This window comes from Gavia stellata, chromosome 5, assembly GCF_030936135.1.
Source record: "Gavia stellata isolate bGavSte3 chromosome 5, bGavSte3.hap2, whole genome shotgun sequence".
Classification (NCBI taxonomy): Eukaryota; Metazoa; Chordata; class Aves; order Gaviiformes; family Gaviidae; genus Gavia; species Gavia stellata.
In genome coordinates this window covers 49,430,860-49,575,038 of record NC_082598.1, presented here as the reverse complement: position 1 = coordinate 49,575,038, position 144,179 = coordinate 49,430,860, and the positions used below count along the sequence as shown (strand labels likewise).

Below are 144,179 nucleotides of genomic sequence, written 5' to 3'. Positions count from 1 at the left end.
TTATGTTAGGTACAGATCTTATGTTCTTCCATAGATGCACATAGTGTGAATATAAAGATGATGTATGTAGGCAAGATATAACAGATGTGCTAACCTGTAAAATATATGACATAATGTTACTAGTTGGAAAATATGATCTAGCATAAGTTATTCAACACAGAAGGTGTCATGAAATTGTCCATATCCTCTTTATTGACTTCGTTATAGCAGCATGTGTACACAACAGCATGTTACTGATGCATCAAGGTCTTTGTTTTGATACCCAGAAGTGTTGTTTGGGCTTTGATTTGCTTCCCTGTGTTCTGTCACACCCTATTATAAAGCTTTGGGTAGAGAATGTTCCCGATAAAACAAATTAGGTCTGCAGACTGTGTGCTTTTACTAATTATTTTCCATATTCTCTGTTAGATGGATACTTTTCAGGTTGGCCTTACTCTTATGGAAAATTGTCGTGATAGATGAGTAGCTCAGAGCAACATCTGTAATTTATGGATATAGAAAATGCATGCAGTCTCTCACTGTCTTTACAGATGTGCTTTAGGGCAAGTGAGATGTTCAGATAATGGAAGGGGGGAGTGTTAATAAATCTCAGTCAGGAAGACAATACTTACATCTTTAAAATAAATTCAAAGCTGAATTCTAAATTACTTTTTTAAACATCACTGGTGCTTTTTCTTCATACTATTGCTATTGTTAAATTGAATGCTAGATAATATGCTCTACGTGTAATTTAAAAGTACAAGTAATTAGACTGTGAGATTCATTTTCCAAATCACTCAGACCCACTCATAAAAATGCAGACTAGTGCTTTTGATTAGTTGTTGGAATCATTTAAGTTGCTGTTGGTGTTTGTTTCAAAATTAGAGAAACTGTTACTGTATATTGGGAAAGTGACCGCTGCACTACTAATAACATTATTGTAATCTGTAAGGACTGTGAAGAAAATGAACAACACAGAAATTGCTGCTCTGGAACAGACTAGTGATCCGTACAGTCTTGTATCCTGTCTCTGACAGTAGCCAATATGTGATGATTCAGAGGAAGAAATACATGCAGCCAATTGCGTTATAGTGTACCACAGAGGGAAATTTCTTTCTGGCCCCAGATGGTGCTCAGTTTATGCCTTAAAGCATGAGGATTGATAGCCATTGTAAATTTTACCTTAGCTAGTGTAACCAAATTGGATTGCTCCTTGTTGTCCATAACCTGCCCTTCACCTGGCCTTCGTAGAATTAACAGTCCTGTCCCTGATTGCTGGATTCATAGCTTTTATGTTTGCTGGTTTAAGCAGATGCAGTAGTGCAATCCAAGGACTTGTGCCACTATTTTACGTGATGTCACACACCATTGTATTTTTCATCGATAACAGCCTGGTTCAATGCTTTTGGTTAAACTGAAAATGATACTTTTCTGTGGGGCAGAGCAGACACTGCACTTACTCTGTGTCAATTCTCTGCCGGCTTGATAGCAGCGGTCTCCTATTCTGAACATGGGAGCCTTGGTCACAAGAAGAGTTGAGGAGTATGCCTAGAACTGACACTCTAAGACTTTTGTGTCATTGCAGTGGCCTGAAAGGATCAAAATTGGGTTTGGAGCATTACCACGCCCTGCAAATCTTGACCTCAGCAGCCTCTGAAGGGAAAGTCAGCATCAGTGCTGGTCATTCCTGTTCTTTCACTTTCTACATCCTGCAAAACTGACATTATATATCCCCAGCTGAAGACACTGGAGCGCAAGGTGCTGTTAGAGAAACAAATATTGTTTTATTTGCAGCGCATATGTGACATTTGGACCAAAACTTATGAAAGTTCCCTGGATCCAGCTGTCACAGAAGCAGAGAGCAAGGTCTTTGTATTAAGCCTTGGTACATTTCATTTGTTACGCACCCATCTAATAAAACCCTGTAGTCTGAGAGAAGCTTTCTGACATCTGACAGTCTAGTAAAATCGTTGTTTATGACAGACAAAAACTGACCTGATTGTAGGCTGACATTCATAATGCAAGGCAGCGCAGGCTTTTGAAACTGCTTGCACTGGTGCTGCTGCTCTTCCAGGTCTTCTGGGGTACAGGCTAGTTTGATGGATAACAGCACTGCATGTCTTACTGGTTTGTGCATTGCCTTTTAGCAAGTCCTTCCCTGTGTCCAGGGTAAGGAGAATCTGCAACAGTACTTAGGCAATTACTGTCCTTCTTGTCTTTGCCTCTGTGGGTGAAGATCAGTCTCTGACTTCACAGATAATGTTCAAAAAGAAGCAGGCAGTTATCACGGGAAGCAGATTTTGCTCAGTAGCTTACAGACTTGTCATTAGGTGCTGCCTTTCAGCCTTCCAAATGCGTGCTCCACTGTCATTTTGCTGCTCCTTGGGAGATAATTAGACAACTCGTGTCTCCTTGCCAAATGACCAGTCAAAGCCAGGGAATCTGGGTTTCCTGATGACAGTGGAACATCATAGCAATCTTGGGAGAAAAAATTCCCTTTCTCACTGAAGGAAGCAGGCCCAGCTTTGTTTTAGACTCCTTCTGTATTACTGCTGATGAATCTTCCGGAGGGATCATCTAGGCTTTAAATCAGCAGGAAGAAATAACCCTTTTGTTGGTAAGTGGCAATGTGTCACGTGGCCCATCTGTGAACCTCAGCTGATCAAATCCAGCAGAAATTGTCCTTGAGTTGTCAGGCTGCATGAGCTGGCACATTGCCTCCTCCTCTATAGCAGAGTCCAGTTCCACCAGCACTGCGGTAGTTTGATGCTCACTTGAAGTCGTGACATTTTGTATGTTAGTGAGGAAATCTTTCTTTGTCCTGTGAAGGAAGTGACTTGTGGTGGTGATACACAACTGCCTAAGCTTTGGAAAAGGCTCTTCTTGTCCTGGACTTCCACAGGCAGGGTTGGTCCTCATGGGCGTGCATGGTCATGCCCCCTCACTCCATCTTCCTTTTCTCAGCTGAGAAACAGGACTGTAGCCAGAGAGGCTACTTCAGGTGAAATTCCTTCTGAAGCAACCTTTAGGTTTTCTCCTCTAATACTTTTCCTTTCTCCCAGCCCACATTGGTTCAGCGACAGGGCAGCTCACTCAGAGCCATCTGGCTGTGCAACTGGAAATCTGGATGCAGCAGTCTCTGTGATCACTGACTGCAGAGGGAGAGCATTCATTTGCAGTCTGTCTGACAATGGGAAATTAGTGTTTTCTTGCAGAAGATAAATGAAGTTTTATATAACCAGCAGATGAACTGGAAAATTCTGCTGGCTTAATCCCAGATTCCAGATTTCCTTACACTTCTTGGGTGTTCCATATAGGTCCACAAAACATTTTCTAATAGTGTATAGATATGATTCCAAGGTAGTTGCAGTCAGTGGACTGGGGGGAAAAAAAAAATCAGTTCGGTGTGGTTTAAAGATGAGATGCACTGATTTAAAGACAAGAAATAAGAGGAAACCAGCTCCGTCATTATTCATATGTTAGACTGACATTACACACGCACAAAAACATTTGTAAGCCTTCAGTGAGCAAATTCTTTACTAACTAAATCCAACATTTCTGTAAATCTCTTGCTCTTTCACTTGCTCTATGGTACACTTTATGTTGGTCAGAATTGTCTCACATTTCTCCTCATTTTAATTACCTTTTCTTATGTTCATTTACAAATTTCAAAATTCAGAGATCCCTAGGCCATAGTTTTAAGAAGAAAGCATGTTTTTATATTGAATAATGTGATAAGCATGAGGAGGTTAATGTGAATCCAGGACCTTCTGCAAAGTCTCGCAGTTCAGCTTTGTCTTGGCTGGGCTTTTGTAACACTGATGAATGAGTGCTTGGAGAAAAAAGGCGTGGGGGGTTGTTGAACTCTCAGACCACCTCATGTGTTGGGGACATGTCCTGCAGTGGCAGTTATACAGCTGGAATAAGACATGCATGCCCCTGCCTACTACCCAGCAGTGCCATGTTTCTTTGCATTTGAAGGAGCTGGGGAGAAGCTGCTGTGCCCTGGAGCACCCTGGACTGTGGGAGCTGCTGGCAGTGTGTTCAAGGGACACGAGAAAAACTTCAAAGCTCTGAGCTCCCCTTGGTAATCCTCCCCTACTTCAGGCACATGAAGAAGAACAAAATCTTCCTTCCCGGTCCCATGCAGTCTTTTAGCCCCTGTTGACCTCGGCATCTGATGAGGGTTGCTTTGACCCAATAGCCCCTCCTCATCGCAGAGGCAAGTTCTTGCCTCTGGGGTTAGGAAGTCTCCTGGTTCCCGTTGACCTCAGGGTTCAGCTCTGCCACGACAGTGACATGCTGCAAGTCAGCTGTTTGATGGCATCTTTCAGCTGTCCGAAGCAGCAGCCTCTTGGCCCAGCTGTTCAGCAGTGCTGCAGGAATCCCAGGGCAACAGCAGCTCCCACTACATTTCAGAAAGCTGACTGAGCAATACCCCACATGTCTTAGCTTGTACCCCACATGGCTCTGCTACCTTCAGAATAAAATGATGGGGTGGCGTAATTGCCCGATTCAGGCAGGGCTCAGAAAGGGGTCCTACTACAGTGATGCCAAATGAGTTAACATATGCTCACAGAGTGGTTTTTCAAAGCGATGTGGGGAACTTTCCTGCTAGGTAAGGTAAGAGAGCTGTTTTGCATCATGTCCCAGCCAGAGCTGTGAGAAAGAAAAGAATATTCTTTCTCTCGCTGATGCATATTAACCTCCCTTTGCAGGGATGGGACTCATGCGGTGGCAGTGTCTGGATGCTGCAGATTACCCAGGAGAGCGGGTATTGTGCAGGCATCAAGTTTCAGCAGTGCTGGATTTTGTTTGGGATTTTTTTTCTGCAGCATAACAGCCATGTTAAATTGATTTGCATGAGCCATGAAAGCTGTTCAATGGGAAGAAGGCTAATTGTCCCTTCAGTCCGCTCTTCTCCCGTCCCTGTGTGCATCCAGGGAATCTCAGACCTCCCAGTAATCCCAGAAACACATTCACGCAGCGAGGTGTGGTTTGTGTTTGATGCGCAAAATGGTGGTTCATTCTAATCTTCCCTATATGTTTACTCAAGAAGCCAAACCTCGTTTTTGTTTCGCTTGTCCCTGAGTGCTATTGAATGGACTTATTGTGTGAAATAACCATGAGTGTCAATCTCTGGTATTTCACCTCAGAAATTAATAGTAGTTTCTTGAGACAGTCTCCCTCAACTGTCAAAGCCGTAATACTGCTGAGCGGTCAGGCCTGGAGGGGGTTTGGGGAATGAGCTGTTCTGTATAGGTGTGGTCGTGATGTCAGGCCCAGACAAACTGAACTAAACACACATTGGAATTTGCTGTCAATGTTAAACGTCCTTTCAGGAAAATGACTTACTTCTTTTCTTTTCCTTCAATTTTCCTTCACCTTTTTTTAATCCTATGTGGCAAATCTACATCCATGTGAGTAGTTAGTGGCTGCCAGAAACTCCCCTTCAGGAGAAACAAAGCAAACCCACCCATCCCCAGCACAGTCACTTGCGTGCTATTAGAGTCAATCTGGATTTGATGCCAGTTGATAGTAAGAGATGCTGTATGAATCCTAAGTACTTCTTAGTAACACTGAGTAGAGGGGGGACAGACATGTTAGTGTTATATTTACTATCAAAGTATGGACAGCGTGAAGCTATTTTCCTTAACAAAGTTTAACTCACAAAAATATTAAACGTTAATGGCCAGGTGTATGTTATTAAGACCGTGATAGTTTATTAATTTGTTTGCCGTAATGTTTTTAAACCACGCATCCTAGTTAGATAGCATTGTGTGTGCCATGCTTAGTCAACTGTACTGGTGGGGGAAGGTGTGTTACATCTGTTCTCATTAGTGCCTTGGTTTTTATAGGAATAAGCACACTTTGGAAAAAATTACTTCAGACATTATACACAGAAGTCATTAATTTCTCTAGAATGCTTCTAGAGAAGGTCTGCATGTGTTTTGATTCACTACTCCATCTTTATGTATCAGCGTCACTCCCTAAGACACCGTGTAGTGTTCCTGTGAGAATGTCCTCTAATGCAGTGAAAGCATTAACACCCGCTAATCTCTTCTAAATTGCTTTTCACTGCTTTTGATTCCTGAAATGTGATAAAGTAAATAAAATTGCAGGCTTTGCTTGCTTCTCTGGTATTCCATGGATATTGTTATTATTTACTTTATTTATAAACAAATGCAGGCCAGCACATTCACACACATACAATTCAAAGTGTCAGCTTGAGTCGCTTGATGTTGCAGGCTATATTATAGCAAGCACCACCATTAATGTAGTGACTCTGTTTTGTAATGGATAAGAGACCTTGAACACTTTCTCCTTTTGCTCCCTGTCACTGCAGCACTGGCAGGCATCATCAGTGTATAAAATGCATTTTAATCTTAGGTCTCCTTGGTGGTACGGAGTGGCAGGGGGTACTGCGTCTTGTATCCAGCAGTGTGGGTTGGGTTTCTTAGCTTCAGATGCTCTGATTAGCTCTTCTGCAACCAAATTGTCCTAATACCTGAGAATCTGCTGTTAATTTTCAGCCTAATGGCCAGTTTATACCTCATTTATTCTTGTGTCAGCTTTTTTTCCTGCCTGTTTACCCTGTTGTAATTACAGATAACATCCCAGTTGTCTGTCAAGCTAAACATCTCAGCTTCTCTGTCCTTCCCTTGTAAGATACACACTTCTGGATTGTTGTGGCAGCACTTCTCTGCTCTGTTCTGGTTTGTGAATCTCTGTCTTGAATGTTGAAGACATTATCACGTGCAGTTTTTGAAAGAAAACCCTTGTCGAGTGGCATTAATACTTTTCTATCTATTGAAAATGCCTTGACTGATGCTTTCTAACGTTACGTTTGTCTCTTTCATAGCTGAATCTTACAGACCATACATTCTCCACCTTAGTAATTTCTTATTGATGAGCTCTCAGCTTATTGCAGGAGTTTTTGCAGTTAGCTCCCGAGTGCAGAATCACAATTTTTTTTTGTTCATGTGGGACTCATTTCACATTTCTATTGTTCTTGTCAGCAAAGAAATCCATTTCTTTTGGGGTAGTTATTGCAATCCTCCTCCATGTTGGCAATGACACCCCACATCACTGACTCTCATTAGCCCACTTGTTTATGCCAAGGTTGTTAAAGAAAATGCTAAACTAGATTTATCCTTGAAAAACTCCAGTAGCCAAGCTTCTTTGCTGTCTGGCATTCTTCCCCTTAATGCTGCTTGTTGCTGTTTTTCCTTCACCCAGCTGCCTACCCACCAGCTACTACTTTCTAAATCAACAAATGGTTTCCACTGGAAATGCTTTACTGAAGTCCAGCTATATGAGACTGACTGAATTTCTTTTGTCTTTGCCTAAAACATGAATTATCTTACCATGTTAGCCTGGAGAACTCTTGCAATTTTAGCCCATTTTGCCTTTACATCCATGTCACTCGTTAACCTTCCTTTCAAAATTTGTTCTAAATTCTCCCATACTCCTGAGGTCAGACTTACAGGACTGTATTCATTCGTACTGCTTTCCTGTTCTTAATGCAGGCATTACATACACTGTTCTCCAGTCAAATGATATAACTTCTAACTGGACAGACTATTATAAAAATATTTGCTACAAGACCATAGCAGACTACTATTTTTATGAAGTATCATTATTATTGAGCTGTGAAAATGAAAGGTGTAGTTCTGTTTAGCTTTATTTTCTGAAAGGACCTTCTGACCATGGTGAGATGAGAGCGCTCATTGTGCTATATGGGTGAGAAATCCTAGGCTGTTTTTTTATTTAGCCTTTAGTCTTTTTAATGTATGCATTGGTTTTCATTTCAGTGGCTGTTTACAAAAACAGATCTTCTTGGAACAAGAATGGAAACAAAATGAGTAATACAGTGGTTTCCATTAAAAAAGAAAAAAAGATCAACCATTGTCATTATATACGAGAAAGGGAAATGATTTTGGTATCTCACTTCTCACCAGCTGAGTTGGTAATAGAAATTGAGAAGTGCTGAAATAATGTTCTTAAAGGACTGTTTTCATTTTGATAGGGCTGTCTTTTTCTTGCATTTTAACAGTTCTTGAGCAGTCATCAGCTATCTTGAATGTCACCAGACATGGCAGTACATATTATAATCTTTTATTAACATAGGGGGTATGATGATAAATTATGCCAGCTATGTATTTAGTCACAAATTGTGGTCAACAGAATGTAGTCCCCATATCAGTCTAATTTAATGACTTTGATGGGAAATACTTTCTTTTTCTTTAACTTCTTTGCTTGATGATGAACTTAATCTTAGAAAGGCAGAATGCCATCTTCCAAATTGAGATTTGATAGTATTTGGACAAGACCTGTTCTCTTTTTAAGAAAAAAGCTGTGAGCTATCTAATAGACCCAAGTGATGGGGGGGAATACTGGTTTACGTTCATTTGTATCATAGCGCTAGTACCTTGGTGTCCACTAGTATTAGGTGGGGAATTGCTGTTCACGCACTGATGCGGAGAGGAGAACTTGTAGTGTTGAGTCACTGATAGTCCATCTGTGAAGGTGTCTGGTAATAAGCTGACATCGGGGAAGTTGCCACCAGATGGTCCAACTATGGACCAAAGGATGTTCTTCGGTTTCGCTCCATCTTCCATTTTAGTTTTCAGTTTGCTGCATGTGGATTTCATGGATGATGTGGGTCTGTTTAAGAGGCAGTCTGACTCATTTCAACTGAACTATGCACATGAATATAGTAAGCAAAATTTGGCCCATTTTGGTTCATCTTCTTTTGCCTTGTATAAATATCCTTGAGCCAGAGAATTTCCACATCTAAAAAAATGTCCAGGTGAGCATTTGTTTTTTTTCCCTTTTTCAGAGCTTTGAAAACGGGGGGGAAAAAAACCCCAATGAAATCCTAAGTATGGTTATCACCTGGATTGCATTATTTGATCAACTCTGCAATAATAAATATTTCTAAGAGAAATGTATAGGCTTTGTGTAGAAACTCAGTGAAAAAATATGATTTATAATAACTTTTCAGTCCCCAATTTTGCATTGATAGTGGATAACGAATAGTGGAAGAATGTTTCTTGGCTTTGTTGCTACCGTATAATGCAGAGCTCATACACATATTTAATACATTTTTAAATAAAAGAGGCAGTTTGATAAATGGGTGGCCCAGTATTGCAATCACACACAGAATGGACAGCTGTACTATCATTTCCCCATCAGTAACACAGCGTTTACATTCGCATCAGACACTAATGTAAATGTCTTTACATTTTTGGTTTGCTTAGGTATAAAATGATTTGGGTAATGGATTCTTTATTGTACTATGCCTTGTGGCTGTGCAACTGATTTAATCTGGTAACTTACCTACCACTTTCTATGGTAGGTAAGAAGATTGTATAGTGTAGAAAGCTGTAATTTAATAAAATTTTTGAGACCTTGAAAAGGTGTTCTGCCTTCCAGGGATTTCCAACTCAGTTTAAATATTTGCCTGGCTTTGCAGTGCTAAGTGTTGACAGGGACATGTAGCTTCTCATCCATTGGGGTATTGCACCTAAGAAGGGAAATAATAAAAAACTACATAAAACATTTTTTTAAATTCTTTTTGAAAGATTTCTAATTCTCTTAAGGCAGCACCCAAATATTCATGCTTTTATTCCTCCTCAGAGGCGACCAGCCATTACATGTTTCTTGGCTGGATCCTACACTTCATTTATGGATGTTGACTAGTTATCTAACAATAACAAGCAAAATGGAGACAAATTGCCTGTAGACCTTGTAGCCTTTGTGTAGAACTTGAAAAGACTGTAAAGTGCAAGGAAGTGTTAGCAGTAAGGATCCCAAAAATGTACTGTACTGTTGCACTCTGGCAAGTACCTAATGGCCCAAATAAGCCTCATATTGTGATGTTAGACTTCTCTTGCTTCTCTTAGGACTAAAGAGCTGTCAATGGTTTGCAATTCCTTTTGGTACTATAATATATTGTTACAAAAAGAAATCTGGTAAGTATAACTGAACTATGTTGCATGTAGAGATGAACTTACCCTTCTATATTAATCTTTCTCTGCAGGTGTTTTTTCATACTAGTTATAGGAGGGAAGGATTTTCTAAATGACCTAAGTGACATAAGATCACAGATTTCATTCAGAATCAATTTGTAAGTCTGAATTTTTCTTTAAAAAAAACCAAACAACAAATTCCAGGTGCACTTTCATAAAACTCACATGGCTTGGTTCCATATCTGTTTAGCCTTTTAAGGGCAGTATGGTGAGTTGTCATTTTCCCCAAATCCCAGGTTCTTCGGTTGTGCACCAGCTGGTTGGCAGCTGAAACTTCTGCGTTTCTGACTTGTGACACCTCATGAGCTTCAATTCCCAGAGCTGCTAAGCTTGCAGCTTGTCAGTGCTTCAGTTCCTACACTCTTCAGTTATAGAGTAGTCCAGCAGCATTAACTTACTTGAAAGGAAATCCTGAAATTCCTGTTTGGTAGGAAACACAGATAATTTAAATTTTTATTCCTTCAGGGAACAAATGTTCCCTAGCTATGCTCCAAAGGTTGGTATTGTTTGTAGAGTAGAAACATGAGAATTCCTGCCCAGCTATGCTCTGAAGTCCCTTAGAGGATTTTTAGAAATCCCACACTGAGTCTTTGGCTGCATTCAGAAAGGATCACAAGCAGGGAGCAGTTATTGCCAGGTTTTCTGTGGCAAGGAGGAGAATAATGTATTGATGAGTTAAATTTGAACTTTTGCTTTATTTTACTATTTGTGATCATTATTATTGCCTACACTAGAATAATTCTCAGAGTTTGGCCTACGGCTACAACTATTCTGTTCCATCTGTTGCAGACATGCAAATTTAAACAGGCAGAAAAATACCATCCCAACTCAATCCACGTATTACTACATCAAGGCAAAATTTGCCACTTTTCAGTATAGGAAAATTTACTTTGGAAAAAGGTTTTCTGCATATCCTTATCTCAGGTGATTTCATGGCTACTTCTCATAATACATCCATTCAGTGCTTTGGAAGAAACAACAGAGTGGCAGGTGGTGTAGTGCAGAGAAGGCTGTTGTGCCTGCTGATGCATTAGCTGTATCAAATAAAGCTCCACTGATTTTACTGATACAGTGGTACAAGTGATAGAAACTGCCTAAGGCCCCTCCTGTTCCTTCGGAGTAATGGTAGCATTGGTGGGACCTTGCAACAGTGGAGCAACAGGGGGAAAATGATAGGCAGGTAAGGTAGTAGCTGCTGCTTGCTAAGTAAAATAGCAAAAGACAGCAAGTGCCTTGTGTTCTGTGTTTCCAGTTTGGTAACTGCAGTACTTCAAGTGTTGTGGCTGTGTAAATAAAATGTTAGCATCAGTTTGAAGGATGTTTTAGATCATACCCCTTCAATGTTCGGCATAAAAGCTGAAGGGACAAGATCCACATCCTTTCACTTCTGTGTGCCCTTCCTTCTTTCGCTGTCCTTACTAATAACTTCTCTAACTCTCCTGCCCTCCCTGTCACACCTGCATTGTTTCTTCTATGCCTTTCTGCTAAGGATATTGTATTCTCTTCCTACGGCTGTTGAAGTGATGCACCTTAAATTTTCTTTACAATGTTGTTCTGTCTGTTGGAAAGCAAAGCATTGACTGTGGATATAATGCAGTTTTGTTTGAAGTGGTAATGAAATAAGAAGCAGTATAGTTGGAGGCAGAGTTGCCAAGTGCCTAGGAAGGGAGTGGAAATTTTAATCTTTCCATGGTCTTCTGCCACCATTTGCTTAGGAAAATAGAAGACAGGGGATATCTACCATCGGGAAAGAAGTTCTAAACAAAGTGTTGATTTCCATCTAAGCTCCTGTTTGCAGCCCATTACAAAAAGTACCAACCTCAAAAGCCACTCTGACTTCAGTTCCCAGTGAAGCTCACATTCAATTATTTCTGTTTTCCAGTTTCTTTGACAGCTCAGCATCAGTCCCGCCTCCACCTCACATGATTTTAAGATCCTGTTCAATAAGCAGAACAAGTATAAACATGGTTCTGTACTCCAGTTATCCTGGGGTGGGGAGGGGAGGAGAGGAGAAAAAAACATGGAAAGGCACAACACATGCTCAGTGGGGAGTTTTAACAAGACAGATCACTTTTCTTTGAATTTGGAGTGTTGCCCTAACTTTGAAATTCTTTACTCTCTGGTCTGTTCTGGCTAGCCCTGGGTCCCTTCCTTTCCTTTTTCTCTTCCCAGCCTACATTCCCTTCCCTCCACAAGCACTGCTGACTCTGCTCCCTCATGTTTCTCCCTTGCCTACGCTCTCAGAGTATCATTGGCTCCATGCCTTACTTTGCCAGGATAGTGCCATGAATACTGCATATTGTTCAAATGTGCATGTCTGATGTGCAATGGTCTAAAGTAAACGCTTCTGTAGATAGAAACGGTGGGGGGAATATCACAAACCAGAGTCAAGAAAATTGCTGTGTTTTCTAAAGAGAGAAAACACATTGAAAATAGTAATTTGTAAATGACACATGTGCCTAATGAGTGAATCATATGCAGTGTTCGAAAAACTAGGGCTTATCATAAAAATCACGTAAAATAAGGACCTCAAGATTATTTGTTTAACCCCCATCTCCAGGCAGTTTAGCTGTACCTCAAACATTGCTACCAATGTTTATCTAACCTTTTCATTATGGAAATTAAGCAATATCCCTAAGCAGCATATTTAATTCACTGGTGGTTTCTTATACCCCTGAACATGGAGGACATTTTACTTCTTCCTGCAGCAACACTTCATATACATGTTATATACATGCTAGCTGACTTCTCAGTCTCTCTCTTCCTCAGACAGAGCACCTCTCATTCTTTCAGTGTTTGCTCAAAGGGCCTCCTAGCCAGACATTGCTCATCCTTGTCTTCTTGCCTCTAAATTCTAAGTGGTGCACAGTCAGTGGATTTTTTGAAATTTAGAGTCCTGAACTGAACAAACTACTTTGGAGGTTTTGTTAGCTCTTAGCGTTGTAATGTTTGGGGGGTTTATTTTCTTCTCCCGGCAATGTGACAGTGTTGATTGATGTTTGATTTCTGAGCTATTTTAACACTCCAGGTCCTCTTCTGTCTCCTAGCTGGTCATTTTGCATCCAGTATTTGTGCAGTTGATTGTTGTGACCTTCAGCTCGCTAACAAGATCTGAAGTATAACACTTAGCATTTGTCTTTACTGAGGCACATCCTATTTATTTCAGACCACTTTTCCATTTTCTTAGGATTGTTTGGGATTCTAATCCTGTTCTCCAGCATTTTTTGCCCTTTGCAACTTTACATGGTCTGCAAACGCAGCAAGTGTATTACATCATCCAAGGCATTGATGAAATGACTGTACACTATGAGTCTCAGTAAGACAACAAGCTAGTGATAGCTATCCTTCAAATACAGTTTTTCAAACAGGAATGTGCCTGCTTTATGTTACTCATATTCCCTTTGGTTCACTATGAAAGTGTTGCATGAGGTACATTAAGGCATCACTGGTAGGTTTTCTAGTAATGTCATAGGAGTTTGGATTGATGTCATTTGTGTTGACTGCTGCTGATCACCTTGTTATCTTCTCCATGTCCGTAGATTAAATCTTTGCTGTTCTCTAACCTTGCCAGCAATTACAGGTAGGTGCGCTGAAATCTGATTCTCTCTATTCTCCTTTTCCTCCTCTGTGTATCTGCCTCTTTCCAGTCTTTCAGTATCTCTTTGTCTTCCACAAGTCCTTGAGGACTTTTCTTGAAAACTTTTCTCTCCCACAAGGTTGTTGTCATTGTTTATATCAGGCTGACACTTTTTATTTATGCTTCCTTGTAATTATTTGCTTGTAGGTGTCAGTGTGCAAGAAAATGTCAACCTTCCAATTAATATACCCTTTTTTATTACTATTACTGCCCCCCTCCTATTTAGCAAAGCTGTTCTTTCATAGCTTTTTGAGATGAAGGCTGTTGTTCTTTTCAGCTGTTTGTGATGTGCCTTTTCTATGTGATTCTGGAGTCTTGGGGCCAGGTTCTGACCTAACCTCAGTGCCTCAGTATCTTTGGCTGTCAGGAGACGTGATCTTCAGTCAGAATAAGCCAAGAGCATTTAAACTGTCTTAAGGTAAATCATCCTGACTGTGCCCCAGGCCACATTTAGGAGGTGAAGCCATCTTTGCTTTTTGCCCTTTAAGGCAAGCTCAGCAGATATCTGGCTCATCTGGGAAATGAGCTCACTGAGTTTACATGAAATACTTCATTGACTTAACTTTTCTCTCCTTTGAACGTAGTGCTTCTTTAAAGTGCCTTTGCAAAGTTATCTTTCTTCCCTTTTACCACACATTATGGGGTGAAAACCTTGCCCCACTGAAATCAGTATGAGCTTCAGTTAGGTCAGAAATTTCACCCTAGAATTTAAAGTATGGTTATATTGTGCAAGCCTTAAGTAATGTGCTTCATTTTGCTAAGCTCACTTTTTCTCTCTAACCACTCGTCAGTCAAAACTAAATCGAGAATAAGGAGAGCAGTGCATATAATCTTGATTTTTGTACAGACAAAACCAATGTTATAAGCATTTTTATGTTTTCAGAACGAGGCCAAGTTCTCTGCAATCTATTTCATTACATGTTAAATAAATTTGGATAAAGAATGGATTTGTGTCTCAGTGAACAATCCCAGGAGATCTGAGTTGAATTGATGACTCTGACATTGGCATTACCTTATGATGTTTTCCCTTTTCCATCTGTAAAATGAGGATAATGATACTGGTATTTCTTTAAAGCCCTTGGAGATCTTTGGCTGAGAACTTTTGGCTATATTCTGTAAGTGACACTTCTTTACTTTCCAGAAACCTTTTCAGGCTTCCATTAAAAAAATAAATGTGTTCAGCTTTTTGTACTGGCACTTAGAGACTTCAGTGTTGCTAGACCTGTGAGATCTCTTCCAAAAATGAGTCATGAGAGATGGGCTCTTCCTTTTGCAGCCCTTGGTCTTCCTGCTGAGCTAGAGAAGGTTGGTTTTTTTGCCTCCCAGCAGAAACATCCACCAGTATTGCTGCTTCCAGGGAATGAGTGCAAAAGTTGTTCTTGCACTTAGAAAGTGAAGCTTGTGTAGGACTCTCCTGATAAAGCAGTTGTTTAGGAGTCCCAGTAGAGAGCTAAGTGCCTTTTAGAATATATTTAAATTAATGAAGGGATTAAAGGATGTTGGTGCTTACAATAGCAGAGAGCTGTTCTTAATGACATAGAATAGTCGTTCAGAAGGGAACAGGTCTGACTACACCATTACATAAGCAACAAGGAGAAAAGAAACCAAGTTTGCTTGAAGATCAAAAATTCTGTGTTTGTAGGAGAGGAAGATAAAGAAACTGAGAAATCTTATTATGTTGTGGCAGTTTCTGGACTATCAGAGTGAAGATTTTCTAATTATCAGGAGGATTTTGTTTGGGTTTTGTTGGTTTTTTTTTTAGCAACTGAGGATTTTAAATGAGAGAAATAGCCGTTACATAATATTTAGCACTGAAATATCCCGAGGTTTTTGTGCGACTCCCTTGGCATGGAGTCAAGTAGGGATAAAGTATTTATGTTTCTATGTTTCTTAAAATGACTTTTTCAACACGCTGAATGGTTCTGGGGTCTCAGGGGAACAGTCTAGGCCAGACTGACAGTGGAGTTGCATCATAGGCTGCCATCCCAATGGGAATGGGAATAAGCAGCCGACTTCCATTAGAGGCTACCGTTGAGATTACAGCCGCGTGTCGGAAGTACTGTTTGTGTTCCAAAGAGTAATTGCACATCACTAGAACATGTCCTACTTTGCTGCACAGTAGAAATAGTCGATATAGGCTTGGCGGGGGAAGGAAAGAGAATTGCATACTGCAAGTGAGAAAAGTTTTAGACCTGTATGTCTATCTCATGGCATATTCTCTGGGAGATACTTCCTTGCAGAGGACTTTAAAAACATATACGTTTCTATTCTTCATGATTTACAGTGTTACGTTTTCCAAGTCTTGAATCTAAATTGCTATTCTGATATTTTTTCTGATGCATGCTTAAAGCCAAGGTTTTTTCAAACTTCAGCTGCTTGCTTTGAGAAACCATTCCACTGCCTATTAAATTTTACTGTGAAGTGTCTTTATCCCAGTGGTCTGATTTTTCTTAATTTCTTCCTGTTACACATAGATCTTTTTATTTTAACCCACAAAATTCCTAGCTTCACGTCTTCAAATATTTGTAGATTTTATGTAAGCTGTTTTTATGTCCTCTTCATTTTAGGTCTCTTGGGGTCTTTGGATATCTGCCCTGTGAATCCTTGTATTGTTTTCTTACATCACTAAGATGATTGGCACCAAATGCATAGTCCTAAAATGATCCTTTCCTTGTATGTATGTGTACATCTTCCACTTATGCTTCTGCTTGTGCAGCCTAATCTCTCATTTGGTAATGTTGCCAAAGCAGTTGGCAAATTTCTGTTTCACACATACCTTTCACAGGTCATTTCTGAAAGTTTTTTGCCCTGCTCTGGTGCCAAAATGCAGGTTAGCTAATTCAAAGTCTTAAGACACATTAGCGTAGAGAAATGATTGAAATGTTTATTGGGTAGTGGAAAGCTTCTAGGTTAACAGTTGTGCATTCAAAGGTGATTGCAAGGAAGGGAAGGCAGGAAGAGAAGCGTATCTGGCTAGTCTCTGCACCTGAGGAAAACCTATGGTAGCCTGTGACTGCTCTGAAGAGCCCTGGAGCCACTGGCAGTTGGCATCTTTCAGCTCCTCTGCCTTGTGCTGGAAGGCTGGACCACCATGAAGCAGCTCCAAGGTAGACAGCAGAATGCAAAGGCTGATTTAAAACTGCAACTGCATTTTGCTCTCTGTCTTTGCCAAGTATTCTGTGGTGAGAACTAACGATCAGCGTCACTGCCTCCCCGAGTACGCCTTCTTAGGAGCGCATAGGCCTCAGCTCAAAGGCGTGCACCTCATGCAGCCCTTCGTAATTGTACAAGCGCTGCTAGCCTTATTGCAACTTACGTTCACTTCGCTCTTTTTGTACAAGGGTGAATGATCCTACAGAATAGGAGACGATCGAGAAATAGGTCCGTTTTCTTAATTTCTATCTGGTGTATCTGCTTACGTTTTTCAAGACGTATCTTCTTTTTATCTCTAGTTGAGAGTGCTGTCTTCCTAAGTCCTGGTGTGGCATTTGTCTTTTCTCCTAGGCATTCAGGGTATTTTCCCAGTCTGCATTTCCTTAGCCTATTCCTCATAGTATTTTCCACTGAGATCATTAGTGAGATATATGAAGGGGGCTTATAAGAAAGATGGAGAGACTTTTTACCGTGGCCTGTAGTGACAGGACAAGGGGCAACAGTTTAAAACTGAAAGAGGGTAGATTTAGATTGGACGTGAGGAAGGCGTTTTTTACGATGAGGGTGGTGAGACACAGGAAGAAGTTACCCAGAGAAGTTGTGGATGGACCTTCATTGGAAGTATTCAAGGTCGGGCTGGACAGGGTGTTGAGCAACCTGACCTAGTATAAGATGTCCCTGCCCATGGCAGGGGGGTTGGACTAGATGATCTTTAAAGGTCCCTTCCAACCCAAACCATTCTGTGATTCAGTGCTGAAGATAATTTGATGTATTTGACAGGTATTTGGATGTTGGAATTGATGTCTGTTTTTTGTTCACTGCTGTGATGTTTAATGTCCCACTCAAGTAATCCAAATTCAGTTCTCCCTTCTTTTTCTCAGCCCAGCAAGACCTGGGCTGAAACTGTTTTCTTTGTGGGTACTAATGCTTGATTCAGCTGTACAGGTTCTCGCTGCCTCTTTTGTCAGCCTCGGAGGACACTTATGGGAAAGTGCTTATTGCACTTTGGGTTTCTGTCATACGCTTCTGGTTCAGAGGAATGCTTTGTGCTGTATTTGCTTAGCTAGAAGAAGAAAGCATTTCGTTTTCAAACCATTGGAGAGAGTGTGTTCTGCAAACCAAACTTCTTTTTACGTTGCTGCATTACTCTCCTTGATGGCATATTGATTTCCTTTACTCAGCCAAGTTGGACCAGGCCCAGCTTTCTGCCCAACTTTGTGTCTCAGTATCTTGCAATTTCACATCTTAAGCAGGACTCAGACTTGTTCCTCCATGCTGGGATCAAGCTCTGTAACTGCAGGTTCTTCCTGTGCATTTCTTTTGGGCTCATGATAAGCAACAACAGTGCAGGTATACCTGGAGGCAAAAGCAGCGGGTTCCACCCCAGACGTTGAACACCACATCAGCAGTGCATAGGTTTTCTTCTCCTATAGCAGCCTCCTGCTTTCCCATGTGGCATTGTGCAAATGAACAGGACTGGGCACAGAGTTGAGTTTGAAAGTTTATTATAGAGGTGCTTGAGTCCTCTTCTCTGCACAGGTTGTGTTGAGGGTGGGCAGGCTAAGGTATCTTGAGCATAGAAGGTCTCTCCATTCATTACACTTCCTTCAGAAAATGTCTTTATCTAACAGCAGCATGTAGCTTGGTGTTCAGCATTTGTGCTGTTGTTTAGCCATGGATGTTTAAGTTAGGGCAAAATTTCATATCACTTCTTTAAGAAAAGCAGTTCAGTCTGGTCCTGTGTTATGGTGCTGTTTGCTGAGATGGTCAGAAGATGTGGTTTGAGTTCCTGAGCTGATCTGACATCTCACTGCTGCCAGAGGGGTTTAAGCATCTGAATGGGGTCTGGCTGTCAGGTGAGCATGAGAATCAGTGAGACGGGAGATGTGGGAATAGAAGAGTTGGGATGAGTGCAGCACCCCCACTTTCCCCAACAGCTTTTGAGATACTAGCCTCAATGTCTCTTGAGGTTTTAGCAGCTCTCTGCTACTGGGAGAGGCAGACCTGCCTTGCTCCTGGCCACTTGCTTCCTGTGTGTGCGCAGCTAACTGACCCCCTTGAGCCAGCTCAGCTCACCAAACCTCCAGAAAATGAACTATTTATAAAAATGTGAGTTCTCCAGCTGTCTCAGCAGGTCAGCTCAGCACTAGAGCCTGTTCCAGAGAGCAGCAAGGTGTCTCTTCTAGGAGCAAGCCTCAGACTGACCGCTGTCCTGTGAAACAACCACCTGTCCTAGCTCCTTCCCCTAGACTGAGGTTTGGCGCTTGACCAATGCCTTTAGACTGCCTCTAAACCTAAGAAAAAGATTTCACTGATTTAGCTGCACCTAGATTTCTCCTAGTGTAGATGAAGCTCCAGTGGAGTATTACAAAAGTTGCTTTGACATTCATGCTTCCTTTTTGACAGAATAGTTACTGTATTTTTAAGTAACCTCTTATAGTGCATGTGGCTGTATAATTTACAAATTGCATATTGCAAGTCCAGAACACTAGATTTTGTATTCAGATACTGTGATGCTTTCTGTACTGCTTTGTTAGAGCATGAATTTTCAGTCTGAGTAATAGTGATGTTTTCCCAGTTTCTGTTGCTGGAGGTTGGTGATAGAGAACTGTCTTTAGCAGAAGACAACGCTGTAGTTCATACCAGCAATTCAGCTTTTATGCAGTAATAATTAAAAGAAAGAAGTTTGTATTTATTTACTGGCCAATTATCCAATTTAAGATTGGTCTTCACTGGAAGATAAAATGAGGAGAAATGCAAAAGGAAAATTAAGTCATTAATGTACTCTTTGCTTCTAGCTTTCACTTCATTTGATTGTAAATTGTTCGCAGTAAAATTGCAAATTAGTAGCTTGGATAAAGCTCTATAAATTCCTTCAATATCAGATTTAAATGAGAAGGAATCGGGCCTCTAACCTTCATGGAGTATAACTGTAGCTGGATGCGTTCCTAGGGGCTAATTATCCGTTCCTCCGTATCATTTGCTTGAACTCTCAATTGCTCACTGTTTAATGCCCATTGGATGGATGCTGGAAAATACCTAGGAAGATGTGAGATGGAAACTTAGGGAGGGAGATGCTCTCGCTACCAAACACGGATCTCAGAAGACATGCCACATGCCACAGCAGGCTTCTGAACAGGAGTGGCTCTCAAAAACCCGTGTTGCTTTCCAAGAGTAGTGCAAAATTTACATCCTGAGCTGGCAGAAAGAGAGGCAAGGGTTACACTGAAAGTAGGTTTTCTGCATTTTCTAAGAGCGGGTTGAAATAGCCATCCCTCCTGGAAAGGAAAAATACTGCATGAACTTCACAGTTGTCTCTGTACCTCTTACCTGGGTACAGGGGAAGTGTCCTAAAATGTAGGCAAGGTAAATTTTGGGTTAGTGTGAGGTGTTACTACTGTCACTTCATTTATTTTATGACTGAGATAATTTCTTCCTGTTTATCACACAGCTAAAAGAACAATTCTTCCATTCTCAGGCCTGTGAAGCAGCATCTTTTGTCTCACCTGTATTGCTTTTACCAAAAGCCAAAGTGATAGGAGGGATAATCTTTACAGGCACTATTACGAATTTTTAGAGAACAGCCATGGAAGGAGAGAGAGAGATCCTTTTATAGCAGGTCTGTTGGGTTTGTGGTGGCTGTGGCTAGCCGGGAGGGAAGGGTTGATGGCTGGAGGTGCGTCTGCGTGTTCTAGCTGGGTGTATGGGAAGAGGGCGCTTCTGTGATGCAGAAAATTTAAGCTCTAGTTTGTGTGCATAAATAGCTGGATTCAGGTATAAATTAGAGAGCATAATTTGTTTGGAGAGGAAGATTAAAGGACCTCTTGTCTTCCTGTCAGAACAATTTTGTCTGCATTGTGCTGTCTGATAAATCAGATTGCGTAATGGAGGTGTAGTGTGGATTTTCCAAGAGCAAATCGGAATATGCTGATATTAGACTCATGGTTGGTTTTTTTTTTTTTTCTTCTCTGGTGCACTCCTTATGTCTATGGAAGAACTTCTGCTCCCTTTACTGTCAGCTTTAACTGCCTTTGTACGCTACGTGGTGGCTCCTGTTAGCTGTACGGGGTATTAGTCTGGTTGTCAGCGGGAAGGGTTCTTTGCCTCAGGCATTCGAGATGCAATGCCAGTCACGTGTCCTGCTTTTTGGACTTTGAATCTCTGTCTAATTCTAACTTATTTTCCCTGATCCAATGATCCTTCAGCCTGGAAAGGATAAGCAGCAACACTCATCTATTGTCAGATTTGTTCAAGCCGTGGGGAAGTACAGTAGTTGCTGTTCTGTTCTGTTTGTAAAACAACAAGTAAGAGCAAAATGCATGACTAGAACGAGCAAAAATAAAAACAAAACTGTGAGGTAAATCCTATTTATCTTTCTCACTGGGTAAATGCAGCCATACAGTCTGTGAGTACGGTATACACAGAGCTTGGGCTGTGTATGGGTGGGAATGCATTTGCAAGGAGAGGTCATCTGCAATTGTTAAACAGTATCATTAAGCTGAAACGAAACAGGGAGACAAAAGATACAGGGATTTGGGTTTGAGTTTTGTTGGTTTGGGGTGGTGGTGGTGGGTTTTCTTTGCTTGTATTTACTGCTTTTTGTTCTGCAAAGACGAGGAGGTCTTATCTGTGGCTTTGTTGCTTTGGACACAGTTTTCGGCCTTCTTAATAGTTGCTTATCCTTTTGAATTACGTTATGTTGGTTTAACACTATGCAGAAGCCAAGTCTCAGAGAAGTGCTGAGTGTCCCTGGCTTTTTTCAGTTGGATATAGTGTCACTAGAACAGTTAAATTTCACCAGTGCCAGGGTAGTATACCCGGTATGCAGTCACATCATACACTGGCTCTGGAGCTTTTATTGCTTACGCTGTCACTGCATATTAAGAATTAGTGAGCAATGTGCACTAGATTGTTTTAGACGTGGTTTATATATTATTCCTAACATACCCTGACAGACCGTGCTATCCCAGCTGTGCTGTGTTTGTAGTACCGGAAGGAATATCAGCCGCTGTTGTTAAGTTTGGAATATAGGTTCATTTACAGCCTCAAATTCTTATTTACACAGAGCTTTATGAAACAGGCATCTGTGGGGATGATAGTTTCTGTCCAGAGGTGAATCTGTCTAGAGGCTTGTCACCAAAAGTAACTTCCAAATTCTGCACAGATTTGGAAAACCATGCATCACCCATGTTTCGTAATGAGGAATATTTTCAAACTTGCCTTTACACACTAGATTTCCTACAGAGCAAGAAAACGTATGATTTTTAAAGAAAATGCTATCTTTTGGCAGAAAGCAGAACAGAGAATGCTTGATGAGTATTGAATTAGGCAATGCTTGTTGCTCAGTTGCTTGTGAAATTGGTGGTAGACCAGTGTGTGCTTAGAGGGCCTGATCTTATTGCTGTTGGACCATTTGAGTCATTTGTGGACTGTTGATGGACAAACAGATCTTTCATGTTGAAGCAGACAAATAATGAGTGCTCTGTAGTTGCTTCTCATCTGTCTTCTGTATCTCCTGTATATCTTAGATCTATAGAGTGGTGTGAAAAAGATTAGCTTGCCAACTCAGATCTTGGGGTGAAGGAAGAGAGAGAAGCCAGCTACGACAGTTTTAAGCGGAGGAGAAGTCTGTGAATGGGGAAGGATGAGGAAGATAAAAAAATGTGAAAAATGGGGACATGAATGGTAAAACATGAAAAGAAAAACACAGGGAACAGGACAAAGGAGGAAGTGAAACATACGGAAACTGAAGTGTGAGTGTCAAAGAAAAGAGAAAATGAGGGAAGCAAATAGGGGAAAACAGAAAGATTATGTAGTCGTCAAGTCTTTTTTAAAATATGTAAAATCCGAAGTCTTTCAAGATGTGAATGTGTATGTATAGAAATGAATATGTAGTTTGAGCCTTTTAAAATATAGGCTGTTATCTTTAATTTTTCAACTCAAATTGGAGACCTGTGGGCTTAGTGGAGCCATATCCCATTTAGTTACACTAACAGATGGCCACATTAATGATATCTCACACGGAGCATTCCTCCATCTTACCGCTTCTCTGCCCTGGGTTGTCCCTATTCTGCCATATGGCCAACAGTGATAAACGGTGAGGTCTCAAGAGCTGGTTCTGCTGGTAAATGACTGCCTGTGAACAGGTGAATCCAGACAGATCAGTTACCTGTTTTGAAATGTAAAAATGTGTGTGAGACCGAAGGGTGGACACAAGGACAACGTGTTAGTGTGTTGTTTTGGATGAAAAGGGGTATTTGAAGCGTGGCAGTAGTCGGCAGAATGGGAAAGACAGCATCCAGTGCGTGCCTAAAGCATGTGCTAAATGGGCAATAGAAACACCAACAGAAAAAATCAAGAAACTTTTCCCCTGGGGACAACAACATAACATGTTTCTATAAAACTTGTTTGTTTGGGAAAATGTGTGTGCTAGTTAATTGAAACATTCACTCCTGTCAACTGAGAATTGACAGGAGGAACACCAAAGCAGACAAGCAGCAGCAAACTGTCTGAAGGCACATTTTTGGAGCCCTGTCTAGTCTGCGGCTTTTGAGTTCTTCCTTTTTCCAATCTATAATATGAAAATTTAAAATCGGCAATGAAATATATCAGGGAACTTAAAAGCAAGTGGCAGTTTGAAAAGAGAGGGGAATGTAATGCTCATCTTCTGTATATCAGGGTAAAGGAAACATGTTTTATATTGTTTGTGTATCTGCAAAGCTGTGGTATTATTAGAAATTCATTTCAAACTGAGGAGCTCAAAATAGAACTCCCATTTAGGAACAGTTGTACTGCTCAGTTTACCACACTGATATTTACAGGCAACTAATCTGAATCCCTCTATCCCTTAGAAATTGTCAATCCTCTTGAAGGTGTGAGCATCTTCCCACACTGTCAGATTTGAAAATTTAATCTAGAGAATGAACCTGAGTTGAAATGCAACTCCTTTGGCAATGGAAACTGCCTTTGAAGTTTTTGGATCTTCTACATTCCATGTTTCCTGTTTTAAATTCAAAGAACAAAGCACTCTCGAACAGCGCACTGTAAGCAGCCTGTGAAACCTGCATCTCAGACATCTGGCCGGCTGACGTGAGGAGCCAGACAGAAGGACGAGGTCCGGGGGCATTTCATTCATCTTCCCATCAAACAACCCGCCCTAGGTTAAGAGAAGTTCATGCGAGTCAGAGCTAACATGGTTGGTCATATCCTCAATTACAGGGCAGCCAGACTAAAGGCTTCATAAAGAAAGCTTACTCCTGTGCTTTGTGGATGAGGATGATTAAATACCCCATACTAGCCATTGTAGGACTTACAATTATGATCTCTTGGACAGAAAAAGCCCCAAATTAATTGCATCTGCCTTTCTCTGAATTTCATAGGTCATTTCTGATCCAGCTCACATAGACCTTCCACGTTTTTTTGCTGTCTATGGACCATGACTTCTCCCAGCTTCCAGGCAACAAGATTGATGATCCTGCTTAAACTGTGAAGTTTCCTAGGGATGTGCCTGTTTTGGAGGCATGAAGAAACCCAGGCCAGATGAGGTTTGTGGCATTAAAAGCTTTGTGTCTCAAAAAATAAGGAATTGAAATCAACTTGAAAATTCTCTAATTGCACCAGGTCTAGAATATTATTTTCGGTCTAGACTCAGGGTGGAAATCATTTTAGCAACACTGATGATAAATGTCTCACTCTGGGTTGAATGATGTCTTCTCATCTTCATGTTAATACCTTGGGGCATTCAGTGTTACACTTGAGGCTGTGCTGTCCCCATGAAGAAAGTGGCAAAAAGTACAGCATAGATTCCAGAAGCACAGAGATGCAGAAGACAAATAGCTCAGCTTATCTTTCACCAAAACTATTGCTACTGCATAGCGTTGTGAGTAGGGATCAGGTAGTTGAAGCTGGATCTAAGCAAGGCAGAGGTGAGGACAAAGGAGAGCTGGAGGATGCCTTTGGCCAAGTCTCAGTTGTCCTGTATAGTGCGTAGTTTAGAAACTCTGCTGGATTCTTCTGTGCCACCAAGCTTTTGAGTGGCAACCTCTGTGGTTAATGATTTCTGCCACCTCTAGTTGGTGGGGATATTCTGTCGTAGCTTAGTTATGATTTTACAGGACTCTTATGTCCCATCCAGGCTAGAGCGATGCGGTATACATGGCCATAAAGCCATTGGTTCTTAGGCAACTGCAGTCACACAGGGTGCTGCAGCTTTTCCCCTTGGCAGCGTGTACTTGTGGTAGCACAGTGCACCGTTTCTTTTCTCTGAAGTACCGCTACAGCTGCTGGGCCATTGGCAATCTGAACAGGGAGCAAAAGCCTGTACCAGCTGCTGACTTTTTGGTGACACCTAGTTTGTCAGACTATCTATCTCGGAAGGGATCTGGAAGAACTTTTATGTTAAAACATCTGTTGTGTTTATAAACCTGCACTGATGGAGGTGTTTGAAAAATTGTATATGCCATTTTTAGGTGAAGTTTGAAAACACAGGTGTATATCATATAGATCGTATACTTCATGTATAATCATAAACATCATATATCATCATAAAATCCTAAACATCATCGCACAGCATGTGCATCTTTGCACAATGTCAGGGATCAAGGTTATAGATAAAATGGCAGGAAACAGAAAGAAAATAGTCTTCCCACTTTCATTAAGATTCAGTGGTCAGTATGTTTGGATATTACCCTTTAAGTAACTAACAGTTGTTTGGTCAGAGTAACTCAAGTGATTACTGGCAGGATTTTCTTTTTTATTGTTATAATCTGGTTCTTTTGCCTATCTAATTACAGAATTTCATTATTTCTTTTTCTGAATGATTCAGGGGTTGACTTGCTGGTAGAAAATTTTGGCCAGACTGATAGTGAGAGATTTGTATTTCTTTCAAACTGTATTCCATAAGCCAAGCAGAAGAATCTCTCCATAAGCATGCTGAAAGAGAGTTGAAGGCATCCGAACTTTTTTCTCTGGCAAAAACTCTCTAGTGGTATCAGGCGGATTCTGTTTTTCTGCTGCTGATGTTTGGATGGGAGCTGGTTGCTGATTACGAATTGGGAGCCAGGGGTGCTGTGGGAGAGGGTTTGTTGAAGGTTATGCCTGCACTAGCAATTACTGCTATGCAGCAGGAACAGAGCTGTAGCACCAATTTGCGGGTCCTGAGGACCTAATGGGCATATAAATGTATTTTTGAGGTGTTGGACTAGCCCTGGTTTGGTCTCACATGCTCCACTAGTGGCTCGGGTGCCTGGGGTGTGCTCCTGGAGAGCTGCTCCGGATTTAGTTAAACCCCGAAGGAATCCTGTTTGTGGGCTCTGAGGCAGCACTGTGCTCTGTTGGGAGGGCTGCTGATCTGAACTACAAATTGACATAGACACAGCTGTTAAATGTCTGGTCTTATCTCTTGAATAAGTAAATGGAGACCATAGGAACAGGCTCTTGGGGAAGTGGCAATACTAGTTCTGACTTACTGTTAGCTAAAATCAACGTCCACTAACAATAATACCTATTAAAGAAATCTTTTAATGTTGTTGACTTGGCTTCAGATACAGGAGAAAATGGGGAAGCTCTTTCTAGGGCTAAAACAAAAGGAAAATGGGAATCGGCATTAAAATAAGGGGGTAAGATGCCAGAAACACTAGTGCAATTATCTCTCTAGGATAGCTGCAGGTATTTTGACATAACCTACAATGACTAAGCTACTAGATTCAAGAAGTGCCTGTGTATTGAGAGCATAAAGCAGTTATAGTCTTATACTAGTATTCCGAAATGTTTTTATTTCAAATAAAACACTCCACCCACCTTAAAATCACAGTCTAATTACACAAAATGAAGACATTTCCTAAACAGTCTCAGTTGGAGCATGTGCTGACAAACTGAAGACTTCATAGTAAGTGAACTATGTTAGGGTGAGTGCGTCAACATAAAAGGGGTAATAAGGAGGCTGTAAAGAAAAACTGCTTGAACAGTTCCTTACACACGACGTGTTTACTACAGGGCCATTTTTCAAATGCTGTCACTTAAATTAACAAATTTCTGCTTATTGAGCCTATGTTGTTCAGATGCCTCATAAGCGACATCAAGTCCTACAACCCTAAAGAGACTTCTCACAAAATTGAAGTCTTTAGAGCGCTAACACAATTAACTTTGTAAAGTTCTTTTATTGAAGGGGAAAAACCTTTTAAAAAAGTAATTTTTAAGTACTGTGTTGGTTTCTGTATTTAATGTGAGTCTATCATATCTTGACTTTGCAGCCAATGATTTTTTTTTTTTAACCTAAATCTGGCATGAAGGAAGCTATAAATGTGGTTTGCTTAACAGGTTCAAGTTACTCTGCATTAATTTGAACATAAGATGGTTTTGGAACTACACTGTCAACTGGAAAACTTCACAATTCTGGTTAAGTACATTTTGCTCCTGGTCATATTCGCTGCTTAAAGTGTACTAAACACAGCTTGAACTGATTTGGATTTGTTAGTTTTCCTCTTCTGTCATTTCACTCTTCTGCCCTGATTTGTATTCCTGCCTTCCAGCACAATGTTACTCAGAAATCTCTCGTTCTCCTGCACTGTCAGGCCAGCGCCTTTGGTCTTTGAAAACATGTTGTTGCAATTTCTACAAATCATGGAAGAAAATTACATAATCTTAAAAGCTATTGCTCTGTTCCCTGCATTAAATATTCATATTTTACCCTTCTATTTCCATCCCCTCTCACAAGTAGTTCAGCCCAGACTGAGGTACCTCCTGTCATCGGGGGGCTGAGAGTCCTGGCCTGCATTCTCAGCTGAATGATGTGAAGTCCTGGCAATCTTTTGCTGTCGTTTTAGGAGAGGATTAGCTCTTTAATTGTTTTTACATAAATATTGAGACGATCGTAGCTTTTATATGTCAGTGCTTGCTGCATTTTTTTTTCCCTTAAACACCAACTCAATGAACAGATTTTTACAATTTGTAGCTGCTCAGTCATTTTGTATGGCTTTTTAATCTCTAGAGGCCAGATGGAAGCGTGATCCTTCAGCATTGCTTGTTTTGCATAATGTAGGGGACTGGAACTGTATTTTGAACAGCACATAATCATAGATGGGTAAGTATATAAACATTTTTCTTTTCCATCCATGTATTTTCTCTTCTAATGTTTTGGTTTGGTTTTCTTTAATGACGGTTTTCTACAGGGAGAACTGTCATGAACAAGTAAATGCTATGCCCTGACAGAGAGTCTTATGCAGAAGAAAACAATGATTTTGGTCAAGGAGATTTGAGAGAGAAACTGACACTCAAGCGGTAAGTTTCTGAGACAGTTGATGACTTACCTTGGTTTCAGGGCAACGATAAAACTGCTGTTGGACTGATCTGTGGGGTTGTTTTTTTCTCCTCTTCTTCAGCTTTATTTCAAGCTCTCCTACAATCCTAACTTTGATTTTAGTTGTATTTATGGATTTATTCTTTGCTGTCAGACTGCAATCAATTGATTGAAATCCATAAATAATAAACATCAAGTTTCAATTTAAGATGCAGTAACAAGATGCTATCGGAAGTTTTACGTACTTGAGCAGCTTTTTATAGCTAACTCCCTCCAGAGTCAAATCCTGACACGTTCTTAGCGCCAGGAAGCTAATGGCTTTCCCGCATGTTTGTCAAAGCCCATGTGACAAATCCTATACAGCAATTGAAGGAGAGGACACTTGCGCACCTGTTTGTGGAAGGGTTACATAAAAAGTCCTGCGACATATTTTAGCATCTACCAGTAAGCTGAGCTACTTGACCTGCTTTACCCTTTGTAGGATATATGATATTAAATTAACAACAAGAAATAAGAAAAAAAAGACATACTAACATGAAAAAACACATTTTATTGCACTTAAGTTATAAGAAAATAAAATTTCTAAGTGAATCAAACCATAGACACAATCCCTTTAAAGGTTGTTTTCCTCCATCATGTCAGGTTGTTACATAACTAAAATTAACCAACTGGAATCTGATTGTTTTAAATCAGACTATAAATAAAACAAAAAAAAAAAAAGGGAGGAAAAAAGATCGCCTAGGATACAGTGTTAAACCACTTTCACAGTTCAGCTTGAGTTGTGGCTCTTGGAGAATGAGGCAAACCATTTGACTCTTTCGTTTCTCATTTTGTTTGCGTGTGACATCTTTACAAAAACATGAGTTTTTGCTCTGTCAGTTCCTCCCAGCAAAAACTGTAACAGTTGTTTTTTTTTTTCTCAAATACTGTAAAACACTAAGACTGACCAGCAACTTTATTTTCATTTTTGTATTTTATAGTATTTTTTAAAAATTTTGTCAGGTTTTTTTTAATGTATGTTCATTCCATTCACCACAGCCCTCACAAAGAAAAATTTCCCCACAGAACAGGCTGCAATAGCTTTGTTCCAAGGAATGTGTTTTAATTTTTGCCCAGAAAAAAGAAAATAAGCTTTGCACACACACTCAATTCTTTATTTGCAGGCAAACTTCACTCTTAATTGTCTGAAACTCTTCCACTCTCAGCCTCTTAGAGGCACAGTTGGCTCAAGTTTCAGTGGCAAAAAGTCTTTTTCTGTAACCAAACTAGAGCAAATTTGGAATTCAGTCTGGGACTAAAACGTCACAGCAGAAAAAAAAAATAAAAAAAAATAATTTGCTTTTCTTTCTTTCATTTAGCAGCATAAATAAGTTTGGCCACTGGGAATACAGTACAGGGGTGGGACAACAATCCCGTAATTGAAGACCTACTTCTAGCACCAGCATTGCGAATTAAATCCATCAGAGGACTCTCAAAACCCAGGACAACTTGCCACCTCAGAGCAACTTATGTGTTGAAGAGTGTAGATGGAAGCAACAGTAAATAGATTAAACAGAGGCTAATACTGTGATTGACATTGGCAATGGTTGGCAAAAAAAGAGGAAAAAAAGAAAAAAAAGAAAAAGCTCTGATAAAACTGTACAAAACAATTCACAGTAATATTTTAGCTTTTCCACACCAGGAATGGACTCTTTGTTTTTGTTTGTTTTTTTCATTGCAGATGCTCTCTAGTTTTTGAAAGTCAACCAGTGACTGCTCGTAGAGGTTGGAAGGGACCTCTGGAGGTTGTCCAGTCCAACCCCCTGCTCAGAGCGGGGCTAAGGGACAGTGCGTTGCTCGGAGGGGCTGCAGGGACCCAGGGTGGCCCAGGGGTGCACGAGCAGGCTCGCCTGTGCAGCTTCTTTCAAGATCTTTGTGGTAAAATAACCTGTTAACAAGAACTGTAACAATTATTTTTTTTTCACCTCCAAGTTGCTCAAGGAGCAGCTGGAGGAAAGTAAAGAAATAATTGCACCTGGTTGCATTTCAAAAGTCATATTTTTGCAAAGCTGCCCCGGTCAAAAGTGTAGCCTTTTTATGTGACGAGACAGCAAATGCCTCTCTTGTCAGTTACAGTTTGTCATCTTTGTCTTCTCCTTCGTAGTCTGTAGGTCTTTAGGATCTGTTGCCCCAAGCCAACATCCTGCACCACCAAGGACAAGGGATTTTTTTTCCTTTTTCTTTTTTTTCTTTTTTCTTTTTTTTTCAGGGGGAGGGAAAGGAGAACATCATCTACACGTTTGGACAAATTCATCTTTCTGCCCTTCACTTCATATCCACGTCAAAGTCCAACACCAGCAGCTTTGTTTCCTCAGTCCCGTTGCGGCTCCCAACCGCACACACTAGCTTTGTGTTAGAAGCTCTGATCCGCCACACGACGCCTCCACTTCCCCCGCTCTCCAATGTGACTAGATTTCGGATAAATTCACCCGTTTTCAAGTCCCAAAGTTTTACAGTCCCATCATCTGAGCTGGTAATTACAAAGTTCTTGTTGAACTGTAAACAGGTCACAGCACTCTGATGCTTGTTGGGACCTGTAACGGTAAACCAAAGCATTTTTATTTGTAATTAGAAAGCAAAGTCAGACAGCACTGCATATAAAATAAATACCTAGCTGTTTGCATACAGTTTGTTCTACCTAGATGTGTTAACTCAGTTTTTGTGCATTAAAAGGTACAGAAGTTTTGCTCTGCTTTCAAAAAGTGAATGCAGGTATAGAAAAATCCCCCAGTATTTCCTTCTTTGTTACAGTGATCTCGTTTTGTTGTATACAACAGGAGGGCAAGTGTGCACTTGGACGTTCATGAAAATGAACTTAACCATCCAGAATGAGGTGAGCACTGTAAGTGTTTGTCTTCAAGTCACTTTGAAGTGTTGTTATGAGATTACTCTATCAGTAAATATTGACAGTTATATATATTGTCATACAAAAACATACTGTTAAAACAGCAGAGTTTGCTTTACAGTGAAATTTAATTTTCTGCTCCACCCAGTGATGCTGCATATGATATATGGGAATGATAGAAGACCTTTTTTTTTTTTTGGGGGGGGGGGGGGGCCCAATGTGTTCATGTGCACACTGCCTGAGTGGCAACTGTCAGAATGGAAATGGCAATCTTTCTTCTTACTGAAATAAAGAAAACATCTTCCACTCATTTATCTTGATTTATCGCAAGCGACAGTGTACTTCGCCTCCCAATCCAATTAATCAGTAGGCTTTCAAACATCCAAGTGACCCCTAAATAAATACGTTGACTTGACTGTTTTGAGATGTCATTTCCTACATATTTCTGTGGCTTATTAGGCTAATATACCCATAGCAAATTGCTATCAGTCCAGACCATCTGCCTTTCATAATAGGCAAGTGATTTGAATAGATTAGATTAAATACAGTTTGTTCTTCTAATTCAGAGAAAGATCATACAGCTGAACTCAGAAAAATATTTAAGTTGTAAGTGGCCCGTGCTTGTTTCTTTGTGTGTAATTTTTAAAGTTTTTTATATAGAGTCTGCAACATAGATTATTGCAAGCAGCTTGATTTACATGAAGGTAGTTTAAGCCCACCTTGCAATGTCTGTAAACATTGTCCTGTTTTAATGTCCCAGATTTTGACTGTAGAATCGGCATTCCCAGACACAAGTATATTGTCCTTGAGTTCCATTCCACTCGTGAGAGACTGGTGGCCTGTTAGCGTGTGAATGCAGTTGCCTGTCTCCACATCCCAAACTCGGATGGAAGTGTCAAGAGATCCACTCACCACATGGATACCATCAAACTACAAGAAAGGTAAATCTATTACAAACAATTACATTAGGATCTTGCAATGCTCTGTATGAAGAAGGCTGTTAAGCATTTAATTCACCAAGTGCAACATTAGATACTATATATATTCAGAAGCTGCATTACAAAATAATAATTCAGTCTAAGTGGAGATGGCTATGTTTGGTATCAGAGCAGGTGATTCATGGTCAGTGTAACTTCCTGTTGTAGACATGGTCTACAAGATACGTGCTTCAAGGAGAAAAACTCTGAACCATTGTTCTTTTAAATGTAATACAACTCTTTTAAACACAACAGAATCCTGACTATACTGCAGCGTGCAATAGTAAGAGAATGTTCTTTTCCTAATAAAGACGTTAACAAGCCAAACCTGTTTTTCACAAGTCAGAGGGACTTGAAGCTGGAGAAGGGTAACAACATAAATCCAGAATCATCTACACAGAAGCCAAAACATAGGGAAATGGAAGTAACTAAAAAATGCTGAGTTTAGCCATTTTATAATCATAATCGTGTGCAGTAGGGAACTTTAACTTCCTAGTTACTGTTGGGAAAGGTATACAGGCTAACATGGATGTCCAAATTCTTGGATTTTCTTGTCTTGTATTATATATATAAAATATGTACATGAACATGGAGAGAAATCAGCTAAGAGATGAGACACTTTTGACCAAGAGGACTGAACATGTAGAGAATATAACGGTGGAAAGTAACCTGAGAGATAGCGACAATGACATAAGAATCCAGAATTCTCAAAAAAAGGAAGGAAAAAGAGCAGTAGAATAAAACCTGTGGGCTTCAAGGAGGACTACTTCAGTAAATTGAGACTCCCTTCCCATGAGGTTTTTATATATCTATTCGCTGAGGGGAAGAAGAGTTCAGGGAAGTTGGCACTTTCTTAAAGACACAAACTATCCTTGTGTGAAGGAAAGATAGGAAGTGTAGTAAATTACCGAGACCCACTTGGCTAAAGCACAAGGAATTGTACAAAAAGTAGAAACTAGATCAATAGATGTGTTTAAAAGAGCACACTGGGACAAAATCAGAAAGGCAGGGCACAAAACAAGGTAAAACTAGCAAGAGTTGTTAAGGATGATAAAACACTATTCTGTAAAACAAAAACAAGAGGAAGGCCAAAATAAAGAAGCTCATTTATGCTCAGTGGGAAGGAAACACCAAGTGAGGCCAGCTATTTAACTTTCTTTTGCTTCAGTCCTCAGCCATCTGAGTGTAGGCTCACGGCACTAACACCACAACTGAGTACAAGCTTTTGCAAGAATGGGGAAAAAAACACATAAGGCAAGTTGTTTTAAGTCAATCTCGGAGACATCTGCTGCTATCTTTGAGAAGCCACGGAAGACAGACAAGGTTTCAGATGGAAAATACAATTCCTTTTTTTATTGAAGATGATGATAATGGGAGATAGGGAATTATGGATCAGTCAGTCGAACTTCAATTTCCAGAAGGGCCTAAAAAATAATCAATCTGGTTGTAAGCCCTTAGCAATGTGGTAAGTAGCAGCAAACAGATTTGTGGGAAAACGATCTTAATCAATATGATTTTTTTTTTCTATGACAGAGTAAAAAGCCATGTGAAACAGCAGATGTCTTGGTTGTATTTTCACAAAGAGGGAGGCAAATTTGATGCAGGGATACTATCCCATTCAGAACTTTGTTTACAGCTTATTACAGGTATCAGAAAGAGTTCTAGGGGGGGTCTGGCATTTAGTATTTTCATTAGGATTTGGGTGACATTTGAAATGGTATAACTGACCCAAAGGAAAGAGTGTAGAAGTCAAGAGAAAATTGTGAAGATCTGAGCTTGGCAGGGAATGAATGAAGGTACCGCTGCAGCCTGGGAGAGTGATGGCTGGGCAGGAGTCTTCGTGACAGCTAGGGCAATCTGGCACTACTTGTCCATGTGGACTGACCGGTATCTAATAATGGTGAAGAACAAACCCAATTAAAGGAACTCATCTATCCGAGACTGCTTCTTTTTACAAAATCTACCGAAAACTAACATCTTAGATCTCTACAGTCAAACACGGCTGAGCATGGCACCTAGGTTCAAAGGATTGTAGAGAGCGACTGGCACAGACAGACTGCTTATCTGCTGTATACGTTGCATTTCTGGTGAAAATATAGTAAAAAAAGACACTCTCGCATCTGAAATAGGGGTATGCTATATAAGGCATGTAAAATAACTTTTCACTTCTAGTAAGCATTGATAATACTTTGACTGGAATTTTGCATCCTGTTTTGGGCACCCTGCTTTCAAAAGAGGATGCGAACAAATTTGAGTTCAGATAAAAGGATGAGGAGTGCTAAGTAGCCTAGCAGACTTGTTAGGAAAGAAAAACATTCTGTACTGTTTCTACCCAAACAAACAGAACTAAACCAGACTGATATAACAAATTTTGGATTCTTCCCCCCTCTCCTGCAAATTAGTTGTATTCCATATACATAAGCTTTAAGGCTGGGCATCAAGACAAACTTTAATCTGATATTGCCACAGTCAAACAGACTACGCTTTGGATCAGTGAGCTGTTATCCATGGACCCCGAGAATCTGTGGATTACTTCAAAGGCAGCTAAGAAAGAGGCGACTAAGAAAATGCAACATGGTCAGTAGTCTTCAACTGCTGCTTAAGGATTTCTACGTTAGGGGGTCTTCAAATGGGGAAGTACTGAAGTATAATAGAACCTGCCATGGAGTGGGGACAGGGAGGACAGGCTGGTTATTCAGCCTCATTATTCTATTTACGGGAGTTCTGCTGTTTCAGGCTATTTTGTGCCGAAGGGCAGGAGCTCACCATACAATTTTAAAGACTCTTTCTGTCCTAAAACTGTAAGCACCCGTAGCCTCCTGCCCCCCAGAAATTTATTTTAGAATACCAAGGTCTGTTTACAGGGTGTAAATAGCATCAGTGTGTGTAACATAAACCCAATTATTTGATCCATTATTACTACAGTATCAGAGCAGACATGAATATTCATAAGCCAAAACAAGAGCCACTGGTAAAGATAAGGCAGAATAACATATACTGTTCCCAAACTGCCCTAGATGAAATACAACCTTGCAAATATTTTTAAGAGATAGGTAGGTAGTACAGTATTTTTAACTTGTTTGCTGCTTGTCTACAGAATCCTCCTCAGCATATGAATTTAAGAGAAGGGCTGGAGATTTCTGGTAAATTTTACCACGTATTTTGGGAAAGGAAACCAATTAGGTATTTTGTTCATGTGTAATCTAGTATGGCGAGAGATACCTTACGATGAAACCATTTAAGAAAAACGTCTCTAGCACGGAGCTTCACTTTCTGAGCCACAAACCAGAGTAGTTACATGCCGAATGCAATTTCCCGATTTTGAACTGTCTTTGTTAATTTCTTTTTCAAGTCCTGCCAGACTGTGGTGAGAACAGGCACAAGCATGAAATTAATTTTGTTCGCCTTTCAGCGCCTGGAAGTGATGCTTTGACTCTATGAATCAACAAGATGATCTTTTGGGTTAGTAAAGGTAAGAAAAGTCTACATGAGGTCTATGTGTGTCTTTGCCAGCACGGTTCTGATGAGCAGTCAGGTGACTGACAGGCAATAGAGCCATGCCACAGAGCAGTACCATAATAACCTGCATCTACAGAAACACGTCTCTGTTGACAAAGCCTCACAGTTGTAGATCTGGCCTCTACTCAGAGAAGAGGAAGTAGAAGGCTGGAGACTTACATCAGCACATTAAAATTTTAGGTTCAGCCTTACTGTGAATTACAGTTTGGAACTGGAGGATGGGACTACAAAATAAGGCTAAACAGTTCTGCATAATTCAGAACATTAATCCAGTGGGGTTTTAAGCGCATTTTCAATTACTGTATCACCTGATTTATTTAAAATAGTAACATTAGAATTTTTTGGGGGAAACCAAAACCACAGCTCCAAAATACATGCAAGATTTCAAGAAAATCCCAACCAAACCCAACAACCCAGAAAACTACTTACCTTGCTGGTATAGAGATTTAGGCTTTATTGTACTGGGTGCTTTAAAAGAAAAAGCTCCTCTAAAAAAAATTTCAGTCTCTAAATTAAGACAACATTTAACTAGTGTAACAAAATGAAAGAGGGGACTATCACAGACGCCTCTATATTCTTGTGGCCAGTATAATTTTGGAGTAGGTACCCACAATTTAATAAGGTGAAAGAAACCAACTTTAAATGTTACTTAAGGAAACTAAAGCAGCAGATGAAAATTACATACCTGTAACGAGTAGACTCTGTTAGTATGCCCTTGAAGCGTGTGCAGACAGGTCTCTGTCTCCGGATCCCACACTTTGACCATAAAATCATATGCACCACTTACAACCCTTCTGCCATCATACTGAACGCACCGAACTGCAGCTACGTGGCCCATCAGAACATGTAAACACTGGCCCGTCTCTATGTCCCAAACTCTCAGTGTAGCATCTCGAGACCCACTGACCACTCTGGAGGAAGAAGAAAACCCCTCCTGTACTTAGCATTGGACATAAAAGTATTAAAACAATTAGACTTGGGTATAAATCACTTATGAGTTTTAATTTGGGACATTAGATAGCATTAGTCCACTAGCCACCGAAGATCTGGTTTGGCATGACGTTTTATTAGGGTCGCAAATGACTTGAGTTTTTTCTTCCTTGCTCTACTCACCTCCTCAGGATCCATCTATCTGATACAATTAGCGATCAGTATTTAAAAAGGCACTTCCTTCCTGAACAGCAAAACAATGCCATGAGAAATGATGGGGACTGTTGTATCTATCTATGAAAGCTTATGAATATGCTGAGCTCAAGCCAGTGCTATAACCATTCTGTTTTAATGACTGAGTTAGTTAACTAATTATGATCTTTAGAAGTTTTACCTTTAGTAAAGTAACAGTTATTCTGCTTGTTTTTTTCAGTTTATACTTTTAAAAGCTTTAGGCAAGAACAGAAATGAAAAGGAATTAATATTAATGGAATTGATGAAGAAAAACCTCATTATTCTTCAAAAAAGAAGAAATGCAACCAACAGGCAACTCTGTCCAGCTCCATAGCACAGTCAAGTAAAAGAGCTTTGCCAATGTTTGTTGAATCAAGACATGGTTTGCTATTGCAGAAATTATGATATAATCAGTTAAAATTTTAATAAAATACTGCAGTGACAATACTTAAAAAGTCATTCTGTAAAATGAGTAAAAGTTTACAGCATTTACAAAAGGGAGAAATTATTCAGAGAGTGGGAGACTGCATCACAGCATAACCAAGAATTAGTTTTGAACTAACACAGAATGTGACTTTATAAAGAACATGACTCAATTTTCTGTTCTTTAATTAGTACTCTTACGCTTTTGCTGCTATTAATCATCTCCTCCCTTGTGTTGATTTATGTAGTGTAGTGTGAATGCTTTGCCTGGTTTATATTTCATTCAATGCTGGACGAGGCACCCAAGTTTAACAGGCATTTTCTGTGAACACAAGTGTATATTACAAGCCAAACTGCGACTGTAGCTTTGGACAAAGCCTTACCTTTTCTCATGGAGATGCATGCAACGCACGGTGGAGGTGTGTCCATACAAGGTGTGTATGCATTCTCCAGTCTCAGCGTTCCAGACTTTCAATGTTCGGTCTGTAGATCCACTGATGATGATATTGTCCCTCATCTGTGATGACCAGACTCCACCTGTGTGCCCAACCAGGGTTCTCAAACACTGAAAAGAAATATTTTGCTTAGTCACTCTTTTGACAGAGTTGAATGGAAACTGAAGAGAAAGTAATCTAGGAGGTAACAGTAGTCTCTCCTAGCAAGAGCCAGAAGACCCCTGGAGACGGCTTTGTGATTGAAGTAAAAAAATCCCACCTTTTAGAAAACACTCATCAAATTTCTCTCTCCATTGTCGGTACTTTGACTATAAGGTATTCTCCCTATAATCTTCCCCTTGATAAACTAAACTGTCTTTCCAAATTTCACAATACAGGGCATGTTTTGCAGCCTTGAGTCATTTTCCTGGCATTTTTCTGAGTCACTGCAGGTTTTCCAATAGCTTTTTGAAGCATAAGTGTTAGAACATTCACTTAGTAGTTTTACCACCGATCTATAAACCATACACTCTTATTTTATTTTTCTGTTTGTTTATCCAAGAAACATTGCATTCGGTAAGTGTAGCTACAGCATCAATACCGCAAAATCATGTTTCAAACCTTTTTCAGACTTTACTGTTGCCCACGAGAGAATCCCACACTACATAAACGCAGCCTACCTTCTTTGATCCCAAATGTATGACATGATTTCTCACCACGTAGAGACAGTGTTTGCTCACACCTACTTCTATAAGAAAGACCTCCATCACTCTGGAACAATGACTTCTCTCCGCCTCTCTGCCTGTATTCCTTACAAGTAACAACTATATATGCTTTCTCACCAGGCTGCAATAAGTGCTAATTAGCACAGACAAGAGATCCTTGCAAGACCCCTCTAGAAAGATACTCTGTGTAGATTCTGCATTTACATTAACAAAATGATCTCTATAATTACCCACTTTCTAACCCATTTAAATATGTGCCATGTTGATTTTCGCATTGCTCTATTTTCTTCAATCATGTCATGGGGATACAGTCTTGCAGTGCACATAGCCATCTATTTCTGCACTATTATTTTTATCAGTCAAACCTGCAACTGCATGAGAAAAGAGGTCAAGACAGTTTGATGATCTCTTTTTCTGTAATCTAATGCTCAGTGGCATTAATTGCCGTGGCCTTCCTTTAACCGTTAGTTGACTCCTCTTGACGTAGTCCAATATTTTTTATCTGAGATAATGTATCCTAAATACCCAGTCTTTCAGTTTACTCCCAATTAAATATTGACACATTTTAGCTTTCTGGCTATCCTTTGGATCTTCTCCTTGTGCTCACACCTTTTGAAAAAAACACCAATTTTATCCCACAGGTTACTTTACTTTAGGAAAAAATAATCAAATACAGATTATCTGGATCAACTGTAAGAAGAAAAAAACATAAGTTTAGTAGTTGTTGTTTAACATCCTTGTGAGTTTCTGCTGAAATGAAGTGTTCTATTATCACTGCATGCCGTATTTCCATCATGTGAATTTTCTCCCAATATAAATATTTTTTTCTGCATCAGTGATAGAATACTAATTTCTGTTGTTAATATCCTGTTCTTTCTAACATCCTTGAAAATGCCTTGCTTTTTTGCTATACTTTTTACTTTACATTTTTACCAGTCTTCTGCAATTCCTGGCTCCTAGCTTAATCCACTGCTATCAAATCCATCTTTTTCAGTTCATAGCTGTTACTCACTTGTGCAGTTCCCGTTTTTTTCTTTTTAATTTCAATCGATTTGCCTATATTTTAAGAAATCATCCTTCTAAAAGCAGTAAGAACACAGAATCCTTATTTTGGGCTTTACATCTGTCAAGGGAATTATTTAGTCATGTTCATTTGCACAAACCAACCTTTAGGGTTTTTTATTTTATTAATTCTTAAGCATCAGTAAGCGTGAGGGCTGATACAGCACTCTTCCATCTTTCATAGACAATTTCTGGCTCTCTTAAAAGTTTGGGGTAAATAGTCAGACTAGGATTTGCAATTACTTTCACAAAATTACTGAACAGGAATTGTTAAGTCATGCTACTATGATCAATTGTATATATTTAAAGGAACATTTTGCTTTTGAGAGGGTGGTATGTACAAAGGAGGTATTTTTCATTTGAGTTTTGGCTGCCCTTTTTAATTAAAAAATGTAAATTTCAATATGGGTTCCTTCATTAGACAGTTTGTTGTAGGGAAGCCAACAGAGGCAGGGTGAGGCTGCCTATTGCTTTTCATTTTATTCTTCCCCACAGTAGTATTTACAATCCCATCAAGGATCTTCTAGGCATGCAAAGGCAAATGCTTAATACATTCAACTTCAACATTATGAAGTGGGTACCTTGTACATCTTAAACATGTTATCCTCGACAGCTGTCCTGTTGTTCATGTAACTGCATCATTAAACGAAAGCTCAGTACACGCAATACTAGTCTAGAAGGAAACAGTACTGTTTCCCTGAGGCCTTTTCTATATCCTTAGAGCATGGTCAGTCAGACACCTTAAAACAAAAAATCTGGGTGCTGAGTAGCTGTGATGTTCTAACATGAGTGAAACGTTCAGTACTGTCTTTTTGATTGCACATATTGTTTTGCTTCTCTAAGCCAAAACTAAATTATTGAAGCTTATTAAATTCTTGCCTGAGCTGGATCTAATTTAATAGGAAATATTTAAACCTAAAGCAAGTTACCTTTTTTTTTTTGGTGGCTCAGCAATATAGTATCTTAGAAGGAAAAACAAACTCTGCATTTGAAATCCGAGCCAGTAAAATGAACACCCCATTTCAGTAACTTGAAAACAACAGAAAGAATGATGGAAGACAAGTGAGAAAGGGAGATCCAGAGGGATAAAAGCAGGCTAAATTAAGCTTTAAGGAAGATAAAGTAATGTATCTATCTGTCCAAATTCTTTAGAATCCATGTCACAAACAACTCCACAAGAATAGCAGAATTGCCAAGAGAACAAGAATATATGCCAATGGTAACATGAGCAGCATTGCAATTTCACATGAAGGTGCCTTTTCTTGAACTAGACTAGTTTCTGTGTAGGAAAAGATGACCCAAATGTTTACCAGTACTTTTTTTTGATTCTTGCACCAGACAGCACTAAAGACCACTCTCTGCAGTGTGGTCTGATGGAACAGCAGCGTTTTTGACACAGCAGTGCTCTACCTGTAGCTCATTTCCTAAAAAATTCAGCAAAATACCTGTCTTACCTTGCCTGTAACTGCTGACCACACTTTCAGTGTGTTGTCATCAGAGCCGCTCACTATTCGGTTCCCGCAGAACTGAAGGCATGTGATCACATGATCATCATGGCCTTTGAGCACCTGATGATAAAGAACATAAAAACGTACAGTCACAATTTAACGCAGGAGATTAGAGAGAAGCAGGAGAAACAAAGTGCTCTTAAGATTCATAAATTATGAAATGCTAGAGTTGCGTCAGTAATAATAAGGCCCCTTAATTCCATGTGTCAAGTCTAATTTACTGCCAGCTGGGACCAAAGGACGTGCCCTCCTTCTTCCATGGAGTGACACTGCGTTACTTAGCAAGCACACCACAGTTATTGTAAGCCTCCTAGAAATGCCAGGAAAAATCACTAATAAAAGTAGGCTGAATTAGTAACTGGACAGTGCTCAATTCCTCTGCAGTTATTCCAGCTCTTTATTTTTCAGTTGAGTTAGTTACTTTTAAGAGCTGTTTCAATCTTGAACAGAAACGATGGGGTTGTATTATTTGCTGCATATTTGTATTTCAGTGGTCAAGGCTGACTATATCTATTTCTTTTTCCTTACCAGCCAAGCATTGTAATCTATTAAATGCCAGGCGGCTCCAAAGTCAAAAACTAGAAAAGCGTTAACTCAATTAAATACAAACAACAAGCGGTAATTCAATGTGCTGGAAATGTGGATTGGAATGTTGCTTTATAGAGGTGGAATTTTCAATGCTTCATTTGGGAAAAACTGCAATTCAGTATATTTTACTGCAATACAGCAAAAAAATCCTTATCAGAACACATAGGATGAGGACTTTTTTATTTAAGATATCTTAACACTTTTCAAGATGTTCATCGAAATGAAATGGGCATTTGGATAATGCCTGAGGCTGTAATTTTAATAATAATTCCAAGACAACTTGATGTGGCATATCAAGGCAAGAAATACAGAGCCGTTGCCAGAGACATATGTAAGTCACGGCCAAATAACCAGCAGGATATAGCCATAGGTTTTCCATGGGAATTTTTTTGTTCTTATTTTCATTATTTTCTTGTACAATAATCAAGAAAACAGGCAAATTGCCCTAAAACCTTAAAAGGCTATGAATATGGGTTTTCTACACGTTTCTGACTGCTTGTTCAATACCAGGTTTGATTAGAGAGTTGCTATTTTATTTTACAAAAGGTTTGGAGTATTGCTTCATATCTTCGTATTGGAAAAGATGTAATGATAACGTATCAATGTCATTAAAGAATTTTAGTATTTTAAAAAACAAAATCTTAACACAGAATGTAGTTACTGTCTTGTGCTGCTCAGTTTAGAAGAATATGTATAAAAATAAAGCATGAAATGATCACAGAATAGTTGTGGAGTATTTTTATGTTGCAACATGGCCCCATTACATACACACACATATATATGTCTTTATATATATTATATATGTGTGTGTATGTTCAATTTAAAATACAAGTACTTCCAGTCAAGTTTCTGAGATTATCTGCCTCAAAGAGACCGGCATATTTATAGGAAGTCATGAAATTGTACAGAAATTTTTAGAACAGCAGTGAAAGAATTCTGCTGTATGAAGAATCACATTTTGATTTGCTAATATGGTGATCAGAAATTAATTTAAACCCAGGGTAAGCTAAAATACAATTTTTTTTTCTGTAACAATACATTGCTTTTTGTGCATGGATAGTCTGGCTTGTCTGAATTAAAAAAAACAACACCTAGGAGCTGATCATGCTTTGTTCATGGCATCATGCACACAGCTCAGAAACTTACCTTAGGCGATTTAAGTTCTCCTCGCCGCCAGTTGGTATCAATCCTGTGCTGTCTAATGTAGGCGCTTTTCCACGGACTGTGTATAAAGCCTGGTTTTATTACTTTCCTCCTCTTGATATGTAATGGTTCATCAATTCCTAAAATGAATTGTAAAAAGGGGGGGTGAGGGGGAGAGATGAGGCCACCCCAAATAGACCAACTTCTCTCCCTCCCAAACCTTTACAGTGACCCCTGACATTAAATACTGCATTGATGTAACAACCTTCCGCATGCCAGTATTTGCATTGTGTGTCAGTGACACTGCCCTGCTCCTCAGCTCTTTACACTTCATCTTTCCTTGTCATTTACGCATAATCATTACTGTAATCATGGCTGAAAATGCTCTAGTTCATCATTCCTTGTTGGCAACCTACGAGCTTGCTCTGAATCCCCCTTCCTAAGGCAATATAGCAGAATATTGCCTTTTCCAAATGGGTATCGTCCAACAAACTCCATAACCACTCGTACGCTCATTTTAGAACCCTTCAAAAAGTAAACCTTTCTGTCTGCGGTCCTCCTCTCTGGTCATGCGTCTTCATTGCCTTTAAGTTAGTTCACTGTGACTCTTGATATTAGTGAGATTTTATTTCTTTTCTTGCTTCAACAGGCTGTGTGCTTTTGGCATTGTCCTCTCCTGGCTGGAATTTAAGTATAGCTATGCCCTTTCTGAATTGACACTTAAGTGGTAGTGCTTTGTTTCAGCCTTGCTACTACAGATATATCTTTCTTTTTTTACAGTTCTCTCACCTATCTCTCTTTTCTATGCAGCTCCTCTTTCCACCGCATCTCATCACTAGCAAAAGTCTTGTCTCTTGCCAGTGTGTGGATTCCACTTTTCTGCTTTCAGCCCCTTCTCTGGTGTCTCTATCTGCAAGTCAACTGCTCCTTCATATTAGTGAGCGCCTCACTAACTCTAAGCAGTCTACAATACTGTTTTGTTTATCTGTGCTCTCATGCCTGGCTGTATTTACTTTTACTTCTGAGCTCACAAATGTAGGGTCATTCCCCTCAACCTTCTCCTTTTTTCTCATTCTGGCCTCTTAATGCATTTTCTCTGAAATTTGTAAGAGGAGAATCTTTAGAAGAAGATTTAAGAGGTTAGACACCTGGTTTCCACTGCAAAAGAAAACTAATTAATTTAGGTGCCTTTACAAATAGCCAGCTACATTCACATTGTCATGCTTTTTAAAGCCTTTGCACCGACCTCTCACAAGTTCTTGCCTCCATACTCCAAGGCAGCCTGGACAGGTCCCTGTGTTTGCCTGTGTCCAAGAGGGATACTGCTCTGGGATCACATGCATGTGCTCTGCCCCCCAGAACAGACTCCTTGTTCATATCATTCTCCTTAAAAATAAACACATTCTTGTGCTCAAATATGTGGCTACTTTCCTGGGAGCCTCTTTTTGCCCTTGTATTACTGCTGAACTACCATATCTTCTTGATTTGGCACAAGCAGGCAATACCCATGTGACTTATAGATTGTGTGTTCCTCTCTAACCAAGCAAGTCAGCACCTTCTCACCCTTCCATGTGCCATTTCTCTGTTAATCTTCCTACAAATGACGTGAAATTACAGCATCCCTTCTACCCAACCACTGAAACAGTTTTTCCTCTATGTTATTTATAAACTGCAAGACTATACTCCTATCATTTTTACATCTGAGCTCTTACCTGCTTTGGTTGTATTTTGAATAAAAATAATCCTCAAAAGCAAAATAATTGTATTTTAAAAACATACACCTAGTATACTTTATAAATAGGATATTCAAACTTAACTCTAGTTTCATTTCTAGTACTCCATGGATTATTTCCGCTTCCTGCTTTCAACAGAGATACGTACCACGTAGCTCAAAGCATCACTAGCAGTAAATTTAAAGTCACCCAAATTGCCTTCATAAAACTTTAAGCTTATTATGTAAATGAACGGCACTTTATATGACAGCAACACTTTGACCATTACATCCATCTTTTTGCTCAGCCTTACCCTCCTCTTTGCATTTCTCTCTCCAGAGAAGATTATCTTCAGCCAGAATTCTCCAGTAACGGCATGTCTGGGCTGCCTGCAGAAGGTCCCTGGGTTCCAGGAATGACAGCACATACAGTGCCAGCTGTAAAAAAGAAAAAGAAAGTGTATTTTCTGCATCGCTTTTGAAAGGAAATGTGAAGTAACTCGAAGTATTATGACACATCAGGGGCTGAAATACAGAAAATTGAAACAATAAATTATTAAACAATCTCAAAAACTTAACAGAGCTACAGTTTATTCCAGTGGGCACATGAAAGTGTAACAATCATCTTAAGTAACTAAATCCATACAGATCACACCAGAAATGATTCTTGTATTTGCGAGAGAGTAGATATCAGCTGAAATCACCATTAGCTTTTTTAAAACATAATCCACACTACTTTGAACCATTAACAGAATTATTTCTAAAATAATTATGTCTATGTTATTTTAGCTAACAAGGATACCAGAAGTTATTTTAAGAGTTTAACTAGAAAGTACAACACTCACCATGTGAGCAAATAGGAAAGTACGTTCTGATGCATAACGTCACTCAGTAAGCCTAAATACAGAAAAAGTAAATGCTACGTGCACTTCAGTTCAAAAGCACTCTGCAGCTGTAGGAAATGCAGCAGACATATCGCTCATTTTCTGATTAGAACGTAAACATACTCCTAAGTGGTGTTACAGGGAGTTTTATGGACTGGGATGCAGAGGGACTGAAATATGTAACTTCAATAGGGTACACAGCGTGTCACCAAAAACCCATGGGAAATCCCAATAAGCACCACAGATAAACAGAAGATGAACTTTTCCATGTAACAAAATTAAAGGTTATTGGGAGAATTCAGACCTCAGCTGACTGAGCTAAGCCATACAATGACCACGATAAAACCCCCAAAATCTCCACAAATACCTTCAGATGTATCAAAGTCTTAAGCAGGGACAGAAGCATCTAAAACACAATCCAAAACACAGGGACAGCTATCCTTTAGGGTGTGATGACCAAGTACAGCTTTTCTACTTGACAGCAACAATGCATCTCCCTAGTCATGGAAAAGAGAAGTATAAGAGGCAGGGAAGTCCCTTCCATGGCTAAAAACTCTGCAGAAAGAACAATATTGATAAAAAGAGATGCAGAGAACTACTTACATGCTGAAACAGTGGGGTCTTTGTCAGAAACTAATAGGATGCAGAAGTTGTCAGGGAAATCAGATCATCCACTTTTACTTTTGCTTGACAGATCTTTTTGTGTTTAGGATTTTTTATTTATGTTTTAGCTGGAGTTATGATGTATATAAATAGAATCTGCCCTTCAAAGCAGCACAGGCTGAAATTCAGTAAGGAAGTCATAACCATAGGCTGTTGACCTCAGCAGATTTTTGACCTTATTATTATGTGAGAAACATTTACTTTCAGTAATCTAGACCAGCCAGTGACTGAGCAGGAAATAAAAGTTCAGTATGCCAGAACTGTTTGCATTTTGACTGCACACACACACACCGTGTTTGCAAGTCATCACCTGCAGCTCATGGTGAGCACACAGGACTCCACATTAGAGGGACCTGTGTCTTAAGTTATGCATCAGATCCCGTATGCACCCCAGGCCACAGAGCTGAGGAATCGTTCCTTCTGTCCTTCCTCAGGGAGTCAGCATTTAGGATCTGGTGTTAAGGCTCTCTATTACAAGAGCAACAACTGTACCCATCCTTTTAGACTTTCTGTCGTAATTCCTGGTACGTAAAATTATTTAAGAAGTGCTGTTTCCTAACACACATCAGATAGTCCTGCATGCGGCAAGACTCAAACATGAAAGAGGTCCTTTCCATTTTTGCTGGATGTTCCTTAACTGACAGCAGAGTTTGTTTAAATATCACTTGTCCTATCTATACAGATATGGACACTTGCTAAGATGGTGTTAATTAAAACCTGCGAGCCAAGTGATTCTAAAACAGGTTACATATGGGTGACATTTATTTTAGACTATATTTATCTAAATAGTCATCAAGGGTCAACACAGCCCACAGTTGACTTTAAGATTAGCAGTGCATAAAAGATGACGTCCCTTTGTCTCAGCTCATGGATCTAGTTATAAGAAAACTTCAGGTAGCAAAAACCTGACCTTTGACTCAACTGTGACTACTCGCCACTGTAGTGTTAATAATACCTAGTAATAAGCAGTCTCTCGCCTTTTTCTTCACTCACACACACGGCACCAACAAAACGTATTTGGCTGATTTCAGCAAAACTCCTAATCTGTTGGTTTCTAGACCTGGTTTTCACAAACAAGTAATTTCAGTAATTATTTCTGAAGTCTCAGCAAGAGAACAGGAGTATTCCTTTCAGATTAATTGTTTGACTGCATGTTTCCTCAGGAGGAAAGCAAACATTTTCTTGGTTATTCAGCTATTAAGTTACTGTCTTTGCAGTGGTGAAAACGTTTTTGAAGAAAAGCCCTCCTGTCCAAATCATCTTCTTGTTCTGGTTAGGTAATAAAATCATTGCACTGCATCCAACAGCACTGGAGATAACTATAGATGTTAATGCGGAGCGACAACTCAGGAGAGCGTGTTTTCACAGGATGCTGGCTTTGACAGGGAAGCCTCTTTACAGAACTACTGACCCTAACAACCTATTCTTGCCCCCGCAGCTCAGTTCGTCACCTCCTACTGCAGCCAGCGTAAGTAGCTGGGGACAGCATCACTTAGGAGATCTGGGTGAAGAATGATCTTCAAAAAGGAGAGGAGATGGTGGAGTTAGCTTGATGGGTTTTTTCGTTTAACTCGGTTAATTTTGGTGACAGTGACTGGGGGTTAGGAAGCTAAAATTATTTGAGCCAGCTTCACTGGTGAAGTCAGCCTTTCACGAAGCTAAGCTCTTGACAATATTCTGGTTTCAAGAGGCAAGAACAAACACTAAATTAAACAAATTAAACACAGGTAGCTTACAACAGAGTCAAGAAACATAAATGAGAAAGAAAAGTTTTACAGCTAAATAGCCTATCTTTTCTGTGAAGAAATTGCTAAAACTGAAATATCAACATGATCATTAGTTACAGCATAACTAGATCACTGGTTGTACTTGAATTACTTTTGTCACTAAATCACGCAAAGACAACTGAGCTGTGAGTTACTGTTATCAATTCTGTTTTAAATTTCCAGATTTAATAGATGCAAAAGTTGCAAAGTATCTTCTGTCTTCTCAAAATATAAAGTCTTGCTGCTTTCCTCTGCCTCTGAACTAAGGCTGCTTTGGGCAGCTTCTCTAGAAACATGGCAACCATGTAGAGGTCTTACTAAACTCTTCTCCCCCAGGGTCCTTTCCACTTATGAAGAAGGCTGCCACAGGAGGTGCTTCTGAAATACTAATCTCATGTCATGTGTACTAAGTCAATACTCATCGGCATTGCTTCCAACCCTTACAAATGCTAACCAGCAAGGGAAGGCTGTGACTCTTCCTGACTCGTGAAGGTATGACAGTATATAAAAGGAAAGGGTGTTGTACATCTAAGTATTCAAGAATAGGATATACACCAGAAAAAATGTCAAGAAACAGAGATACAGAACAATCTTCAGGTAACAAGACAATGTTAAACATAGCAACCAAATACTAGCATCAGAATATCTTTTAAGAACTTGCTTTGTAATTTGCTAGTAGGTGAAGGCTTGCAAAGACTTCAGCCCTCATGAAAATTTTCACATGGAAAACCCAACATGCGGTAGACCTGGCAAAAGAAAATAGACCTCCTCCCCACTCCAAATAACAAAACAATTTCCAATTCCCTAAAATAAATCATGGTCAGAAGTACCATTTCTAAATGAACTAAAATACATTCATTGGATAATTGTAGCAAGCTGGGTTTATAATCTTTCATATCCACCCTCACATTCTAGTTGTGAGGACATCAAGAATTACTCTTCTGTGGACAGCATTTAGTTACACACACTGAAAAGCACACACGCTGAAATCTAAATCTTAGTTTCTCTTTAACCTGATACAACATGATCTGATTTGCAGTAAAGGATTTACTGTAAGGCATCTGCTTAATTAGGGTTTGGCTTTATCCTTAGTGAGAAGTGCTTTTCTGGGTTTACTTTTGGTTTTTTTGGTAGAGATTTTAGGGCTCGGTTTGTTTAAAATCAATTTGAAGATAACATTCACAAAACCCGCACCACTTAAAGCATTAACCAATAATGCTTACAGAATAATGTGCAGAAAGGTCTTGCATCCAGAGGAAATTTTTGTGTGTGCGTGCCCTATTAGAATTAGTTCTCAAAAAAAAAAAAAAAAAGCACCATCAGCCCAATTAAGATACAGAGATAATTTTAAAGTTACTGGGATTTTGTTTAAAGGAGTCATCCAGCTATCTAAATGCCTATCAAGAGATAAAGGTATGTTAATCAGAAATTACAGTTGCCACGTTATGGCAGCGTACCAAATTGTGGACCTCTTTAACATCAGTTTACATCACTACGCTGGCAAAACTGAATGCCGTAATTAGCACGCAAGTTTTTAAAAGGTGGCAGCTGATGCACTGCGTAGTCCAATATTAACCTATATTTCTCACCTCTTTTGGGAGCAAGGAAATGAAGTCTCTTTGAAACTGGGGCTCTATCACTTGCATCATGTGTTTCACTTGTGTCGGTTCACAACTATCAATCAGTTCATCTAAAGCAAGTAATTTCTCTGGTCCACTCCAGCTCTGCAAGGAAAACAAACAAACAAACAAACAAACAGCTTAGCTTAATATAATAGTTTGGTTTATATTAATAAGTGCCCTTGCTTTGCCAAAAAGGCAAGTTACGTTTCCTTGTCAACCTATTTACAAGCATATAAAGAGCAAATAAAAAGCCAGCAAGATAAATGCTCATGTTAATTACACAAAAATGCAAAGTTAATCAACACAAAATATTGAAAATTGCTACATTGATTCGTAAGCTAAGAAAGGATTTGTTACGCACACATACAGAGTGGCAATTAAATACATAATATTATTTAATAATAATAATTAAATTAATTACGCTTCTTTTGAAGTTGAGGAAATCTACAGACATACTACTGACAATAAAGGGGTTGCAACAAAACGCACTCCCTCTCCGTCTTTCTCCACTGTGCGTTCAGGTGAGATGATAATTTCTAACCTTTATGTTTCATCCGTTAGACCAAACACTTTAAATGAAACAAGAGGAAAGGAAAGAGAAGAAACTTTCTATAAAAGTACATTAGCTTATTGCCTGCTTATTACTACTGTATGTCCCTAAGTGACAATGCTGTAATTTCAGAACCCTGGCTATAAACTAGCATACATTTTTGTAAGTATCAATTTACACTTGAATAAACAGGGAATTTTGATTGGTAATTTTCTTACTTCACATTTTTACTAATGGGCATCATAAAATTTGAAGATTTTAATAAGGCACTCAGATGAGAGCATAGCAGATTAGCAGCATCATTTGTAGAAAAAAATTATTAACTGAATATACTCCACATCCGAAAAGCACACCTTAAACTCATCTGTGCTCATCAAAGAGTTTTGATTTGTTATGTGAAAACAATTTAAAGAAAAAAAAAATTTCTACAGGAAAACACAGCAGCCACCGCTAACTGATTTAGCAGCAGAATTAGAGCATGAATAAAGCCTTACAGAGGAGAGAAAATGAGATATCACAGTTTTCGAGAGCAGATTCACATTCATATTCTTGAATGTCTTCAGGAGTGACATTTACAAGTAAACTAGCACACACAAATGATATTACAGTTACGGTAAGAGGCTAACCGAAATAAAAAAAAAAAGGCAAGACACCTTACAATTAAGATTTCTGTATTAATCTGCCATGTATCTAAGGACCTTCATTACTCATGCTCTAAGTTTCTGTTCTCTGGATTTGATTCTGACAGTTAACTCCAGTCTCAGCAATACTACAATGTTTGTGTACTGTGAAGTTTCTGCAGAACAATGAGGCAAGTGAAGGAGAAGGTGGAATGTTTGAAAGCGAACGCAAAGCAGATAAATACCCGGCTTTACTCAATGTAGAAAGATCACCATGTTGCATTATTTCTCCCTATTAAAACGTCAAAGTACTTAGAATGTCAAGAGAAATATCATTTACCCACAGGATGACCCACCTGACTTTCAGGTGACCCCATCCCATCAGGGCAGTGCAAGCAGCTTCAAGCTGCCTTAATTACGGAGTGAGCAGCTGCCGGGACAGTTGTGAGAAAGCAGGCAGCGTGCAGCAGCGTGCTCACCCCGGTTACAGGCTCCCACTCTACAGCAAACGCGTGGCAGATACTGGACAACCTACCCTCACAGAGGAGGGGAAGGAGAAGAGAGTCCCTATCACCTGAGCCTTTCCACATGCTGTTGGCGACTGGCAAGATGGTCTAAACTGGCAAAAAATATTCCCCATCCATGTGCGTGTATGTAGATTGTCACCATATGAGACAAGGGTTTCCCTGTCTCGTATCCCATACCTCAGAGTATTAAAAAGAAACAAGAATGTCTTGGCATAAATTGCAGCAGTGCTTTTATAAACAGCTTTTATTATAAATTTCTTTCAGTAGAAACATTTGCATCACAGAGCAGTTCTCCATAAATCATGCACTGAAGAACTGTTTATCTCACCAACTTTCCAACTGCTGTTTGTTTCATTAACCCAGAGCTTAGCTGGTGTTAGGTACAAACATTCGCCATCTTTAATCTCATCTGTCAGCCGTGTTTGAATTTAGGAGAACTAAAAGAAAAGGGAAAGTAATACCTGTGCTACTTCCTTATAATACCGATTTCCAAGGTCAGTCTACCCTTCATTTATAAGCAGCTACATTTATTAAATTAGAACAACTCAACCTGAAGAGCGTTGGTTTTTGTGGTGGCAAACATTGCTAGCAGTTACGTCCGTGTTACTGATTAGTAATTTCACTGTACACTATCTTAACCTGTAACTGTCTTACACTTAGACATTTCTGTTTTTAAAATATAATACAGATCTGAACAGAAAAGGGAAAAGATTCAAGAATGGGAAAGAGATGCTAATGAATAAAAGCAGTACCCTCTTTCATCTGTCCATTCATCGTCAGGGGATGGCTACAGGCAGCTTCCTAAGGCTCTTTTTAAGCAATCAGCTGCTACAAAATGTTTTCTCTAGGACATTGTCTTCTTAGTCTTTCGCTTAAGCATACAAACCTCCAGCTACAGCCGGTAAGGGGTCTCCGAGGGAAACGTCTGGCATGGAAAATCGGGATGACGCCTTGCCAGATGAACACAACTGTCTGCGTTAACGAAAGCAAGACTAGTAAATTAGTGTTTCTGGGCCCCACAGCTTGATCCGTTTGCAAAAAAACTGCACGTAGCACATTGAGCAGAGAGGGGACGAAGTAAGTTTGCAGCTTTGACGAGAAACATTCGTGAACAAATGTCGCAGAAGATAAAAAGAAAGTAAATGTATGCCAAACAGTTTGCAAAGTTTCAAATACTGTAGATGACCAGAGACTTCTGAGACACGTGGTGTAGGGTCCAGATACCTTGGATTCCCACCAGGTGATTCCCTTTCAAATTGAAGATCCTTGTAAAGAATATACTTCATCTTTAAAATGCATTTAATTGGTTTCCCTTGTCTTCAAAACTTAAGTTTAATTTTAATGTAAAATTAAAATAAAGCTTTTATTATGGTCAGGTGTTCCCCTAGAAAAGGTAACTCCAGGATTCATTCACATACCCCTTGGAAAGCAAGCAGGGACTGCTGATACTGCTCTTTGAACGATTTGAGATTCCTGCAGAAACATCCCCCCTCCTCCCTCCCACTCCCCCAGGGAGGTGTTGGTTTGTCAGCCAAGCCCTTTTGGCTGGTTCATACCATTTCCTCATTCAGTAATGCAGCTGCTGCAACCATGGCACTACCTACCTGAAAACTATCCCTTCTTCTTCCCCTTTGCTATTATGTTTAAATGTCTTTCCTTCCTTTTTCAGGCATGCAAAACAGCTTTATAATCAATATAAATGACAGCTTCGCTGCTTCTACAATGTCCACCTCATCCCTCCTGTCTGACCTGCCACCTATACTTCTATCATCTTCTGTTTCTGTACCTCTAGTCTTTCCTGATCTACGATTTCTATTGCACAGCTCTCATCTGCTAGCTCCAATTTGTACAATTACAGTTTGTAGCGGTTAGATCCTTTTTCTATTATAGGTATATTTAGGACACTTATTTTAAATGTTTTAATTTCAGGGTGCCGTTCTCCGTTACTGTTAATGGTCTGTTAATGGAGAACTGTCATTACAGAGACCTGCAGGAAGGGCTCTTCTGGATCCTGCTTCCATCTGACTCTTGGATCAGTTACCGAGAACCCTGCCATCCTCCAGCTCAAAGGTATCGTGGTCTGGATAAAAACAGCACGTAAGCAAAATCCACTGAAAGAAACGCTGTCCAGATCAGCAAGTAGTTTGTCACAACAGGAGGGGTTCAGGAGCAGTCGGTGCTGCAGCCCCCACATTAACCCATCTCTAAGACCTAGTGTGCTCCCCGGGCTGAACGTCTGCACCACACATGATGTGAACCTGCCTAGAGGAGCGATGACTGGTTCAGACCCCTACGTCCCGCTATGGGTTGGACAACGGCTTCCTGTAGGGTTTCTTTGAAAGGGGTCTAGTTTGCATGTATCAAAACTGCACTGAGACCCAAACCAATTGGAAATAAGCAGGGATGACCAGGAAATACACTTTAAATCTGCACTATTCCTCTGAAACAATCGATAATGGTGATACAGCCAAAAGGGGTATGTAGCTGTAAGTGTGGATCCCCCCCCATTCTATGCGTAAGGGTTGTACAGGAACACCAAACCCTTGACCTAGTCCCACAAGATACAGAGCAGAAAATGCTGCAATGCTGGTTATGATACAATCTTTACCGCCTGCTTCACGTAAAAGTTGGACTACTCAGTCTTGCACATTTATGCATTCATGAGTGTCTTCGGAAGAATAAGAAATAGAGAACAGTAAGTGATTTGAATTAAGGTGGCTTAGCCAACTATTTATGTAAAAGCAAGGAACACTACTCTTGCCAGCCAGAAATGGCAAAAGCGTTTTAGACACTGTCTAAACCGCTGAGAAAAAAAGGCTTCCAATTTTAGGTAAAATAATAATGTTCACTAGTTACTCAAATTGAGTGCCTATACTTACTCTGTATGGAACAACTTTTCAACATCACTATGTATGCCCCAACATATTCCAAGAAAACGCAAATTTTTGATCACACTGCTTACATAAACCCCAACACTGTAAGTATGTGAAGTAGGAAGAATGAAGGGAGAAAGAGAGAACTTAATTTTTAAAGCAGTACCATTTCTGACAGAGCTTAGCATGCAGCCAATTTTTTTTTTTCCTTATGGCAAGCAATTCGGTGACTTAAAAAATGTATCCTGCTTCAAATAAAATAAAATTTCTTATAAAAGAAAAAACCTTGTAAAGATACACTTGGGCACTGAGTTTTAAAAATCATATAGTGGATATTAAAAAGACCTGAAGCCAAGAGTCACTGCAAAACAGAAAAAATAAATAGGTCTTTAAGAAATTAAATGGTTTGAACCTATCAAAATGCTTTTCTATTTTCCTTTCCAGACTAACATTTCATTGAAATCAATATACATCTTCAGTTCTGAAGGGAAAGTGCAACTACCCTTCCAACTGTTTCTCCCTTCTGCATTAGTTTATCGTCACTTTCAAAACAAAAGGCTTAGATCAACTATAAAACAGAACAGCAACAATACCATATACAAAATAAATTTTAAAAAACCCTTAAAGGCCATCTTAAGGTTTCTTAATATTTGAAGAGTGGTCTTGCTTTTTTAATTTTAAAAAATAACATAGGAGAATGACTGAAGGCCAATGTACAGGTGAGAGACCTCAAAATAACTGAGTATCACTTGTTACTGCCAGCTTCTATGCCAAAGGACAGTTCTACCTTGAAACAGTACATATGTCCAGCTAACGTGCCCCTGGAAATTTAGCTTTAAAATTAATTGGAAATGTATTTTCACCTAAAATAAGGTAGTGCTATTAAGCAGGCTTAGCAAGCATACAGTACATAAAGGAAACCCCTCCCATTTCTGTTTCTGTACAGGAAAAACTTTGTACTGCAAGAATGATGCTACATGTGCCTTTTAATTCCACCCTTCGGGCAGAGCTAGCTCCCCTTACTTTAAGAATGTGCTTTTGTCATTTGGCTGTTTAAGAATTGCCCCTTTCATAAAATTCACGTTGAAAATAAGCACATGGAAAAGAAGGTGGCTTGGCGTTAGCCAAGGAGATGTAACATTGAGATGCAGCTACGTGACTTTGAAAGCTTTTATTTCTAAAATAAGGGACTCCCTTTTGTGAATACAATAAAAACTACCAGTGACAAAAGTGATCAGTAAGTGGTACTCGATGATCTCCAGTTATGAGAGAGAGGCCTCTCTCTCTCTCAAGAATATAGATCAGCATTTAGGAATTTAGTACTGCAACTAAGTATTTTGAAAAGTAGAAAGTATCTAATTATATATTTATTGAAGCATTGTTGCTGCATTACTAACCCCAAATTTGGGACCCTGAAATAACAGCAACTTAACTACAAGCAAAACCTCCATGGGCTTACAGATGACTTTTCCTTATCCTGACCAAAGAGCCGATAGCATTGCTTTTACTGTCAAGCATGTTTGCACCACTCTCTCAAACATTTCAGCCTTTCGTAATCTTCTTTTTAAAAGTGCGTAACTATTGATAACTAGCAATCTTATGTCAGAAAATACACATTGTGCACTGCAGATAACAAAACAGCTTTTGTTAGTACAAAGGCTTTAACATTACTAAATGTTAAAATACAATGTAGTATTACATTATCATATATACAAAGTACCATTCAAATATGATTCTTAGGGGTGAAAAAGTCATATTTCTACAAATAGTCTCTAAAAAGATACACCATAATGATTAAATGTGAATATTTTTAAGAAACTGAATGATGTGTACAAGAATATCTTAATTCCAAACTTCCACTGTTTAAGCAGATTATAAATGTGTAAAAATAAAGAGGGAAGGAGTTCTACATTATTATTTTAATGTTCGGAACTGACAGTGATTGAGATCAATGGTGTTATGTGGCAGCATGAATCAAGCCAAAAGCACGCTTCTGCCTGCAAAATTGTATGCTCGCTAATGTATCTACAATATTGCTCTTCTATCCTTGCCTGTTATAGTAGCTGAAACAATGCCTGTATTAGTTAGTTACTCCTTTTGAAAATGTTTTTAGGAGTAACAGTTTATTAATCAAGATAGGAAGACATAATATTTCCATCTTTCAAATCAATGACTAGGACTCATCCCTGCTTCTTAAAAATACAGAGCAACACTGTACAGTAAAGAGATCTCCATGGTACAGGTTAGGGAATAGGAGCAGAGGCCTGCCCCAAACTGTGTCTGTATTAACCTACACAAAATTGGCTTAGGTGCTATCAGACTGGCATCCATGCAGATTTCAGTTTCGACCTGTGCAAGTGGTGCATACCACTGTCCTTCGCACCTTTTCTTTTGTCAGATTCAGTTTTAGGCATTGCTGAAGGCTGTCGGAAAGATACAGAAAACCTCTTTCCCTGCTCTGTTCAACTGTGTACACATACGCTGGCTGACATTGTGGTCAGTAAAAATACGCCTTAGTTTCCTTTGAATCTATTTTTGCTAAACTTTTCCTTCTATTCTTAGAAGACACCAGACTTAGGACAAATTTAGTGCTATACCTGCACTGAAGCAAACCAGGCACTAATGCTTACTAGTTTCCAAGTGAAAATGTCTCAAGTTAGCTTGAGGCCACGGAGGCAGCTGTTACATGTTGGACAGACTTTGCAGAAAATGTGAAAGCATCAAACAGGAAGGGTTATTTTATTAAGAAACTAGAGAAAGCAGTTATTTTTTGTGAATCTCTCCAGTAACCAGCTGAAACGGGAAACAATAATTCCTTAAAATTGATGCCCATTTGTTTTTGCAACAGTACACAAAATCGATGACAGAGACATTCTGGGATGTATAAGGAGGACTGCCTTTACTGAAGCAGCCTTTTACTTAAATCATGGAGGTAAGGTGCTTCAGATGTTTATTTCTCTAAGCACTGGTTACCTGAAACATTTTCAGCCATTCCTGAAGGCCCGTCGGTGGCTGCACAGATGTAATGCGGCGACGCTGCTGTCCCTGGCCATTGGCTGCCCTCAGGTCCCCAAAAGTAGTAGGTGTGGCAGAGCATGGCACCAGCCCCGTAGTACTACAATACAAGTAAAAAGTGAGAGTCAGATGTAAAACGTTAAGGAAAATTTAGAAGTCTATTGCAGAACAAAAAATCTACTACACAAGTTGCAACTACTACTTAAACTTCTTGCAAAAGTGAGAACATGAAAAATTGTTCCTACTGCTCACTCAGGGGGTCAGTTCCCTCACTTTCATAAATCTGCCTGTTTCTGCCACTGCAGTACTAATCCTCCAGCTAGGGGGGAAATGGGGATCACCTTTCAAGGCTGAAAAATTACCACTCTGTTAATTGGCCAGCAGGTTGTCTATAAAGATGCAGGTTTATATATTCCTTTCCTTGCCAGAGTATTTCCTTTCCTTCTAGGCTGCATTTGTGCCTTCTGACCGGTGATGTAGGAAGCCAGAGCTCAGAGTCTTACCTGTATGTGAAATGTGCTAGTGCTGCTTCATCGCCAAACACAAAAAAAATACATCTATTTTTAGCTCTTAATATATTTTGTTGACAAAGAGCCAGTAATATCAAGCAGTTCTAGTGGCTTAGTGGTTTGGAATTGGGCTTTGAAATACTCTATACAATCTTTTAAAGTTGCATGTTGATGGAGTGACACAGGAATTAAAGGGGGGGTAAGGTGAAGAGGAAAAAGGAGTCAAAGGTGCTCCCTGAAATACAGTTTGATTTTTTCACTCTGACATGTTAAAAACCAGCTCATTCATATGGGATGGAGCTTTTGAAAGAGCTGGGATTAAGCTGCTATTGTAGAAGTCTAAAGAAATACAGCTGACTGGGTTTTCTTTTTTTTTTTTTTTTTTTTTTTTTACATAATGTAAAGTACTTCGTTCACAGAATATCAAAGTTCTATTCCCTAGCAGGAAATTCAGAACTCCAGTCGTGTTTGCACAAGCATGAAAATTTTAAATACAGTCTGGGACTCCAAAAACTGCTTTGCTTTTGTGTACGATAAATCCAGCTTTTTAGTAGGTATGAGCTTTGGGGTTTTACTAACTTTTCAGTGGCTAAAGGAATAGCTTCAAATGATGCAAGGCAAGTTCCTTTTAATAACTTATCTCATCACTATCTACAAATATTTCACTCTACTCTTCCTTGTTCTGAAGGACAATCATAGCATGTCCTAACATTTATCCAAACCAGCAAAAAAAAGGAAAGATTGGTTTGAACAGGCTTATTTTTAACTGCTAATTTTACCAAGTAATAACAGAACCAGGAGCTGATATAAAAATACTGTTTCACAGATGAAGGATCCTCTTAATGACGTTTACTGGCTTTACCTGTTATATGCAAAGGAAGTTCATCAGGCCTGTCCATTTTAAAGAGTGTCTGACCCTAGGGAAAATGGAAACAAGCAGGCACAAGAACTCCATCATTTGCCTACGTATTATTAAATAAAATATAATCAAACAGTTTAAAAGAGAGAGGATCGGATGTTATTTAAGGATTCTTTTATGCCAGTAACGACTCAAAATCCAAGCGGTATCAATTGAAAGTATTTTTAAACTAAAATCTAGTTTACAGCTCACTCATTCTCATCACCTGCAGAGATCCAGCAGAAGGCCTATCATTTAAGGTCCAAAATAAGGCTCTTAAAATTGGCTTATATTGGATCTGAGCTATGCGTAGCCTTGAGCTTGCCCCAGCAGAACAGTTACACTTTTAATTTCTTCTGCTGTAAACTTGTTCTCAGTCAAAAATAGTTATTCAAAACAGGATCTAAAAACCTCTAAACCACAAGATTTTTGTTCATCCTTATTTTTCCTGTATTTTTTCATTCCTGTTGAAACAGCCACTCAGGTTTCTGTGGAAGCTGGACAAGTCCAGCGGTTCCTCTGAATCTGACAGATAGACTTGACAAAAGGGGTACTTTGTTTGCTGCTGAACCGTTTACTCTTACGGGAGTGCAGAGAACCCTGTGTCACCTGAAGAACTGGTGGCCAAGAAAAGCGTTCTTCCATTAGACTAATTTAGAAGGCTGGAGAAGCTACCAACTTGAGACTTGAGGGGGATGTGGAAGCTGCAACACGTGCTTCTTAGCAACAAGACATCGCCTCTTTTTCTCTACTGCAGCGTTCGCACATCTGAAAGTAAACCTGGAATCTGTTTCCCCACATTGTCCTAACTTTTCAGCGATCACCTGGATAAACCCCTTAAAGGAAGAGAAATAAAATTTAAGCTACTTTTGAAAGATCCATCAGTGACTGAACAATACTATAGCATATTCAGAAGAAATAATGTCCCTGGCCAGTTTTGGGAGGCAAGCGCAATGCCTGTGGGAGGGCTGATGCTTATTACAAGGGAGAAACATAAAATGGTGTAAATCCAAACAGGATGGGAAGCAGCGTGACATCCAAGCACAATTGTTATGGCAACTATACGGTAAGAACTGCAGTTGTAAGGCACGCAACCAGGGCCCTACTCTACCACTGCTGCTCATGTTTAGGAGTGCTTTATCCCACAAAGCATCTGACCGGAACAGCAGCAGTTTTATTTGTGCGATCTGGCACCACTTAGGACTAGTAAGGAAGCAGACTAGAACCCGCAATAATTTCATATTGTGGATAACAAGTACGTGTGTGTTCCTGTTAAGATCAGATGGTCTGCTCTGCCTACATAAATTTCCATTCTGTCATTCCTGTTACCATAGCAAAATGATACATTTGATCACAGTTTGTAATAGTCTTGGGGTTTATCATTATGTCCCTTTTTAAAAAATCGTATTGATTTTATTCCCAGGAATGCTTCAGCCCTCAAAAATTCTCTTAAGTAAATGGGCATGCTATATTTAGAATAAAACACAAACCTCAACCGAAGAAATGCAAGCCTGGCTACTTCATTAAAACTCATCTTCAGTTCACGTAATTTAAATTAGCTAAGCAATATACGAATGCTGATACCACCCCTTCTTCGCTTTACAGTGCTTTCACATTAAGAGCAGCCACGAATCAGGCTTAGCAATTGGAAAGACAGGATATACGCAAGAATCAGGATCCAGTGATCTGTTATTGCATTTAATTACCTTGTGTATTCTGAGACTTTGCAGGGTTTCTTTCCCAGAGAGAAAGAACGGACCTCGGAGCCATGGTCCAACTTTCTCTTCATCTGCAAGGTGAGGGAAGAGAGTAACAACACGGATTTAGTTACATGACCAGCCTTACTTACGCATACTTCTGTAGAATTAATCCATTTTTACCTTTAATATCCAATTTCAGCAAAGTTGACACTCACAAGATGATTTAAAGCAAGATTTTAGTTTCTAGCTTCAACAATATTTGATACATGTTTTATACAGTGCACGTACATATTATTGCTGGTTTAGGGTCCAAAACCTATTGGAATTACATTCTTTTAATTTCCAAATTTCAAATGTTAAAAAGAGTGCAGAACACTGTGTTGGTTTATTTACTAAACTGTTTTCTCTCTATTCTCCTGGGAGGGGAGGGAAAGAACTAAACCAAACCCCTTCATTCTTTGTGTTCAGGTTCATTGCTAAGAGTCTTATGGAAATGGTGAAATTTTAGGTAGCCTGTCTGCATTATAAACGAAATATTCATGTTAGGGCCTAAAAAAACCCCAGTTCAAATATATTTTTTCTTTTGTCTACCCTTTTATTTTAACGCTGTACATTGAAAACATTTATAAAACTGCAGTAAAACTGACTGACAGATTAACTGACATTTTTACAAGAAGGGTTAAGGATGAAAAACACTAAACCTCGGTCTTGAATGTCACCCGCAATTAGATATGATCAAAACCAAATAATGAGCAGGGCAGCTGCTAAAAGGGGAAGCCAGTCTGCAAAAATTACCAAAGAGATGGAAACCAGTGAAAGCCATGTTTATCCAGTCAGACAAATAAAGATTACTTTCTACAGATTTGGGTAATCTTTAACCACAGGCTCTTGGACTCAGTGAGACACATGTATGCCAAATGCAATTTCTGAGTTTTTTGTTGGTTTTCTTTTTTTAAGACGCGATACACCAGAACACTTTAGCCAGCAGAAGGATGCTTACTGCTGTTTACAACTGAGCTGCGAAATGCATAAACTACCTGTGTAACAATTCAGACTTTAGCTTGACCATATGCTCCCTTTTTTCAAAATTTCTTATTTAAAATACAGTTTAAAAGTTGGCATCTTTCTTACACCACTGATCTTTTTTACTATTGCGTTATAACATAGCTCTTTAACCATTTACTGTATCAGTCTACCTGCCTAAAACCAAAACACCAAAAAAACAACAGGATTCTCTAAAGCTTATCGTCCATATACTTTTGTTGTGATTTTTTTTTTTTCCCAACTTTCAAAATACCTTTATGGCTTTCCCTAAAAACAATCACTGAAGATCTCGTGTTTTGCTTCATTGGCGAGTACCAGAAAGGAATGCTAACTAAAGCTAACTAAGGTTAACTAGTCTCATTTTTACAGTAACAGCTACAATGCAACCCGAAGAGCTTGCCTTGTAGCAGTGTTTTCTTGCCCATGCCTCACATGGGACACTCCACAGCATTTCACCAGACAAGCATTCAGCCAGAACCGCCCCGAGCGCTGCCAAACCACCAACCTCACCCTCGAAGCATCAACCTCACCCTCGCCGCTTCCCCACGCCCCAGGAAGAGCAGCCCCCCGCGCCTCCCCCAAGAAAACCAGTTGTAAGCATCACTGAAAAATAATGGATACCATCTTTTATCGCTGTGCTAGACTAGCGAGCCATCAAAATTACTGGAAGCGTAAATAAGATGTTTGAACGTGAATTTCAGTATTTGATGAGAAGACTTTTTTCAGAAAGGATTTTTCTCGTTCAAGGAAAATTTTTATTTCCAGCTTGCCTTTCTGAGAGGTTACTATCATCATATTCCTCTTCTGCTTCTCAGAAGAGGGAGATGCAGTTTTCCAAAAGCACACCTTAAAAATAACAAGTACGAAGCCTGCGGTAGAATAGGCAGCTACAGTGATTTACTCTTTTGCGTTAGCCAAGAAAACAATATGCAGTTCTCTACTCCCCTGCCTAACGATGATTCCACCCATTTCTTTTGGTTGGGGTTTTTTTCAGGTATTTTAGGGAACTTTCTCATGGGGTCCACCGGCAGACTTTCAGCATCTCGGAAGGTGCTACGTGAATAGACGGTCAAAAATGTCGTTTACCATACGAAGAAGATAAAACTTTCTCTACAGCAGAGAGGTCTGCTGACAAGATTTAGACATCAGTAAGGTATGTGAGTAACCGAAAAACAGGCACCGCCGAGCAAACACCCCCCCCTAAACATTTAATCTGTCGCTAGGAGAACGCAACTCCTTTAGACAACGTTTATTTACCGAGATAATTGAGATTGCAGTACATTAAAAAAAGAAAGAGCAGCAAACTGTATTCCGCATCGCCACCCGCTCCCGCCGGCAGCACACTGCAGCTGCAGCCGAGCGGCAGCCCCGCGCCGCCGGCACGTTTCCGCCCGCGGACCGGCGGCGCGGAGCGGCAGCGCGGAAGACGCGCGGCTCCCCCGGCCCCCGCCCCTCCCTGCCTCCCTCCGCGGGCGCGCAGCCGGGGTTGGGGGGGCGGGGGGGCGGCCACTCACTTTGTAGAAGATCATCTTGAGGGTGCCGTAGAAACCCATGGTGTCGCCGCGCTTCCCCTTGCGCGGCTGCGGCGCCCCGCGGGCCCGGCGGCCGGGCAGGCGCTGGCAGTACAGCCCCTTCTCCGGCAGGTAGGTCACCGCCTCCCGCGCCGACATGCTCGGGCACGGCGGGCGGCGGCGGCGCGGCGCGGCCCGGCTCGCCTCGGCCCTGCCCTGCCCTGCCCGCCCGCGCCGCGCGGAGCCCGGCTCCCCCTGCCCGCCTGCCTCCTCCCGCCCCCCGCCTCCCCCCGCGCCCGCCCCGTCCCTCCCTCCCCGCCCGCCTCCGCAGCGGCGGCGCGGCACTGCGGGCTGCGCGGCCGGGAGGGAGCCCGCGGGCCCCGGCGGCGGGAAACCGCCCCCGCCCCGGGAAAGGGGAGGGAAAAAATAGCGCTGCGGGGGTTGGGGTTATCCCCCCCCCTTCTCCCCTCTCCCCCCGAACCGCCTCGGGGGGGGGGGGGGGGGGCCGGCGGCCTGCCGCCCAGCCCTCGCTCTGTGCCCCCCGTGCCCCACGGCTCCCCGGGCGGGAGCAAAACAAGCTGGTTTCCACTAATCACACCGTCGCCCTGGGCGAGGCGGGCTGGACTCGCACGTGAGTGCAGTCCGTGGACGGACGCGAATTAGTCCTTCAGAAGTGCGGTTAATTTTAGGGTAATTTGAGATACGCTACAGTTTCGCCGGGGAAAAAAGATGCTGAAATACCCTCTATTGGCTAAACAATAGAATAAAGGGGGGTTGAGGATTTAGGAGTTGGAATCCAACAATTATGTAACACACATCAAAATACTAATGGGCAGCACAGCAGCGGTGAAGCCGCGAAAGGCGGGAGCGGGCCCAGGGTTTCCCCAGCAGGCAGGCAGGCAGCCGGCCCCGCGCGCAGACGCTGCCCTCGCCCTGGGGAGACAGCCCTCAGGCGACACCAAGCCATCTTCGCGTGGGCTTCAAAGACGGATCCTGGGGAGGACTCCCACCTGTGTTTCACTGAAAGCCTAAGGAAAGCCCTGGGTAATTACTTGCTAAAGAACGCTCATTTTTTGCTCGTTTCCTACTCTGTGCACATCAACAAATCTGTTCAATTCACCCTTAAGGTTCGATTCAAGGGCACTGAAGTTCCTGACATACAGTTGGGCTCTCAGACAGATACCTGCAACCAGCACAGCAGCCAGGCAGCTCTTTTTTTTTTTTTTTAGTTTCTATACAGACAACTCAAGTAAGAGACTCGAGCTTCTGCAATTTTTCGATTTTTCCTTTTTTTTTTTTTTTCTTTTTTTCCCTTCCTGCAAAGTTTTCTGCCCAAGTTCAGAGCAGAGCATACCCAGAACATGATCTGAAGCTGCACCGTTGCCCTGTAATTTTCCCCCGGTGCAGTGGGAACTGGAGACACTCGGCAGCCCTCCAGACCCCTGCACTCGAACAGGAGCAAACTCAGGTACTCAGGTCCTGTTGACCTGAGGGGAAACCATCTTTTTATCACCCAAAGCAGTACCAAAAAAAAAAAAAAGGAGAAAAAAGAACTCATGTCTAAAGGAGTGGAATTACTTTCTGTAAAACCCATCAGCTTCCTCATTAGTACTTTGAAAAAAATCTCATAGAATTACTTTATCATAGCTAAGTGTGCCAGCTGTTAGCACACTCGGATAAGGCAAAATCACTACCCTATAGCACACAAGATCCTGCTTCTGTACCGTTTTACATGTCTCCTATCCAACACTGAGTCCTCACAGTCTTTTTCGTCTCCCAGTGAAAATGGTTCTGCCCATCAAATCTTGGCATTTATGCCATTATCCATTAAACTGCAGTACTGTATATTTTATGAGAACAAAATGGTCTTGAGTTGACTTCATACCTCAGATATGAACAGAGCTGTACATATCCCGAGAGACTATTACTGTCTTCCTTTGCTAGCACATCACATGCAAAGGGGAAGGGAAAAAAACCAACCATAGGCTGCATATACACATTAAATAATCACAGGAAGCAAATTAATACCCAAATCATCAGAGTAAGAAAGAATTTGAACACTATCGCTGTGGGGATTTAGAAGTACTTTATATACATGCATGCATAATGTCCTGTAATGTTCACAGCTATCTCTGCCCCTTCTCCAGTCCGTGAGTGCACTCAGTGCAGAGGGGGGACCCTGGCTACTCTTCCTGCAGCACGGCAGTGGGCACTGGCAGGAAATCCTCAGGGATCAGCCTCTCCCCCAGCCCAAAGGCAAGTGTAACCTAAGAGCATAGCTAGAGTTATCTTTCGAACAAAATGTGCTTCGGAGTAAGCAGTCAATGAGTTGAATAATAATTAAAAATTACTATTTTCCTCTTTTTTGGAGTACTACTATTGCCGATTCCTTCTCTTTTGATAATGATTGGCAGATACTCTCTCATGGTAAAAAACCATCGACTTAACTGCTAATCTCTTTGCCTCAGTCAGGACCCATGTTGTAACTCCAACAATCATTTGCTACTGGTCGAAAACTTGGTATATCAGGTATCTATTCTGCACAGAAGGTTTGGGGTTTTTCCTTATTTTAGATACAGATACCACAGACAGATTTTGACATTTGAACAGTGACCATCTTTCATCTAGCAGTCTGCCTTTCTCCAAGCAAGAGACAAAAATTGCATATGGATATGGCTCTGGCTCTCACGGGCACCTACTGTTAGGCTCCCACTCTAAATTACTGTCTAGAAAGGGCTTTTTCTCTCTCCCTTGACTTTGAACTCCCCTGTTCTCAGAAAAGTTTAGCATCATGAATACACCACAATCTCAATTGTAAGAAATTACTCAAGGCTTTGCAAAACTGGCGGGGAACTGCCCAACCTGGGAAGACCGAGCGGCGCTGCAGGTCACACAGCTTCACTCCGCACCTTCCCGGAAAATACAGCGTTGGAGGAATAAGACCTCAACCCCTCAGATGCTTTTGAGAGTCCGACAGCAAGTAGCAGAGATAATGCATTCGTTTACACCTCTACTGACATTTGCAATAATATTTACTGCAGTAACTTAATATGTTCTAAGAATACTTACTTAATGGTATAAACTCAACACTCATCACAAATTAAGGTACATCGAGGAAGACTACAGTTTATAAAGCAGTGTTAAAAGAAAAATCAAAAGTCGCCATGTTTCTTTCCCTATTTGAGATATATTCGACTTCAAGGGTTGGTTTTGTTTAGCTGAAGATAATTTTTCAAGTTTTTAAAACCACAAACAGCATACAATTCATGGCATTTAGAAAAATGTCTACACCAAAATTACAGTTTCCAGTGAACACAAGTCCAATCTTATTTCCCGTCAGTACTGCCAGCTCTTAATTAATAAAAATTCACACCATCCAATTCTTTTCCTGTTGGCAACGTTTCTAGCACCTTTACCAGTTTGTCATGTGGCATGCTGTAATTAAGACCGTCTATTACTCCTAATGAAAGACTAGAATGAATTACAGAAATCACCCGCAGAGCTATATAATCCCCAGAAGAACGGAGATTACAGTGCAACAGACCAAAGAAACAACATTTTGGGGTTTTTTGGTTGGAGAAATATTTTTGAGTGGAGAGACCACAGGATGCTCTGGCCATGGTAATAGCCAGTCAGCATTTTGGAAGTACACTGGTGCTTAAACCATGGAATGCAAAAACCGTAATTGGTGTTTCAGATACACATATGTGTGTTAGGAGCATAATGTGTGCAGGAGGAACTGTGGAGCAATATGGTTTGGTATCTCCATTAATATTGGTAAATGCATTATTCAAGACGGTGCCAGAAGGGATTCTGTGTACTCTGCACATTTAGCAGACGTTTAGCAGACTGACTCCTTTAGAAACATTTCAGAGGGATTTTTGTGTGTTGTCTAATAGGATTGCAGTTTTTTCCACCCAGGAAACCAAACGCCCTAATCAATTGGGGCCGAATCCTTAGCTGCGCAAGACTTACCCTGGAGACAGCAAAGATGACCAGGGAAGGACAGTCACACAGTTATTTTTCCTTTTCTCAAATTTGGACCCGCTTAGGTTTTAAACACTTCCTTTCTGCTTGGTAATCTAGTTTGGGCAGCTGCAGCAGCCAGTGCTTTGTCTTCTATATTCGACCTCTTCATCTGACCACATACTTCATTTAATTTGCCAAATGCTCCCATTCAGGCAAGAATCTGGCCCCACAGAGAGGTACTTCTGCCATCTGCTTTAGACATTTAACTACAGCTTAGCTTAGCACACCTACATGTAAAAGCTTTAAGTTCCCCATTCAGGCAATGAGAAAGGCAGATACTAGACTCCAACTTGTATAAAGTCTTAGAAGAGGAGAAAAAGAATCCCATACGATAGCAAGCGTTGAACATGTTCCAAAGTAATTCAGGGCAGGCCTTTCCTCTACAAAAGGGCACCGCTATTATTGTCAGATTTTTTCTTTTTGAACATACTATGAAATGAAACAAGTGACCCACTGGCATCTTGGAAATCCCATGTTCTCATAGTTTCTCCTGGTTCAGTATTAGTGTGCATCCTAGGTGCTGAGCTGGAGCGATTTTATGGGTAAATTCCATACCTGCGGGCAGGGCAAGATGAAGTTTTAGGACACTGACCGATTAAGGAAAAGTAATACTTGGATAACAGGCAAAGTTCAAGGGCACAGTGTACGATGCACCTTATCACAGAGGTGTAACCGCATGTTTGTGTAGAATATACAATTAGTATTGATGCAACAGAATGGACTTGAAGAAATAAATTTAAGTGCACCAGTTTGTGACCAACAGCTGCTACGCTCCGAGTATGAAGAAAGAACAAGTGCAGCTTGGCTCTCTGGAAGCAGTTTAGATGGAGGAATTTCTACTCAATTTACTTACAATGCCTGCAGGAGGCTTAGAGAGGTGCACTCCAGCACGTTTACCTCAACATAGTTACAGAAAGAAATTTAAGCTTATGATCTTGCGTAGTACAAGTCAAGCACAATCCTGCACATTGCAATGTGCACTGATCAGTAGCTCACTGATCAATGACACATTTTTGCAGTATTGATGAACTTAAGGTTTGGGATGAAGTAGGGAAAGCAACAGGAACTTTATTCTGGGAGGAACTTCAGAGGCACTACAGTAAATTGCACAAAGTCTTCTAAAGCTTACTGAAATGGAGTGGAGAATACATATTACAAAGTATGATAGATATTACTGAATTGTTTTACTAATTGTATAATGTTTCTTGGGAAAGCATTTTGAAGACTGCTTTCAAACTGAGATTTCCCACACATTATTATTCTTTACTTCCATGCAAAGTAAGGCACTGTAGTTAAACAAAATTGTAAATAGCCCCCTAAGTTTTGTTTTTGCAGGAAAGGAAATGGCATAGATGGGAACAGAAAAATCAGATTAATATTTATTAATAAATCCTGATTTTATTAGTATAGTGTGAACTTCAATTATAAATACTGTTTTTAAAGGTATATATCTGTAGCAGAGATTTCCCATAAACCACTTCCTTTTAACATGTCCCTTTAAAAAAATACTAAGTTTTTCAAAAGGTGTGCTAGTTAATGGCCGCAAAAATAGGTTTGAAAAAGATTTATACATGAAATGTATATGTGACAGACTTCAGTGTTGGGTATTTAGAATAAACTTCAAATTATGTTTTAACAGCAGGGAGATTGCAAAGACAGGCTTAGTGTAATATGGCATCACCGTGTCTCCAGCAGAGCAGAACTCCCCTCTGAAGGTCATACTTCCTCTCCTCTTTGTGGGTTGCCTGTAGTTGGGCACAGAACTTGGAACATATGCTTCTATGCTTATGTTATTTTAAAGGAGTACAGCCAAAGCTGTCGTACACCCATTTATGAGGGGGACAGTTCCACACACTGTTTCTTAGTGGCAACACCAGCTTAAAGATGTCCCAGTCTCACCCGCTCATTCTTATCCCTGAATGGCTCTTGCCCTTATTTCTGCAGGAAAAGACATCTGTAGATAATGCCCTGTGAACGAGATTCATTAACTGATGTGGGGTGAGGAGAAATAGTTTTGAAGTTTTTGCCTTCGGGTTTTGGGGTTTTTTTTAGAACCAGTTACTGGTTTAATCTTCTGCCATGCCTTCAAAAACAACTGAGCCAGCAGAAGCAAACGGGCAATTCACAGGCAGGGCACAAACTTCTTGAGCCAGCTGAAAGCCATACTGAGAAAAAGGTATGAGGAACTGTGACCCCAATGTCCCAGGCAGAGAGCATAAGCCTATTACTTACACCTAGAGGCATCACTCTCTCAGCTATAGATTGGTGTGCATTTAAGCCAGCACAGCAACTGGAAAAAAAAAAAAAAAAGGCAGCAGTCCCTGCAGTTGTGGCTGCCCTTGGCCATTCATTTCTACGCTTGTGTCACCTTCTCAGGTGTGCCACCACAGCCTTTGTTGTATGGCTGTGTGGTCAACTGGGATGGCAACTGACCTAGGGACACTTTTTTGTTGGGCTATTTTTCAGCCAGGTCAGATTCCCCATCTCCCTCACTGCATGGCCACGCAGACGTCTGTGCCAGCACAGCAAGAGGTACAGCCTGCTCTCCTGTTTAACTTCCCCCAGCCCCCAGAACTACCTTAAATGCTTGCCAAACTACAGCCTTAGGTGAAGTGGCAAGGAACTGGGGTTTAGGCTTTGTCCTCCCAACCCGGGGGGCTGTATTATTACCACAGAGTGACTTATTTGCATTGAAAAACATACTTAAGTCTCTGTCAAATGGAAATGGACACTCAAATATTAAAGTTTTACCATAAAACAAGCACAACAAGGTGAACCACAGGCAGGGGGTATAATGTCAACCTTCCTTAAACATGTCATGTTAAAACTCCAGGGAGCTTGTCTCATTAGAACTGTATATTATTTCACTGGGAAAAAAAAAAACAACCAACCCACCAAAACATTTTCTCCCCAAAGCATTTTTTGTTCTTGTTAAAGATAAATGAAAACAAAAATATCAATGGAGCTACGTTTCACATTGCCTTTAATTTCCTGTGACAGTAACCACATGCAAGTTTCCTACAGAGAAATCTTGTATGGTTTGTTTTAAAACTAGCTATATTATACTATAATAAACATTTAATACTGCATATTCATAAGGAGCAAAGTTAAGGTTGCTAATGCAACCTACACTTTCACATACGTGACTGCTTTCCGTGCAACAGGAACATTATGAGTCGCTTTTTTGTGTTTTGTTTCTACGCGGTATTGTTACATTATTCATTTTTCAAAGGAAGAAGAAGGTATTACATATAATGCATCTTGCAAAACATTCACTAATGGCAGCAGATCTTCATAAGACCTGCGTCTCCATTCATTGTGCTCCTATTAAAGTTAACTGTAATCTATTTATTATATCATTAAACTTAATATATTGTAAGATGAATTCTATTTATAGATGCAGTAATAGCTGCACTAATCACTCAAGTTCACATTGAACAGGGCTCTGCTTCTGTCTGAGACACAGCAGCAGTTGCTTCAGAGACCAAAGTACATTCCCAAATTTCCCGAAGAGATGACCTTGCGCGCTACATCCTGCGCAAGCCCGAGCGGCACCGCACAGATTGCTGCGGCCCGCCAGCCTGGTGTCACCCTGCCCCGCTGAGCAGCCCCTGCAACCCGCTGCCACCCACCCTTGCTCTGCGGAGGAAGCTGCGACTGCACATCCCATCCCAGTTCCTCTCTACACGCTACTGAAGCCAAGGGCAGCGGCTGCCACGCCAGCTGCCACTTGGGCACAGGGTATTCAGTTTGGGGCAATACAAAGATAGCAGTCCACGCCTTACTCCTTGGGTGCTTATATAGTCGTTTGCTAAAACACCACCCCATGGCTCCATTTTTAGTAATTTTATCTTACATTCATATTATAGTCATCTCACAGATTCTGCCTGTGATGTAGTCCATAAAGTTAGAAAACCATGCACTCAGGCTGTTCTTAAATCCTACCATAGGCGCACAAAGCACAAGCCCTGCTTGCTGATCAACAGATGACAACCACAATACAAAAAAACACAAACAAAACCACCCTAATAGCGATCAGTTCCTTTTTTCAGTATTTCAACCATAGAGCTGAGTTGTTTTTGTTTATATTGACAAGAATGTTTCCAAATTGGTGAAGCGTGCATTTCTGCCTTTGAACACCAGTGGTCAAACTGTTTTCACTCAAATGTAAGCAGGTTGGGAAATCACCTTTGTACAGAAAAAGAAAAGTCTGCTTGGACTTGGAAGGCTTTTCAAAACCGTCTGTCCTTTGCACTGAATACAAATAGAGCACTGGTATCTGCTGCCTGTTTTCTGTTAAGTTTTCTGTTTTTATTTTCTTTGGAGATAGCTTAATTTTGATTGCCAAGAGAAGTGCTTATTAATCTGGCATAATCTATAGAAATCTATTCACAAAATAGTTTCTGTCCCTCATTTGTGGTACGTGAAAATGATAAGGGGTTAGTGGTGAGCCTTTAGGCTACAGCTAGAAGAACTCCTGGTATTACAGATTATACCCAGAAGGATTTAGGAAGACTTTGAAGAAAAAACTATTAAAAATGTCAAATCCCTTTTCCTACCTGCCTTACCTAAAGAGAGTATAAAGGTTACAAAACCAAGCATTCAAAGGAGTTTGGAATGACAGGTGTAAGATGTAAGATTTTTTCTCCTAAAAAGCTGCTTACCGAGACAGCCCTGTGCATGGTGCTTATTAAATAAGACAAATTCTGTGGAAAAAACAGTGTCTGAGGTTGTAATTTAGGATACATCATTAACCACTTGTGCACATGCATCAAGTTTGCAAAGGCAAACTTACAAACATTTTAGGCATGGCATCCTGGCAGGATTTTATAACGTCAAGGGAATTTAATTTTCCTCTCATCATCTGGCAACGCTGTGACTCCCTGTTCAGCGTCCCAAACAGCCTAAGCCCCCACACGACGCCCCACCACTGCAGGTAACTAGCGCTGAGGAATACAGCAGGATGCCACCCTTGGTGCAACAGCACTAGAGATTAAATTGATTGAAGATTAAATAGGATTGAAGATTAAATAGGATGTGCCAGTATATTTCAGGGCAGTCTGCCCATAGCAGAAGGATAGGACCCATGAATCTCAGCTTCAGAGAGGAGTTTATTTTGTGGAATGTGTATGAGTCTCCAGGCTGCCCTGTCCCTTCCTCATCCTTGCTTCTCTGTAATCACCAGCCCCAGGGTCCTCCATTCCCCTGCCCTCTGCTCCCTGTATCAATCTCCTGGCCCAGCAATTCCCCATTATTTCCCTCGCTCCTGCCTGCTCCACAGCATCTCAGTCTAACAAGACTTACTATCCCACCTTATTATTCCTTGCCTTTACCACCCTCTTCCATGTTTTCTCCTTCCCTGGATTCAGGGGAAGCATTTTTCTATACAATGTCCAAGCATCAACAAGGGGGTGTATGTCTGGACTGCAGGACATAGAGGATATCTGGCTTTTTTCCCCCCATACTTGGCCACGTCTGCAGAGCAGCTGGAAGCAGCCACTACAGGGAAGATGTGGCTCTGCCCACATTGCCTTTGAGTACAGCACGCTTGGTGAGTCCAGGGGAAGGATGCAGGTCAGTCTGGTCAGCGCTATGAGCTGGTGGGACACAGACTCCTGACAGCCCAAAGTGTTTCTGCTACATGCAGACGGTCATTTTTCCGTGACACACACTCTGCCCTACCAGTAAGTGACGGCGGTGGTTATAAAGGGGACAATTACACATTATACCTGCTTGATCCAGCTTCCTTTTCTCACCACAACCCGTGCCTATGGGAGAACACAGAGAGGGGATTTACTCATCCTTCCACGAACCCTCATGAGTTATTGCCATGACAACTCTCCCCTCCCCGGAGGCCTGGGGGAGACACATCCTGAGCTAGTTTCTCTGAGCACATTCTTCCAGCGGGGACGATGCCAAACCTTTGCACAGCAGAAAGGAATGTCAGGCATGCCGGGGTCACACCAGATGCTTTGAAGCCTTGCTAACCCACTGTCATTAACCTTATGCTGTGCAATTTCGTGTCAAAAGGGGCTACAGGCAGAGCGAGCAGCCAGGAAACCTGCCCCTCCTAAACAAACTCTTCCTCAAACAGGTGCTTCCAGTCTAGAAACCATGCAACACGCTTGCCTGCCTCTACAAGAAACGTAGCGCTGCATAATTTAGGGCAAGTAGTCCCTCATCCAGATGAGAGGGATGAGAATTGTTAATTTTATTTTTTTTTTTTACACTGAATCTAGCATTATTTAGGTAAGATTAGGGTTAGATACCTCTAATACAGTCGAGCCCAGAACAGATATTTTTAACAGAGATCTGTTACAGAATGTGAAAAGTATGAAATAAGGTGGCTCATTTCACAGTGTTGCAGAGTTATTTTCAAACAATGCTACCAGTATGAAACCTAAGAACCACAGCATACAAAGAAAATGGCCATACCTGTCCACTGTTGTGTCTAAGCTTCTTTTGGGAAACCATTTTGTTCAGTAAAAGCTTATGCTATAATATTTGTACTTGAATCAAAAAATTAAAAGTCAAAAAACCCCGTTTCTACCCTCAAGGAAAACTGCATACTGCAACCTTTACATAATCTCAGACATCACATAATTAAGCATTTCTCCAAAACTTGTCAACTTGCCAGTTCAGTGTGATGCAACTTATGCTCTCCCTAAACCAATCCATTCACCGTGGGATAAAGAGCAAGTCAGTTATCTAAATTCCTGGGTTTTGAAACTTAGAATTTCTTTATTTATAGACAGGATGGAGCAAATTAGAGATTTCAGAAATTTTTGGCTTGCTGTTCCATTCACTTGTAACCACAAAATTAGATGGCAACCATGGTTCTAAATTTTATAATGTTATGGAGACTCATAGTATTTCACAAATCCAATTACTGAAGAAAGCATAGCCCACGTAATGTTACTGATGTACCAAAAAAATGAAACTAACGAAATACTACAAAGCAAAATGCCTAGGAATACTCCAAGTCACCAGTGTGGTTGGCTGTATGGGGAAGTTTATTCTTTGCATCTTAAACTATTTCTAGAAAGATGCAAAATACTACAAACTATTATTTAAAATTAGTACACGAGAAGAGGGATTAATGATGCTGCAATAAAACCTGCGCAAATATATGTCCTAATTCCTATTCCTTCTCTTTTGCTGAAAGCAACTACTAAAGCATGTTATTAGCTATAAGTTTGCTAAAGCGATGCCAGTGATGTTCTGACAAATCTCTAGGGGTTTTTTTCCCCACTTTCTTTTTCTTATCATATTCCATCTCTAATATTCAATCAGTGCCAAACTGGTTTATGTATGCCAATCTTTCACACAGAAATGGAAAAAGAAATCTGGCTGTATGTTGTAGGCCTGCTGATGTGACAGGGAGAGACTGAATGGAAGTGGAAAAGGGAAGTGTGAGGGAGGAGTACGAGAGCACCCGTCTGCAGTCTGGTATTTAGCCGAAGTCTCAGTTTTCTGACCAGAAAGTTGGCAAAAATCAAAGTGCAGAGTACCGTTAGGTTCCTTGTAATTTAACCTTCAACACAAGCTTTGCACATCCTGTGGTCTCATCCCTTCAGTCTCATTCCATACGCAGAACAAACTAGTGCCTTGAAAACAGACCAGATCTGAATAATCCCCATTTTACTATCTACCTCCAAAAAAACCTGCTACAAGCCACTGACCAGATCATTCGCTTATCAGCCTAAATTTAAATCTCTATGCAATTATTTAAATACAGTCCCAGTTGTTAGCTGAATTCCCCCTTGGGACAAGATTTGCAAATGTTCACTTTGTCCCTTGTAAAATCATAGACAATGTTTAGGAATATTTGATTAAAAATAAAAATTCTGGGAAGAACTCATTTGCTGCTTGTATAAATATATTTCCTCATTAAAATTTGATAAAAACAGTCTTAATGGAATACTACAACCTCATTCATGCTTTTGAATAAAGTGATTTAAATTGGCAAGAACAAAGTTTAAATACACTTCTTCCCAGCTAACTGTCGACAGCTTTTTTACGGCCTGCAGGGACAGGTATGACTCATGCCTATACTGTTCTTCAAAAACTATTTTAAAATGCAGATTTTTTCCACTGGTCTATTGTGCTTTACAAGTAACTGCAAACTGAAAGAGACTAAAATTAGAAGGCAGACCACTATTCATCAGAGGGATTAGAAACTCCTAGGCTATGTTGATTCAAAAAGCTGAATTGGTTGACCAATATGAGGGACTCTTATGTTGGTTCCTACTAGATTTCTGGCAAGCTTCATTCAAAGTCTCTCCTGGTTACAAATTATTTGAAATCCCTGTGTTTAGGAATAGCAGGTGGTCTCCGGATTTGCATACAACATTACTCTGAGCAACCCTCTTATTCTCTGGTATGCAAGACTGAAAAAATGAACGTGTTCACCCTAACCTAAGTAAGTAGGCACAAGAATGCTACCTGGTCACAAGTCATCTGGCAAAGGTTGGGTTTTTTTTAAACCAACAACTGCAGCAACAGCCTTTTCATGTGCCTTATGAAAAGTATGCTAATATTTACTGATTCTGATTAACACAAAGTAAGTTTGTTAGAAAGCTAATTTAAGAAGGAATCCAACAGCCTCAAGTTTAGACTGAGCCATCAACCTGCCAAGGAAAACAGACCAGAAGATACTAACCTTCCCTGTAACTCAGAGCGGCATTTTAGGTACTGCAAACTACTGGGTTAAAAGCTGAAACAATAAACCACGGAATCATAGAACCATAGAATTGTGTAGGTCAGAAAAGAACTTTAAGATCATCAAGTCCAACTGTTAACCTAGCACGGCCAAGTCCACCACTAAACCACATCCCTAAGCACCACATCTTTTAAATACTTCCAGGAATGGTGACTCAACCACTTCCCTGGGCAGCCTGTTCCAGTGTTTGACAACCCTTTTGGTTAAGAAAGTTTTCCTAATATCCAATCTAAACCTCCCGTGGAGCAACTTGAGGCCATTTCCTCTTGTCCTGTCACTTGTCACTTGGGAGAAGAGACCAACACCCACCTCACTACAACCCCCTTTCAGGTAGTTGTAGAGAGCGATGAGGTCTCCCCTCAGCCTCCTCTTCTCCAGACTGAACAACCCCAGTTCCCTCAGCCGCTCCTCATAAGACTTGTGCTCCAGACCCCTCACCAGCTTTACTGCCCTTCTCTGGACACGCTCCAGCACCTCAATGTCCTCCTTGTAGTGAGGGGCCCAAAACTGAACACAGTATTCGAGGTGCGGCCCCACCAGCGCCGAGTACAGGGGCACAATCACCTCCCTGCTCCTGCTGGGCACACTGTTTCTGATACAGGCCAGGATGCCGTTGGCCTTCTTGGCCACCTGGGCACACTGCCTGCTCATATTCAGCCGGCTGTCGATCAACATCCCCAGGTCCTTTTCTGTGGGGCAGCTTTCCAGCCACTCTTCCCCAAGCCTGTAGCGTTGCATGGGGTTGTTGTGACCCAAGTGCAGGACCCGGCACTTGGCCTTGTTGAACCTCATCCAATTGGCCTCAGCCCATCGATCCAGCCTGTCCAGATCCCTCTGCAGAGCCTTCCTACCCTCGAGCAGATCAACGCTCCCGACCAACTTGGTGTCGTCTGCAAACTTAACTGACGGTGCGTTCGATCCCCTTGTCCAGATCACTGATAAACATATTAAACAAGACCGGCCCCAGTACCGAGCCCTGGGGAACACCACTTGTGACGGCCGCCAACTGGATTTAACTCCATTCACCACAACCCTTTGGGCCCGGCCATCCAGCCAGTTTTTTACCCAGCAAAGAGTACACCCACCCAAACCATGAGCTGCCAGTTTCTCCAGCAGAATGCTGTGGGAAACGGTGTCAAAAGCTTTACTAAAGTCTAGGTAGACAACATCCATAGCCTTTCCCTCATCCACTAAGCAGGTCATCTTGTCATAGGAGGAGATCAGGTTAGCCAATAAGATACATTTCAACTTAAGATAGGGATGTCAGTCTCCTTATCAGTACAGTCCTTCAAGAGTCCTCCGAAATCCTCCTTCTTTTAGACAGAGAAGCCTCAAATCAGTGGCAAGATGTGTGGGCTACTCAGTAGTGAAGAGCCACCAATTAGGTGCTCTCATAGTATCTCATTAACCAGAAAATATGAATACACCTTGTGCTTCTTTATACAAAATACCAAGGGAAAAAATGCTAATTACTTAATTTGCCATATCACAGAGGAAAGTTAAATGTCTCTTAGCAGGTGAGAATACCAAGAAGCAAGAACATTTACGCTAACTGGGACTCATTCACTTCCCCATTCATGATAACTAGTTACATTACTGTATTACATGCATCTAGTTTAAGAATGGATTTTTTTTTTTCCTTTTACAGCAGGTGGACAGCTGGACATTTTGTGTTGCACTGTGAAGAGCTGGAGAAACGTGAATAGTGAGCTGGGTTAGCTCTTCAGTACTACACACTAAATGTGGGAAAGAGAAAAGAGGAAGACTCAGCCAGAGCCTGCATTGATATAAAGCATGGGTCAACAGTTCCAAGACACGAAAAATCCAATTCATTTCCCATTTCCAAGTTCCAGGGGACATCTATTACAATATAAAAGGTATCTGTTTTGAAGAGCTGTGATCCTAAAGCTGTTCTCTAAGCAGAGGCAGTGTACACCAAGGTTAAAGAGAGCTGTAGCAAAAGAAATCTCATCTCAGAAGAAAAAAACATGAGAAAGACAATTCTAATGTCCCCTTTACCCCCACAAAACAACAGTTGCAACAGAAAGTGGAACTCTAACTTACAAGTTTAGCAGATGCCCAAGTATGAGAGAATGGGGGTACCAGCCTGAGAAGCAGACATAAAGGCTGTCAGAACAACCAGCAAGCTCAATCCAATCCTCTTTTGAAGGCTATTTTTTTAATCTGCATCTGAGAGTTAGTATTTGTCTAGTTTTATATCTACCTAAATATGCAAATAAGCAAGCAAAGTGTCTTCAGCTCCTGAAGAGAATTTGTGCTCAAGGATGCCTACAGAGATCCCAATAAGTGGTTCAAATACAGTCAATCTTTTCCCTCTACTGAGGTACCATCAGGCTTAGCACTTGATGAAACATGAAACATGTAACTGTTGTCCAAATAAGACCCTACCATGCAACCAGCTGGCTGATGGTGTCAAGAAGTGTTTTGATGGTAGTTTGAAATTAGATGGAGAAAGGCTGCTGCAGTATCATCCATCTAGCTTATGCTCTCTAACGTAAGTTAGAGCAGTAACATCTATATCTGAACAAATCTGGTCCTGCCCAATGCAAACCTCAGCCTGAAAGAAATTATCAACTGATTGCTTCCAGACAACACAAGTATTTCAGGAATGCAAATTAACCACTTTATGCCCCTGACAGGTCTTTCTAAGCCTTCTACCAGTTCTTCCAGCTTTTCATCTCAAACAAAACCACAGTTCTCAGAAATACTCTGGAAGAGCACAGGGCTAAGAAAAAATTTCCTAGTGCTCAGATTTTAATCCCCCCTCCCCCCAGCATTAGTGTCTTCAAAATGCTTTTAAATGAAAGGGAAAAGAGGAGCAGCTTGCAGTAGTTTCCATATAATGCAATTATACAACCTTTTATCTGTATGGATGCCAGCACGGAATTGCATTATTCCTTTCAAGGCCTTTGGGAATGAGGTGAGAATATTATCTTGATCTGCATTAAACCAGTAGCAGAATTGAGTAAATTTGCTTCTTCACGTTAAACTAATTTTAAGGAGCTCCTAATACATTTGTTAGCACTTTTTGGGAGTGATCTCAAAGCTGGAAAGGAAGAGAACAGATAGCTCAATGTGTATAATAAGGGCTTGTGAAATAATATCAATATTCCTTGTAATAAGATCACCCTTTCAAAGTAAGAATTACTCAGAGATATGGTAGAGACCTGAGCTCAGTGGGACAGAACAGAGCAAGGGGCCCAAAAGCTGAGGGCTTAACTAACCTAAAGGAGGAAAGGACTAAAAACTTGGCTCGGAATCAGACTGTTCCTTCACATTGCCATTTCCACCTTTTGGTTCTAAGAAACCCTGGGGCAATGGCTGGGAACAGCAAGTCTACAAACGCACACTCTCCATATCAGTGCCTCTATACAGATCAGAGAGGATGACTTTAGACTACATCAGTGGAAAACTGCAGTTAACAAGGAAATAAATCTTTCGGAAGAGGAGGTTACTGTGATTTTCCCAGTTCAAAACCCATTTTCAAATCTATGGGAAGATGACCACTGACAATCAAACATGTTTTACATCAAGAACAATCCTAGACCAGAGGTCTGTCTACTCCAGAAATATTCCTCATGCCTACTGCTATCTCCTCCTAATGAAACACCCACACTCCTCTACAGATTTCATTCACTGTAAGACAGGGGCTGAGTGTACCTTTCATAAGCTTTTCTGAAACAAACTAGTCAAAACCAACTCTCAGCATATAAAGCCGTGAGCATATCCTTTTCTGGATATAGCTGTACCAGAAGAAGAGGCTACTCTTCCCTCCTTAACCTATTCCAGTCAGTGAGCTAAGTTGGCTTATACAAGTATATATAGTAGCAGATCTTTGGCAATAAATGCACCTTTTTCCCCTTAAACAGGCTAAGAAGTGATGACATGAGCAGCTTAAGTGGCAGGTCTGAAACAGCAGAAATCTGCTGGCAGGATGCATGACAAATACCTGCAAGTAGCCTGAAGGGTGGCAGTTTAGTCAGCCAACATAGCTGAGTTGGAAGATGACATGTTCACAGTACCAACTGGTCAGACTCATAGAAGCCAAAATACACTGGATTCCCTATTGGTAGGATAAGTGATCCGAATTCATTGGGAACTCATGGTACTGCCAGGATTTGAACCGAGATGTTATAAACCCATATTACTGCTGCTTTAACCATTAAAACTGTCTGAATCTGATACCTGCAAAGAGTGGCATACCTGACTTTCAAGAGTGGCTTTCTTTGAGAAATTCTAGAGGTAAATGACTTAATCCAACATCAAGAGATCTGTCATAAAATTCAGTTGTGTTTGCTATCCACTGTTGCAGTTACGGGACCTTAATCTCTTGTACAGGCAGTCCCCGCTCATTCACAGACACACAAACCCCTATTGTGTGATGGGGCCGGCCAAGTCATCTGTTCCACAAGTGCTGTGAACAGATAGATATGCAGATAGCATTGCTAAAACACATTTAATTTATTCAGTTCAAAAGACAACTTAGTTGAGTAAACAAGTCTTTGGTCTAATTTATCTTTTTCTCTTTTTAAAGGAGTCCTGAGTTCTGTTTTTAGTGTTGCTACACGTGACTTTGCGCAACATCTCTTGGCTCTGTGAAGGGAACGCTATAGTAACCTACTCACAGGATAGATATACAAGAGGCCTAAGTTCTGTTAAGAATTACACGTTAGTAAATACACATGGGGTCAGCTTGTAGACAGCTAATAGCAGCCAGTTGCAGTGAAGACTTGGATTCATGGTACCTTGCTCTCTCAGGTTATGAGACAGGTTAGAGAGGCAGAAAGAAACAGCAGCACAAGGCTTAATGCATACTAGCAGGTAAATTATAAGCTTTTTCAGAGACCCTGGATACGTGCTCTGAAGCCCACTCCACAATGATTCCCTTACTGTTGGTCAGGCCAGCTAAATGAAATTGCACTTGCATTCTGCAGGCATGAAATGATACATCAGAGAAACAAACTGTAGTAACTTTTTATCGATGTTTTGGAAGTGGGTTTTGGTTTTACCAAATGGAAAGGTTTTCCAGTGAAATCAAAGTCATTCTGCTCAGATACTATTCATGACATGCATTTGCACCCACGTAAAAGTTTCAATTTCAAAACCAACTAATTTTTATTAAGGAAGATAGGTACTCCAAACCCATTGATGAAATATCTACAATAGCTTCAAATCACGTTTCCTTCACCGCCTTCCACAGACCTTGTACTGCCATGCTAATTCACAAGATGATTTTACTACAGAGCCCTTGCTCCTGCTATACTGATGCCAACGAAGCCTCCCCAAGACTGTGACGACCCTCCACGCTGACACAATGACACTACTTCTGCTGTACCAGTGGAAGCAGCACCCACCGTGCCCCAGGTGGTAACGGGCTTGCCTCAGTCGTCTGTCACTCACCCTTCCCTCTGCAGCCCCCCACACCCACCAGCAAAGCAGCTCTCGCACAAGCACCCCGACCTAATCCACTCCAATCAAACAAGCCAGGTTAGCAGAGCCTTACTATTTAAAATACCCATTTCATTTTAACAAACAACTTTGCCAGCCGAGTTGAGAGGTCATTTGCCTTTAACAGAGGACTTGTGCTGGGCTTACCCAGGCAAACGACCTACGAGACTTAGACATGTGTTTATCAATGACTGCAACGGTGTAAACTAAGCCCCTGGATTTTGCAGAGACGTGGCTGCAGAGCGTTAGCATATTCCTTCTAGCAGTTGTGCTGCAGGAGCAGAGCACCCACAAACAGCTGGAAGAAATAGTACCTTAAGCTGCTACAGCTTCCTTTTAAGACTGGATCTGAGCTCTTTGCCAACAAAAGTGCCCTTCGCCCAGCTTACCTGTAACCAAATCAAGGCTTTGGTTAGCTGAGAAACAGCAGGTAAAAATTGGGACTTTTCAAGGCCTAAGACCTCATGGCTACGTCAGCACAGTTACTACACAAAAGATCATCACTTCTATGAAAAGTACTCTGGCAGAAGCAACCATACTCACAAGCTTTTTTCTTTAAACAGAAAATCTCTGTATGCTATCATGAAGGCATATTCATCATCCATGTGATTTGACTGTGAAGTATAAGCCTTCACAGATGACCTCTCAATGGGTAATGAAAAATAAGATGGTAGGCTACAACTTAGACCATACTTTGGCAATAAAGATTAAAAAAAGAAAAAGATACCAAAAACTTTGACAAAGCCTAATCTGCTTACAGAAGTTTAGGACAGCTACTAACTGACTTGAAGGACACCTTTAAAGGCTGTATCTGCAAGCTCTTTAAGAAATCAACTCATGTACAGAAATCTGCAATATGAAAAAAATCCTGGGAAGGAGAGTTCAAATATACAAAAAAGTACAAAGTCAAAGACAGTACAAAGCATTTATGACCTTCTCTCTCTGTGTGTGTTTTTTAAAAATTCCTGTTTGAATACCTGATTTTTTTTTTCTTTTTTTCAAATTTGTTCACTGGTAAATAAACAGAACAAGCAATTCCTCTCCCACCTCCCACCTATTTTAGCGAAGTCATAATAATAAACTACTTTTTTTTAAAGTTGCAGCAGACATGAGGTGAAAGATTATTACTTATTTGAACACAGTGGATTTATTTGAATAATTCTTTTATCATTGAAAACATGGATTTCTTTAAACGTGGTATACTTTTCTTGAGATGAGAAAGCTCCTCTTACCCCAAAAAGAATTTTCCTTCCATTTTAGCTAGGATCAGTTTCTTGCACCAAGATGTGTACAAAAGGCAATTTATACAAATATTTTTATGTAAAATCCTCAAGATAGTAATTACAGAAGTAACATTACAAAAGAAAGTGACTTTGTTTATAATCAGAGTCCAGAATTTGATGCTAGTATTTAAACAATACATAAGAACTTTACCACAAAGAAATATAACATGACATCAGCCTCAGCTAATAGTCAGAGACAGCTAACTTTTCTTGTATGTTTGGAAAAGAAATCAAAAGAAAATAATAGGAAAAGACATTACTTTTGCTCGTGAGAGCTGAGGGTAAAGAATTTCTATACTTATTGTTAACCTGTGTCATATCTGAATTCAGCCATTATTCTTTACGTCCTTTTAGTTCCAAAAATGAATGGGAACTTTACTCACAGAACACCAGAAGCCATAAAGACAAAACACAAAGAACTGGGAATGCAATGGAGCAAGTAACGAGAGTGTAAGTCAGAAGTTCAGTACGTGCTTCTCTCCGTTATCAGTGCATGATAATTTTCTGCTATTTTTCTGCAGAGGATTCTTTGAACAGAACACTGAAGAGTGATTATATGTCCAAACCTTAATAAAATGTCAAAATCCACTGCTTCATTGTATCTGCAATTATGATGGTTTCCTCCTACACATGGCATAGGAAAGGATACAATTTTGTATCCATGGTGTTCCAAGCGCTATGTTTTATGTTGTGGCTTGATGTAAATCAAGAATTTGCCAACCAGAAAGGCATTATTGCAACCTCACGTTTTAATAAAAATAGCATTTTTGTTTTTAAAAACACTGCTTCAGATCTTGAATACATTTCTAGAAACTGAAGATTTTTAAACAGTTAGTGGTTCTCACTGTGAAACAAATACCATGGCCAACAGCTGATGTCGCCACTACGACAGGGACAAAAGACGCAGGCTGGGTCCTCCCTTGCAGTTTCAACTCTGCTCAAGTTGAAATGAGAGAAGGGCCTCTGGGGAAGGAAGCTGCAAAACCTCTTTGGCCTCAAAGCTTCTCCCCTTTGCCAGGGCCAAAGCTCACGCCTCTGAACTGTGGGGTCTGTCCAATGCCAATGGAAAAAGCAGCCATCCCCGACAGGGGTGGTCCTGCCCCCACCTCCCGCCTCAGGTGCTGCTCTTGACGCCAGATGCTAGATGGAAACTACAGGCAAACCAGACCTGCCAGTCACTGGCACCAGAGCAACGTTCCCCCTGCTCTCTGGAACTCCCACCATGCGACAGTTTTCACAGTCAACATTAATTATGTCCTAACCTGCAGGCTGAAATTCCCTCGCTTATTTTCTATAGCACAGGTAACATCTTCTGATAAAACAGAACCAAACTTTTAATACTGATTTCTCTCTGTATTTTGGATGGACCCTCTTTTTCCATTGTGGACCACCACCTGGAAACTTGTTACTCAAAAGAAACAAGCTCCTTAAGGTAAGATGAAGTAACGTTTCTCTACCTTTTTTAATTATGCTACAGCCTACAGACTGTTATGATAGTATTTTTCCCTCTCTACTGTAGAAAAAAGAATCACTCTTTGAGATTCAACAACCAAAAGCATTGTCAAGATTGTACACAATCTGTGCAGTTCCCCTCGTAGAGGGAACACATCAAACAGAAAACTTCTGTCAAGAATGCACAACTAAACATTGATGGCCAATACAATGGTATTTAGTCAGCTTTTGTGCACTGGCTGCTGGAGAGCTGAATAGCAGATCTTACCACAACCTTCTTGCCAGGAGATTTAGCCCTCCTAAGGGTTGGGCTTTGATGCGTCAGAGAGGAAGGGATAATTCTTGTATTTTCTTTGGAAACAATGCAATCGTGATTGTGAGACATACTTGTCTGAATTAGATGTATAATACCAGGTCTCATAAGAGACGCTCTAAACTTCTAAAGCTTGCCTGACTGTGATAGGAGCTATTAAGGAGTCTGCTTTAGTGGATAAGAAATATGACAACTCCCACAGAGAATCAACTGGTGCTGTGCTGGAAGGACTGAAAGTGCAGTCCTACCGTTGCACTTGTCCTCACAGAAGGAAAAATCATGGTTCATGTTAAGATTCCCAAAAGCGTCTGTCCTGATTTTTGTTGAGAAATACACGAATGAAGATCTTCGACTTCTTATATACCTTCTGAAAGAATTTACTGCAATTAAATTGAGAACTTTTTGGTATTCCCCAAGCGTAGGTGAAAGAGCATTTGCAGTGCAAATGTTAACCACCACTTTGAATCTGGTGGTGCTGAAAAGATCCTTGAAATAACAGATCTTCTTGGTGAGGCAGAAGCATCAAGTAAGTTCACCAACTTCACCAGCCTGAGAACCATTGGTCTGTCAGCCAGTACAGCATTCATCTGTGTTAGTCCCGCCTGAAAAATGATATATTGCACACCTAGATTATTGCCAGCTTTGTGAGATTGTTTTCTCTTAAATCCTGACAACTAGGAGGACTGGGGAGACCAAATAATAATAATCTTATTGCTGCCCCTTGCCCATTCCTCTAAGGTAAAAAGGTCAACTAGCAGCCTACTGAGTGGATTACCAGGGAGCATGGGTACCCATGGGCTGGGTGTCACACCAAAATCCAATTTCTGCCTGGTAAACCATGCTGTCTGATGTACATTTTTCATCTGATTTATAGTACATACTGCAACAGGAAATTTCTGTAACCAGGAGGAAGCTGATTATCTTTCTGCTTTGGAAACAGCTGAACCCATGATGGCTATTACTTACAAATTCCTCATCAGTTAATGTTTTCAGCTAGCCAGGATAAAACTACCCATAGTTTCAAGACCTCAGTGAATCACTGCATTGCAGCCAGTGGAGGCTTTACTCTTCCTCGTACACTCTGCCTAAACTAATATGGACCAGAGTAAGTGCTTTCCATTATTTGCAGCTGACATCTGTTATAATAATTTGTCTGTCTGTTTCACAAATGGGGCATGTCTTTGTATTTCTCACATTGTCTTCAAAGGGGACAGGGTATTTGTTTCTTTGCACTTCCTATTTTGAATTAAGGCCATTTTCAGTTATTTTATCAAGATTATTCTCAGAGGACAACTTGCTCCCCATGGTATTCTTTCAGTACAGGCCTTCAGGCTGACTTCTCTGACACTGTGTATCCACCCTGCGCTTACTGGAAATCATGATATGCTGAAAAAATGTATCAATTTGATTCAGCTTTCCCTCCATACTTATGCAAAACTAATGTGAATTAGTATTGTATTTCCTTCTCTCCTAAAAACAAATGTAGGGTGTAGGAACTGAAATGCCTGAAACAGTCACTAGTCATACGCAAAATGAGGGAACAGCGGATGGATTAGGATTATGCTAAAACCCCTCCTGAAGAAACTTCATAGGAACAGGCTGTATAATTCCATTATGAATTTTTATAAAAGATCTTTCGTAAACCAAAGGCACTTCCAGAGATTGCTCAAGACCTGAAGCAAGACAAAAATACAGCACCTGTGACTTCTCCACAGCTTCACAGAATATATTTACAGGACAACATCTAAGAATTTTGTTTAACTAAAATTATGGACAGCTATTTGGTGACTGAACGAATAAAACTGAAGAGAGTAGCACCAATATAAAACTAGAGAAGGCCACATGTCAGCAAAGTGGATTATTGCAAGGCTGGTGAATAAGGCTACTAACCACCTTCCATCAGGACTTTGACACTGTTGCAGGTATACCTTGCCTAGTGGTATCTGCACCTGCCGTACGTCTGGGTATACTTCTGTTCAACAATACACATGAAGGACCAACACCCCAACAGTTTCCTAATTATGTTAATTTGCCTCTTATTTTTTTGAGAAGGTTTCCTAATTGAATACTAAGCATCAAAAATGATTCATCACCAGAATGACAATAAACTCTTGAGTTTAAAGTATAGCTGTTAACGCAGACTCCAGGGATGCAGGACTGATGGCTTTTTTTTTTTTTTTTTTTTTTTTACTGGATAGCTTCACTGGGTTGGAGGATTTATCCAAACCCCAACATGCTGAAGGCCCATCAGCAGAGTTCTCCAAAGCAGAAATATTCCCAACGGGAAAACTGAGCTAAAAGCCTGTCTTTTACTACAGAAGCAGACAATCTTCTCACAAAAGTGAAAAACTTCAAGAGGATGTTCTCTGTTGTCAGTAACTGACAACTTTGGTTTTGCTCACGAGTTGCAAACACAATGAAGCACCCAGTGCAGGAGATCCAGGACCTCAGCGTAACAAAGACAGAACCACAATGTCTCTAAACACTGCGAAGTTTCAGTAATTTCTACCCTTCCACTGAAAACTGTCTTTAATGTGTTCTCATTGCCAGTCAGTTGCTTCAGATGTTGATTACTCATTACATTGATTTCTCCAGTGTTTTCAGTTCCCATAGATAACTACGCTATTGTTTTTTCACAGGTTTTATCACAAACTTCTCTGAAACCAGTCAATATAAAATACCTTTAATGGGATGAGGCTCTGGATGGAACTTCATTCTACTTCATTTACAGCAGTGCCTGCTCTCTGTCTGCTTGTTAGGAATATTTCTTTTAGTCTTTAATGAAAGATCATCTATTACCTTAAGGGCACTTAAGATCCTACCACAAGCTTCATCACAAAACTCATGTGTAGACAGTAGATCTCTCAATCTGTTCAAATCTATACATCTATCACTTCTGAGCACCAAAGGTTAATTAGACATTAAGCAAACATTAGTAGTCACATGCATTATTTTTTAAATACCGTGGAACAGACAAACTATACACCTGTAAAAATTATAATAATGCAAAGGAATTCCGTAAAATTTCCCAAACATTTAAGGTAGGAACATGCAAAAGGCTTTCCAAAAGGTGGTTCTTAGACAACTTTAAAGATGTAATTGGCTTCTCATAAGTCTCAGTCATTTGAGATTCCCTACCACAAATACAAAGATGACATGATAGATCTGGAAGATTCTAACTTGTACCACGCATGTAATCATTTTGTATTTTATGTGAAAAACTTACCTAGAGATTCTGACTTCTTTTATAGCAAAAGCTTAAATTATTTACCAGCCAAATACTCCCACTGAATTAGTTTTACTCATGAACTGAATTCAAATTAACATTAAAATTACATCATGCTTATAAACACCCAGACTTAGATGATAAAGTTCCCTGTTACACCTATTCACAGCCTGCAAAGTACCTAGTGCTTTCTGCTACGCAAGACCAAACCGCCAAATTAATTTACAGTTGCCCTTAGTTTACTTAGAAGGACTTCTGAAATGTCCTTGTAGAGTCTTTTGTTCATCTCTACTCATCAAGCGACTTCACAGGAAGCTTTAACATTTCCCTAACTTCAAGCCACAGGGTTGGGCACAGTGCTGAGTAGGGTCCTTACTCAACATGCTGCCTATTTGTCACACCTGGACACCATGCAGCTTTTGTACCATGTCCTCCCCCATGTTTAGCTGTGCCAACAGAAGATGCTACTGTCCCCACTGCAGAACCAAAGGAACAATCCATAGGAGAGTTTTTAAATCCACTTTAGGCAAAATTAGCTGGGTTAGCGCAAATCACCCATTTAAATTAGCTAAGCTTTTCTGGCTGATTGCCCCACAGCCGGTGTGGGAGTTCTGCTGGCTCTAGTGAGGCCGTAACCGCCACCAAAGGGGCAATAGCAGCCAGCTTGGGGCAGATGGCAAGGTTTCCAGTGGCATGGATTTTAGCCAAGTGAATGTCTGTCTACAGCCTCCCACATGTGACTTTTAATCAAAGTAGCGATACTAGCACAAGCAGTCGTAGGAGGGCAATTACAGTGACAGAAACACTTACATCTGCTCTACATGCACCACGGATAGATGTTCACTCTGAACAACTTGGCCAGTTAAAGACGTTTTACCCCCAGGTATTCTAGCACCTTTCTGCAAGAGGTTACTGACCTTACAGCTCTGCTGCTCTTTCATCTCCTCCACGCAAAATATTTTCCAGGTAGCTTAAATCACTTTTGATAGCCTTTTAAACTTAACTAACTTTGCCTAAAGCAAATTACAGCATTTACAGGATCCATTTGCCAGCAAAGCTGAAGGGAGGAAACAACTTCTGGCAGAGCAGCAGTACTGGGAAAAGAGGGAGAAAGGAGGAGGGTGGGTTGAAGGCAGAGGTGTGCAAATAAAGCCTCCAGGCAGCAAAGCAGGATCCCGAAGACGGCAGCTGTTCCTAACCTCTTCTTCTACTTCTGTATGACTGCATTTTAAGCAGAAGTGCAAAAGCAAAGTGCTACAGTTTATAAACTCAGGGTGTGGAGGGGAACTACCCCTGACGCAGCAGCCATCGCAACAGGGTCTTACTTTGGCCATCACTTTTTTTGCTGTACTGCAATACACATCAAGAATTCTAATAAATTATATTTGATTTAAAGACCTTTAACGACTTGCAGTTAGCGAATTCTGCACTTCACTCTTGTCAAACACAGAGTGAATGTACTTAAAATGTGAAAGCGAACTAGTGAACAGCATTTAACTTGCAACTCAAAACACATAAAGCCACACCATAATCTTGAATTTTATCAGTATCAATTTAAACACAATCACTCTAACTCATTCAAAGCAAAAGTCTTTACATCACATTTTCCACATGTGCAGCTCACGCTATAAAGCAGCAATGGTATTTTGCAGCTGAACAGTGGACGCTTTGCAACTATTCTTGAAATAAAACTTTGGGTAAATAGTTAAGTAGGTAAGAAGCATCTCAACTTGATGTTTTCTCTCCAGAACATAAAAATCTGGCCTACATTGTACAAACATCTGTTAGCCCGTCTGGAATCACAGCTCATCTTCTGACTTCCAGGCATTGGCTTTAGGAACTACAGTAGTTTGCTGCACTGTAGGACCAACATCCACAAATACAGCATGCCTTCTTATTATCAGTAAAGCAAGGTTTATGGGTAAAGGCAACATCTTTCACTACCCCAAGTAATATAGTTGGGGCAGGGGGAAGGGGATGAGAAGGAGATGTTGAGCTGACAAGGTTTCAGGTATGCTTCTGAGACCACCTGGTCTGCTTTTAGGTATGCATCTGAGACTTTCTGGTTCCCACCGAGCAGAAAGGGTAGTGTTAGTAATGGGAAGTAAGGAGTTTGTCTCCAATGGGAAAGAAAGGGGTGAAACAAGGGGAAAAAACAAGATTATAACGTGGCATGAAATCAATACCTCTGAGTCTATGGTTTTATTGTCCTAGGCTCAATACTTTGGAAAGCATTCTGTAGCGCTTCCTGGAGGGTTAGGACCGTGAGGGTCAGAAACACTGTGGGGACTCTGAGAAATGTCAACCCACTGGTGTTTCCATCCTTCATCAGCTGTCAGAGCATTCCATCTGTGCGAGGCGACTGCTTAGTCACCCCTGGGTGTCCCAAGGGGCTCGGAGCACTGCACGAAATGCACTGAATTCCAGGACAAAGCCAGGAATTTGATGATCCTGTTACAAGGGCCATGCACTAGACCCATGCAGAGCTGTGCTAGCACATACCAATTGCCTTGTATTTCAGAAAGTAAATGATTAACATGTATGTCTAAATGCTGGACACCTGTTCTCAGCTTACACTTAGCCTCAAAATTTCCTGCTTCCATTTCAGGCCTGGAAGAGCAGCCCACATACCCAAAAGCTTGTCCCCCCTTCCCAGCTATGGTAATAGATCCGGTAGAAGATGTACCAGCTCCAGACACAAACTTTGTTCTATTGTCTCTGTCAGATCATCTCAGCCAGTGCGGTACTACCCATATTGCAAGCAAGAGAATAAATTTCTCCATGTATATGTAAAGGGTTGGCTTCTGGCAAAGATTTATATAATTGTACATAATGTGAAGTTTAGTTGCAACATCAAAAGGAAAATTATTTTTCATTTCATGAGATCTGGGATTTTACCACTTGTTCACTCATTTGTTTTGGCAACAGCCCTGATCACGAACACAGTATACAATCCTATGTTTTTTTAAAAAACCCCACAAACCAAATCAGGAGATGCTAATGGAAACGAACCATAAAGTGGGGACAGCGGGATAGTATCTAACATTTCTGCAAACAAGCCATTTGTCACTTTCATGGACCGGGGTTAATTAATATTCTATAAAGGTCTTCCAAAAGCTGAATACCTCTCAAGTTCTGAATTCATGGGGCTGACCTTAGACTTTCTCAGAATGATTTTTAATGCAGTCTGTTATCAGCAAAACCCGTTTAAACACATGTCCCATCTGCCAGCACCCCATTTGCAAAAGAGCTTCTTATACTTGCAGACAGTAAAGCTTCTGCCTGCTTCCCTCTCTCCTCTAAATACCAGCTGTATGGTAATGAGCACAAACAGCTGAAAAATACTGCACAGTAACAAAGCTGGTACGAAGTGGGCAGAACAACGCTTCCACTCAATGAAGCAGTTGTAGCATGAATTTAGCAGATTAGCTATTGAACAGGGGTGGGGGGAGGTTTGGAAAAAAACGTGAAGGGTCTGCACAGATACCAAGAAAATGAAAAGAGACCAAAGGGGCACAAGCTACCAAAGGAAAGCCCAAATTCTAAAGTACTTTTGTTGAACTGCATGAACCAATTCTTCAAATTTTCTAAGGCTTATTCCTCGAGTACTAATGATATGCCAAATGCTATTCTGATCATTTGCAAGTTCAGTTAGTTTTTAAAGGAGGCAACTTGTTAATGAAAGTTTTCCATTCATTAACAAATCTCTTCATCAGCTGGGGGCGGGGGAAGTTCTTAAGAACAGGAACACACTCTCCTACTTCAGTTTCTGGTAGTTTCAGCATGTGTGACCAACAAGCGCCATATTATCTATTAACTTTTTGCATAATAGCCCTCTCAGTCTATCCATTTTTGTAAAGCCATTTTTTTAAATGCTGACAACATCCACGCTACCCTCCAGACACTGGCAAGCTTTTTAAGCAGTGAGCATAAAAGACACTTGCTTTTAAGAATATTTGTGCGTAATTGCATTCAGCTGACATGCATACAAGGCATGCAGTTGAGTATTTGTTTATGCAAGTAGCTAATTAGATATACGGTGTTTGCATAAAGTCTGAAAATTGCACATGCACTTTTGCACTTGAAATTGCATGCATCTATCTACTGGCAGATGTGAAAGATGCATGCAGTTTTGATGCATAAAGCTGACGCGAAAATACATGACATTTTTCTTGTTCGTGATTTCCCAATGGCATCTAGAGTGTTACTGCTGCTTTTGAAGAACTGGAGACTAGCGCTTTCTAAGAAAAAGACGGAACGGGATGGTGTATTGACACTGCCCAAACAAGTGCTCTGTCAAGAGTTTGATACGTAGGGCTTTGGGTTTTTTAATTCCTAATTTAAAAACCTTACTGTTTCAATCCCTCAGCATCCTAACATTCATCTTTTGTGACAAGCAAGGCTAGGAAGATATTTTTCAAAAATTCACCTAGTAAGACATACGGAAATGAAAACACTACATTGCTTCTAAAAGTAGTGAAGAGTGAAACCCCCCCATCTGAGAGGAAAAAAATACATTTACCTCTCAGGTCATCATAACGCAGCTCCTAAGAAAGCACGTCTAATCTTTTAACCTTTATACATCACACTTACAGAGTTAAACAGAACACACATACAAAATTGGCTGTGTAACTGGCTTCTTTTCACTGGTGATCACAGAATAAACAAAAAAAGAGAAAGCCATTTTCTCAGGGCATGAAAGAGCTTGTCATGCGGCTATACAATGGCTTTCTCAAATGACATTTTTATTGGTCATGTCTATCATAACTGTGTAATAAATAGAAGGAAAAAAAAAAATCAAGATTAAAGTTCACTGGAAATCTCCACCTAATTTCAAATTTTAATGTAGGTCAAATCTATTGAATTTAAGTTAAAAAACATGTACTTTGATCTTTCCTGAAAAATTCTGGCACACATTTCAAAATATTTCTCATATTTAAAGCACCTTAAGGAATTCATAAAGAGTTTCTCAAAAGACAAAACAGGTAACCGACATTTTTAACATACAGAGATGAATAAAATACTAACTCATGATTATTCATAAGCCACTTGTTGGCTAAAAAAGTGTTACTATTCAGTCTACATATTTATTATCAGTCATTAAAATTATCAGTGGTTCCCATAATGTTCTGCACCTAAAAAAATATCATAAATGTCACTCTGAGTTCTTATTTTTTTAACCTGTTCTCTGAATTGTTTAATATGCACCAGGAAGAAAACCGTTTGCTTTACAACACTAAGTGACAAAGTATTTTATTATGAGAGAAGGTACAGCACTTCATTGACGGAAAAATTATCTGCCAAAATGACTTTGGTTCTTTCTAGATACACACATTTCTTCAGCTCATCAGCACTCCAGGAGGCAGGAATACGATAGTACAGAAGTGCTGCATCTAGATGGTATTTGCTATGCTACTAACCCAAGTTTGCAGTGCTTTTTGTCTTTAAAGGAGCCTGAGCGTCTCAATATCATTATTTACCTTTTCAGACTATGGTCCTGATTTACAGACTGGGGTGCAAAAGCAGAGTCAATGAACAAGGAAAGCCCCACTTATTCTGGAAGATTTAAACTTGAAAGATGCAAGATTTTTGCATGTTCCCTATGTTTCATATGAAATCTTTTAAGATTCAATGTTTTAACTTAAAAAACAAAATTAGGCATTCACAGAAACAAAAACAAAGTTGTCTATAAAAAAAGCCCCATAAAAAATTCAAAAATATGACACAGTATGCAAGAAAAAGCTTGCCATGAAACTGGCAGAGCTACACTCACTCATTCCTAAAGTTTAACCTCAAAATCTTTATTATTATATCATTTGGACATAATACCAACTACACCAACCAGAACAGTGTCATAAGAAAAGACTGGAGTGAATGTTGGCTCTGTTGATAAAACAGTGACATCAGAAATAATCACGGAATCATAGAATGGTTTGGGTTGGAAGGGACCTTTAAAGATCATCTAGTCCAACCCCTTCCATGGGCAGGGACATCTTTCACTAGATCAGGTTGCTCAAAGTCCCATCCAACCTGACATCGAATGCTTCCAATGATGGGGCATCCGCAACTTCTCTGGGCAACATGTTCCAGTGTCTCACCACCCTCATTGTAAAAAATTTCTTCCTTTTATCTTTTCTTCCTTATATCCAAGTCTTACATCTATAATCGTCATTTCAGACCATACATCCCAAGGGAATGACCCTTCTTTTTGTGATGGTCGTTTGAAGAGACACTGACATGGTGCCTGCTTTGGATATCAACTTATTCTACTTGAGAAAAATGTATCAGGCATTTCCTGTAGTTCAGTTCTGCAGGGTCTCAAGTAATGCATGGTTGCCGTTACAAGGAAAATGTACTTAAATGGATATTAATATCCAAAGTTAAAAAAACCCAAGAAAAACAAAAAAGGAATCAAAGTTGTTTTGTCAATACCCTTTATATTTCAAGCCTAGCTGTAATTTGCCAGTACTTGTCCATACTCTTCACATGATTCTAGCACATGGAAACCTTTAAACACTAACAGTCTTGAAAAAATACTGAATATTATCTATATTCATGAGTATAAACAGTATCGAGAAAACAGTGACTCATTTTAAACAAGAATGATCTTAACTGTATTGACATTTCTAGGACATTTCTTTAACTTAAAAGGATTAACATACTTCTCTTACAAGTAATGCAAGTACACACAACAGATAAAATAATCGTATCTCAAACCATGATCTTCCAGAACAGATTGAAAAGATGAAAACAGAGGAAGATTTATAGACAGCACTACACTGCCCCTTCACGCCCACTACAGAAACAACACTACAAGCTGCAAGATATAAAAGAAATCACTGAAAATTAACATGGTAACTATGTTAAACTGTAATTTTCTTGAATTTTTGTATATGACAGCCCCCCCCCCCCCCCAAACATACAGACAAAGGAAGAGAATTAGAATAAAATTAAACTTTTACTTCAGTGGGGAAAACCACTTTTTTTAACTTTGATTTTCATAGGTAGTCCTTTCTCTTTAAAAAAAAGGTATCAATTTTCCACCTCGATTACATGGTGGATTACAATTTAAGAACAAAAGCAATTCAGTTAAATTTAACATTTTTCTGGGGAAAAAAAATACTAAAATGGATATACTTAGCCATGAAAGAAAGTTTTAAGTTAAGAACAGAACAGTAAGACTTCTATCAGCATCCACTCTTAATGGCATGAGAAATTGTTTACGAGTATCTAAGCTATTTCATACTTCTTATAAATTCCCTTAACTTTTAAAATAATACAATTTTTCCCCAAGCATCCTGTTTCTTAGGATTTAAAATTCAATTGGTATTTTGTTTGTAATATAGTGTTAAATTGGTTGTTCTGATTGGTGTATGGGTTTTTGCTTCAGGAAGCATTAAATTCAACTTCAGCCAAAAACTTTAGATTAGATTAAAAAAAAGACATCCCATATTTCCACAAGGCACATCCCCCAGAGTAACATCAGCACATGCACCAGGCAGACAAGTCCACTGTATATATAAAAGCATTAAGCAAGGCTTTCATCAAGTCCGGAATAATGTTTTCCAAAGAGTGATCTAATAGTTTCTTATTTTGTCGCTGCTTTGTTGACTTAACCTTCTTCTAAAGACTACACTTTGAGAACCGTAAAAAAAAAAAAAAAAAAAAAAAAAAAAAGAACCCAAAAAACCCCAGTATATATGTACATCTTGTGGCCAAGATATGAATGTAGAGTCATGGATCATTTCTAAAAGTCTTCATAGGATGATAACACATTTTCTGAGAAAATGTAACTAGAAGATGTCACAGAAAATGAGGCAGCTGGCATCTTCATTTGGTTTGCAAGCAAATACCTAATAACTATAAGCACACAGTATTTCACAAGTACATGGCACATGTACACAACTCGAAAACCTTTACTAGGGGGAAGGTGACTTTTATTCATGAATAATTAAATCTTCCAATGCATAAACCCTCATCCATCCCTTTCCTTTCTTCTCCTTTTTTCATGACTAATTATATTAGTTTTGGATAATCTTCTTGATGGTTTAATCTCTCAGCCTTTTCAAAAATAGGAACTTAAATCAAATACAAAAGCAAGAAATGTATTACAATTTATTTTCTAGTGTGAGTAAACCTCTATTTTCTCTCTTCAATGCAGCAGAGCTATTCCGTTCGAAACTGAATACTAATCTTAAGAAATCTCAAGGCGCACTAGTCCAATCTTCATACTGTTCTTAAACTACATAGAAGACAAGATTTTGTGATTCTATTCTGAAGAAAAATAAAGGAATAACATAAGGTATTACTTTTCTGTATGTTCTACAGACATGTGGCAAGACAAAAGTATAAGAAGCTATTTTCTATTTCAATAGCTGCAGCTTGCTTGCATTTGAAAACAGTAACCAAAAAAATAAGAGTAGCAAAGCATGATATGAGTAAATTTATTACATTAATAAACAAATTTCTTAGGTTTTATTAAAATTAATAGTGTCTGGTTGTGTTTAGGACTATATGTTATAGTTAGCCTTTCTTTCCAGACCTGCTAGGATAAGTCTTTTGCTATTTTAGAATAAAGCATATTACTTGTACCATTTATTCAGATAAACTACCTAACATAATTTCATCTCCAAAAATTCATGGATTATTTTTCTGCAGAAAATCCATAAAATATAGAAAGAAATGACAGAAATTAAGTTCTAGCTCTTTTCAGTTCAGATTTCAGTATCAGGGGGAAAAAAAAAAAAATCAGCTTTTTTCCCCGTAAGAAACTGGTCTTTGTAGAAGAGATTACTACAGTAACTTGAGGATTTCTCCAGTATTATGAAATCCCTCTCAAGCCAGGACAAAGACTTACAGTTCCTCTTAGCCCTTCCTACAATATCGTAAATTGACATAGAAGAGCTGCAAGATGACAAGGCCCTTATTGAACGTCACTGCAATCCAAAATTATATTTTTTCATTATGAAAACAAAACGGTGTACACAATGAGACCACAAAGAAAGTCATTATATTACATAGAGGCAAACACATTTAAAAAAAAAAATGTTTGGCAAAATTTGCAATTTTTTAAAGTTTATATTCAAAATACTTCATGTGCTACAAATGTTCATATGGTACATAAGATAAGCATAGCCTTAAGTAGAAAATGTACCTTAGAAATAGATTTTGCTTATAAAATACCTTAAATCTATTCTGTCCATTACATTGGTATGGTAACTCAAAATAAATGGTACATCAGCATTCTTCCTTCTATGTGCACTTTATTAAGTCCATGGGACATTTTAGGCATGCTATAGTTCACAAGAACACCACAAATGTGTCTCTGGGTCAAGCCAAAAATCCATCTAGCTTAGCAGAGTCTGGTGATAATTTAATTTTCATCATAGACTAAACCCATGTCTATTAGACTGGTCAAGTCACCTGCATACAAGCACAACTTTTTCAAGGAGGAAAAGGAAAAATTAAGTCTGGATTATCAACAGTTACAAAAAAGGGTGCAGAATGGTTCTCTGAGTGATATATTTTGGAAATTTATGCACTGAGAGACTTCAAACTTCAGTACAATTGCATTCTTCACAATACTGGTAAAAATGACACTTAAGGACAATCTCCCTTTTTTTGAACTTACAGCAACCCCCGCCAATCAGATTTTACTACATTATTATTACTGTAGCTTTGTGTGTTTACTATGTATTAAGAATCCAGCTTGACAAGGACTTCTCACACAGCTTCTTCACCAAGGTCAGGGTAGGGCATCTCCTCACTAACAAACTGTGGCAAGAAATGGTTTCTAATAAAAAAAACACATCATAAATAATGGCATGCTAGGTATAGCAAAAACCTGTTTTCCATAACCATAAAGATAATATCCAAAGGATCCTCTACTAACAACGGGAAAACAAAATTCAAGCTTTTTCGTCTGACTACATGCAAGTAGAAAGAAGGGGACTTAAAAGACGAGACAGTTGTTTTATAATAAATCTTGAAAAACAGTTATTACAGTTATTTCCGTGATAACATCTGCACCATTATGTATTTTATTTTCTCCTCTGCGTAGTCATATGGGTTTTTTTACACAAAAGTGTCAATCAATGTACTATATGGGATCTTTTCCTTAAAACACCCATTCTGAGCTTTGAAGGAAGCTGGCACTTAAGGGAACCACCATGTCCTCTTCAGGGGCTTCTTCTCTGTGAAAGAGGTTGCTACTTACAACTTCAGTATCAGGTTAATTGACAGGTTTTTGATTAAGAACAGGGGGTTGTATTTCTATCATACTGGTGGCACCTAGAGGTAAGATCGCTGTAACTACAACCAACTCATCTTCGACTCTGCAAGCAAGACATAAAACAAGATTAAAAAGGAACTACGGCATAGTTTGGCTGTCCAACACTCAGTGTCAGGTCTTCTTTTTACAAAATGAATGGATTCTCAAACAAGTTATGATATATTCTTTCTCAAGAATATAATCTTGTTAGAGAGACTTCACGGTATAATCTACAGTGTGACTTTTTAAAATGATGGAAAGTTCTTGTCAACTGCGATTGCCACCCTGGGAGTACTAAAAAAATACTTCAATAACTTCTACCACTACAAAAGCTTTCTATTTTGATGACATGCATACACAGAAACAGCCACATTTTTCACAATACAGCTCTGGCTGCTTGGTACTATAGCCACTCATTTTTCCGTTCCGTCTTTTGTCAGTCTCACTTTCTGTGTATCTCATGTCATTTGTAGGCAACAAAGCAATGCTGTTGCCTACTAAATGCAATCTAAAAAACTAGCCTGGGACTGGTGTGGCAGTGCCTGGCTTTCTCTGCCCCGTGGTAACTGTAGTATCGCTAAAAAGTCTCTGAATTTGAAGCATCCACCAGAGAAGCAGAAAATGCCATTTCCCTTCAAGCAACCACTGTAAAGGAACTAAATCACTGCTAAGAGCACACAAAATGTAGCTTAGGTTCTGTCTGTAGATAAGGTGAATCTCTCACAACTTTCATTTAGAGCAATCTACCAAATGCTCCTGACCACTTCTGATTTTGCTTTTAGGTAAGAATCAGATTTACACAGCTGTAAATCAGAGCTCAAACATCCTCATTCATAAATGAAGAAAACACATTTTGCACTTTAAATGCAGTGATGATTTTTCAACACCTAATGAATTTTGTTTACAAAGTAGTGCCCTCAAATTATCTTTTCAGAGAGTCTCTATGCAGCGGTGTTTAATTCTCCTGCCTACACCTTCTGTTACTTCTGTATGGAAAAATTGTCTTTCTCTAAATCTTGATCCAATGAATACTAACTATTTAGACCCAATGAGGTAAACACATTCTCAGAGGCAAAATTACATTTTCAGAAAAAATTCATATATCCCAGACAATTTTTTCCCCATTCCAAATTTTTTATATATATATGTATGACACACAAGATAGCGTAATTTCAGTTATCTCCAGTTCCATTTATATATTGAAAACGTCTTATCATACGTGGTAAAGAAATACATACAATTTTACTGAAAACAGGACAGCAAAATCTGAGGAAGATTTCAGTTTGAGATTTGTTAACAAGCTACCTGACGCAACAACTGAATTTTATGTCCACAAAACCAAATGCATTTCTAAAGTCTCAGTAGTATGGAAAGTTGACAGAAGAGAAAAGTAGAAATGATCCCATGACCTTCAAGAGGTGCCCCCTCCCAGTGGAAATGATACTATTCCCAACGGGATTACGACAGGGTGGAGTTGTCTTATGTGCCTTTGGCTCTGTGCTAGATGCCTTCTAGATCAGGGACTAGTCAGAACATCATGAGTATCCAGTTCTTGAAACATCTTTTCTGTATCATCTCAGAGACCTCCAACTTTAACTTGTTGCAACCTGAGATGTGGCCAGCATTCAACGCCAGTATTTTTTCCATTTTGGTTTAACAGGAAAGAAACCACTGCTGCTTTTCCAAGTCAAACAAGGGAAGATAGGGGTTCTTAGCAGCAGCTGTTTGCAAGTTTGGAGAATATGACAGCAGCCATACGTAACATGAAAGAAAGAAGGAAAAGAAGGACATAAGGAAAGATTAACTTAGTTTCCAGATTTGTTTATAAAGCTACTACTTAAAACTATACCTTGGTTCTTGCCTCCTCTCTTGTCTGTATAGAATAGAAACTGTGTGCTGAGGCTAAGTTGGCAGAATTTATTTCGTTACTATTTTTAAAGGGGTGAGGGGGGAAGGACTGGAGAAAGAAAAAAAGTTTCCTTATTTATAATACATTAAAAGACAATATGCAATGTTTCTCCCATTTAATATTTTTCCAATTAAAAACTAAGCACTTGTTTTTACTAAAAAAATTCTGATTACTTTAAAGCTAGAATAGAAGATAATATGAAGGGAAAGTAAAATGGAAAGGGAGGAGCTTAAGGTTTGTTCTGCTGGATAATAGTAGTAAATTTGCTAATTTGTCTAGTTGTGAAAACCCTTAATGAAGATGCACCTAAACCAGCCCAGATAAAACTTTTGTGTTTGATACAGTTTTTCATATGTCTATGATAGATACACACAAAAGCAAGGGCAGAGTCTTACAAAGCAGCACTGCCACTACTTATTGGCAAGAAGCTAGAAGGAAACTAGAACGAAATCTTAAAATTCTCACTGAAAAAACAGCTCTGAAAGAAATAGAGAACAGCATCTATATCTGTGTATGTATTCTGAGGATTGTTATTAAATAGTATTAGAAAACAAGCTGCTATGACTCCCCAATTCTGAATGGAAGACGAAAGGAAGCAATTACCTACTAGCTTTAATATTGCATACTACAGAATGAAAATTATACATTGTATTTTAAAAATAGACCATGAAGTTCACAAGCACTGTCAAAGGAATTCAGAAGTTCAGAAAGGTTTTTAGCATATTTATAAGTAGCAACTGACATTCTTTCAGAAATACAAAGATGGTTGCATATATTAGGTTTTTAATAGGGCAACATCTTTGTGATCCCTGTCATTACCTGCTTTGGAATGCCACATTCAATATCTGGCACTCTGATTCTTCAAAGACAACATACATTTGTATGTCCTCTCTACTGGAATGCATACTGATTTTTTTGTTCTTTGAGAGAAAATTTAAAAAGCTCATTGATAATGCTGAGCTAATTTAAAGATTAGAATAAAATAGTTGGACAATACTCTCCTAAGATACATACGATACAGAGGAGGCCACATTTGGGGAAAAAAGACAATTTATTCAATTGCTTTCATTTTGTTGGCTACTTTGCAACAGCAGTTATTTTTCCCCTTAATTTCAGTATTTGTTTTAGAAAATTAAATTAGAAACATCTATAAAGGAGTACAGTATCTTCAGAGTCCCAACATTTGTATTTAATTCCCTTTCTCCACCTCCTCCTTCCTCTTTTCCCCCAAATTTGTCTCCTAGTAAGCTAAAAAAAAGCAGTACTTCAGGTTTAGTCTCAAGACTCCACAGAATATTCATTCCCCGTATGTCCACATACCATCAAAACATGAACTACTTCTCAAAACTCTGTAAAGAAGTTAAAAGTCCTAGTAAAGAGAGATCAAAGCTTCAAATTTGTGCTACATTACAGGAATACAGAAAAAATGGATCAAGAACAAAGCGTGTGTCCTGTGTTGCCTCACAGCAAGGAATTTCTTGCATGAAAATGCACAAATAGGTGTCCTGACTTCATGGTTCTGAAGGCTAAGCAAAAAGGTAGAACAACTCTGAGATACAGGCAATCTGAAATAAAGATTGGAGAAACAGTAGAAAATAGTTTAAATGACATTTAAAACTACTACTTAGTATACTTCTTTATTTCACCTCACTGAGGCTTGATTTGTGTCAATGCAAGTACCTTTGCAAAAAGGATTCTTTTACCTTCCTCCAAATACATAAATATACAAATACTGTACATTATGCATACACTCGTTAAAAAAATTTACACATTTCGGTGTCTATATCATGAAGATTAGAGTTATCTCTTCACAGAGAAGACAGTTCAATTTAAAGGGTTTTTGCTCACTAACATTGTTCATGCCTAAGTAGTGCAAATCTGAATTACAAATCTTAAAATCACCAAGAAAATACAAGGCCTTAGGGCCAATTACTAAATAACATGTCTCAATTTTTATATCAACATACATACACAAAAGGCAGACAATGCTAAGAGCAAACAAACACAGATGTCTCTTGAAAGATTAGTTTTATTAGGCTTGCAGTACCTATTATGACTGGGTAACTATGGCTGAATAACCTCAGGGGACATAAAAATTGTCTACTGAAGCCCAAAGAATATGCTGAAAATTTTCTGCAATTATGAATTCATATGGTCTCCGTGTCCACTGCAAGGAGCTGCCAATGCTACCTGTTTCTATAAATTAGGTCCCCCAAGTGAGAAAGGCACTCTAAATTAGTGGAAAGAGGTGCAAACTATGGTTTTTAATATTCCTGCACTTCAGTGACCAGTAAGAATTTTTACTGCATGTTTCCCTCTGTATCAGGAAGAAAGAGAGAAGTTGGAGTGGGTGGCAAAGGTTTCCGCACCCGCCTCTCCTCATTGCCATGTTTTCAGGAATTAATTAATTCCCTGAGGATGTCTTAGATGTCTTCAAGCATCTACTTTCTCGACACACCAGAAAGGATAGGTCACTTCTGATACAAGCTCTTCCTCAATCAAGAAAAGTAAGGCTGGACCTGCTAAACACAGCCATAAACAGACAAATATGCAGTATTTCTGGACATTTAAAACATTCACTTGTGTGCTCAAATTAAAATGGGCCAGCACTTCAGAACAGGAAACTATTTCCTCTTGACCCTCTCAGAAGTTTGGATGCCTTCCCAGAAATCTCAGGATTGGCGCAGGGCTTAGTACTGTGCCTGCAAGACAGCTGCATCTGGATACAACCCTTCATGGGAATGCACAGGACAAACCAAGGAAGACAGGTTGAACAGATGTAACAGACTGAGGTGGTGCCAGGTCCAGAAAGTGATCCACGTTAATCAGACGCTCCAAAGAAATTTCACTCAGTAAGGCAGCGCAAGATGCAGGCCATTTGGAAAGTTAACTTAAGTTATGCCAACATATCTCATGGAAAACCACAATCACTCACACAGCTTGGTACCAGGCGGTTCAAGCTGCCTCCTCTTCTTTTTCTCGGAGGGAATGGCTACAACTCACTCAAGTTTTCCCCCATGATGACCAGCTCTTTATGCAACAAGAAAACAGAAGCAGAGAAGAAACTAAAAGAAATTTACAGCAAACTAATTTGACAATTAAGTGGAATAATTCCAATAAAATTATAACAAACTTTCCCTAACCCATGGGAGGCAGGGGTGTCTTTAAAAAATGAATCTACTTTTGCAATTTTAATCCACATAATATTACATATGAATTAGGCACCGACCAAAATAGCTGCTGTTATTATTCTAATCCATTTTCTTTCTAAAGTGAAGAAATACTGCTATGGACATATGTCCTTAATAAATCTGGAAATTAATTTCAGCCCTCACATTAATTGCAATTAGTGTCAAATTTTTATAGTCCAAAGTGACCTCAACACATAATGATATTTCAAACATGATGAGAAAAGTAACAATTTCTATCAGAAGCAATTTTATACCACTAGATAAATCTCAGTCAGAAATAGCAGAGACCATAGATCCTGCTATAGGCTAAAGGGATGATGTAGCCTCGCTTTCTTTAATTTGTATGATTAGATTTTTTGCCATGTGCAGTGTCTGTTAAATAATCTTACTTATTTCTTGCATCAGTGTGAATGGAAACTGCAAATAAGTGGCAAGCTTACATGTCTAATACATGAAACAAACAGAAGATTATTATTGTTTAAAACAAACACATTCCTCCCGTACAAGCATCTATATCTGGATGCTATTCAAGAGAAGTGAATTGGTAACAACTACGAGAGTTTATGATCTGCCTGGAGATAAAGTGAGGGTAAGAAGTGGAAATTGATTGACACGTAATATTTTAATACTTCATTTATTATACTTAAACCTAAATGCGGGTATTTAAAAAATTAATTAATAGATGCAGTAGCACTTGTATTTTTACATTTCTTCAACCTGATGGCTAGGAAATACTAGATTAGCCAGCTACAGGTAATTCATTGCATTAAAGGAGGTGCACGGGCAGGACGGGCTTCCCAGAACTGCATGCAGCATAAGCGCAGAGGCAAAGGACAGAACACTGTGGGTGTAAAAAGGCAGGAAAGAAAAGAGAGATGCTTTAGAAAAGCTGTGTGGACAGAAAAGGCGCTAGACAGTAGAGGACTTGTTTGATAACTTGGTATCTAGACAGGATTTGAAGAAGGGGAGGCAAAAGAAGGGCAGACTGCGAGGCCATGAAGAAATTCATGATAAGAACTCAGTCTAAAATTTCACTGACAACGAACAACAGGAGAAATGCAAGACAGAACGTAGTAGTGCTGCAAATATGTTAAAATTGCAAACATTCTTGCCAGCTGCTGCTGTTATCATGAGAAGTAATCTTATGTTAGGGTTTATTAATAGCAACATGCTTTGGAAGAGACTGCCATTTGTACTTACAGAACACTGTATCATGCAGATTGACTAAGAGCAACAAAATCTTAACTGTTTAACTATAGTAGTAAGTCTACCTAAACACAGGGTAAGTAGGAAAGAAAAAGTTGCTAAAAATATACCAGAAGTAGCTTTGTAGCACCTCCTCTGCTGTTCTTTTTCAATTTTCAGAAAGTAAAATTCTGTTGGGAGAGTACCCTTACAAACAGAGCAGTATAGTGTCACCTACAGAATCCTGACCTATGAGCCAAGGAACAATTTTCTGTTTCTAGTAGCTAACAACACATTATGTTTCTATTCCCATTTTGTCTTCTGTCTTTCATTTCTACAAGCAGTAAGCTCTCTGTACAGGGACAGTTTTGCATACAGCATTTAGGACAATATTATTATAATACAAATAGTAGTATTTGTCAATAAAAGTACGCTTTTTAATCCCATGTCTGTATATATAAATGGGGGCATCTAAATCATGAGGGAAGATCCCACATGATACCATGCAAGAGCAGTATTCTGCAACCTACTACCTTCATTATACACTAGCTACATTATAAGCTGAAATATATGCCGACTACAGAAACTGGAATCAAATGCAATTTTAGAAATTCCACAGGAAGTTACACATTTTAAAATATCTGGTCTCAAATTTGCACGTATTTACATATTGCAGATTCCTAAAATAACTCTTTTACCTACCTGAGTCTTCTACATACAAGTTGCCTCGTTTTCGTAATTTACAAATTAAATTCTATCTACTACCTCGCATAGGCAGAGCAATACAGCATATACAAGCTTAATAAACTATCTGAAATAATGAATCAACTGAAACAGAGAGGGAAGAAGCATGTTTTACTAATTACAACACAAAACATCTGCTGTATTTGCCACATTATTATACTATTCCCTGTAAATCAAAAACAATTCCCTAGCTCACAAGTTTAATACATTAGCATTTACCAAGTGTTCTGATTCCTTTGATACTAAGTAAGTTGGGTTAAGGAAGTATTGCTAAACTCAGATAATTCATAAGGGAAGAACATACATAGAAGAATGTATTTAGACTTTTAGTTTCATTTATGCATTTTAACTCATTCTTCTTCTGTCCTCCCTTTACCGATCAGTTTAGGGTCAGCAGATCTTTGGTGGTCTTGCAATATGTTAGAATATGATCTACAAAACAAATGAAAAACACCACACACACACAAATCTTAATGTTTTGCCTACTACCTCAAAATGTTACGGTAGTAGCAAAGCCATTAAAACCAGACTTACTGTATCACCTTCTTGCACAGGATCAACATTTTCATATGACATACATAACAAACACTTCTCTTTCACAAACATGTATATTTGCAGCATATTAAAAATGTAGTACTGTTTGCAATTATAATATGAATTTTTAATAAAAATCATTACCCTACTTCATGGATTGTATATTTTACTATTAAAATCATGTCCATTTGAGAGGCGAGTAACTAGAGAAGTTTTTCTGAAATGTGATCAAACTGCACATGACTACACAAATGATCTGCAACCATCTCAATCCTCTTACCAAGAAACCTTGCAATCAAACTGGTTACTCAAAAAATACTTTTGAGTACAGACTTCCTTGACTAAAAATAAGGAAAGGCAAAAGTCACGTCAACTCCAGTGTTGTTTCTTGCCTTTTTAAACAACTGAGTAACGTTATAAAATACCTGAACAGAATTTAGAAAGATACTGCTGTTGTCCCTATGCAAAACTATATTTTCAAACAATTTTATCATGAAACGAAGATAAATAAGTGTACCAGGAGCTGGAAACAGGGCAAAGGGAGAGAGCGGAAAGAGAGGCCCACTTTTAATAGAGGATGAATATCAATGAGAAGCTGTGGGGAGAAAGCAGAATTAGCAGTCCAAAACTAGGTGAAGGGCGAGTAACATAGGGCAGACCAGAGCCTCACACAAGAGTTTGGAAAAAAAAACACACGCCGAGCAGTAAAACTAGGAACGACATGGGATCTTTGCTCTGAGGAGTGGAACTATTTAAACTGGCAAAACCATCATTCCCTGACAGTGACGGTTCATCACATAAGGAATGACAATCAATCGTTTGTGGTAAGAGGCAGAGGTCCAAGAGCTAGATGCTAATGCTACAACCCTGCTTATGACTTGTCTGGGTGTCATTCTAGTTCAGTTTGACTTCCACTCAAAATCTGGGGAATGCCAGAATAAAGACTGCCAGTTAAAACTAATTTGCCCTCTTTGTGTTCCTGTATTAAAAGATAGTCATGACATGACAAAGCATGTTTTCCTCACAAAGGATCCTTTCGCCATACCTGAAAAAAATCTGTTCAGGAAATTAAAATGGCTTCATTTGTTGTAGAAGGACAAGAAGTGTTTACTTAGTGATACAAGGGACTGCAAAACAAGAAAGAGGAGATTCACAGTTTAAGGCAATTAGGTTTCAAAGCAGTAAATGAAGTATTTAATTACACATTTCATGAGTTCCCCTCCGGCATGATCAATCAGCAAAGAGGCAGCTGGGTCAGTTTATGGCATGACTGCCGTCTCCCCATTCCCTCTGTTCTTCTGCTGGATGCTATAACCTCCACAGCTTGAGACAATAAAACAGACAGACTTTTAAGCAGGTAAAGAGCTTTCACAAAGTCAATCCAGCATGTTTGAATAGCTCAACGTGAATAACAATAAAGGTTTCTAAAAACATCCAAACAACTGGGCACAAAGGAGTAAAATTGCCCAGGCAACCTTCCTTCTGACACCTCCTGAAGGGAACTGACTGACTGCAGCATCATTGTAACATGCTTTTAGCATCTGCACCCGCGCATCGTTCGTAACAGACAGCACTGCTCATTGCACGAGAAATAGAAGTTTTCAATGCATCAAAACCACAAAGAAAACCATTTTAGCTAGCATGAAATATAAATGAGTTTCCGATTGCTGCTTTTATCTTGGCCAGAAATAGGTAGAACAATTTAAATATAAAAGTGTTTCTCAAAGAGTCAGTATGGTGACAGAGGATCACTGAACATTCTGAAAAAGCAATCTCTGGGAGTGACATGACATGTGTTGCAGTGGAGGTCTGGAGAGTAAAGAAAAAACCCAAAACCAACGAACGAACCCCACAAAAACACCCCACCACACCAAAACCCCAAGCAAGTAGTCAGAGGTTGTCAGCGATTGTCCAAGTATTTTTGACCCAGTACAGCAGGTTGGACTAGATATGCAGCTTTTAGCTAGCAATTTTCTTTTTTCCAGGGGACACAGGGAACAGCTGCTTGAACAGCAAACTAAGTGCTCCCTCCTACAAATGGCTATCTTAAGACCAGAGCTTCTGTAACACCCCATGGAAGGGGAGGGGCAGACAGAAGCATACATCTGTGTATGAAGTAGAACATACTTCTGCATATGATGTAGAACATCTAGTTCTACAGAGCCGTAAACACTGGCTACACCTGACAGTATCCATGGTTTTGAGGTTAAAAAAAAAACCATATGGATTTTGGTAACGCTTGGCAAACCTCTTATAAGCACAGACTGGGAGACCTCAAGGCTATTCAGCTGAGTCAGGCGGAACCACCCCACCTTGAGTTGACCAGATAATTGAGGATCTGTCCACTTCTTTTTCCACTTCTGTGATTCCTATTTTATTCCCTCTCAAGTACAGTACAGAGTCAACTGGTTTGCAAGCAAAATGAAAGAGACAATTGCAGAAAGAAGGAAAAAAAAAAAGAAAGGTGAAGAAGATAATTTTTAGACTGCCTCTGCTCCACGTTGAGAAAATAAGTAACATATTGCTTTTCTTCAAGGCTATCACCTCACACAGGAAGAACTTTTATCCCCCTTGTGAGAGGAGATGAAAGGCACGGGAAAAGCAGGTTCACAGTGGAAATACTTGCATATATTTTAAAAAAGAGAGGAAATAGTTAATTATTCAATATTATTTGTCTTCTAAAAGGAGCTACCCTCTAGGCAGAGTGTTACACAAGACTTAGTCTTGCTCATTCCTGTAGATTTTCAGTATTCTTTTCTTTCCACTCAAAACCATCTGCCTTTTCAGTTAACTTCCTTCTGCTGGACCTCTGAAGTTCTCCTGTTTCATTCTGAAGATCTTCCAAAATGGAAACTCCAAAAATAATAAAAGCAAGAAAATGAACACTATAAATTATAAGTTTAACAATGAAAAGTAAAACCTCTGTAAGGCTGGCTTTATTGTGAATATTTGGATATCCAGAGCAATGGACACACTCATTTATGAGAAACAAGCATAGGGGACAAGAACAAACTTCCTTTCATGCAGGTATCAACTGATCAGTCCATGATCCATACTTCCGTTCGGGTGACAAATTCTAACACAAAAAAGGGAATCTGAAGTAAAGGTTAAGCCCTTTTCTCGAAGGAAAGTTATTTCTGACAGCCACTCAAAGAGGCTTCTTACCACCAGTGGCCATAATGCAAGTTCCCTACCACAAAGCCCAGAACCAAAAGGTCTCTTGCAGAAGACACAGGCATGTGGGAGTGCTCCAATTTGTCCAGTGACAAACTCTTAAGACTCCCTTAAGTTTTAAATCAAAAAATTATACACATATACATATATATATGTGCACACATACGCACATTTTCACACATTTTTTTTCTTTACGCTCTTCTGACAGTCTCTTCTTACCAAATGGTAAGAAATTCCAAAGGAAAAAGAAATAATTTTTTTTTCATTTCGAGTTTAGGGCAAAAATAGTTTAGTTCTTTTTCATATTACTCAGGACCTGATCCAAAGTCAGCTGAAACACAGGGAAGTGTAAGATGGGAGGATATACCATTTCAGAGAAAGCTAAATAGTTTTTTGTCCATTAAGTAACTTCTTACTGTTGTCCCTGAAATAATGTGCTGTACTCAAGCAAGAAATATGATTTACTGCAGCAAAATGCAGGACTACATTTCCCTGAAAAACTAAACGGATGGACTACTTGGTTAAACTGCAGGCGCAAGCATTTACATAGATTTGACTGACAATGAAAAGGGTGTTTTGGTTGTTTTAACACAGAAATGAAGGAATAAAGAAACAAGTCCAAATAAGTGAAGTTGTTCATGCGTAAGACACACTAGTATTTCAAATAATAATTATTAGCATACCAGTCAACCAGAGGAAGGAAAAGGAACCGGAGTCTCATTCCAAGTGCTCTACTGTAGTAACAAACGGACCGATACCATGTGTAATGCGTGGATGCTCTTACACAAAAGTGGATGCTTTTACACAAAAAGTGGATGCTCTTACACAAAAAACACAGGCTGGTATCTAAATCAATGCTTAAATGCTTTATCCTATGTTCACCTAACACACAAGTACCTCCTACAGAGAGAAGCATTTCATTGATGAACTAAGTTGATCAATTGCCAAAATTTGGTTGGATATATTTTAACGGTGAAACATACACGCATATAGTGAAACTATTCTCACAAAACGGTACAGTGTAACAGAATCTTTGGGTTTCTGAGAGTACGGGCACTGAAAACGGATACATTTATTACCTTGACTTTTCTAGCTTGGAATACCAGGGGGTACACACCAAAAACCCTGCTTTATAACAATTCAGTGCTACTGGAAGCCACTTGAAATGAAGGAATGCTGCAAGTGAACAAGTCACTTTCACAAATTCTCCAGCTTATTAGCACTTCTTAAAAACGTATATTCAGTGTGATGAAATTGTTATACAGCAACCTCCAAAAGCAACACGTACTGGACTTTTCCAGGAAAAAACCACAGAAAACTAAAGAAGGAAGAAATCTATTTAAAGTACAGCTTTTGAAATAGTGAAGAATTACAACAGTTTAGAAGGAAAAACATTTCTACTGTTAGTGGTTTAAGAGCAGTCTAAGGGAAAAATCACATAGTTAATTAAGAGACCAATTTTTGGCAAACAAAATACAGCACTTGATTTTGGAACATATCTGACTCGCGTGACTATCTCATAAGTATGTTCAGTGATCAGTTGCAGTTACAGTGCACTCAAGAGCTAAATGATATCCGATACCTAAAGTGTGTACTAGTTGAAAAGTATTCATTGCTTCTTCACATTATACTGCAAAATCTACTTCAGTGCCTACAAAAGATATGTTAATAGCTAAAGAGGACCACAGCTATATCTCATTTATTGTGTAGGTACAGTACTTTTAGAGCTATGCACTAAAGTTATTCTCAAGTGCTACACAAAGAATGCTAAGTAATACTATTTTTAACTGGATTCAGATTAGTAGTATTGCAGACAAGTATTTTAACTACATGAGCAAACTGACAAAATGCATAAGGGCAAACTGTCAAGTCCAGTGACCATTTATAGTGCACTTCTTGATAGAAGCCCAATATAACTAATGCAGAGGATGCAGAAGCTATGAATCGTCAGCTCTCATAACGGAAGTACTTTTATTCCCAAGGATCATAGTACACATTTTGAAGATGTTTTGCTTGGTTTAATGTACAATTAAGGAGGGGAAGAAATGAGTTCAAACAAGGAGAAGGTCGATAATCCTTAAGTCAGGCCGGTGTTTGAACGGCCCAATCACACACTTGCCTGAAAAAAGTTGGTATTGACGTACAACCAACTCAATAACCTAGAAGCAAACTGTAGCTCATGTTCTAAAGCACATCAGGTTTAGCTCTGAACATTAAAGGCTAGATAATTCAATGCATTACTTATTAAATGAAAAGTAGAATTTAAAAAAATAAATCCAAGAGTTGCGTATCAGTGAAGACTTCGTGTCAGAACTCATATTTCACATGAAAATACTTTTTTGGTTCTTGCTATGTTTAATAAAATGATAAATCTACATAACAAAAGTATTGATTCTCTCGCCTGTTGATCGGCAAAATTAGGTTTGGGGTTTTTTTTAATATGCAGAAATGAAAATGCAGATGTTATATGCAACCTACGTGTGTTAGCATGGAAGGAACCCAATATGGTAATCGTTTTGAGTTACATGCAGGCTTTGAGTGCTGCAAGGCATGAAACTAAAGGCAGAGCTCTCATCTTTTCCACTATCAGCAGCCGTCATACTGAGAATTATTACGTTTCAGAAGGCATGATAAACTTAAATAGATTGAGGATATCTTAGCTGGTAAAACATACATTTACAGCATTTCTTAATTTCCACCTTAGTCCCAATGATAAAAGAAAAGTAGATGTTGAACAGCTTCTTAAACCCTGCTAGACCTAAAATCTCTGAATCATTACACTGACTGCTTGAACGTGTGTAGGACAGGAGAACCGAGATAGACTGTGATCGTTTGGAAACAATGCAAAGTCTTCAGAGAACTGCTTTAGAAAGTATTTTTTTCGTATTTGTGATAAGTTAATGTGTGACCACACTTCTCATTACAGAAAATACACACATAAAACATCAGCATTAAAGTTCCAACAGTACAATGTACTAATACAGCCACAAAAAGACTTGTGAAATATATCTACTAAACTTATCTTCTATGCTGTATACTATGCTTTATCCAAGACAAAGTAACTAAAACTATCCAAACATATTCCAAATGCTTATTTTCAAGCAAACAGTTCTCAATTCATATAAAAAATTGGAAAGCACATCTATTAAAATACAGAGGGTTGCTTTATCACTTTCAACCTTATGAAATGTTCCTATTCAATGTTCAGCAAACACACATGTGTAATATTGAAATTCAGAAAAAAAATACTTTCCTGAAATGCACATGATCCAATATTAAACAGTCATGTGTATATATATGTGTTCTAATTTTCACATTGCTGCAGGCTGATATTATGTTGCTAGCTTTCAACACACGCCATATACCTTTTGCATGTAAGAAACATTCTCAGACGTTCAAAGCAACATGGTAAAAAGAAATCAAGCTTTCAAAGGTGATCTTGTCAAATTTAAATTTCGCCTGTGATTTAACTCAGTTTACTAAAAAGGAGTATGTTGACATCCAAGGAAAGCCAGCACATTTACAAAAGCTGAGCTAGATTTTAAAACTTGCATCAATAAATGGAAATAGTATTTATTCCGTAGCAATAGAAAACTCAAAGTAGTGTTGGGAAAATACATTATGAAAAGCAAATTTATTTATAATTTTACTGAAAAAAGTTCCAAGGAGTAATAAAGAAGAAAAATTAATTTTACTTTAAAGAATATGAGCTCAGCAGTATGTAAACTGAGTAATGAAATCATGATATAACTTGATTTGAAAATACTAACTTTTTATTCAAAAATTGTATATTACCGAGAGAACAAAATTTTAAAGAGTCTTTGATTACTCATATAATGTGCTTTAAGAGCCACTTTATTCATATAGTTCCTGAAGCTGTAGCATAAGACCCGTGGTAGTTTGTCAGGCTAGGATTGTCTATATATAAACTATATCGCAACCTCCACATAGTAACATGCTATTTTTATTTTCTGTAACAGCAAAAATGTTATCTCCGTTACTGAGTTACAAAAGTATTAAAATTGTATTTTAAGAATTCTTACTAAAAATGTTTAAATATTAATTAGTTTAGCACCTCTAAATTCTCTACTTTAGTATCCAACAAGTCGCATGTGCCAATACAATTCAGAACTGCATTCAATGGATTTTACTCCAAACTCTCTACATCACCTAAAAGAGTAAATAACAGCAAAATACACTTTTACGAACGCACCTATTTTGTACAGCATTTTTTTTCATCTGCGTGGTTTACAACTACAAAAGAATCTCTGGCATGTCCCTTTAAATGAGTAATAGCTAAGACAACATGTATGGATTTTAATTAAATTAAAGCACAAGAATTATTGAAACAAACGATCCGAGGGCTCCTCTGTGGCACCCTGAGTGAACAGATAATACAGATACAAGTATTTCCTCATGGAATGAACGCACCATGACAAAGCACTGAGCTACAAGCCAAGTGATCAAAATTCAGGTTTTAAAGACTTTTACACTTACCCGCCTACGGCAGAAGGGCAGGCCCTGTGCAATGATGCTGATGCTAAATATCTTCATCACGGTTTGGTGTGGTAGAGGTTCTTTGGCACTTTTAAGATCAACAGGAACCAAGCCATGGTTGATGGCAGTTTTCCCAGGTTTGGACATTTTGTCGTTCTTACTTTGTCAAGTCTACTAATAATGGAAGAACATCGCTAAAAACTTTGCTTCTAAAGTGGCATGATTTCTTTTTTAAAAAAAAAAAAAACTTTCAGCCTGGTGATTCAGCTCCCCACAGCCTGCTGCCTTTGTCTCTCAACCTTCTCCTGCCAAGTGTCCTGACCTGTCTGCTGCTCAGTGAAGTGCAAGCTATCCTAGTATAGACAGGAATTAAACTACCAAGGGGCAGGCAGACTGCTCCTGCCAGTCAAACAGCTGGTGGACCTCCCCTGCAATGTCAAAAGAGCCCTTCTCCAAAAAGGGATCCACAGAGACTGAAAAAGAAGAAAATCATGACTGCCCAGAGTTTTAATAGCCACAGCTGCTTACGACTGTGCTTTAAAGGAAGAAAAAAAAGATTTATTTTTTTTTTTTTTTTTAATAATGAGTTGGCATTGTGCTTCCAGAAGGAGAATCCAAGGAGATTCCAACCTTCAGACAGTAACACTGTTACTGCACTATCAACTTCACCACTCTCTGGGCAGACTTCTTCTGGACTTTCAATAAAATTTGACAGCTAGTAACTAAAAAACGGACCTGGACTTTGCTGTTTCTCAACCACCATCTCCACAAACATAATATATTGCTAAGTCCAAAAGTTAAAAAAGGAAACAAAAATGGGGAAAAAAAAAAAAAATTGGAAAAAAATGGGAGTCCCCTAAAATGAAGATATTTGCTCAGAACTTGCTCTTTTATTAAAAGTAGAGGCTATCATATTTTCAGCTACCCTGTGATTTTTAGCTCCTTCTTCCTGGCCCTCCTTACTTATGCAGAGGTACCCCAGCCTGCGCCTCCTCCCCTTTCCCTGCTGCTGCAGGGGGGCACCACCCGGGGGACTTGGGCTCTAGGGATGCCATGGCACTGGAATAGTCTTCTCTTTTCTAGCCATCACAGGTTTGGGTACCAGTTTGCTCAGGTCTCTCCATCACACTGACGGAAAGGAGAAGGGCTCTCTTCCTCCTAGAACAGCATCCCCTGAAGGACGTGGGGAGGGATCTGCCGGCCCTTGGCAACAAATCTGACTGAGGGCCATTTTTCAGCAAAAAAGTTCTTACTCCACCGAACGAAGCTAGAACAGCAATGTCTATTACTCAGACCATCCGCAATTAGTTTGCTTCCATTTAAAATAAATTTCTTGATCAAATTAGCTTTCTTACAATGCCTCTAGGTTCCCATAATCCCTTCCTGATCCCTATACTTGGACATGTTTCTTAAAAATATATTCAAATTTTGAAAACCTTTTTGAACAAAACTAAGTAGAAAGAGACAAAAGCCTGTGAAAATGTCTTATGGAATTGTTGATAAGAAACGCAGAAAGCCATCAAAGCCTTTGTAGGAACTGAGTCAGTACAGTCCAAAACACAGTGAATAAATGACCATTAAGAAATCTTACAAGTCCCTTTATGCACAACCCAATAAAGATAATTAACTGTATAATTATGTGAGGGCAAAAGAGGGAGTGTAGTAATGCTTTAATGCTTGAAGTACAACACTGTAACTTGACAAAAGACAGCATTAAAATATGCCTGTATTAGCATCTCCACTTAGCCCTTTGTTTTCCCTTCAAAAAGCCAAGCTGTAAGCATGTCTCACTCGCATATAGAGGGCCTCCCCTGACCAAACATTTGCTTGTTGAATGCTTTTAACAACAAAAAAACCCCACCCCAAACTATACAAATCCCTAATGTTTCATTGAGTATATATACATTACAGTAAGCGTTCACTTGTAATAAAATATCTCTTTCTTAGACAAACAAAAAGAATCCTTATTTCTTTACAGACGTTGCATACAGGAATGCTGTGATAGAATGCTAGGTAGCACAGTATTGTCATGCACTGATATTTTTTTTTTCTTCTCCTTTTCTACCATTCCATTCAAATGCCATTCTAAAGCACATTTAGACATACATTTCCTTCTTTATAGTTCATCCTATAAACTCAAAAAAACCAGTTTACCATTAGCCTGTACTCAACAACGATATCATTAGATCATGGTTTATAGCTTCATTCTGAATTACTTCATATTTTATACAACAAATATTAGGCTTTCACTTGGCTGGAAGACTTTGGAAAGGTGTCTTGGGATCACTCAAATAAGAAAACTTCATTGAAGTACGCCAAAGAGGGAGAAAGAGTGGCCTTTTATTTCTACTTTGAATAACTTAAGTGAAGAACAGAGCCAAAAACCCAAAAGAGATCAACTCACATATCCCTACCAAGCTATCATTCAAAAAGAAGCAACAGGTCAAAGTTTTCCATTTTTGATGTACCAGTCTGTCACTGTCTCAATCGTTCCAACAAAGTGGGAAGTTTACCAAAATGTATTTATACTAATATAATTTGAGATTTTAATAGTATGTATGTAACACGACAAGACTGGATACAGTATCGTGTACAAAGCAAATCTCAGATTCTAGTTTAATAAATACTCAATGTTTCTTTTAATTGCATACAGAAATGTCTGTGTGTGTGCGCGCTAAGAGAAACTACTTAAATAAACTCAGTTTTAAAGACTATTTCATCGTGCAATTGCTGAAAGGAGAACTTGACATTGTGACAGATCACTATTTTAGCACCAACCATTATTAGTTGATATGAGAGCCTAGTATCTTACTACTTTACAGGCTTACTGCCCCCCCCCCCTTTTTTTTTTAAAATATTAGCTCATAACCAAAGTGCAAAACAGGAACACAACTTGGCCAATCTACAGATTTACATACAATTGGGGAGCAGACAAGAATGAAGTATGGCATTCTCCAAGCACCGCCCACAGCACAAGCCTCCAGTCGCAGGTTATTCTCACACCTCTGAAAAGACAAAACTCTGATTGTCAGCCCTTCTTCTTTTGTGGTTTGAGATAAAAGTCCCAACAGTACACTAGTTTTTCCTCAGAAACTTCCAAACTATTCTAGATTAATTCCACAGGGACACACTTCTAGCTGAAAAAAGTATCATGTTCACATTCAGTGTAGTCTCCTTTCTAAGTGGGTAAAGCCAAAGCAAAATAAGGCGCTTTTTTTTGGCCCACATGAAATTGCAATGCTAGATTTCACACTTTACCATAACAATAAGGAAAAGCCTTCAGTTTTTATTTCTGCCTATTTTTTTCCTCCCTTTTTTATCATAGTGTCCCAGAAAAAACACTTGCACTAGCAGATGAGATCTTGCTGGCCCAAGTTTATTTCCATGTTTCATCACTTCTTTTTAGTCTTAGATATCCTACACATTACTGACTGTAGGTATTATTGTCTTACAGTAATGTTTAAAGGTCCCAAGCTATGCTGGACTGCTATAAACATTTAATAAGTGAAAGTCCTTAGCCTGAAAATACAACACAGTCTAATTTAAGCAGTAAGAGGATGTAACAGGAATACAAAAATTGAGAGGGTTGGCTATCTTAGAATTGTCAGGAATATACTGCATATAATAGATATAATTTATTTTTTTATTTATTACACATATAATTCTAATTTAAGCTCTAAATGTAAAGTTTAAAGAGCCACTCTGTTGCTTTTATCTTTAAGAGTGGGTATTTTTTATATCATACAGGGTGAGAACATGCATAAACTTGACAAATGTGAAACTATGAAAATTTGAGCTTTAATGCTTTGTAATACATTTCTCTAACATCCTGTTTCTAAATAAAGTGAGGCTGATTTCCAATGATTTCCAATTACTCTTTTTAAGTGCCTGCCTGTCATTTCAATCAGAAGATCACATTTGAAATCAGATCACTGTATTTAGATGCGTAAATATGCCTGAAAACTTGAGTTTGAAAGTACTAGTTTGAGATCGTCATGGACTATCAACTGTAAACTTAAAAATCCAGAAGACTCCTCTTTCTTTTTTGCCTGGTCCAGTGAAGAGATGTCTGTATAAAATGAAAGCATGTAGTAAGCAGCAATAACTTTTATACCTTCCAGTCAGAGTAATTCAAAGTTATCCTGTAGCAGAGCTTTTTAGGAGCTGTTTACCAGAAAGCAATTGTTATGAGATTAACTAGCTCATTCAGTATACTTCACTCAGGAAGGCCATGGTTTTAAAGACATGGATCTAAGAATTTATCAAAACAACAAAAAACAGCTTTACAGATTCTTCAGATTTACAGAATCTTCTACTACAGCTAACAACTGGTTTGCATATTAACAATAATGGAAAAAATAAACAAACTCCTGACATTTTAATATGGTGATGGAACAGCACAAGACCTAGAGAGACCTAAATGAAGTATTTGCAAGTATAGAAAGATTAAAATGCAGAAAGCAGAACCCCAGACGGTTTTTTCACAGTTCTTAACATTGGTGAACAGCTGCCCTCAAATGGATAAAGCAGAGCACTGCAACATTTTAAAAGTCACCTTCTCAAAATAATAATAGTAGCATAACAATCCTTTGAATATATTTGATAATATACTTCCTAAATAACATTTAGGACCACTACTGGTCCCAAAGAGACGTCAATGATAAAAGCTACCCAGGCATCTCAACAAATACACAATTTAATCTCAAAACAAAGTGAAGGGAACATGCAGGTACATGCAGCTATAGGCATGGGATCTGCCCTCAGCCATGACAGTACTAGTGCAAAAGAGCATTTGACAAATTACAAGGGACCATTTGCACAAGCTAACTTTTTGTGAAGTCACATTAGTGTTAATGAAAGAAACATATAGACTGTCTAGTAAACTGCATATTGGCAAGTCTCTATAATAGCAATACTAATGATGCTATCATATCATTAAAACATATACTTAACCACGCGCATTTTTAAACAATAATTCCTACAATATTTAGATACCCCTGTAAGTGTACATAATCATTTGTAACCAGAGGCCTATATTATTTGGCTTTACTCCACAAGCCTCCTAATGTAATTTACTGTACTATGGGGTCTTGTTCCCATTGTCACTTTTTTTTTTTAAACTATCTTTAAAAGCATGTGTCTTCATTTCTTCATTAAACATTTCAGAAAATATTCCAGGTATGTAACAGAAATCCAGCTGCATCATCTTTCATTTTACAAATATTCCAGAAATGCCTGCCCAGTCCTCATTGGCTATAATATGACTTGTTGGATAAGCAAGTTTAACTCTTTGGTCTAGTCAGAGTTGCACCAGCTGTTAAAAAGAATTGCTACAGCTGCTCTGCAGGAATTTATTTGCTGACCACTTATTTATGCTGTTGTTGCACCTTTAAATAAAGCTGAGACAAGAATTAAGAACTACAACAACAGGTAGAGAAGTCATACAATACTTAACACTGGATTAAAATGCACATCAAATTCCCAGCTGAGGATAAGCCGGGGGAAGGGAAAGCAGGTGTTTTTATTAGCAAGGAGGCTGCTTTTATGAAAAAGGAAGATAGGAAACTGAAAAATTAGTTTTCCATACAGTAAGTCAGCTTTTCTTATCACTGTATCACCCTTTCATGTAAAATGCAAGACTTTCAATGAGAAATTCTCTACTTAGATACATACATGCACAAAATATACACAAGGCAGTACCAAAATATTTAAAACATGATTATTAGTTTCTGAGTACTGTCCAAAAAGCATTGCCAAAAATTAGTTTTGTACTTAGAATTTTCTTCCTTTCTACATATTAAATGGGAAAAGGAACAATCCCCCAAACATCAGAAAGGTGTTAAAAATATTTCTGCCACCTAATACACCTAAAAAAATATTTTTTTTCTTCTGTAGTGAAAAGTTCTGTCCAGATACCTTTTATTCAGCATTAAAAAAAAATAAAATTCCTCTTGTATAAAGCCTGACAACACAGTAACACTCTTCAAATTAGCTATATTATCTACTGCCAAAACAAAAGGTTGAACAATGCAAAGTATTACTTTTTGTATGTTTGAAACAATACAGACATTAAGGTCTATTTTGAGACAAGATTGTGTTTTTCTTACTAGAACTGTAAAATACACCTAAATCTAGCAAATGCAACAACTGATTATTACACCAGCATTCATTTGATAGCACCAAATTAAGCTATATAATCCTTTTCAGCTGGTTAACAGCATACTGCAAAGGGGTGTGAGGCTATTTATAAAGCTCAAGGTATGTGAAATAAAGAATGCCTAGACTACAGAAAAAAGCAGGTAGTCTGTGGAAGGGCTGGCATTCTTGGTTGGTATGGTTGCCACCTTGAGCTTTTATTTGTCATCTTTCCTTTTTTCCCCACCCTTTTTTTTTTTTCTTTTTAGAGGAAGGGGAAGCCTTGCCTTTATTTTTATTTAACAGACACTGGCTTTCTCTGATTTGTTCAAATATCATTTACTATTTAAAATGCTTTATAAGTATTTCATAGAAGTTGACTTTTTGTATATGGACAACCAAATCCAGCTTTGAGTTTACTGGCTGTCTGATACTCTGACTTCAAACCTTGCCAGCAAAGAAATGCAGTGCAGCCGTCCCAAATTCTGACTGGCACAGCGTAGGAAGAGTTTCAACAGTCTGTCCTCCAGAACAGATACACATACATACATGTAAGCACAGCATTTAGTGTACTTGCTGTAAGACATGTAATACTAGTGATTTACACCAAAGCCAAAAATTGTGCAGATGGGTGAATGCCTCAGGATACCAACTGAAAGTGTCCTTGCTTTGGATCAAGTCCAGCCTGCAGAGAAGGAACAACATTATTACATTTGGCAAGAATGAGGGATCCATAACGAACAATTTAAACTCTGTGTTCTTCCATTTAGCTGTGTCACTTAGAGGTTTCTTAATTTCTTTTTTACTTCTTCATTTTAATTAAGTGAATTATTTTCCGTGTGTTTTAGAAAATCTGACCAAGGGATCAAAACTGAAGGAATTACGACATTGGTAAAAAGAGTGTTCATTATTTGTTGTATTTTAATTTTTTTTTTTTTTACTCAATATATTTGGGTCAATAATGATCACGGTAGCTGCCATCCTGAAGAGACACTCCATAATTTAAGCGAGTAGAACAAAGGGTCTCCTGCCCACTCCCAAACATAGGTAAGGAGTGGCTGGATGACATAAGAATAAGAACGTGATTTGCGCTTATAGGAAACGTTGCTCATACTTCACTTGAAAGTAGTAATGACTTCTGATGATGAATAAGATGGAATTTATCCCTGCTGGCAATCTGTGGTGGTGGTAGGTACATTTTCCACTTCAGCAGACGCACCAGGGATTGAACAAAAGTATTAAAATTTAACAAGCATTAACACGAGTAATATTTCATGACACAGCTGAAAAGCATAGCCACTGTCTCCCAAGATTGAATTACAGTGAATATTACTAAAATTCACAATTTGCTCCTTTCCTATTATGCAATAAACAGTCAAGTAGTAAAGTCAGTATAAAACATCAGCTTCTAGTAAGAACAAACACAAAAAGAAGTAAGGTTCCATAAAGAAATAGTTGGTTTGGGCCACCTTGACTTGGGATAGAAATCTCTGCACTTCCTTAGTAATTGTGTCCTTCTCAGATCCTCTCCCTCTTCCCAATTCTTGTTGTTACAAACTAAAGAAACAAAATTTAGAATTAGCAAGAAAAGGAGAAAGGGATAATAAGAGAGAAGTAAGAACAGAAGAGATGCCCAACAGCAATGTTCTCCACTTGTATTTCAGTCATCATTATAGAGATACCCATCTATGCACAAGAACTCATGCCTTTCACCTTTAAAATCTCAATATCAATTAAGTATATGTAACATTACATCATAAGTTGTACTATACAGAGCCAATGCACACAAACTTTTATAGAGATTTTTTTAACATAAAGCACATTTTACAGTAATTTGGTGAAGTCCTGAACTTGTTTGGCCAGGAGAGAATGGGCAGAACTCTAGCAAAATTTGCATGAAGTCGAAGTTTAGACAGTGTTTTCATTAACCACACTATGGACAAGAGGGAAGAAGATGCTTGTGACAAAGAGAACAGTTTATAGAAACACTGGTTCTAGGTTTATAGGGATTTTTCTAATAGACTTTTTACCAATAAAAGAACAAAACTGTAAAACATTCACACGCAACCTAAAGAAAACATAACGGCAGGTTAATAAATCTACACAAAACGCATGTTATATCATTGCTACACAAGCATAGCTTCATGCACAGATCAGACACCATATACTTTCCAAAGAAAAACAGTTCATTTGTCAAAAAAATCATCCTTTGCCAATAGACATTAGATGCTGGCTGTTCAAACATTCTGCTGAGACAGCTTGGAAATGTTGGGTTTAAGCATTCTGCCTGTTCAGAAATGATTAAACTAGCATAGAAATCGACATTGTCTAGTTTTCCTCCTTACACTCAAGAATTTGTAAAGATATGTAAATTACTTTACTATGCACAGTTTGCTGAATAGCAACATGTTCTGCAGATAATGAAAGGTCTACAGAAATAAAGGACATACTGCTATTTTGCAGATTACAGTGAGTGAGAAATGCATCAGGAAAAAATGTTAGTCCCCCAGCAGCTGTTAAAAGTAATTCTGGTCCTCAGATCACCTTCTGTTCCTCCAGCCCTCTAAGCTAATTTCAGATCTCATAATTTTATAAGTATAAAACATCAGTGAATACAAGAAACATACTGATCATAACTTACGTTTTTAAACATACACTTCAAATTCATAGCCAAAAGAATATTTAACATCATCCATTTCGGAAGAGGGGGTGTCAACAAAACCGAAAACTAACTCACCAGCACAAGTTTTACTTTCTTCACACTTCGATTCACCATTTGCATCGTTTCATAACCAGTAATACCAACTTCAGTTAAGTCCCAAAAGGTGAAGCAACTTAAAACTGACACTCAGAGCAACAGCATCCACTGATAAAATGCTCAGTAGATACAGCTGTATCACTACAGACTGGAGATACTTGGGCCAACGATCACATCAGGCAACAGCACCTGCCACATAGTCAAGAACAACATAAGGAACAAATGGCATATTTAAGTGGGGCAGAGCTCCCAAATGTATTTGTCAGACAAGCCACGTATCCCAACAGAGTAAGCTTACTGAAAGTATTCTCAAGCACATTTTCATGATTTCTACTTCATAATGTTGTTGCCATATATTGGCGAGTTGAAACGGTACTACTGCAAGTTTTTTTTTCCGCCTTAAAAAGCTCATTTTCACTTTGAGAACAAAGATGCAGAGCAAAATCCATGTAGGTGCCTAACTGACACTGATTTCAAAGCCTACGAAAAAGTGTACAAATACAAGACACTGCTTCAAGTAGTTATCCTGAAGGTATCAATTTAATTTATTCTACACAGAGTAAACTGATATGGCAGTTTGAGTAACACAGGCAAATTCCTTTCCAGTATTTACCTTTAAGGAGTTCTGCATAGGCCAAGCAACTGAAAGACAATTCAAGTCAATACAACCTTGTGGCAACGCATCAATTCTGAGTAAGCCTAAACCAAGAGGCTGTTTCCCCCTCTTCCCCCCCGCCTCCCCCGGTGGCTGGCATCTTTTCTGCTTTAGGGAACTCCTGGAAATATGCCTGTGAACAACCAACCACCATGGCTACAAAATAATTACGGATATGTTCAGGAGAAACTACTGGACATGCCTGGCAAGAACCACCAGGAAATAAGGAAGGTAAACACTCCGAGATGCAGGCTTCACTGCAAGGAAGGTGCAATTCTACATTAAGTCAGATACCTGTACAGACAAATCTGGCACAACCAAAAGCTCTGTAAGTTTATTTTCCCGTGTGGCTAGCTGAGGTAAATCCCTTGACTGGAGTTGAAAGACTGACCTCAGTTATTGGCACAGAAGGAGAAAATTGCTTGTGCCTTACTTAGCTAGGTCTTTAGTCTCGTAAGCAATCTCTGTAACAGGATACTAAATAAGAAACTAAATCAGCACTACCTCTTTCCACATCAAAAAACATGCATCTTTCTGTAATGAAGGAAAAAAAAAAAAAGAAAAAAATCAATGAAAATCTACTTTTTAAATACAATCTTGTAGTCAAAACTATGACCCAAACTGTCAGCATCAATGTTTTCTGTTAAACTACTTTTCTTCCTTCCCAGGCACTGAGATTCTTGACCTTCCTTTCTACACACAATTACTTTCTTCACAAATTATGTATTAGCACTGTCATTTAATTCTATAGTAATATTTGTAAAAAATCATACTGAAAAGAGGTAAGACACCCTTCAATAAGGGGAAGAAAACCCAGTTTATTATAGAAGAAATTCCTGTCCTTTGACTGCAAGTAACATTTTAACATAACAGTTAATTACTAGGCATTTCAAGAACTTTGCATGAGAAAGCTGAACTAGATAGCCAAGTTCTTGGATAAGCCACAAACTATATCAGGGATAACCACATTACAGGCAAAGCCCACGTATCAATTAGCAAGCTTCATGATCCGCTTTACAGAGTAGGGAAAATTAGCAGAGCAGCAATTATTTAACACCAGTTTTACCTGCAAGCGAAGGTGTAGGAGCAATTCTACTTACAAAAGGCAAAAGCACAGCTAAACCTCTGCAAGCCTTGGGCAACAAATGAAGCCATTACCCAACACGGTCAAGTAAAAGCAGAGCAAGTGAGAAGTACTTTTCTAAAGTGTTGATATTTGTAGTAAAGAAGCATGCTGCAGGTTAGTACAGATGGGGAAGAACCTTGCTATCTACAGAGAAACTGAGAATCTGCATTCCTTCCATGGATGCTTTAATATTTAACAAACTACATCTTAATGACAGTTGCATAACCTTTCCAAATGATCCTGCATGCTTGGAATCATTAGCAGCTAAACTGTGTAGTATATACATGAGAAAGAAGTCAAAGGTTAGAAGTGTTGATTGACATTAATCTCAGAGTATAAATATTTCTAATGTTATTACAGTCCAATATAAAAATAAGGCTTTGTATCAGAAGAGTTAAAAAAATACAGGTTTTTAAAACAGCAAAACTTTCTCCAAAATAACTAAACTGTCATGGTAATGTAAAAGTAATTCTGACTGGCAGTTGTAAAGACCATTTATTGTTTATCCTAAGTCATTTACTTATCTTAACTCATTGTACTTTAGTGCTGTAGTTCAGAATAACCAAGGGAGGAGTAAATTTGCCAGTTGCTAAGCTTTTAAAGAGAGTGATGTAAAAGAAACTTTAATTAAAAAGGAGAATCCCAGGGAGAAGCAAGAGGAAAAAAATTATATTGCCAATGTATTTTTATTAATTTTTTTTTTTACCATCAGAGCGATTCTTAACGTGTATCATTTTGACACAGCTTTAGCTGAATTATTACTTAGTTTGAAAACTCTTTAAAGCATTAACTGTTAGATAACCCAGGAGATGAAAGGCATGAAGAAACTACATATGCTATGCGTGATCCCTGCAAAAAGTAAAGATGAAAAAAAAGAATCTCTTTTTGTAGTATAAGGTTTTTCTCTTTCTCCGGTACACTCAGAGCAGAGAACTACACATTGCATTCTTATCACACAAGCCACCTAAAAATGTTTAATACTTATTTTTTAAAGGAAACATTCCTACATCATTTCATATACCGGAAACAGATTTCTTCACAAACAAAAAATATTGAGTCCTTCTGTTCCAGTTGTATTTATTCCCTAGACTTAAAAAACATGCTTCAAGTTTTTAGCTGCAAGAGCAGAAAAAACACCTTTGCAAAGGAGCACTGCACAAGTGTCCGTAGGGCTGCAGGAGAGCAATAGCAGCCCCCTCTGCTGCTCAGAAAAGGCAAAAAATATTAATATACACTGGTACAAAACCACCACCCTACCTCCAGGCAATATTCCAACCTTCTCACAATTCCATGTACTGTACACAAAGCAAAAAACTACTTCCAAGGATCAGCATTCCTCTAACCATTCTTTATTTCCCCCTATCCCTAACAAAGCTTTCAGTCTATTAACATTCTGACAATAACTGCAGACTTTCATACAGGAGTCCCTTTTCACTTCGCATACGCACAAACTGCCCAGTGCAATCTTAGTTTTCTTTAGTTTTAAAAATTAATGCTATCCTTCCATACAAAGCCAAAAATCACTGAAAAATAAATCCTTTATATCCTTGTGGGTCTACGTACTAGCTTGGACCAAGCACCTTGGAGTAAAAAATTCTGTCCTAGTCTGCACTACTTGAGAGCTCAAAGCTACGTATGTGAACATGGCTTTAGATTTGTTTCAGAACTTGAGATGTGTATTTAAGCTCCAAGGGACAGGTCTTCCTGTGGTACATCCTGTCCTAGCTCCACCAAAGTCAACCCCACTTATTTGTTCTGTCTCTCCCCCCTCCACTCTCCAGGGTCAACAACCAACCAAGAAAAGGCACTCTTGGAACAGTACCATTACTTACACACACGTGCCCAGTGACTTACAGCCAAACAGACAGTATGGTACCCGAAATCAGAGGATGCTGCAATCAAAGGACACCATTTTTACAAGAAAATTAAGCTACTTCTCAGCCTTTACCATTGTTGTACGCAATATATGTTATATTATGAAAGGCATCTATTAAAAAAACCATCTTATTACCTTTAGTAATGAAGGAAATGCTCAAATATGAGAGCTGCTAAAGGGGTATCCAAGTGTTTTATGTGGTTGTAGATCCAACTATACAAGAATTTTTCATCTTCCTTTTAGCTAACCTGTTTTCTGGTTCTTAGGAAGCTCTGGTTAACCAACAAAACAATCACCATCACAGCCTGCAACAAGCAAACCTGCATTTGAAGGACACTAACTCGGAAAGTTAGTGAAGGGTTCTGCATGCAAAATGTGTGACCCCTTATGAGGGGTCACCATCACAATCCAGATAGCAGAGAAATAACATTTCACATTCATATACCCTAATTTGCTAAGTTTCATGACTGCCTCAATAGAAGAAAAGGAAATAAATACTTAAGTAACAGGGGTTTTGTTGCAAAGACTCTTGTTCAACAGTGCCTGTTGTCCAGAAGGATTGAGCATCTCCCATAGAGCGGCTCAAACACTCCTTCAGACAGGCCTCCAGACAAGCAGAGCAGACAAAATGTGTTTCCTGAAACCCAGAACAAGAAAAGTGGCCAAGCACCAACTAACAATCCTCCTGCTCTACCCACTCACTTGGATTTTAAAACTCAGGTCCTTACAAGATACATGAAAATAACTTTAATGCCTTCTCGTGTATCCTCCCCTCAAAACACAATTTGTGGAGAAATATGAAATGGCTCCTGGAATCCCACCATAGGAGGGCATGGTGTGAAAGGAAGAAATTATATGAAAATTCAAGATGGCATCTGCCTAAAGTGAGAGGCATGAAGATGATTTAAGATGAAAGAGGACTGCTGTTTGCGTATCTCCCAACAACTGTTCCCTACACATACAATACAACTTTTTGCCATAGACACAGTAAATCGCAACTTCTCATTTCTGTACAATCTTCAGGTTGTTTTCCACTTTTGTCAGAGACCAACTTCAAGCATGCAAACAGGAGTAAGAAAGGAAACATGCCTTGATACCACAATTTGACCTAGAGCACGTATATATCTGCCTCTGGAGATCTCACACCTGCTAGTCTGATATGAAGCAGTTATTTTGCCTAATGATAAAAATCTGTGACAATATTTGCTGGAATGAATGCAGCTAATGCTTCTCAGGAATTCACGTGTTTGTTTTTTTTTTTAAAGTTACTGTTTCCTAACTAAGGTGATTTCAACATTAGACACATTTAATATTAAAATTATTATGCAATATAGAAATTTAGGTAAAGAAAAACTAATAGAACAAAGTTAAATTCATGGTAGCTTGGATATAAGTGATCATGACTTGTTTCCCCCATTCCACAAAATACGTCAAATCCAAACCAAAGCTGAACGAACCTGTAAATTATTTTAACTGTTTAGAAACAATTTATAAGATAATCAAGAAGCCAAATACGCCTCCAAATAAGAAAAGTTCACAGCAGTTAAAGAAAAACAGCTCATCCTGATGGAAACTGAAAGCCTCAATTAAAAACAAAAGATTTAAGTATATTGAAGATGACAGTCATTAATATTTAAAAACTACGAAACTGGGAGTTGCAGAAATAGTTAAGCAAACAAAAAGACACACAAAAAATGGAATGAGTTAAAGATGATATATATTATGATAAAAATGGTTTTTAAGAATTGGAACAACCAAAATTTTTCAGAAATCTCAAATAAACCTAACGATACATAGAAAAAATACTAGAAAAGGAAACAGACTACAACCTAGATAACCATAGGCTGAAACCCAGGTGTCAGTCCAAGGGAAAATAATGCAACAGCTGACAGAATAAGCAAGAATGTTAATTTACATGAGCTATCTCCCAGTAATGGTGACTACCAGTAATATGTTTTTGTCCTTGCAGTGCTACAGAATCTCACACGTACTGAGGGATAAAAGCGTTTAAGGGCAGTTACTATGAAATATGTGATGAACTGTAAATGTATTTGCTTATGTTGTAGTTAATTGTTACACAACCATTCCTGAGGAACTCAAGTAATACAAAGTCACCACAGAGCACTGGAAATGGATGCTGCAAATAACGCAATCAGTGAAGGATCAGCATCGAGCGCATGTTTCTGCAAGAGTCTTGCACGTATTATTTACTTCGCCCTCCTGTGCTATTTAGTATTTTTATATAACAGACATGACAACGTTTGATAGGACACAGATCAACTGGAGTAAAAATTAACAGTAAAGGATGTGATGAGGTACACTGGATGTGAGAAAACTCTAGTCACTTGAATAACAACCAATTCTTATCTCTAGGTACAAAGGACACAGGCCATACTTACAGAACAGAAGGGTCTCTGAAAAAGGCTTGCATCATGTTAGACAAATCAGTCGAACATGAAATCCCAATGCAATGCTGCAGTCAAAAGTGTTAAAGGAATCATTTGTTATATAAACAGGTAAACACAGAGCATGAAAAAATTTTAATTGTCATTGGCACAGTTGCCAATGAGTTTCAACCTCAGTTCTGATATCTACGATTCAAGATGGATGTTCAAAAATCAGGGAGAGTGTTCAGGCAAGTATCATAACGAGAACAAAAAACAGAAAAATATGCCCAATGGACACAGTGTCCTTATTATTTACATTTATGAGACCTTTCAGGAGTGAACTTGATTGCTTTATGTATGTGGGAGAAAAAAAACACTTGTTAAACAGTTCTTCAGTACAATACAAAAATAATAAATTGTAACAGTCAAAAAAGACAGGTAACAGGAAGAAGGCAGAGTAAAGGTGCAGAAGTTTAAACACTGATGATAACTAACAAACTATTAACCTAGCCTTGAGATAGATTTGCCTTGCTGGACTGTTTTCAAATGGTGAAATTTTTCTAAAAATATGCTTTAGCTTGTGCAGAAGTCAATACAGAGCAGCCTAACATTTTATGCTGGAAATGGAAACAGGTAACTGCAAGGACCCTTCTGGATTCCTGGGTGTTGCTGGTGAATGCAACAAAGACTCTCCTGAACCACCGGCCTTCTCATTTCTAGTGCACATGCCCTTTAGTCATAACATTTTCACAACATTAGGGCAACAATTATCTCCGTTATTTGCATGGAGTAGTAGTTAAGAGGCAAATATTTATATATGATTTTATATATATATATATAAAAAAAATATAAACATTACCTAAAACATGAATATATGTAAAATGTATTTATATATAAATATAATGGGTTTTACACTTCTGGTGAAGTTTATCAGGTAGAATACAGCAAGCTTGCTGCTGTCAAGTGGAAGTCCAGGTGACAGGCAGCAAATGCAATCAGGATACATTGTGGTGTTATGTGGGAACCTTGCCGTTTCCTTCCTTAACCGCACAGGATCACACAGGCCAATAAGCAAAAAAACGGTCAGTTTAGAAAGAGACTTTATTCAGTAGTTTATGAGGAAAGGAATAAAAGGTAGAAGGACGAAGAAGAGAGATACCAAAAAGTTGAGATGAGCTGCACAATGACACCTACGGCAGTAGCAGTTGTTATTTTATTCAGTCTCACTATTATCTCTTGGTATTTGGTAGTGATGAAAACTGTGTGTTGCCAATATTGCTACATACAACCAGACCAAACTAGCAACTGTGTTGGATCAGGAATGTATGCTTCTGAGGAGCCAGGTTTACACCAACCCACAAACAGTAAGTAGCGGATTCAGCCATCACAGCCAACACTGGTGGCACAAAGCAAGTTTCACCGGAGTACAGCATACAGCGAGGGAGCAGGTAATTCAGCCAGAGTTATAAGGAGAACTGTACTAGACTACAAATGCTGAGAAGCATGTCTGAAAAGCTAAAAATAAGTCTATCAGGTTCGAGTCTCCTAGGACGAGTCTATCTTCAACAGGTAGAACCCAAAATCACTTGTAAATACAGCTGATGAGTCTACAAACACTCCTTTTTCTTCTCAAAAGCAGCATATTAATTAGTCATGTTTATTCTTACTCTGGTAATTCATTCATGCTCCAGCACAGCTATATTTCCACAACATTTCTTAACACAGAATGTGTTCCTATGGTTCAATGTTGGTTTATTAATGAATTGGCAACATTAATGTTGCATTATGTCAGTCTTACTGCATAACCATGACCTAGAGCAGTGCCAGCTCAAGCAGCTTTCTAACCTGTGCTGATCCTTCAGGTACGCAGTTAAAACTACCTAAAATAGAGTTGCACCATGAATCAAGAACAATTCCCAAATACGGTTCGCTACCTAGCTCCCCAACAGTTCTTGTAGGAGCACAGCCTGGGAACCGAGCAGAGACAAAAATGGCCAGCACTACATGGAAAACGATATGCAAAGTGACTATCAGACCACACAGAAACTGTGCATCTATACAAAAATCTTTCAGACACCTTTCTTCAGGCTAAACCAGCTTGTTTCAGTTTATGTCAAATACACCTTAAAAAAAGAAAAAACCTGCATTCGTTATTGGAAATGATAAAAAAAGCCTCAGAACTGACCTCCACTGAAAACTATGCTCTGCTCTGTCTTTATATAATTTGAGCATGGTTATTTACAAAGCACTTCAAAAAGTTTCCAATTCAGAGACTTAAAAATATGTTTTTCAGTGTAAGCATTTCCTACATTAAATATCAAGTCCATACTATCTGCAAGTTGTTATACGGTACTCAATAAGTCATACCAAATCCAGGAAAACCGAAGCATTGGAATAAAAACAAGAATTTGAGTTACAAAAAGCCAATTGAATGACATGAAATATGACAGTATTTCCCTTCAAATTAGAAAGCGTATACTCCAGTACCTTGAACAGTAGAATTATCAATAGAAAATTATATCATTTACGAAAAACTCATGTGAAAACATTATAACTTTTCAAAAATCAAAGATGTTAGTTGAGATACTTGAAACACACAAGCGAATTACATACTAATTGCTATTACCAAAAACATATTGCTGCAGCTTCCAGAAGCAGATGTTCACCCTATTTACCTGTTCTAGTGCATCTTCAAGACTGATTCTCCATCTCTATACATTCATGTTCACACTCAAACACATAAGGAACCCTGTTAACTTATGTTAACTGATTTTTCATGGTTTTGTTTTACATCAGGTTTGTGGTTTGTTTTTGTTTTAAAGTACATTGTAAAAATTTGAGGGGGTTTTGTTGTTTTGTTTTTTGAAAGGTGAGAGAAGGCTAGGTGTTCTATCGCCAATTATTGATTAAGAAAAAAAAAATTGGTACATAGGCTTAGGAACAACATTATTTCACAAGAACACTTGCCTGCTCCTCTTTTTTGTCAGTCAGTATCACTGCTTTCATTTATTCTTTCAGTTTTTGCTGCTGCTAAGAGTTAACAGAATCCCTCCTTCCTGAAGAATTTGGAAAATATGGTGAAATACTAATATACACTGAAGCTAATACTCCAAAAACATTTTGTTAATCTAAAATGTTAGCTGATAAGTAGCAATAAAAATATGAATATTTATTTCCAAATTCTTATTGCAAATCAGAGACGTTCTCAACAATCATTGCACATGATTTACAAGGTCCTCACAAGCAGGATACCATACAACATATGTAATGACTTTGTAACTGAATGACTAACACACTTTTTTTTAACCTGTATTTTGTCAATTAACTCACTATAACCTGGCCAGAAGGAAGAACCTGATGTTTCTATAATATTCCACTCTATTTTTCATTACAATGTTTTAATTTAAATGAACCAGATATTCTCAGAGAACACGACATATGCATAATTGCTTACTTTCCTTCTTGCCTGCTTTGATAAGAAATATGTCATAAATAATGCTGGGAGGGTCTTATTAAGTGTATGAGTTAGCATGTAAAAATATTTATAAAGAAACACCTTTATCTTTTGAACATAGACATTACAGCTTTATTCCTTAAAATATATAGGAGTATTTGCTCATGTCAAATGCATGCAAATAATTTGATTATTAACAGCTAAAACAGTATAGGTTTTGTGGACTGCATAAATTCTTCATCATGAGCTCTTTTGCTTCATTGTAAAACTAAGTTAAATATGCAAATTATTTTCCAAAATCCAGAGTTAACGAGGATTAAGAACACAAAAAAATGTAGTTTCTCACCTTTGTCTTTATGTAGAATGGTGACGACTGGTGAATGGGCAAGTCCATGAGGCTATTGGAATTTGTGACACTGTTACTGTTAGCGTGTTCATCTTCTCTACTGCTGTCGTCAGACTGATCGAAATCATCACTCTCCTGGTCCATTTCCTCCTCCTCTTCCACCTCCTCCTCTTGATCACCAGCATGTTCATCATCTTCTTCCTCCTGGTTACAAGTGGATTCTTCATCCACTGTAATAAGTCTATTGTTATTTTCTTCTAACTGTTCCTGCTGAGATTCATGCCTGTCATCAAATCCAGGTTCTTCTCCTCCTATCTCCCCATTCCTCCCAATGTGCTGCTCCTCGTGATGTCGTCTTTGCTGCTGCTCCTCCTCTTCTACAACCCGATTCATCTGCTCCTCATCTACTTGGCTTGAGGAAGCATTACCTCGAAGAGATCCACCAGTTCGTCGCCTCTTGCTGCCCACAGAGAGCAGTTCCTGATTCATTTCCAAAAGCCAGCTTGCTACTTCTTGGACCTTGGCTAGGCTATCTGAAGATGCAAATGCTTTCACATTCTAAGGAGACAAAAAAACAAAAAGTGGGAAATTACAAAAGTTACATTTTTTAATTAGATAAAGCATTAAAAACTTGTTTCATTGTATTACTCCTGACAACTTCAACTTCCAGGAAACAAGGAATAATTTCTACTTGACACACAACTGGAAAAATCCAAACAGACTGCAGACAACTTTGTAGCAAGAGAGTTACTTCTTCTTACAAACAGTCTGATTGTGATCTCTGTAAACACCAGAGTCTGCAAAATTCAGAACTACTTGCCCTCCTAGAGAATCCACAGGAACCATTAACACTCATGTTAACAGAAGATCCAAGTATGTGATATTACCTGCTAAAAATTGGACAAAGATAATTTTCAAGTGGCATTATATTTTCCCTCTCATTTGATTACAGACTTATGTATTACTCGCAAATGATGAGCTGCTTTTGGTGATATGCCTTAAGAGCAGGCATGTTTTCAGGTATAATTGAAAGTTTCATTTCTTGTTACTATGATTTTCTTTTAGATAAATGAAGAAGAGACCACCCACTAAAGAATATAACCTTATCACTTCCAAGTAGTCAATTGGCCCCAAGGATGCCCAGCGGTCAAAAGCAGACATCACTAGGCAGCCTCTGCAGCCCAGAAACAGCACATACCTCGCCTGGCAAAAGTCACTGCCCGCAGTAAAGTTCTACAAACTCTAAGAGGCTACAAAAAATGTTAAATGAGACTCTGAGAAGTTAAAGAATTGCCAAATTTAGGTGCCTATTAACAGAAATTGAAAAATACTAATGCAATTTCCAAATTATCCACACATCTGGCTACACTTGTGCATGCAAGCACAAGAACAGAGGGATATAACACAGTCTAGCTAGATCTTAAATTTGGTATTAGATTTCCAGCTGTACGACCTTTCAGGCTGGCACATCCTGACTCCAGTTCCCCTAGATTCAAGTAATGTGTTGAGTAAGTGAAGTCAGGCATGAACTCAACAAGTAGTCAGATTCACAGGTTGCACATGAAAGCGTGCGCCAAGAGAAAATAAGTAGGTTTTTCATTGCGTATAGAACCATTGTCCTCAGGTGTCCATAGACCACACCACACACTCAGCAGGCTACACAGCGAGAGAGAGATTCAGAAAGCACAACAATACAGTAGTGGAAGGGAGCACGACTGCTGAGTCTCCTTGGAGTAGGAGCAGTGAAGGATACAAGTTTCCATGAGTACTTCAGTACAGGAAGATATTCTCCTAATCTCTTCCATGCCCACCCCCCCTTTTTTAGAAAGTCCTCTATCTCATATAGTTTAAAAAAAAAAAAAAACAAAACACAAAACCTAGAGCCTTGGATGATGGAGGTGTGAAACAGATAAACCCCAACTTTGCTCCATGACATTTGTAAAAGCATTCAACTTATTGGTGAGGAGGGAAGTACATACCAGAAACCATCGCTCTAAGGTAATTTTCATTGTATTGTACCATAAAAGCCACACAAACACATTTACAGATGTTTTTCATGTCTCACATTGAGAAGGATTCGTAGATAGGATTCTGCACACTTGTCCCCTCTCCCTCACAGAAACATTACTTACATCCCAAAGACATGGTTCTCAAGTTTCCACAGATCTACCCAGATGACAATTGCCCCCAAATAAAACCTTATGAGCTCAAAAGCCAAAATACATGTTCCAAAGAAAGTGTCCACTAGCCATTAGCTCCAATCAGTGGAAGAGAAGCTAATACTGAAAGACAATTAAGCTCCACACGTCAAGGCAAGGACATGATGGAAGCGAGCAGAGGCTGTGCTGACTCCGGCTTTTACCAGTAGGAAAAAAGCATTAGGGCACTGTGGTGCACATGACCCAAACCAGAAGCTGATGACTCCAACCTTGAGTGCAAGGGGCATCAAAAGTGAACATGTTCAGTTTTCTATATATAGTAAGTAGCACTTGAGAAAGAGTGCACTTTGTGGCATCTAAGAGAAATGTTTTCACTTAACATTTTTTTCCCAAAGCCCAGAAACCTTAACATATTGGAGTGATGTTTAATAACTCTGTTTAATCAAATGTCAAATTTGGTTGCATATCTTATCTGAGGTTAGTAAAACCTATTTATCAGGCTTGCTACATAGTTCGGGCATTATGAACATGATAACACTACATCTTATTTCCTCACGAAAAGAGAAAAGATTTGGATTTTTTTTAAGTGTTAAATCAGGTAAAAATCAGTAATCAAAAAAAGACCAAACAAGAGATTTACATCTTGACAATCTGGCAATTTTAGCTTCCACCACAAATGATTTTCTAAATAGCCATGAATGAAGCTTAGAAGTTTTAATCGCATTTTTTCAGTATCAGCAGCATTATTTCAAATATATGTATCAATTATTGGTTTAGGACCTACTTGATAAAACTGCAAATGCTGCATTTGTTTCCATACTTTAATACATACTTTCAATTTGTATCTATAAGCAACCAACATGAAAGGTCAACACTGAAATACTTAAGTAATAAGCATTTAGCAGAATCACGCATTTTAAGTGACAAAAATAACACTATTGTTACTGTTAATATACCCAAACGAAATTCCAGCCAATTAAAAAAATGAACATACACTAGTACTATTATATATTTTTAATTATTCCTACATTTTGGTAGTGACCATCAATTCACAAAATTAGCTTCAGTCATAAGTGATGTCAGTTTTACTCTGTATTTGCACCAATAAACTCAACTCGCTTTTTCCAGAAGCCTGTAAAACGCATTATCAAACTTTAATTACAAGCAGTGCTACATCAGAAATCATCAATATGCAAAGAGGTGATGCATTCACTAAAGAACAGATGGATGTACATTATCTGAGAGATCTGAAACATTAAAGCTGCCTTCTGTCACGTGCGAACTTTCAGAATTAACTACTGTCAGCTAATACACAAGATGCAAACGTTTCCATATATAAGGTAGATAAGGAATAAGACAGGATTATTATTTTGCAGGAAGAAGTATATTTACAAATCAACAACCAGAAAACTAAAATGTTGTGTTTTCAGCTAGTACAGTGCCTCCTTCATTTATACTCTCAGAGCCCAAAATTACTCAAATCAGCTAAACCCCAGCAGATCCAGAAGAAAGCTGTTGCTTTCCTACCCACCTCAGACCACAATGAGATTTTTTTAGACGGACACCAAAACATTGCAGTGGCAACACTTTGCATAAACATGCAAAACTCATTAAACTTGGTCAACAAGTCTAACTTGGCAACTCCCAGGCAAGTTTCATAACACTTGCGGCTGGTGGTATGGAAAAGCAAAATACAAGGAATCCCTAAGGAAAATGGAAGGTCCTGGACTGGTCCAACTGTAAATTCAGAGTTGATGAATGCATCCCCCATCTATATTGAAGATTAAATGCTGCTTAAGCAGATTTCTTCAGCTTTATCTGTTAAATTTGCACAGAAGATAGATGATAAAAATAACCCAGAACAACAGTTGCTCAAAACCACCTGTAAGAAATGCCAAGCAACACTGGGAAACTACGGGGGAAACTCCTCAGGTTTATCTACCACAACAGGCTGCGTTCTGTACTGAGAGAGATGGATGACCACTTCACTTCTTGCTTTACTGCTGAAACATCTCTGTCCCTCTAGTAGACACAAAAGTTGTTAAATATTTTTAACCTATAAAAACATAACTATGGGAAAATTGGGAAATCTCCAGAAATGTTTTTTATCACTTGAAACTGTAAAGGAAAAAATAAGGGAAATGAGGTAGGTGCAGAGAGGTGGGGGTGGGGTGGGGGTTGTTGTTGGGGTTTTTTAACAAAGTATAGCAGAAAAGGTTTTAAAGAATTAACTATGACATTAGAAAGTTAAACTGAGTTGGATACTAACCTAAGTCATGCTAATACCGATCAGGACAGCAATTAGTGAAAAGACAGAATAGTTACAGTCCCAACATGGTTTATGGGTAGTGGATGGTCCTAAAACAGATCTTTTTCAGATTACAGATTTGGTGGCCAAAGACAATTGGACTACCACAAAAACCTCTGCAGATATCTGATTAAAACCTGCCTAACATATTAATATAAATAACCCAGTAAAAAAGCCGAGATATATTAAACTGAGTAATACTGAATTATAATTGAGGTAAATAGAAAGTAAAAAAGGAACATCCCACCCAAGCTAACAATTTCCTATGATTTCATTTCAACATCCCAATTACCTTCTGAAAGAAAAATAAAATCCTTATTAGCACACTTTGCCCAAGACTGACACTGGCATGTCAGTAACTTAAAGCTAGGTCTACATTAGCAAGCAGCACATTGCAGTAGGGGCAGACTGCAAAGCTGAGACTCAGCACCCACAGGATATGGGCTCTGGGGAGGGGAACGGGTGGTTATTTCCAGACCTGCTCTGACCCCCAGGCCCAAACTGACCTTCACAGCTGGAGCACATCTTCTGGTTTAGTTTCACCCAGAAGGTGCTCTGGGAGAGCTGTGCTTTAACACGTTCTAATAGGGAGCAGGTGTGGATAATCAGGAGTTACACTTTAAAAATGTCCTCTTGATCCAAATCTAGACTAACACATGAAGTGCAAATGCACCTAACGATGGGCAGATGCCAGCACTGCCAGCCACCTATGCCTGTTAAGCCCATTTGAAAAACATGCATACAAAGAGAATTAAATGCAGCATCAAGCAGGTAGAAATAACATCAGGTAGAAATAAACAACATAATTAACATTGATAAGATTGTGGACCCTGTTCTACAAAAAAAAAGTATTTTGAGTGTACGGCCATGATAGCTAACAATGCAAAACACTATGAGCAAGCAACCTGCATGCTGTATTAAACAAAACATTTAATATATTGATCTGATTACTGGCTACACAGTTTGTATATGGGAAAGATTTTGAACAACAGCAAAGTAACAAACCAAAACAATCAACATGCAATAACTGGAAACTGAAGTCAAATGAAGAATCCACCACCTTCTTTTATAGGTTATTATAGTGGACAGTTATCCTCACACAAGGACTTAACGAAGACAAGATACTTCACATAAAGCCACAACTTAAACTAAAGTTATGAGCTTTAAACAAAACTTAGAGGAGAGTAATTTTGCTGCATTACACAGGATGGCAAGCTTGATAATAGCAACGGACTCTGAGTCATAAAATTCTGAGTTGAATACATTGTACAGAAGAGGAAAACAAACAAACCTTCCGTATTTCATCAGCACAAAGTGTTGATTAGAGCAACATTAACATACAGCTTTAAAAACTTTCAGTAACTTTTCATCAAAATAAAACACATCATTAACAATGCATCTCATTCTACAAGCATGCATGCTTTTTCTAAGAACGATAAACTACTACTTCCAAATGTTTACACACCTCAAATCTCTAGGTCAACTCCATTATTCACGTCTCCAAGCTCCAGAACAAATCAACAGCTAAAAAGATTCCCTGCTCCTGCTCTACTATCACCCTGCCCAGCAAAGCTCTGCCAACACTTTGTGGAGCAGCACACATAACTTCTCTGTTGGATTAGAAATTACCCTGCTCCCTTTTTCACTCTCTCTAGATACTTCAGCAATCAATTAATGTTGGTTTTTCAGTGCAAAGTGGTCAAAGTAACCAACACTAAATGAAAGTGCTTCTCTACTTACTTATGTCAAACGTAAATCTGACAGCACACAAAAAACTAGATTTAGTATTAATTAAATTTTAAAAATACCACAATTAAAGTTTCCTGTGCAAATTTAATTAAACCCAGCTGCCTCTAATCATCTTGTGTGGCCAGTTTTAATTATCCCCCTCCCTACTGCAGTCTGGCCCTAACTTTGTATCTACCTTCTGAGGATTTTCACCAAGTCCTTGCACCCTGACCTCCCCTCCTAAATGTTTCTGAACAAAGACAGTTCCAGTTTTCCCACCACATATGGTCTACTGTAAAATGTCTCTCCCTTCTGTTCACCTGCTTCTTTTAACACCACAATCCTATTTCAACAGACCCTATCCCTTCTCTCCCTATTTCATCATCCCAACTTACTTTCTTCTCCCAGGATTACCTCTTAACACAGCTCCCTCTCTAATCCCATGCCTCAGTCTCCCAATCCCTTTTGGCTCACAGTGCTACTTTACAGTTCCAGACACTTTGCTCCATTCTGATCCATTCCCTGCAGAAAGTGAAGGGATTTAGATGAGAGACAATAGCTGACAATACGTGGGTAGTAAGAGCATGACAGAGCAATATCCCTTGCTATCAGTTACAGGGACAAACACCCAGAAGCCGTTAAAAAGAAAACTTTGTTTTAACTCTGGGCTGGAAAGACAAAGGGGTATGGAGGACCTATCACGTAATCCTGCCTCTTTTGGTAGACACAGGTAAAGCATTTAATACAGGATAAAATATGAAATAGCACACAAAACCCACTAGAGGATACAAAAAGTAGTTTAGGAAATGAGTAATTGCTACAAGAATTTACATGTATTTAGCAATACTTAAACTGAGCGGCATGATAAGGAAATAGCAGAGGTAGAAGAGAGATGAATAGACCTTTCATGAGCACAAGTTTAGAAGAAACAGCTTGAGCTACAAGCAGTCAACATACTTATTCTTTAGATTATGATAAAATGTCGAAGATTAAGATATTTTAAATCACTAAGAAAACAAGAATCCAGCACTCACATTACATTCTTCCGACCTTCAACTACGTACATATACAGATTTCCATCTGCAGATGTCCAAATCCTTAAAATTCAACTGCTGAATCAAAGATAAGATTTTCTGTTCAATAGGTCTTTGCCCTGTTAGTGTGGAAGAATAAATACTTCCATTTTATGGATCTATACCATTTCTTCTCTTCACATTTATTTTTTCCATAGTGTTTCCACATGATCTCCATTTGTGCACATTTAACATCATCACAGAATATTAACTTTTAATATCAATTCTTTATTCAGAAACAAATAACATTGTATTGCATGAGTAAGCGGATGAACAAAACTCCTTAGTGACTGTGGGTAGAGAGTGGGAAAAGCTGCAAAAGGTGCCACATGCTTCCTTGCTGTGTACAGGCAGGGCATACACAGAATCATCAGCAAGACAACCACCTGCGGGGTTCACACGCACACAAACGCAGAATCTGGATGTATTACCGCTAAAATGGATTCCACAGATTCTCTTTGCAACAGTAAGAGGAGTGCCAAGTCTTAATGCTTTAAACCAAAAGCCCTTTTCTTCCCTCCTCGTGCATTCTCCTCAAAACCAGAACTGCTCTGGCTAAAATTTTACACAGAAGAGATTCACTCAGAAAGACTTCTTGCGGGGCGCAGGGGAGAAATCAATCTGAGTTAAAACTGTAGCAGTTTTTAACACTCTAGCACAGAGAATCATGCTATAAAATGTATTAACAGAGACCTGATGACAAAATTAAAAGCAATCAACACATAACAGGAAGAGAGGAAACCACTGATTTTTTTTTCTGCAAACACTTCTCCATAAGTAATTCATGACCTTAATTCTTGTATTTGAGGTGTTTAAAAAAAAAAAGCCTGCATTTTCCTTGTTTCAAAAAAGGGAAAAGTATCATAGCAAATAATTAATGGTGTGTTACACAAGTTATGTTTTTACCTTAAAATCTGACATATAAGAAAATGAGAATTACTGTGAGACACTGTGGTAAGGATGGGGTAGAGATAAGAGGGAAATGAGAGTGTGACGCATGAAGAAATTGTTGAAAGCCTCCATCACCCAGTAATAAGAAAACTGTATTAAAAAAATAAAAATTCAAAGTCTTTTTCCTCAAAGCCATATCCCAATTGAAAAGTTATTAACACCAGTACAATGTTATTGAAGAAGTGGGGACCTCATGTCTGTTTATCAAGAATCCTGCTCATACCTCTTAGCTCCCTGAAAGCCAAGACCAGCAGTAAAAGTACAAAAGTTACTCCTAATTTTTAATTCTGCATTGTTATATTTTCATCAATAAGACTGAATGGATATAATTTAGGACAAAATAATCCAAATTCCTTAATAGATATTTTGGGTGGCAACAATCCACAGTAGGAGGAGATCAGTATTATGACTGATCTTACTGTGTTCATATAAATAATCATGTTATTTTTAGTAGCTATATTAATAATGACTGTTATACAGAAGATGGTTAGTTTGTCTTTTCACTAACAACTCTTTAAATAAAAAGGATTAAGCTGTAAAATGTGACAAGTTAACTATCATGCGCGACTGATGAAAGGCTTCTCTCCCCTTTTCCTCAGAAAAGCAGAAAAAAAGCTTTGAGTTATTTAAAGGGTGCCAAGCTTTCCAGCAACTACTGAAAACAAAACAGGCAAGTCTTCCATGCCTCCACTTCATCTTTAATATCAAGCAGTGTCCATTTTCTCATTGAAAGGACCTCTGCGCTAGAAAAGTAAAGCACAAAATTTTCACTACATTGTCTTATCCTTTCTGCTTTGACAATTGTACCATTACTTGGGTTCCTATATTAAAATTTTTACCTCTCTAAATAAAAAATTCTTATGTTGCATCATTAATGAACACCTGTTTTTTCACAAATTAAATTATTACAAGAAGCCTATACTACTTTTGCTAGCGATATAGCGCACAAGCATGCTTGCTTGCTCGATTTAGAACAGCAAGTTTCTATCTCTTAGTATTTGAGTCTCATGTAAACTATGCCTTCTGTGCATACTAACAAGGAAGAGTTTCTTACCAAAAGCAAACATTAGATCATACTTATAGCAACATAAACAGAATATCTTTAGTTACATTAGTTGAGAAGCACATGGGCTGAAAAATTCTCAGATTAGAAAAACAGGCAGGCAGTTTATTATACTCCATTCAAATTTAAAGATGCTGTTGCACGCCTACTTAGCAAGGGCTAGAAATGTACAATCAATCATCCCAACTCTTACTTCATTACAGACAGACATTTAATACATAATTTCTCTACAAAAAAATATCACGAATCCTCTCACAGAGCAACAGGAGACTAAGCAGTCCTTAAAGCATAACAGGTTTGCATAATTGTAGGGTTGAATTCACCCCTCTTCCCCAAAAGTAAGTAAATGAGGTTTGTGGGTCTGCGGCAGTTGTGATAGCTTTCCAAGCTGGCACAAAATCTCCACAGCACTAAGCACTGTGTTCCACTTTCTACGTGTGCCTTTCTGCCCCCAAATCAGATCACCTATATTCCTTATAACAAAAGTCCTCGGGGTCAGTTTTACAGGATCATCAACAGCACTGCATATGGGGACCTCCCCAGCTGCCCAGAACTACAACTGCTTAGGATGGTTTTATGCAACTCAAGGAAAGGTGCCTGAGGAGCGATAAGGATGACACTACTAGTCTTGTTTTCTAGTAGTAAACTTCAGTTAAGCTATGCTGAGTGTTACTGTGTCATGGAAAACTTGACTGAGTTAATATACGTGTTAAGCTATAGGTACCAACAGAAGGAACTGGAAATCTCAACTATGAAGTCAAAAACGAATCATTCAGTTACACTTATTTTTAAGTAAATAGGCAATGTGATTACTATGCAGAAACAACTACTGTCTTCCCAACTAGCCAGGCGAACAGGGATTTTATCTAATAGACAAGAAGCAAGATCCAATCACTGAATGCTGAAATGAGAAAAATCCAAATGAAATTAACTATGACAATAATTACTCACTGTAATAGCTTGCTAGGAAGATAGTGAATTCATCACCACTTTAAGTCCTAAATTAGAAATATACTCCATCTTAGTTTAACACACACGTTCACAACAACTGCAGAACATGCAGCACATGTGCAGCTACCAAGGTATGGTTAGCTGACCGCCTCTCCCTGGAAATACATACAAACAAGAGCTGTTGTCACCTCCTCTCTGCTCCCACAGTGACATACAGGCAAAACGTGTTACCGAACTGCTGATGAAAACCTGCCTAGTTCCAGTGCAGACTTATTTCACAACCACCAGGCTTACCACACAGGCTAGCATGGTTTGGCCAAAACAGCCTTAATATATTATTTTCTTCAGCATCCACAACGTTGCTGAACGTGGCCCTGGGGCTGGGATGCATTTCCAATGGGAAAACCTGCAGAACTCGGCAGTATGATATGCTAAAACACCTTACAAATCCATTCACATAGTTTGTTACCTAGCTTGGTGCTGCTTTGCAAAGCTGTATCGTAAGAGCAATACATAAATAACTTCTAAGCAGAGTTGCTCATTATTAATGCAAACTATTCTGAAGGCAAAAGCAAAAGAGCATTTGGCAGCAAGAACACTGCCATTAAGACATTTGGTCTGAAAACCTCAAAGTGATTTACAGAGTACCCAACTGACTTCTCTGTCTCGGCTTCTTTCCTGTTCACTAATCATAACAGTCATTTTTGGGTACCTTTCCCCAAATTATGGGTTTTACTGATCCCAAATTGTAATTTTACCAGATGGCTGTTGTCAGCTTCTGGCAAAATGGTAGCATGATTTCTTGGACTGAATCTCCAATTCAAATGCTGCAGAAGTGCAGCACAAACAGCCAGACACACAGAACAGCAGAGATAGCCAAAAAAAAAAACAAACCCAAAAACCAACTTAGAACAGAGCAAAAAGATGAACCAAAAAAAGGGCATCTTTAACTGAAGTGGGGGAATAGACGTTGCGAACAAATAGCAACTAAGTTTAACTAAATTAAGTTTAAATTCAACTAAATTTAAATAGGAGGAAGGGGAGGAAATTAACACAAAGTACTAAACCCTCCCCTACCTCAGAGCTGTTTGAGATAGACACCTCTCATGTGGAATGACAACACACAAACAGATGGAAATACATACACCCTTTACACTGAAAAGCATTCTAGTGGTTAAACAGAAGAAGACAGCAGGATTGAAACTGGAGAAAGTGAGAATCAAGAGCAGGGACTGCTATTTAAGAACATTTGTATTTGAACGATTAAAAAAAGTTTTAAAATAAATACCTCCTTTTCAAATAGCTCTTATACTACCTCTAATCACCAAAAGTAATCAACTCCCTTTACTCCCAAGAAGCTTCAAGGCACAGAACAGTATTTTCAAGCCTCTTAATAATGACTAATGAGGTAAAGGAGTAGCACTGCAGGTTATGCCATGAAATGTGCAATCTCTTTATTCTGTTCTGACACAGACTTCTGCATCAGACTAAGCTTCTAGAAAAGATTGTCAGGTTACTGTAAAAATAAAGAATAACTTACCAGAGACTAAACACAGCCATCTATTAAATTGAATGCAACACTTTTTTTTTTAACTTTTTTAAATTCCCAGTGCTTCTATATTATTCCAAGCATACAAGGAGATGACTGACAAGGGAAAAAGAACAAAACCCCCAAGCCTTGCCAAGCTATCATCAACAACATTTCCTACCTCAAGATCCATAGTGGACAATTCTTATTCCAGACTACTGCCAAAAATGTCTATTTTAATTTCCTGTTTTCAGTTGCCTATTCTTTAAAGAAAGTCTGAAGGATGATTATCTATAATATTCAGCTGTCAGGTAGTCCTAATTGCTAGGAAAAAAATGAAGTAATTCTATCAGTACTGTTAAAGCAGCTGGGAGTAAAAGGCTGTAATATATTATGGACAAAGATCATTTCATATTTGTGTTTAGTTCAGCAGAGTTATAAACCAAATTTCTGAGGTAAGAAAAGGTAGCTGGGGATCAGGCTAGGGTAGCAAACATGCTTCATGCAAGCAACACGAGATATTAACACTGGTGTATTTTACCATTTTGGTGGGGAAAACACACAGCTAAGCCTTATTCCTGTGAGGTTGCTCTAAAAGAACAAGAAGTAATATATATTTTATGAAGAATGCCTATCTGTCCACAGTCCCAATTCATATCTTATGACATGTTCAGCTGTGCACATTCAATCAGATTTTGTGCAGTATCCACTGGGCAATATTATCTCCATTCTGAACACCGTATTGTCAAAGATGAACTCTGAAACATGTACTTTCTTCCAGAGCTAGTGAATGAACTTGTTAAATGCCTTTGCATGAACATCTGATAAGGAGCCTTTGACCTGCACTTTTTTCCTTTTAATGAAAGCAAGAAATACAAAGAGAAACAGAACGGCAGCATTTACCAGACTTGCTGAAATCTGTTAATACATTGGTTTGTCTGTGTTTTCAGCATCTTCAGCAGCAGAAAGACATAAGTAAAACAAGGTCACATACTACCAGGACACAGCAGAACAAATTCCCCTTCCTGGTGTCTCACTTAAAAGGAAAAAAACCAATTACGGTCTCCACGTGGTATTAAAAAATAGCAAATGCCTTCTCGTTAACCTCACATCTCCAAGAACACTGCCTACCACACATTGGTTCCCAAGTGTTATGTTCTCTGTGTCACGGGGAAGCTTTCCGGCAGTAGATCTAAAATCTGACCTTGCAGAACAACAAGGCACTTGCTGACAAACAGCATGTGAGATTGCCAGGTTTGAAGGA

The 144,179-nt window shown here is 39.0% G+C and overlaps 1 protein-coding gene across 3 annotated transcripts; it reads right to left on the bottom strand.

Annotated features, from left to right (window-relative positions):
• Positions 1 to 28,667: 28,667 nt before the first annotated feature.
• On the bottom strand, positions 28,668 to 131,687 carry FBXW7 (F-box and WD repeat domain containing 7). Of its 3 annotated transcripts, XM_059817737.1 has the most exons (12): positions 67,471 to 67,486; positions 62,423 to 62,589; positions 59,871 to 59,953; positions 56,716 to 56,857; positions 49,140 to 49,274; positions 44,552 to 44,675; positions 42,530 to 42,666; positions 40,742 to 40,855; positions 37,450 to 37,631; positions 36,165 to 36,390; positions 31,703 to 31,913; positions 28,668 to 30,672 (listed from the first exon to the last, which is right to left on the bottom strand). In XM_059817737.1, the coding sequence occupies exons 2-12, from the start codon at positions 62,576 to 62,578 to the stop codon at positions 30,404 to 30,406; spliced, it is 1,779 nt and encodes a 592-aa protein (XP_059673720.1). In that variant the 5' UTR covers positions 62,579 to 62,589; positions 67,471 to 67,486; the 3' UTR covers positions 28,668 to 30,403. The 3 variants fall into 3 exon arrangements, with proteins under 3 accessions (XP_059673720.1, XP_059673718.1, XP_059673719.1); XM_059817735.1 differs by lacking the exons at positions 62,423 to 62,589; positions 67,471 to 67,486 and adding an exon at positions 131,155 to 131,687; XM_059817736.1 differs by lacking the exons at positions 62,423 to 62,589; positions 67,471 to 67,486 and adding an exon at positions 112,418 to 112,675.
• Between the last annotated feature and the right edge of the window lie 12,492 nt (positions 131,688 to 144,179).

Bases quoted from the DNA above. Each gene is read 5' to 3' on its own strand.
- FBXW7 (XM_059817735.1), bottom strand. From the start codon at position 131,643: ATGAATCAGGAACTGCTCTCTGTGGGCAGCAAGAGGCGACGAACTGGT. The intron at 56,858-59,870 runs GTAATTAAATGC...CTTGTATTGTAG, and splicing joins AAAGTCTCAGAATACACAAG to TACTACGGGGCTGGTGCCAT. The intron at 36,391-37,449 runs GTAAGGCTTTGT...TTCTTCCTCCAG, and splicing joins ATGCATCTCCATGAGAAAAG to AGTGGTCAGTGGGTCTCGAG.